The sequence below is a fragment of the Phyllobates terribilis genome, unplaced genomic scaffold, assembly GCF_046119375.1.
Source record: "Phyllobates terribilis strain yellow unplaced genomic scaffold, ASM4611937v1 Scaffold_1__5_contigs__length_1240528914, whole genome shotgun sequence".
In the NCBI taxonomy this organism is placed as follows: domain Eukaryota; kingdom Metazoa; phylum Chordata; class Amphibia; order Anura; family Dendrobatidae; genus Phyllobates; species Phyllobates terribilis.
The window spans coordinates 1,164,005,206-1,164,149,384 of NW_027362761.1; positions in this window are offsets into that span (position 1 = coordinate 1,164,005,206).

The window sequence follows — 144,179 nt, forward strand, 5'->3', positions numbered from 1 at the left end:
ACAATTGTTGCCTATGGAAATGAGCCAGAAATATGTATTCTATTTTGTGTTTTCCAACAATGATGTGAGAATGGGAACAGATGTGACCCAGGACTGAAGCCATTGATACAGTAAGAAGTGCACAGTATCACAATTACAGCAAGGTGTAATGTAAGGATAATCGGTATTAGGGTGTTTCTCAGAGCTGGAAAATAGGGTTATTTTTCAAAGATTTCAGATATTTAAAGCCTTAGAGGAAGCAGAATTGCCATTGATTAGAGGATTAGGTAAAGATTTCCGCAAGTAATTGTTAAGATTGATGTCAAACGATAATCTGTCTCTCCTTGAAGACTGAGTCGGATTGTAATTGCAGTGGGCCACCTAGAAAAGCGATAAAAAGGAGACATTTTAATCAAAATTATATGGCTGATTATATAAATATTGTATTTTCAAGACGATATGACTCCGGGCATTTCAGACCCCCGATCTTACGATCAATGGACGACCCAACAGTGGGACCCCTCAGCGATCAGCGATCTTGTGGATTATTTTTTTTTTTGCTCCCCTCGTCCCAAGAGCTATAGCTCGTTATATTTTTTGTAGAATTAGCCCTATAAGATCTTGTTTTTTTGAGAGATAAGTTTTAGTTTTCTATATAGCCATTTAGCTTTCCATATAATGAAAAATTGAAAAGAAGGAAAAAATTATTTGTGGGATGAAATGAAAAAAAAAAAACCACAATGTGCACAAGTTTTTCAAGAAATTTTTGAGAAAGAGCGTAAATCCTCCTTCAAATCTCAGAAGCCTCAAAAAGTTGTAGTTACCGCTCAGTGGGTATGTGCACACAGAGTCCCCGATTCATCACTGCTGTTTCTCCACTTTTCTAAAGTAATTTTCTCCTTTTTAGTGGCTTTACTATTTGCTTCTTATTTGTTTTGTGCCACTTTTTAAGTCTTTCTTTTTCAATTTTTTTTTATTTTTCCTTGACAGCTTTGCTTATTTGGATGTTTTGGACAGATTCATGAAATGCGATTTTTTTTTCCAAATGTCTCATTTCACTCCAGTCCTGGTCTGGAATAGGATTCTTGAATAGAATCCAATTTGGGACATTTTTGCGACTTTTCAAAGCATTTTTGTCTTTTGGTGCAGGCAAGTCACAAAAAATGTCTAATACATGAACCCAGTAGCGTAGCTGCAGGGGGGGGAGCACAGGGTGCGGTCACCCCGGTCCCCTCACTCGCAAGGGCTTACCTGAATCAATGCTACCCTTAACTATATCGTTGTGCGCAGCTTGCTGATATAGTTAAGACCTGCAGTAGAGCAGAGAGACACTATCTGCCTGCTCTACTGCTCTCCGTTCTGTAGACCGCAGGTCGCTTTTAGCCTGCGGTCTACAGAATGGCAGGATGATGCAGTGCCTGAAGCGGCGGCACACATGGAGAGTATTAGAGTACCGATGTGGTGATGTCATAGCGCCTCACTGACCTCCTATGTGTGCGCTCACGCTTTTCAGGAGGACTCAGCAGGATCCTGGATTAGGTGAGTCACTACTCACGGACTTACTGTGAGGCTAGATAGTCAAAAGGTCCGATGTCAGTACCAAGAGAGTTCGTAATAAACAAAGGGAATAGATAAAAGCCTGGTCAAGTGACAGTCCGAGGTCAAAATATCAGGAAGGTAGCTGATCAAGACAAAGGGGTAAGACAAACGGAAGTTCAAAAAGGTAAATCCTAGGTCGGCAATGGAGATCAGAATAGAATTTAGAATACAGGGCAAGCACGCACACACCGTTTGAGCAAAACTAAAATTGGCAAAGGTCTGGCAGTTGTCAGAGTGCTAAATAGCCCTGTAATCATTCAGAACAGATGACACTTGCCATTATATAATATGGAAGCTAATGTGGGGGCAATTTATAATGTTTGGGTAATACTTTGAGGAACATTATATAATGTGGCAGCTAATATGGGGACCTTTATATAGTGTGGCAACTAATATGGGGACCATTATATAGTGTGGTAGATAATCCGGGCACCATTGTATAGTGTGAGGAATACTATGGGGGTCATCATAGTGTATTTTGAGGGAGCAGTGAGTGCATCATAATGTGTTTAGGGTAGCTATAAACTCATTTTACAGTGTGGGGACTACTGTAGAGCCATCATATTGTGTATAGGGAACTTTGGGCCCACCATACTGTGTATAGGAGAGCTGTGAGCCCAGCATACTGTGTATAGGGGAGCTGTGGACCCACCATACTGTGCATATGGGAGTTGTGGGCCCCCCATGTGAGGCCTCGACATTCCAAAAGCCCTACCCTGGGAGATGGGGGACTCGGAGGCGGGTCCCGATGTTGTAGATGGGGTGCAGCCGTGGCCCGGACCCGCTCCGTGCCCAGGGTCGTCACATTAAAAAGGATGGTATGGGCTTATCCGGGTTGAGTGGCTGATCTCGACTACGCCACCTGTGGCACCTGGTGAAGGCCACCAGCGCTGCTGCAGTCCCCTGAGGCAGGGGTGTTATCGCAGCCGTCGATGTTACTACTCCCCACAGGCGGAGCAGGGCCTCAGGGCAGAGGGACAGGATGGAGGGGGTAGTAGTCTAGGAGGTCTGGTGCTGCATAGTGCGGTGTAGTGCAGCATAAAGAGTCCGGAGGCCATAGGGGTGACCTTCCAGGGATTTACTCACGAAAGAGATGGCAGTAGGAAGGCGACTCCCTGCTCCTCGCGGAGTTCTGCGGTCACCAGAGATGAGGGGGTCCGACAACCTCAGAGTAAGTCCAGTGTTAAATCAGCACCCCGCACCAGAGTGTTCCTAGACATTAGACCTGGTCCTTTCCTGTCCGTGTGTGTGTAGATAGGCCGGGTCTCCCTCTGAACTTCACTCAGAAAAAGGGTACGGGTGGCAGCGCCATTCCTTCCGTTACCCGGTGGGATCCTCAGGGCCTACCGGGCTTCCCTGACCAGGACGTAGAGTAGCAAGGTCAGGTGTCGGGGGCCGGTACCCCTCTTGCAGCTGGAATCCCTCTTAATAGATCAGGTAGGCGAGGACAGGTGGCATACACCGCTCCGTCTGCATCCTCCCCGGGACCCATTTGGTCATGGTCCTTGACTGGGCTGAGACATTCCTCATCTCCAGCCTGCCCCTCATCCCAAGGCCAGGGGACGAGGGCCGTGTCTCCATCCTCTGCAGGTCCACACAGGATCCACGCTCAGGGAGGGAGATCACGACGATACAAGAGACAGTCAAAGAACACAGAGCCAAGATGGCAGTGTATTAAATATGAAATTTAAGGTGTCACTATAATGTGAGTCCTCCACTCTCACCCACTAACTGGTTCCTATCTCTTTTGGGTTCCCCAGTCTCCCGAATGCCAGTAGGGCAGCACCTGGTGCTTACTAGTCCCCTCTGGTGGGAGGAGTGTGGTCTTGGATGTGGAGGTAGGGTCCTGACCATCACACTGTTCTTACCTCAGAGGAGGAACACTACACTCCATTAGAGAAGTGCAGCATCCCTGTGGCGGTCGAACCCTCAGGGGCGCCACACCCATAGTGTGTGTAGGGGAGCTGTGGGCCCACCATACTGTGTATAAAGGAGCTAAGAGGCCACCATACTGTGTATAAGGGAGCTATGGGCTCACCATACTGTGTATAAGAGAGCTATGGGCTCACCATTCTATGCATAAAGGACCCGTGGGCCCACTATACTTTGTATAGGGGAACTGTGAGCCCATCATACTGTTTATAAGGGGGTAGGGCCCATTATACTGTGTACAAGGGAGCTGTGGGAGCATTATATTGTGTATAGGGGAGCTGTACATGGGAGGACTAAGAGGACATTATTACTGTAGGCGGAGGGACTCATGGGACATTATTAAATGATAAGTGAGCACTTAAGAAGCATTATTGCTATAGGGGCACACAGAAGGTATTGTGACTTACACAGGGTATTAATATTTTCTAGGTAACAATGTTATGTAGAGGGCACAAAAGAGGCATTTTACTTTTTAAGGGGCACAGTGGTGGGCATTGAGAGGAGCAATGTTATTCTATATTATACTTACTACACAGCAGATGCAGTAATAGGGCAACATACATCAGCATGAGGAGTTTGTGCAGGGTGGGAATAGATGGGGACGGGGCTGGAAATGTGAGAAGTTAAATGTGTCTTTGTTGTAATCTCTGCAGACGAGTCCTGGCTAGAGAAGCTGTCATGGCGGTCTGGGCCAGATGGAAAAGTGAATGACTTCATATGAAGGAAAGTCAGCTGTAAGTCATCTAATATATAACAGTACTGTAATCAATTGTATGGTTCTGAGGACTGGTATCTACCACTGTATATCACTGTATGGCGGTAATATCAGTTCTGGTCTTTGCATAGAGATGTATTTTCAAGCTCATCTGCTGAGGTTCCTCTATATCCACAATTAGGATGCGCCACCATAGTTGTAACCAGGGCTCACTCAGAAGGTCCACCCTCCCTGAGCTGAACCCCTAGTTATGTCTCTGCGTGAACCAAAATGCACCATTATGAAGAATTTGTCACAAAAAATGTCAGCGAATACCACAAGACAAAAAAAAGAAAAGTGACTCCAATAAATCATAGATGATGAATAGGTCCCTAACTTTCCAGGTCAGACAAAGTAGACACTGAACCCAAACAATCTGCCTGATCTCCATCAGCTCCATTTGGTAATGCTTGATCCAACTTTTATTGTGTTCACCCATGATTTCATTTACTTCAGTACTACTTTGGTTTATTTTATGTGTAATTTGTTTTACAGTGTTCACTGTGTGTATGGAATAGGAGGCTTATTGCACTCTGACACTTAAATAGCCCTCTCTGGTATAGTAAAGGCTGTCAATCAATAGTAGAGACCGCCCACTGGACTCTTTAGCCCACAGTGAACAGAAATATTAATTAATAGGTTACATATTCTCTACAGATCCTTTTTTTCCCCCACAAAATTATATATCAATCTGCTCAGCTCCTCCTGCTCCATAACACCAGCTTCATGTGTAGCGCCCCGAGGGTTCGGTTGCTACAGGGGTATTGCACCTCAGACCAGAGGTGTGATATTCCACTCCCAGGTAAGGATGGTGTGTGGACCAGGGCTCAGTTAGCTGCACACACATACACACTCCCCATTTCCGGGGGACAGCTCGATGGTGCTCCCAGCTGTGGGCACAACTGACCATGTCCCTGGCTGGAGTGGGGAGGGGGGAGAGAACCCAGTGGTGTAGGAGCAGGAAGGGGCGGTTTCTGGAGCATAGGAAGGAGCTCATTGGGTGCAGGTCACCTGAGCTCAGACACAGAGAAGCAGATAAAAGGTGGGAGCCATCTTAGTCAGGCAGTTCAGAGAAGGGAGAGAGAGAGAGCTGACAGGGAGCAGCGGCTCAGGCTGAGCTCAGCTCCACGAGGCAGGCCTAGAGAGAAGGCCGGGGCCAGAGAGGAGAAGAGGAGAAGGAAAAGGAAGGAAGGAGAAGAGACAGAGGAGTGGAAGGGCTCCAGAAACAAGAAGGCAGAAGGGACCCTAAGATTGCAGAATGGTCAGCAACCGTTGCAAACCCCATTATACTGGGTGGAAGGGTCAGGCCGTGGAAAGGTACCGGATCCCTAAGTTGGTGGAGGCGAATCTACCCTCAGCCAAGAACCGGAGGTTGTGACCATTTATTGGTGCGACCCCCCGCTAAACCTGCTAGGAAGGCACCATATAGGATAGCGGGAAGTGAAGGCCAACGCTTACCCGACACAGTCCGCGGTAGCCGGACAGAAGTCAGGACACTGGTGGGGCACGAGAGGCCAGAGAAAGGACAGAAGGGGGCCCTGTGCCATACTCCTGAATTGCCTGGGGGTTGACCGAGCTCCTCACCTGGTGGACGCAGCACGGCTCGGGCAGTCCTTGCTGACAGAAGTGACTTGGATAACAACTGTGAGTAAAAGACCCTGGACTGCATCATTGGACTCTGTGTGATTTATGCTGCGCCGGCACCATCACCCCCAGCATCCACCTATATTGCCCTGAGGCTACACTCTTCCCGTGGGGAGTTATCCTACCCCTGTGTTGCACACCAACACCAGCCTCAGCGGTCTGCCACGCAGCGGCAGTTATCTCTGACCGCAATCCACGGGTGGCGTAGTCGGACATTCACAAATCTACAAATAGACTGCCACAGCATTTGGTCTGACCACCCTGAGCCACGGGACCGGGTTGCCACTACTACCCCCATCAGCTCCGTACACCAGAAGGCCCGGTTACAAGTACCCCACGGCCCAGGGGGGCGAGTCACATGGGGACAGGTTCCCTTTAATATTCAGAAAACAAATAAGACAATGGTTCCTTTTACAAATAATGTGTTTTTATAAATGAGGCTTTTCATTCAATTATTCATGAGTTAAGCAGCTAATGTAAACCACGTTCAGATAAATAATCACTGTACATTCCAGCTGCCTTTATTCCTGGCATTGTGAATGGCTGATGTTAGCTCGTAAAAGAGTAAGACAAACAACAATAGTAGTGTATGTGTGTAAGGCAGCCACATCAAACGCCCCATCTACTGGGAAAGTAAAGGGAGAAGCAAACACAAGCAAGGAGGAGACCAGGCCAGCTTGTTTTTTTAATACAGTCAAGTCAATAGAATTGTCATGGAAGGAACTTCAATGGTTTTGAATGTGTTTGGTATTCTTTGATAGTAAAGCTCCCCATAAACATTAGACTAATGTCTACCGAACCGCCAATATCGACGGGTTCAACCAACACTCTGATATGTATGGAGGTGCCGACCAACTAAATGTCGGGTGAGATGTTAACCAGGAATGTCCAATTTCGGACCATCGATCACTTTGGGCTTCCAGAGGTAGGCCGCTTCCAGACATGCCAGACGATGGTTCTCTTATAAAGAACTCAGGAGCACTCGGCCGAACGATCAACTGAAACATCGACCAGCCTACAGCCATCTAATGTGTATGGCCGGCCTTAAGGCTGAATTCAAACATCCGTGAATCATGGAACACTCTCGCATCGGAAGATCCAGCATACAGTACAGACCAAAAGTTTGGACACACCTTCTCATTTAAAGATTTTTCTGTATTTTCATGACTATGAAAATTGTACATTCACACTGAAGGCATCAAAACTATGAATTAACACATGTGGAATTATATACATAACAAAAAAGTGTGAAACAACTGAAAATATGTCTTATATTCAAGGTTCTTCAAAGTAGCCACCTTTTGCTTTGATGACTGCTTTGCACACTCTTGGCAAAATCTGTCCGATTTTGATCCGAATGTTAATTGGTCTGTGAAAAAATTGTTCTGCACTCGGATTTTCATGGACTATCAGAATGGAGAAGGTGGAGAAATAGTTTTTTTTAATTACTCCATTGAAAGAAAATTGGATGACACCAGTACCACACTCTGATCAACCTCTGAACAAACTCTGATCAGAGTCTGATCAGAATAATGGATACGATTTTATCGTACGTTAAGAAAATCGGACGTCTGACTGACGCCTTATACACAGGAGCACTCGTTCGGCTGAGCGTTCTCGTGTTCTCTATTAGAAAGGCGCTGACTGACATTTCTGCTGGCAGCTTATCTCTGGGTCAACAAAGCGATTGTGCCAGATCGACATCTTCCCTGATCAGTTGTTCGGGGCCCCATACATATTAGAGGGTTGGCCGAACCCATTGATATATGACTGCAGAATTTCCAGTGCCGATGCTGGGAGCGACGGGCGCGTGACTGCAAGTAAGTCATTTGCATAATAATGGTCACATGCCAACTAAACGTGCTCAGACTCACTCAATGCAATTGTATTGAGCAAGGCCGGAAATAGTCTAGTCGGATTGTGGCTGGGAGTATGCATATTGCAGTGTGCATGGTGGGAGGATTCACAAGTCAGCCATCACACAAAGTGACTGTGGACTTGTAGCTTAAGACCGCAAAACCCCTTTAAGTCTCAAGTTCTGAACAATAGCACTGAATATACAGTACATCACAGCTTTCTCCACAAAAAACAAGCCCCAATATGTTAAGGTAAAAAAAAATCGAAGGTCACGGCTCTTAAAAATTAAAGACTCTAGAACAAAAATTAAACAAATTTATTTTCTTTATGAAATTCTACAAAGGTCTACATAAATTTTACTTAAATTTTAATTTATTATTTGATTTGATAGATGTAGTAAATAATAGTTTTTTTTCATATCTGTTCACAAATGATCCAGTAATTTAAAAAAAAAAATCTTTCTCCCTTAGGGTATATAATAAATTTGTTAAAGTACACTACTGTTCGAAAACTTTTCAGTTTCCCGTAAGTACTATTTGTGTTGATGTCTCTCCGGTCTCTGCTGGGAATATTTTTGGAAAATATTTGATGGATTTTTTTTCTCTGCAGACCATTGACTCATTCTGGTAATCAACAAAACATAGAGGTGGCCTGAAATAACTGCGCATTCCAGTGGAATTAAAGGTAATTGTCAAGAAGCACAAAGTAGAGGTTGGATAGAATGATATGAAATTTGGCTTTGTTATCAGTATCTACCGCATATCATTTTCAATACTAGCCCTAATAGAAAATATATTATAAGAATAGATGAGGATTTTGTTTTTTAGTGACCAAGTCTGTTTGGGTCTAAATGACAGAACTTTTTTTTTTTAAAGTTTCTGGCTCATAGCATTTTAGATGTTCTAACTTTTAAAGGGAACCTGTCACCTGATTTATGCTGCCCAAACCATGGGCATCATGAGCCAGATCCTAACTGTACAATATTTCCCTGAAATGTTCCGACATTTCAAAGAAGATATACTTGAACAATCCTACTGGGGACTATAGCCAGAGATGAGACTAGGCCGGCTATTCCCAGCGCTGCTAGAGCTGATTAACAGGTCTCCCACTATAGAAAAAAACTGTAAATCACCTGCAGTGGCGCTGGGAAGAGCCAGCCAAGGGCGAAGGTGGACTAGTCTCGTCTCTATCTATGATCCCCCGATCTTCAAAATATGTTTTCTCTGTATCGTCAAAGCGTTTCAAAGAAATATATACCGGACTGCAATTGTGCAGCCGTGGTCTGATTGATTTTTCCTGTGGTTTGGGAAGCATGAGTCAAATGATAGATTATCTTTGGATCAACTGAAGTGGCGGTAAAATGGCCATTTTTAGGTGAAATTTTTAGGTGAAATTTTAAGATGTTTACACATTATTTGCAAGCACATACACTATAACGCCAGAAGTATGTGGCCACCCTTCCTAACCTTTGACTTTAGGTGTTTAACTCATAATCACAATGCCACTCACCAGCGGGACGCCTGCCACTATTTTCCATTTTTTCTTTCCCTTCTTCCAAAAGCCATAACTTTTTTATTTTTCTATCAATGTGGGCGTATGAGGGCTTGTTGTTTTTTTGCAAGACGAGCTGTACTTTTAAATTCCACCATTCATTTTACCATATAGTGTACTAGAAAACAGGAAAAAAAAATCCAAATGCCGTGAAATTGAAAAACCAGTGCAATTCCACAAGAGTTTTTTTTTTTTTTATTTACCATGTTCACTATATGCTAAAACTGTCCTGGCAATATGATTCTCCAGGTCAGTATGAATACGCAGATACCAAACATGTATAGTTTTTTTTTTTTATCTAAGTGCTGAAAAACAATTTGGAAATTTATCTCAAAAATATTTTTTCCTTTTGTTGCCATTTTCCGAGATTCGTAACGTTTTAATTTTTCTGGATATTGGGCTAGTTGAGGGCTAATTTTTTGCCCCCCTGAGCTGACGTTTTTGTTGATGCCATTTTGGGGTAGATACGATGTTTTGATCGCTTGTTATTGCATTTTATTGCAATGTTGCGGTGGCCAATAAAACGTAATTCTGGCTCTTTGATTTTTTTCCTCTTCACGCTATTTTGTGATCAGATTATTTTTTTTCATATTTTGATAGATCGGACATTTCTGAAAGCAGTGATACTAAATATGTGTATTTTTTTTTTTTTTTTTTTTTCAATGAGGCAAAAGGGGGACGATTGAAACGTGTTTTTTTTAAAAAAAAATCCTATTTTTTTTTAACTTTTTTTTTAACTTTTTACTTTATTTAATAGTCCTCTTAGGGGTCTTGAAGCTGTGATCGTCTGATTGCTTGTGCTACACATAGTAGGGTTTTAGCAATGCTATGCATAGCAGAAATCATAATCTCCTATGAACACCAGCCACAAACCAGTGTTCACAGGAAGATTGTGATGACAGGCACGGGGGTCATCGGCAGACCCCTGGATGTCATGAAAATCCATCGGCACATATGACAGGGGCGCCAATAGGCGGGATGAATGACGTGCTTCCAGCCGGCACATGTTAAATCCTGCTGTCAGTTAATGACAGCAAGATTTCACTGATTAACAACCAGGGGCGGTGCCGGTTAATAGCCTTTAATGATGGCTGATTAAATCAGTGTCGGGAAAGATGTGGGCTCAGCGTGTGAGCCGACATCAAAGGCACGGACACGACATATGACGTAAATATACATCATATGTCATGAAGGGGTGAATGTTCTATTAAGGATTATGAAAATCAAAGTGGGGGGCCCTTTCCTCAGGACTTTCCCATCTGTATGTTAGAGCTGAGACCTACTAAATACTGGCTTTGTTTTCTGGCGTACTTAAAGAAGTTGTCCACTACTTGTACATTGATGCCCTATCCATAGGATAGGGCATCAATGTATGATCGGCCGGGGTCCGGCACGCGGCACCCCCGCCGATCAGCAGTTATCAGTGCCGGCGGCAGCGGCCACCGGCCGGAAGTGCTCACCTGCGGGGCTCCATCATCACATGGTAGTGGCCGCCACGGTGTACTTCCAATTGAATGGGAGGCGGATCTGCAGTACACCGCAGCGGCCACTACCATTTGCCGGCGGAGCCCCACAGATGAGCACCTTCGGCCGGAGGCGGCCGCCGCCGGCACCGGTGACAGCTGATCGGCGGGGGTACCTCATGCAGGACACCGGCCGATCATACAATGAAGCCCTATCCTATGGATAGGGCATCAATCTAAAAGTAGTGGACAACCCCTTTAAGCTATTCATGTGTTACGTTTGCCCATGTAATACGATTTTTCCATTCTAGTGGCGACTACAGAGGTGATATATGGCGACAGCAACATCTCCTGGTCTCCAGCTGTTTGCTGAAGCTCTGAGAATCCTAGTGGATTTACGGGTTGTATTTATGAGATATGCCTAAAAGGGAAGGCACATTTTGGACAACCTACAGTATATATACCTATATAAACACAGACCAACTCTAAAGTATAACTCCTGCCCAGCAAAACTCAACGCAACCATGATATACATGACCGCACTTTATAAAAGGGTGCAAATTTAATACTACTTTCTAGTTGAACAACATTGATGTTCATTCATAAAAGGAAATTACCTCTTTAAAGGAAATCCATCAGCAGGTTTTGTTATGTAATCTGAGAGCAGCATGGTGTAGAGGCAGAGAACTTGATCCCAGCGATGTGTCACTTAATAGGTTTGTTTTGCTGTTTCAATAAATGCAGTGTTTTATCAGCAAGAGATTATCACAACAGGACAAGGTGTCTCGTGCCTCCTGGTCCAACCACGGCTTCATCACAGATTGGCTGCTTTCTGTCAAAATGCAGCGTACACAGGAAGCTGCCAATCAGTGGTGTGGGCAGGGTTATATAGAGAAATCTGCCAATCAGTGGTATGGGCGGGGTTATATAGAGAAAGCAGCCAATTAGTGGTATGGGTGGGGTTATATAGAGAAAGCAGCCAATCAGTGGTATGGGTGGGGTTATATAGAGAAAGCAGCCAATCAGTGGTATGGGCAGGGTTATATAGAGAAATCTGCCAATCAGTGGTATGGGCGGGGTTATATAGAGAAAGCAGCCAATTAGTGGTATGGGTGGGGTTATATAGAGAAAGCAGCCAATCAGTGGTATGGGTGGGGTTATATAGAGAAAGCAGCCAATCAGTGGTATGGGTGGGGTTATATAGAGAAAGCAGCCAATCAGTGGTATGGGCGGGGTTATATAGAGAAAGCAGCCAATCAGTGGTATGGGTGGGGTTATACAGAGAAAGCTGCCAATCAGTGGTATGGGCGGGGTTATACAGAGAAAGCTGCCAATCAGTGGTATGGGCGGGGTTATACAGAGAAACCTGCCAATTAGTGGTGTAGGCGGGGTTATACAGAGAAACCTGCCAATTAGTGGTGTAGGCGGGGTTATACAGAGAAAGCTCCCAGTCAGTGGTATAGGCGGGGTTATACAGAGAAAGCTGCCAATCAGTGGTATGGGCGGGGTTATACAGAGAAAGCTGCCAATCAGTGGTATGGGTGGGGTTATACAGAGAAAGCTGCCAATCAGTGGTATGGGTGGGGTTATACAGAGAAAGCTCCCAGTCAGTGGTATAGGCGGGGTTATACAGAGAAAGCTGCCAATCAGTGGTGTGGGTGGGGTTATACAGAGAAAGCTGCCAATCAGTGGTGTGGGTGGGGTTATACAGAGAAAGCTGCCAATCAGTGGTGTGGGCGGGGTTATACACAGAAAGCAGCCAATCAGTGGTGTGGGTGGGGTTATACAGAGAAAGCTGCCAATCAGTGGTGGGGGTGGGGTTATACAGAGAAAGCTCCCAATCCGTGGTGTGGGCGAGATTATACAGAGAAAGCTCCCAATCCGTGGTGTGGGCGGGGTTATACAGAGAAAGCTGCCAATCAGTGGTATGGGCGGGGTTATACAGAGAAAGCTGCCAATCAGTGGTATGGGCGGGGTTATACAGAGAAAGCTGCCAATCAGTGGTGTGGGTGGGGTTATACAGAGAAAGCTGCCAATCAGTGGTGTGGGCGGGGTTATACAGAGAAAGCTGCCAATTAGTGGTGTGGGTGGGGTTATACAGTACAGATCAAAAGTTTGGACACACATTCTCATTTAAAGATTTTTCTGTATTTTCATGACTATGAAAATTGTACATTCACACTGAAGGCATCAAAACTATGAATTAACACATGTGGAATTATATACTTAACAAAAAAGTGTGAAACAACTGAAAATATGTCTTATATTCTAGGTTCTTCAAAGTAGCCACCTTTTGCTTTGATGACTGCTTTGCACACTCTTGGCATTCTCTTGATGAGCATCAAGAGGTAGTCATCAGAAATGGTCTTCCAACAATCTTGAAGGAGTTCCCAGAGATGCTTAGCACTTGTTGGCCCTTTTGCCTTCACTCTGCGGTCCAGCTCACCCCAAACCATCTCGATTGGGTTCAGGTCTGGTGACTGTGGAGTCCAGGTCATCTGGCGTAACACCCCATCACTCTCCTTCTTGGTCAAATAGCCCTTACACAGCCTGGAGGTGTGTTTGGGGTCATTGTCCTGTTGAAAAATAAATGATGGTCCAACTAAACGCAAACCGGCTGCATGCCGCAGCAAGATGCTGTGGTAGCCATGCTGGTTCAGTATGCCTTCAATTTTGAATAAATCCCCAACAGTATCACCAGAAAATCACCCCCACACCATCACACCTCCTCCTCCATGCTTCACGGTGGGAACCAGGCATGTAGAGTCCATCCGTTCACCTTTTCTGCGTCGGACAAAGACACGGTGGTTGAAACCAAAGATCTCAAATTTGGACTCATCAGAACAAAGCATAGATTTCCAATGGTCTAATGTCCATTCCTTGTGTTCTTTAGCCCAAACAAGTCTCTTCTGCTTGTTGCCTGTCCTTAGCAGTGGTTTCCTAGCAGCTATTTTACCATGAAGGCCTGCTGCACAAAGTCTCCTCTTAACAGTTGTAGAGATGTGTCTGCTGCTAGAACTCTGTGTGGCATTGACCTGGTCTCTAATCTGAGCAGCTGTTAACCTGCGATTTCTGAGGCTGGTGACTCGGATAAACTTATCCTCAGAAGCAGAGGTGACTCTTGGTCTTCCTTTCCTGGGGAGGTCCTCATGTGAGAGAGTTTCTTTGTAGCGCTTGATGGTTTTTGCAACTGCACTTGGGGACACTTTCAAAGTTTTCCCAATTTTTCGGACTGACTGACCTTCATTTCTTAAAGTAATGATGGCAACTTGTTTTTCTTTACTTAGCTGCTTTTTTCTTGCCATAATACAAATTCTAAGTGTATTCAGTAGGACTATCAGCTGCGTATCCACCTGACTTCTGCACGACACAACTAATGGTCCCAACCCCATTTATAAAGCAAGAAATCCCACTTATTTAACCTGACAGGGCACACCTGTGAAGTGAAATCCATTTCCGGTGACTACCTCTTGAAGCTCATCAAGAGAATGCCAAGAGTGTGCAAAGCAGTCAACAAAGCAAAAGGTGGCTACTTTGAAGAACCTAGAATATAAGACATATTTTCAGTTGTTTCACACTTTTTTGTTAAGTATATAATTCCACATGTGTTAATTCATAGTTTTGATGCCTTCAGTGTGAATGTACAAATTTCAAAGTAATGAAAATACAGAAAAATCTTTAAATGAGAAGGTGTGTCCAAACTTTTGGTCTGTACTGTACACAGAAAGCTGCCAATCAGTGGTGTGGGTGGGGTTATACAGAGAAAGCTGCCAATTAGTGGTGTGGGTGGGGTTATACTGAGAAAGCTGACAATTAGTGGTATAGGCGGGGTTATACAGAAAAAGCTGCCAGTCAGTGGTGTGGGCGGGGTTATACAGAGAAAGCTGCCAATCAGTGGTGTGGGCGGGGTTATACAGAGAAACCTGCCAATTAGTGGTATAGGCGGGGTTATACAGAGAAAGCTGCCAGTCAGTGGTGTGGGCGGGGTTATACACAGAAAGCTCCCAATCAGTGGTGTGGGCGGGGTTATACAGAGAAACCTGTTAATCAGTGGTGTGGGCGGGGTTATACAGAGAAACCTGCCAATTAGTGGTATAGGCGGGGTTATACAGAGAAAGCTGCCAGTCAATGGTGTGGGCGGGGTTATACAGAGAAAGCTCCCAATCAGTGGTGTGGGTGGGGTTATACAGAGAAACCTGTTAATCAGTGGTGTGGGCGGGGTTATACAGAGAAACCTGTTAATCAGTGGTGTGGGCGGGGTTATACAGAGAAAGCTGCCAATTAGTGGTATAGGCGGGGTTATACAGAGAAAGCTGCCAGTCAGTGGTGTGGGCGGGGTTATACACAGAAAGCTGCCAATCAGTGGTGTGGGCGGGGTTATACAGAGAAAGCTGCCAATCAGTGGTGTGGGCGGGGTTATACAGAGAAAGCTGCCAATCAGTGGTGTGGGCGGGGTTATACAGAGCTCAGCATTTCGAGCTCTGCTAAATCTGCAGCAAGAAAAACGATCATTGTATCACAACTGTTACATCAAGTAAACTAAGTGATGCATTGCTGGAATCAGGGTCTCTGCCCCTAGATTATGCTGCTGTCAGATTACATAGCAAAATCTGCTGACAGATTTCCATCAACTGAACCAAATCGGGTTTATTTCCAAGTAATATATATCCCTGCTATTTAAGGAAATTTTCAAATGTAAAGCTTTTATTGGTGTGAGTGGCCTTACAGTTTGTAAATGGGCAATGTCTACAGTCAAGCTACTTGGACACGTAAGCAAAGCACCCATCACTGACATATGCAGTAATTTTGGTTCCCAGATGAGAGCTCGTTGGCTTCCACCATTACAAATATTATATTCCTGTCTAAACAATAAGCCTAGCACGCACAGATCTCAATACTGCAAATCCGCCTCTTATCTAGAGCAAGGTCTCTGCAGGCTACAGATGGGCTGGGCTTTCCAAGCTCTGCTCTGCATTTCATTCATCATTTAGTAGGATCTATAAATAAATGGGATTGAGATCTCCAGATTGTTTACTCACCATTGTGCTCAGTGAACCCTCCCGCGTGTGCGCCGCCGAGTGTGTCCTCCCTGCAGGAATGTCTTCATGTTTGGAAAGGCAGACATTTTCCTGTTGCTCAATTCCTGTTTTTAAAGAAAGTATTGTGTGTTTTTGCTGGAACTAAGAACCATAGCAAAGAGTGGGAGGATAGACGATTATATTAGTTTATCTGTACAAGATCTTGCACATACAGACAGTAATTATCAATTAATTATTATACTTCCAAACTTAATTAAGTAATAATATCATCTACTCTGACAAGTTAATCTCTTTGTGTTGATCCGATATTTAATCTGCATAAATAAAATTGCAACTTTCATAATAAAAAGTATTACTACTTTGTACTGATCCTCAGTATACTCAAGAGCTGTATGCAAAATTCTGCTGGTGGAGTCCAGGGCTGCCACCAGGAATTTCAGGGCCCCATACTGGCAAATTTTTGGGCCCCATTGAGACTCTGCCCAGGCTCCACCCCAACTTCGCCTCCACCAAGCTCCGCCTCCACACCTCGAAACTTCCACAGTCTCACCCCTCACTCTTGGAAAAACGCCACTCCTGCACCACGTCCTCACCAATCACACATTAACAGTTCCCATCAAACACCAGCTCACATACATAGCCATCAGATTTTGTTTTGGCCAAAAGATTTTTTAACCTGCCACCATGATAAGGAAATTCTTCTGACCAGGCCTACTCTACTCTAACCTATTAAACATTTGTTAAAATATTCAATACTCTTTTTAGGTATATCTTTACAAGAGAGAAATACCATCACACTATGGCCATACCACATATTAACACAACAAAGTGACCCAATAATACCATATACAAGGAACAAATATCGCCACACCATGACCAGACCACATATTACCACCACATTGTAACCAAATAATATCACATACAGGAACAAATACCATCACACCATGACCAGACCACATATTACCACCACATAGTAACCAAATAATACTACATACAAGGGACAAATACTGCCACACCATGACCAGATCACATATTACCACCACATAGTCACTGCATAATACTACATACAAGGAACAATTACTGTCGCACCATGACCAGATCACATATTACCACCACATAGTAACCGAATAATACCACATAAAAGGAACAAATACCGCCATACCATCATCAGACCACATATTACCACCACATAGTGACCGAATATTACAATACTGATCATTAATGAAAAAACACAATACTAATATTACCATAGGTGCCATTATACACGTGAGCTCTGTGTATAGTGTCAGTGTACAGGTAATACAGGGAACACCAGTTACATTATACAGAGGAGCTCAGTATATAGTGTTTACTGTACAGGTAATACAGTGAACACCAGTGATATTATACACAGGAGCTCTGTATACAGTGTATAGTGTACAGGTAATATAGTGAACACCAGTGATATTAAATACAGGAGCTCTCTATATAGTGTATAGTGTATAGTGTATACAGGTAATACAGTGATCACCAGTGACATTATACACAGGAACTCTGAATATAGTGTATAGTGTATACAGGTAATACAGTGATCCCCAGTGACATTATACACAGGAGCTCTGAATATAGTGTATAGTGTACAGGTAATACAGTGAACACCAGTGATATTATGCACAGGAGCTCTGTACATAGTATATAGTGTACAATGTCAGTGTACAAGTAAGGCAGGGATCACCAGTGACATTATTCACGGGAGCTCTATATATAGTATATAGTGTACAGTGTATAGTGTTAGTGTACAGGTAAAACACTGACTCACCAGTGACGTCTTTAGTAGAAGTTCTTCATCTTTGCTTTTCTTTTCATCCAGCGCAGACCGCCATCACTTCTTCCAGGCAGGACTCGTGTCTGCAGAAAATAACACAGTTATTTAGAGCACCGCTTCCAGAGCACATTCCCCACTTTTTCCCCTTCTTCTACTCAGCTGAATATAGACTCACACCCACTATTCGAAATATAAATTGTAATCCACCACTGTGCCCCCACTAACTATAAATAGCCACTTTACCCACCTAATACTGTATATAAATTAGTTAGCACCTGTAATCTTTCCCCCAATTCAATCACACTCCTGTAACCTCAACGCTCGCACTCTGTACTTCATCATTTGCAGTCCCCACCCTCACTTCATCATTAGCTGTCCCCCCTCAGTTCATCATTTTCAGTCCCCCTAACCCCCCTCATTCCATTATTTGCAGTCACCCTCCCCCTCTCACTTCTTTATTTGCAATCACCCTCCCTCTCTTCACCATTTGCAGTCCCCCTCCCCCTTCATCAACACCCCCTCACTCCATCATTTGCAGTCCTCAGTCCCCTCCTCACTCCATCATTTGCAGTCCCTCGTCCCCCGGACTCCATCATTGGCAATCCTTCACTCCATCATTTGCAGCCCACCTCACTCCATCATTTGCAGCCCCATCACTCCATCATTTGTAGCCCCCCTAACTCCATCATTTTCAGCCCCATCACTCCATTATTTACATCCCCCCCTCACTCCATTATTTACATCCCCCCCTCACTCCATCATTTACATCCCCCCCTCACTCCATCATTTGCAGCCCCCCCATCACTCCGTCATTTGCAGTTCATCGTTTCCCCCACTCCATAATTTGCAGCCCCCCTCTCCCCATAATTTGCAGCTCCCCCCCTCACTTCATAATTTGCAGCCCCTCTCACTCCTCACTCCATCATTTGCAGTCCCCCTCCCTCTTCATCATTTGCAGCATCCCCCTCATTCCATCATTTGCAGCCCCCACTCCATAATTTGCAGCCCCTCTTCATTCCATTTGCAGTCTCCCTCCCCTTCATAATTTGCAAACCCCTCATTCCATCATTTGCAGCCTTCCCTCACTCCATCACTTGCAGTCCCCTCCGTCACCCATTTAATTCATTTTATAAAGAAAAAGGAAAAAAAAAAGTTGCTCATGCTTACCTCACTTACAGTCACCTGCAGGCGCAGCTCTGCTTCTGGTGTCCTGGCAATGGCCCGTGGCGCGAGTACGCGATGATGTCATCGCATACGTGCCGTGACCTGACCAGAAGTCCGGAGAAGTATGAGGGAGCTGGAGCTGCACGGCTCCGTAGCTCCGGAAACCTATCCAGCACTGAGGCACTCGGCACTTTGTTACACCATGAGGCCCGGTGAGCAGAAGCACAAGAGTGACTGGTCACGAATCCCCCCACCTCTGTACTGCTGCTCACCAAGCCCCATACATCAGTAAGGGCAGTAATGCCCTGATGGCGGTCCTGGTGGAATTACCTTATAAATATATGATTCATATTTTACTGATGCTACATTCTTGTACTGGGTTACATCCTGCATTATACTGCAGAGCTGCACTCACTATTCGGCTGGTGCAGTCACTGTGTACATACATTACATTATGTATCCTGTGCTGTATTATACTCCAGGGCTCCACTGTGGTCATCAGCCCGGGCCTATATAAGGTTCACTGAAATACATCCTTGTTTTTTCGCATTGCATTAAAACTTCTGTGTTGCTGGACCTTGGTCTCCTATACTCTGCCTGCCTGTGGTTTCCCGTCGTCCGCATGCCAGCAGATTCCTGACATCCTCTACTTGCGGTTTCATGACATCCTCTGCCTGCCTACGTTTTTCTGACATCCGTCTGCGTGTGGATTCCTGACATCCTCCGCCTGCCTGCGGTTTCCTGACATCCGTCTGCCTGCAGATTCCTGACATCCTCCGCCTGCCTGCGGTTTCCTGACATCCTCCGCCTGCCTGCGGTTTCCTGACGTCCTCCTGCCAGCAGGTTCCTAACATCCTCCATCTGCCTGCGGTTTCCTGACATCCTCTGCCTGCCTTTAGTTTCCTGATGTCCTCCACCTGTCTGCGGTTTCCTGACATCCGCATGCCTGCAGTTTCCTACATCATGCTTTCCTGCCTGTGGTCTCCTGTTCCTTGGCTTTTCAGGACAAACACATGTCTCGTGTGCCTCACCTAGCCGCTGTTTCGATGCCCGTGGCCCGTGTGCCCACCTGGACCTTGGACTTGGTGGATCCATCTCACCTAGTGAGACTAACACAAAATAGGTGGAGCTGAGGTGTGTCAGAGTCACGGTGGGAGCATGACGCCACAGTTCGTCTAATTCATGACGGGCTGTGGTGTTCCTTATGCCAGAAATCTTACTCCAGTCCCTGACTAGAGTAAGATTTATGGCGAGACTCATGGAGGTGACGTGCCCCCTGGGCCGTGGGGTAACCGGTGTCGGGCCGGTAGATGCTGGGGGATGTCACAGTGGCGGTGAGCCGGTCCGTGACCCAGGGCGGTCAATAAAAAGGGGTTATTGATAGGGGATTTATAGTGATTGTATAAAGTTCGTGACGCCACCTGTGGTATGCGGCTAAGGGAGCTGCCGCTGCGGAGCAGGTCCTCTGGAGCTGATGTTACTGCAGCAGGGATGGTGTGGCTCTCCACAGGTAGAGATTAGCTCCAGGGTAGTGTTGATGTTATAGGTTATGCTGGGCATTGTAGTTCAGGGATTGATGGTTCAGCAATAATCAGTCCACAACTTAATGGCGGTTTCTTCTTAGCTTTCCTGGTGGAGATTACACAAGCAGGGACTAGGGTGCTGGCTAGAAGTGGAAGTCCGGGCAGCCTGGAAGCAAGTAAAGAATCCTCCTTGCCAGATGAAGTTGGAGGCCTTTCCTTTCCACTAAACTTTTTGGCCCTGCTGCTTGTAGCTGTGCGGTGGCCCTCGTCCCTGAGTGCAACGTTTCTGTGCTCACCGGTATGGCAGGCAGCTCGGGCCTTGCTGGAGTGTCGCTCCCACGTGGCTGTGCTGGGCCCTCTGTGCTGCTGAGCCTCCAGGCGTCTGATGGGGAAAGGAGACCTGCAGTCTAGTGTTGAGCCACCCCTGTAGTGTTCGAGTTTGGTTCGTCGAACACCCGTGTGTTCGCCGAACTGTTCGTCGAACTGTTCGTCGAACACCTTCGAACACCGTTAAAACCAATGGCAGGCAAACAAAAACACATAGAAACACATAGAAAACACCTTCAAAGGTGTCCAAAAGCTGACAAACTGCTCAGAAGACACAACTAACACATGGAAAAGTGACAAGTACATATAGTCATGCGAAAAGAAAAGAGGTGGAGGAGTAAAAGGAGGGGGAGACACAAATATAGGCATGTCATGCCCTTCTAAAATCCAAAAAGTGAGAAGCCGACACGTTCAGTCCGCTCCTGCCCGTGCCACCTCCGTGTCGCCGGGTTTGTGCCAGAGCCGCGGTGAACCCTGACGGCCAGCCCCCCTCTCCCAATACTGGTGCCTGTCCGCTGGTGGGTCGAGCGAGCCCCCCTGTGGTGGAGGCAGCTCTAAGCTTTTTAATTTAAATTGTCTCTCTAATTTGAATGAATACACTTTAAATCCATTTACAAGGATCTATTGGAGGGCAAGTCTCATGCCAGAAGCCGCGTAATTCCAGCTCCAGTAGCGTCCACTAAAGCTGCTGCAGTTAAAAAGCTTTTATAAGGATCGAGCTCGGCTGTCCACCGCAAGGCATCCTACTGCCAGTCCCAGCCCCTATGCCTTGGGGTGCCTCCTGATGCTCTTCACTGAGTATCCCGTGGTCCCGAAGCATTTCCTTTGAAAAAATTAAGTGTCCAAACTACAGGTGGTGTAGCTTGCTTAACAGCCGGGATAATCCGCTGACTAGCAGACACTGCTACTAGGCACAAAGTATTTCCTGGGCTAGATGCAGTTAAAAATTTGTAATTAGATACTCTCGTTGGATGCTGAGAAAGCATTCCATAGAGTCTCCTGGCACGCCATATATAATTCTCTTAAAAAGCTTGGGGTAGGGGTCTAGGGGACCCTTTTATAGCCAAAATCACGGCCCTGTATCACAATACGTCACCTAGGCTGAAGATAAATGGAACTGTAGCACCCTGAGGGCTCGGTTGCTACAGAGGTATTGCACCTCACCCAGAGGTGTGATATCTCACTCTCAGGTAAGGATGGAGTGTGGATCAGGACCCGACACCTGCATGCATTACACCACATTGCCGTGGGGCAGGGCGACCAATATGCCTCTTAGATGGGCACGACAGTCCCTGTCCCTGGCTGGAGTGGGGGGAGGGAACACTGAGGAAGGGGAACCCTGTAGTGCAGGAGCAGGGAGGAAGCAGTTCCTGGGTGCATTGAGAAGGGAGTATAAAAGGTGGGCACCATCTTAGTTCAGTGCAGAGAAGTCTGAGCAAAAGTGGCAGGGAGCAGGGGCTCTGCAAGAGCTCTGCTCCGGAGGCGGGCCTAGTAACAGAGGCCCAGGCCTGGAAGAGGGAGAAGGAAGGAAGAGGAGCGGAGAAGGCTCCAGGAACGAGGAATGAAGGGATCCCAGGGGTGCGGACGGGCGAGTCGCCACCGCACGCCCGAATCCACCTGCGTGGAGGGGTCAGGCCAAAGGGGGAGACCGGTCCCCGAAACTAGTGGAGGCAGGAAACGACCCTCAGCTAGAAACCGGAGGCTCTGACATTTTATGTGGCGCAGCCCCTCGCTACACCCGCTAGGAAGGCACCACATAGGGTCAGGGAAACTGGCGCCAAGTTTACCAAGAGGAGGCCCGAGGCAGCCGGACAGAAGGGTAGGTAAGAAAGGCCAGACAAAGGACACACAAAGGGGGTCCTGTGAAGCGCTCCAAAGTTATCTGGGAGTTGTCTGAGCCCCTCACCTGGTGAGCACAGTACGACGTGGGCAGCCGTTACCTGCAGACGTGGTCTGGATAATAAGAACTGTGAGTAAAGGCCCTGGACTGCATCACTGACTCCGTGTCGTTACTGCTGCTGCCCTGCACCATCACCCCCATCCTCCGCATACACTGCCCTGAGGCTATACTCCTCCCGTGGGAAGTTATGCTACGCTCTGCTGCACCCACAACACCAGCCTCAGCGGTCTGCCCTGCAGCGGCGGTTCACTCTGACCGCAATCCACGGGTGGCGTAGTCGGACATTTAAACATCAAAACCACATAAATAGTTCCGCCACTGGTTTGACCACCCTGAGCCACGGAACAGGGTCGCCGCCACGAAGGCTACAACCACCAGCATCCACCAAAAAGGGTCCGGCTCCGGGTGTCCCAAGGCCCAGGGGGTGCATCAGAACATTTTCATCACCTTTCACAATCACCAATGGGACAAGGCAGGGATGTCCTCTGTCCCCTCTCTTATACATCCTAGTGACGGAGCACCTGCTCTCATCAATTCGCCATAACCCCAATATTAAGTGGATTGAGGTGGGAGGCACCGAGTACAAGTGCTCTCTATTTGCTGATGATGTCCTAGTATATATCACTCAATCACATATATCCATCCATGCTGTTATGGCTGAAATAGATCACTTTGTTACATGGTCAAATTTTAAAATCAATGCAGCGAAGTCTGAGGCCCTCGATGTCTCCCTCCCCAAATCCATATAGGATTCCATCCAGTCCAATTTTCCCTTTGCCTGGCCCTCACAGGGTATCAAATACTTAGGAATTCCTATTCATAGAGACCTCTCCCATCTATGTTATCTTAATTTTGGGCCCTTTATTGAACAACTCCATACAGACCACGGTTGGCAAGTTAGAACTGTAAGATTCACTACGTGAACCACTGGTGTTTTGTGGAAAAGCACATGTACACTGTGTTCCAAATTATTATTCAAAAAGTGTTTAGGAGTGATAAGGGAAGAATTTGTTTGTTTGTCAGTTAAACTCATTGATGGTGATGTGTGTCAGGGCTCTTTATATCACTGTAAGCAATTGCAGACACCTGTGCTAATTAGTTTGGCAGGTGTGTCCAATGAAAGGCAAGACTACTTAAGAAGGCTGTCTCACATTATTAAGCAGCCTACATTTTCAACATTGTGCGATGATCAGGATGAAGTGTCTTGGCAATCAAGAAGTATGTAGCTGATTCACAGTACACACGTGTGCGTGCTGATAAGGGCAAATTGAGGACTCTTTCCTACAGGCAATTACGTCAGGTTAAAAGAGCAGCGGCAAAAAAGCCTTGTCATAGCAGCAGACAAGTTTTTGAAGCTGCTGGTGCCTCCAACGTCCCCCGAACAACAAGATGCAGGGTCCTTCAGAGGTTTGCAGCTGTGCATACGCCATCCTGTCGACCTCCTCTATCCACTTCACACAAGCAGAAACGGCTCCAGTGGGCTAAACATTACATGAAGACTGATTTCAAAACTGTTTTGTTCACGGATGAGTGTCGTGCAGCGCTCGATGGTCCAGATGGATGGAGTGGAGGATGGCTGGTTGATGGACACCCCACGCAAACACGGCTACAGCGCCAACAAGGAGGAGGTGGAGTAATGTTTTGGGCTGGAATCATGGGGAGAGAGATTGTCGGCCCCTTTAGGATCCCTGAAGGCGCTAAAGATGAACTCCATAATGTATGTGGATTTTCTCAAACAGCACTTCCTGCCATGGTTCAAGAAGAAGAACCGTGTATTTCACAGCAAGATCATTTTTTTGCATGATAATGCACCATCTCATGCTGCACATAAAACATCTGCATCTCTGGCTGATATGGGCATAAAAGGGGACAAACTTATGGTGTGACCCCCATGCTCCCCTGACCTCTACCCCATTCAGAACCTCTGGAGCATCATCAAAAGGAGTGTCTATGATGGCGGGAGGCAGTTCACATCTAAGCAACACCTCTGGGAGGGTATTCTGTCCTCATGCAAAACAATTGAAGCAGAAACCATCCAAAACCTGACAAATTCAATGGACGAGAGAGTTCAGAAGCTCCTTTCGAACAAGGGGTCCTATGTGAAAATGTAACATCACCTAGAATAAAGTTTTGAGTTGAAAACTGTTTGATTTCAGTTTCTAATAACCTGCTAATGCTTATAATTTCAAAAATGACCATTATTTTGGTCTTTATTAGTGTTGAGCCACCCCCGTAGTGTTCGAGTTCGGTTCGGTTCGTCGAACACCCGTGTGTTCGCCGAACTGTTCGTCGAACACCTTCGAACACCGTTAAAACCAATGGCAGGCAAACAAAAACACATAGAAACACATAGAAAACACCTTCAAAGGTGTCCAAAAGCTGACAAACTGCTCAGAAGACACAACTAACACATGGAAAAGTGACAAGTACATATAGTCATGCGAAAAGAAAAGAGGTGGAGGAGTAAAAGGAGGGGGAGACACAAATATAGGCATGTCATGCCCTTCTAAAATCCAAAAAGTGAGAAGCCGACACGTTCAGTCCGCTCCTGCCCGTGCCACCTCCGTGTCGCCGGGTTTGTGCCAGAGCCACGGTGAACCCTGATGGCCAGCCCCCCTCTCCCAATACTGGTGCCTGTCCGCTGGTGGGTCGAGCGAGCCCCCCTGTGGTGGAGGCAGCTCTAAGCTTTTTAATTTAAATTGTCTCTCTAATTTGAATGAATACACTTTAAATCCATTTACAAGGATCTATTGGAGGGCAAGTCTCATGCCAGAAGCCGCGTAATTCCAGCTCCAGTAGCGTCCACTAAAGCTGCTGCAGTTAAAAAGCTTTTATAAGGATCGAGCTCGGCTGTCCACCGCAAGGCATCCTACTGCCAGTCCCAGCCCCTATGCCTTGGGGTGCCTCCTGATGCTCTTCACTGAGTATCCCGTGGTCCCGAAGCATTTCCTTTGAAAAAATTAAGTGTCCAAACTACAGGTGGTGTAGCTTGCTTAACAGCCGGGATAATCCGCTGACTAGCAGACACTGCTACTAGGCACAAAGTATTTCCTGGGCTAGATGCAGTTAAAAATTTGTAATTAGATACTCTCGTTGGATGCTGAGAAAGCATTCCATAGAGTCTCCTGGCACGCCATATATGATTCTCTTAAAAAGCTTGGGGTAGGGGTCTAGGGGACCCTTTTATAGCCAAAATCACGGCCCTGTATCACAATACGTCACCTAGGCTGAAGATAAATGGAACTGTAGCACCCTGAGGGCTCGGTTGCTACAGAGGTATTGCACCTCACCCAGAGGTGTGATATCTCACTCTCAGGTAAGGATGGAGTGTGGATCAGGACCCGACACCTGCATGCATTACACCACATTGCCGTGGGGCAGGGCGACCAATATGCCTCTTAGATGGGCACGACAGTCCCTGTCCCTGGCTGGAGTGGGGGGAGGGAACACTGAGGAAGGGGAACCCTGTAGTGCAGGAGCAGGGAGGAAGCAGTTCCTGGGTGCATTGAGAAGGGAGTATAAAAGGTGGGCACCATCTTAGTTCAGTGCAGAGAAGTCTGAGCAAAAGTGGCAGGGAGCAGGGGCTCTGCAAGAGCTCTGCTCCGGAGGCGGGCCTAGTAACAGAGGCCCAGGCCTGGAAGAGGGAGAAGGAAGGAAGAGGAGCGGAGAAGGCTCCAGGAACGAGGAATGAAGGGATCCCAGGGGTGCGGACGGGCGAGTCGCCACCGCACGCCCGAATCCACCTGCGTGGAGGGGTCAGGCCAAAGGGGGAGACCGGTCCCCGAAACTAGTGGAGGCAGGAAACGACCCTCAGCTAGAAACCGGAGGCTCTGACATTTTATGTGGCGCAGCCCCTCGCTACACCCGCTAGGAAGGCACCACATAGGGTCAGGGAAACTGGCGCCAAGTTTACCAAGAGGAGGCCCGAGGCAGCCGGACAGAAGGGTAGGTAAGAAAGGCCAGACAAAGGACACACAAAGGGGGTCCTGTGAAGCGCTCCAAAGTTATCTGGGAGTTGTCTGAGCCCCTCACCTGGTGAGCACAGTACGACGTGGGCAGCCGTTACCTGCAGACGTGGTCTGGATAATAAGAACTGTGAGTAAAGGCCCTGGACTGCATCACTGACTCCGTGTCGTTACTGCTGCTGCCCTGCACCATCACCCCCATCCTCCGCATACACTGCCCTGAGGCTATACTCCTCCCGTGGGAAGTTATGCTACGCTCTGCTGCACCCACAACACCAGCCTCAGCGGTCTGCCCTGCAGCGGCGGTTCACTCTGACCGCAATCCACGGGTGGCGTAGTCGGACATTTAAACATCAAAACCACATAAATAGTTCCGCCACTGGTTTGACCACCCTGAGCCACGGAACAGGGTCGCCGCCACGAAGGCTACAACCACCAGCATCCACCAAAAAGGGTCCGGCTCCGGGTGTCCCAAGGCCCAGGGGGTGCATCAGAACATTTTCATCACCTTTCACAATCACCAATGGGACAAGGCAGGGATGTCCTCTGTCCCCTCTCTTATACATCCTAGTGACGGAGCACCTGCTCTCATCAATTCGCCATAACCCCAATATTAAGTGGATTGAGGTGGGAGGCACCGAGTACAAGTGCTCTCTATTTGCTGATGATGTCCTAGTATATATCACTCAATCACATATATCCATCCATGCTGTTATGGCTGAAATAGATCACTTTGTTACATGGTCAAATTTTAAAATCAATGCAGCGAAGTCTGAGGCCCTCGATGTCTCCCTCCCCAAATCCATATAGGATTCCATCCAGTCCAACTTTCCCTTTGCCTGGCCCTCACAGGGTATCAAATACTTAGGAATTCCTATTCATAGAGACCTCTCCCATCTATGTTATCTTAATTTTGGGCCCTTTATTGAACAACTCCATACAGACCACGGTTGGCAAGTTAGAACTGTAAGATTCACTACGTGAACCACTGGTGTTTTGTGGAAAAGCACATGTACACTGTGTTCCAAATTATTATTCAAAAAGTGTTTAGGAGTGATAAGGGAAGAATTTGTTTGTTTGTCAGTTAAACTCATTGATGGTGATGTGTGTCAGGGCTCTTTATATCACTGTAAGCAATTGCAGACACCTGTGCTAATTAGTTTGGCAGGTGTGTCCAATGAAAGGCAAGACTACTTAAGAAGGCTGTCTCACATTATTAAGCAGCCTACATTTTCAACATTGTGCGATGATCAGGATGAAGTGTCTTGGCAATCAAGAAGTATGTAGCTGATTCACAGTACACACGTGTGCGTGCTGATAAGGGCAAATTGAGGACTCTTTCCTACAGGCAATTACGTCAGGTTAAAAGAGCAGCGGCAAAAAAGCCTTGTCATAGCAGCAGACAAGTTTTTGAAGCTGCTGGTGCCTCCAACGTCCCCCGAACAACAAGATGCAGGGTCCTTCAGAGGTTTGCAGCTGTGCATACGCCATCCTGTCGACCTCCTCTATCCACTTCACACAAGCAGAAACGGCTCCAGTGGGCTAAACATTACATGAAGACTGATTTCAAAACTGTTTTGTTCACGGATGAGTGTCGTGCAGCGCTCGATGGTCCAGATGGATGGAGTGGAGGATGGCTGGTTGATGGACACCCCACGCAAACACGGCTACAGCGCCAACAAGGAGGAGGTGGAGTAATGTTTTGGGCTGGAATCATGGGGAGAGAGATTGTCGGCCCCTTTAGGATCCCTGAAGGCGCTAAAGATGAACTCCATAATGTATGTGGATTTTCTCAAACAGCACTTCCTGCCATGGTTCAAGAAGAAGAACCGTGTATTTCACAGCAAGATCATTTTTTTGCATGATAATGCACCATCTCATGCTGCACATAAAACATCTGCATCTCTGGCTGATATGGGCATAAAAGGGGACAAACTTATGGTGTGACCCCCATGCTCCCCTGACCTCTACCCCATTCAGAACCTCTGGAGCATCATCAAAAGGAGTGTCTATGATGGCGGGAGGCAGTTCACATCTAAGCAACACCTCTGGGAGGGTATTCTGTCCTCATGCAAAACAATTGAAGCAGAAACCATCCAAAACCTGACAAATTCAATGGACGAGAGAGTTCAGAAGCTCCTTTCGAACAAGGGGTCCTATGTGAAAATGTAACATCACCTAGAATAAAGTTTTGAGTTGAAAACTGTTTGATTTCAGTTTCTAATAACCTGCTAATGCTTATAATTTCAAAAATGACCATTATTTTGGTCTTTATTAGTGTTGAGCCACCCCCGTAGTGTTCGAGTTCGGTTCGGTTCGTCGAACACCCGTGTGTTCGCCGAACTGTTCGTCGAACTGTTCGTCGAACACCTTCGAACACCGTTAAAACCAATGGCAGGCAAACAAAAACACATAGAAACACATAGAAAACACCTTCAAAGGTGTCCAAAAGCTGACAAACTGCTCAGAAGACACAACTAACACATGGAAAAGTGACAAGTACATATAGTCATGCGAAAAGAAAAGAGGTGGAGGAGTAAAAGGAGGGGGAGACACAGATATAGGCATGTCATGCCCTTCTAAAATCCAAAAAGTGAGAAGCCGAGACGGCCAGTCCGCTCCTGCCCGTGCCACCTCCGTGTCGCCGGGTTTGTGCCAGAGCCGCGGTGAACCCTGACGGCCAGCCCCCCTCTCCCAATACTGGTGCCTGTCCGCTGGTGGGTCGAGAGAGCCCCCCTGTGGTGGAGGCAGCTCTAAGCTTTTTAATTTAAATTGTCCCTCTAATTTGAATGAATACACTTTAAATCCATTTACAAGGATCTATTGGAGGGCAAGTCTCATGCCAGCAGCCGCGTAATTCCAGCTCCAGTAGCGTCCACTAAAGCTGCTGCAGTTAAAAAGCTTTTATAAGGATCGAGCTCAGCTGTCCACCGCAAGGCATCCTAGTGCCAGTCCCAGCCCCTATGCCTTGGGGTGCCTCCTGATGCTCTTCACTAAGTATCCCGTGGTCCCGAAGCATTTCCTTTGAAAAAATTAAGTGTCCAAACTACAGGTGGTGTAGCTTGCTTAACAGCCGGGATAATCCGCTGACTAGCAGACACTGCTACTAGGCACAAAGTATTTCCTGGGCTAGATGCAGTTAAAAATTTGTAAGTAGATACTCTCGTTGGATGCTGAGAAAGCATTCCATAGAGTCTCCTGGCACGCCATATATGATTCTCTTAAAAAGCTTGGGGTAGGGGTCTAGGGGACCCTTTTATAGCCAAAATCACGGCCCTGTATCACAATACGTCACCTAGGCTGAAGATAAATGGAACTGTAGCACCGAGGGCTCGGTTGCTACAGACGTATTGCACCTCACCCAGAGGTGTGATATCTCACTCTCAGATAAGGATGGAGTGTGGATCAGGACCCGACACCTGCATGCATTACACCACATTGCCGTGGGGCAGGGCGACCAATATGCCCCTGAGATGGGCACGACAGTCCCTGTCCCTGGCTGGAGTGGGGGGAGGGAACACTGAGGAAGGGGAACCCTGCAGTGCAGGAGCAGGGAGGAAGCAGTTCCTGGGTGCATTGAGAAGGGAGTATAAAAGGTGGGCACCATCTTAGTTCAGTGCAGAGAAGTCTGAGCAGAAGTGGCAGGGAGCAGGGGCTCTGCATGAGCTCTGCTCCGGAGGCGGGCCTAGTAACAGAGGCCCAGGCCTGCAAGAGGGAGAAGGAAGGAAGAGGAGCGGAGAAGGCTCCAGGAACGAGGAATGAAGGGATCCCAGGGGTGCGGACGGGCGAGTCGCCACTGCACGCCCGAATCCACCTGCGTGGAGGGGTCAGGCCAAAGGGGGAGACCGGTCCCCGAACTAGTGGAGGCAGGAAACGACCCTCAGCTAGAAACCGGAGGCTCTGACATTTTATGTGGCGCAGCCCCTTGCTCCACCCGCTAGGAAGGCACCACATAGGGTCAGGGAAACTGGCGCCAAGTTTACCAAGAGGAGGCCCGAGGCAGCCGGACAGAAGTGTTGGTAAAAAAGGCCAGACAAAGGACACACAAAGGGGGTCCTGTGAAGCGCTCCAAAGTTATCTGGGAGTTGTCTGAGCCCCTCACCTGGTGAGCACAGTACGACGTGGGCAGCCGTTACCTGCAGACGTGGTCTGGATAATAAGAACTGTGAGTAAAGGCCCTGAACTGCATCACTGACTCCGTGTCGTTACTGCTGCTGCCCTGCACCATCACCCCCATCCTCCGCATACACTGCCCTGAGGCTATACTCCTCCCGTGGGGAGTTATGCTACGCTCTGCTGCACCCACAACACCAGCCTTAGCGGTCTGCCCTGTAGCGGCGGTTCACTCTGACCGCAATCCACGGGTGGCGTAGTCGGACATTTAAACATCAAAACCACATAAATAGTTCCGCCACTGGTTTGACCGCCCTGAGCCACGGAACCGGATCGCCGCCACGAAGATTACAACCACCAGCATCCACCAAAAAGGGTCCGGCTCCGGGTGTCCCAAGGCCCAGGGGGTGCGTCAGAACATTTTCATCACCTTTCACAATCACCAATGGGACAAGGCAGGGATGTCCTCTGTCCCCTCTCTTATACATCCTAGTGACGGAGCACCTGCTCTCATCAATTCGCCATAACCCCAATATTAGGTGGATTGAGGTGGGAGGCACCGAGTACAAGTGCTCTCTATTTGCTGATGATGTCCTAGTATATATCACTCAATCACATATATCCATCCCTGCTGTTATGGCTGAAATAGATCACTTTGTTACATGGTAAAATTTTAAAATCAATGCAGCGAAGTCTGAGGCCCTCGATGTCTCCCTCCCTAAATCCATATAGGATTCCATCCAGTCCAACTTTCCCTTTGCCTGGCCCTCACAGGGTATCAAATACTTAGGAATTCCTATTCATAGAGACCTCTCCCATCTATGTTATCTTAATTTTGGGCCCTTTATTGAACAATTCCATACAGACCACGGTTGGCAAGTTAGAACTGTGAGATTCACTACGTGAACCACTGGTGTTTTGTGGAAAAGCACATGTACACTGTGTTCCAAATTATAATGCAAAAAGTGTTTAGGAGTGATAAGGGAAGAATTTGTTTGTTTGTCAGTTAAACTCATTGATGGTGATGTGTGTCAGGGCTCTTTATATCACTGTAAGCAATTGCAGACACCTGTGCTAATTAGTTTGGCAGGTGTGTCCAATGAAAGGCAAGACTACTTAAGAAGGCTCTCTCACATTATTAAGCAGCCTACATTTTCTGCCAAAATGGGAAAGAAAAAGGATGTGTCGGCTGCTGAGAAGCAACAAATTGTGGAGTGTTTAGGTCAAGGCATGACTACAATCAACATTGTGCGATGATCAGGATGAAGTGTCTTGGCAATCAAGAAGTATGTAGCTGATTCACAGTACACACGTGTGCGTGCTGATAAGGGCAAATTGAGGACTCTTTCCTACAGGCAATTACGTCAGGTTGAAAGAGCAGCGGCAAAAAAGCCTTGTCATAGCAGCAGACAAGTTTTTGAAGCTGCTTGTGCCTCCAACGTCCCCCGAACAACAAGATGCAGGATCCTTCAGAGGTTTGCAGCTGTGCATATGCCATCCTGTCGACCTCCTCTATCCACTTCACACAAGCAGAAACGGCTCCAGTGGGCCAAACATTACATGAAGACTGATTTCAAAACTGTTTTGTTCACGGATGAGTGCCGTGCAGCGCTCGATGGTCCAGATGAATGGAGTAGAGGATGGTTGGTTGATGGACACCACACGCAAACACGGCTACAGCGCCAACAAGGAGGAGGTGGAGTAATGTTTTGGGCTGGAATCATGGGGAGAGAGATTGTCGGCCCCTTTAGGATCCCTGAAGGCGCTAAAGATGAACTCCATAATGTATGTGGATTTTCTCAAACAGCACTTCCTGCCATGGTTCAAGAAGAAGAACCGTGTATTTCACAGCAAGATCATTTTTCTGCATGATAATGCACCATCTCATGCTGCACATAACACATCTGCATCTCTGGCTGATATGGGCATAAAAGGGGACAAACTTATGGTGTGACCCCCATGCTCCCCTGACCTCTACCCCATTCAGAACCTTTGGAGCATCATTAAAAGGAGTGTCTATGATGGCGGGAGGCAGTTCACATCTAAGCAACAGCTCTGGGAGGGTATTCTGTCCTCATGCAAAACAATTGAAGCAGAAACCATCCAAAACCTGACAAATTCAATGGACGAGAGAGTTCAGAAGCTCCTTTCGAACAAGGGGTCCTATGTGAAAATGTAACATCACCTAGAATAAAGTTTTGAGTTGAAAACTGTTTGATTTCAGTTTCTAACAACCTGCTAATGCTTATAATTTAAAAAATGACCATTTTTTTGGTCTTTATTAAAATGAAAAGGTTGATCGAAAAGTTTGGGGGATCTAAGAGTGTGGCAACCCAGTAGTCATGATTACTTCAAATTCTGACAATATGAGGGTCATGCTGCAGGTAGTGCAGCAAGAAGGCACTTATGTGTCTTGCGCATCTCGGAGCCCCAAAATTATTTTCCGGGCTAGATGCAGCTAAAAATTATTTTTAATTTTAAATCTGGTGAAGCTTATTATAGATGGCCTAATAGGATCAGTGCTGCACACTGCTACAAAGCCCAAATTATTTTCCAGTCAAGATACAGATAAACATGATTAGTAATTTGAAAGCTTAAAACGGTTGGTAGGGTGATTTTAACCAATCATCAAGCTTTTACTCTCCCCAGGATGACACAGGGGTAGAAAAGTCGTTTCGGATCCATGATTTGTTCATCTTTATGAACGTGAGTCTGTCTACATTATCAGTGGAGAGCCGCGTGCGCTTATCTGTCAGCACACCACCAGCAGCGCTGAACACACGTTCAGACAGAACGCTGGCTGCGGGGCATGACAAGATCTCCAAGGCGTAAGTGGCTAGCTCCGGCCATTTATCCAGATTGGAAGCCCAAAAAGAGCAAGGGTCCAGTGACACAGTCGTGGCTTCATTGTTTACTTGGAGATACTCCTGTACCATCGTCTCTAGGCGTTGACTATGTGTCAGACTTCTTGTCTCCTGTGGCCTTGCAAAGGATGGGCTAAAAAAGTGGTGAAATGATTCCGCAAAATTGATGTTACCAGCAGATACTGTGGTTCTGTTACGGTTTGAGTGCTGAACACTTGACGGTCCCACGGTTGGCAAGTTGGAACTGTGAGATTCACTACGTGCACCACTGGTATTTTGTGGAAAAGCACATGTAAGATTCTGCAACAGTCTCTGCTGATACTCCTGCATGCGTGCATCCCTTTCTATGGCAGGAATAATTTCTGCAAATTTACTTTTGTACCGGGGATCTAACAGTGTGGCAACCCAGTAGTCAGGATTATTTCTAATTCTCACAATTCGAGGGTCTTGTTGCAGGTAGTGCAGCAAGAAGGCACTCATGTGTGTTGCGCATCCAGGAGCACCAAGTCCCTGTTGTGTTGGTGGCGAGGTAGCAATCATGCTTCCTTCCTCTGTCCTCTCCCCCCAACCTCGCACAGCAGAAATGTGATCAAGGTCTCCCTCATCTGATGAGTCTTCCATCAGTTCGTCCTCCACTTCTTCCTGGGCTCCTGCACCTTCCTCACTAGTTTGGCTGCTACCATGCGCCCTGGTAAAATCATCTCCCCCACCCTCACATGCCTGCCGCCTTGGTGCTGCCGACCGTCTGGACCTTGCAGATGTTAGCCCTTCCGCATACAACTCCTCCTCCTCTACTTCCTCCACCTCCTCTTGTGCCACCACCTGACTCCGAATTCTGTTTAACATGTGCTCCAGCATGTAAATCACCGGAATAGTCATGCTGATAATGGCATCGTCAGCACTAAACATCTTCGTCGCCATTTCAAAACTGTGCAGAAGGGTGCATAGGTCCCTGATCTGAGACCACTCCTCCAGCGTGATTTGCCCCACCTCTGAATCTCGTTGGCCCAGGCTATACGTCAGAACGTATTGCACCAGGGCTTGTCGGTGCTGCCACAGTCGCTGCAACATGTGCAGAGTTGAATTCCACCGGGTAGGCACATCGCATTTTAGCCGGTGAAGTGGCAGGCCCAACGACTTCTGTAGAGATGTAAGTCGCTGAGCTGCGGGATGCGAACGGCGGAAGTGAGCACACAGCGACCGTGCCCTCTGCAGAAGGCCATCTAGTCTGGGATAGTGGGCTAAAAATTGCTGGACAACCAGGTTCAACACGTGAGCCATACAAGGCACGTGTGTGACATTGCCCCGGCGAAGGGCCGCACCCAGGTTTGCAGCATTGTCGCACACGGCCTTCCCTGGTTTCAGGTCCAGTGGAGACAACCATTCATGAAATTGGTTCTCCAGAGCTGACCACAACTCCTCAGCTGTGTGACTCACATTTCCCAGACATTTCAATGTAAAAACCGCCTGATGACGTTGAGCCCTACTGCCAGCATAGTAAGGAGGTGTGCAGGATCCCTTCTGCGCAGTTAGAAAGCTTGTGGCATGACCAGACAGGCTTTGGGTGCAGGTGGAAGACTGAGAGGAGGTTGAGGAGGCAGAAGCAGTGGAGGAAAAATGACATAAAGAGGATTGACGCACAACTCGTGGGGACGGCAAGACTTGGACAGCAGCCCCTTGTCCTGCTGTCACCATAGTTACCCAGTGCCCAGTCAGCGACATGTAACGCCCCTGTCCATGCCTACTCGTCCAAGTGTCTGTGGTGAAATGCACCCTGTCACACACAGAGTTTCTCAAAGAAGCGGTGATGTTGTGTGCGACATGCTGGTGGAGCACAGGCACACCTTTCTTTGAGAAGTAGTGCCGACTGGGCATCTGGTACTGGGGCACTGCGACGGACATAAGGTCTCGAAAATCCTCTGTGTCCACCAGGCGGAAAGGCAGCATTTCTGTAGCCAAGAGCTTGCAGATGGTGAAATTCAACCTCTTAGCTTTCTCATGGCTAGGAGGAAATGGTCTTTTACTTGTCCACATCTGAGGGACCGAGGGCTGGCTATTGTGCTTAGACGGGGTTGATAAGGGTGTCCCCGGCAAACTGCCGGTCTGTGAGGAAGATGCAGGCGGACATGTTAGGTTGCCTTGATCCAAAGGTGGTGCTATCGATGTCGGACAGCGCTCAAGACCAGCTGGTGTTACCACCTCCAAAGAAAATGATGACCTGCCAATCACGCTGGCTGTTGCGGGTAAAGAGGTGGCAGGTCTGCGCCCCAAAACAGGTGTGACTGCTGTCCCCCCAGTCACAGAGGATGAAGAGGCCGCGGATGCACAAGATATGGCAGACGGTGGTTGGCCCGGCCGGCTAGACCGCATTGTAGCACACTGAGCTTCCCACTGCAACTTATGCTTCATGTCCATGTGCCGGTTCATGCATGAAGTACTCAAACTATGTATTTTTTGGCCTCTACTTAGCTTTTGCTGACAAATGTTACAGATAACACGAGTTGGGTCATCTTTATCGATCTGAAAAAATGCCCAGGCTATGCAAGGCTTAGCACCCATGCGACCTGAAGAGCCACCACGACTTGTGGTGAGAGGCAGAGTTGTGTTTGAGGATGCAGTTGTTGACGTGCTTCCAGTACTACGTCTCTGTCCAGGAAGGCGCAACCTGACCTCGTCGTCACTAGCATCTTCCTCCACCTCCTCTGCTGACCTCATCTCTTGGCTGACTGTGGGTTGACAGTAAGTGGGATCTCCGACCTCATCATCATCACCCTGTGCGTTATCACACCCGTCGTCCTCAGAGCCAACCTGTTCCTGCCCTGACAAAAAACTAAAGTTGTCGCTCCAGTCAGGTATTTGAGTCTTATCATCGTCTTCCTCATTGTCTCCACCAACAGGAGTTACAGTTTGGGAATGAGGGTCTACATTATGGTCAGAACCTTCTGCGTCTGGTCCTGGATCCGACTCATAAAGATTCTGGGCATCAGTGCAGATCATTTCCTCGTCTGGATTCACAGAAGCGCTGGAGTCGACCTCTGATTCCCAGGCTATAGTATGAGTAAACAGCTCTGCAGACTCAACCATCTGTTCTACCTCATACTCAGACGGGCAGCTGGAGATTTGGGAGCTGTGAGGAAGCAAGTGCGATTTGGGTGACACCTTTGAGGACTGGAGTATTTGTGATGTTGAAGTTGATGTGGAGGAGAGCCCACTTAAAGGAGCACTTGATATCCGTTGAAGCACCTGCTGTTTTTGGGCCTCATCTGGAATTTGTAGCGATTGGCGTGGCCGTAAGAAAGGGATCTTATCACATTGTCCGCTAAAAGAAGTAGACATTTTAGTTTGGCTGGAAGATGGTCTTTCTTCTGCACCTACCCCACGGACACAACCTTTTTTCCCCTTCCCAACACGCCTATTCCCCTTTCCACCAGCAGCAGGCCTTTTTCCACTCATTTTGGTGGTTAACTAATTCACAACTCTGGAGTTGTTTGCACAAAAAAACAATGGATGGTAACCGAGCAGAGCTGAGTGGCCAAACTGTGGTATTAGGCAAAACTATTGGCTGGGTTAGATGCAGAAAAAAATTATTTTTAATTTGCAACCTGATGGAGGTCAGTATAGATGGACTAATAGACCAAGTCCCACACACCGCTAGAAGCCCAAATATTTTTTCAGAGCTAGATGCAGAAAATTTTTTTATTCAATTTGCAACCTGATGGAGGTCAGTATAGATGGACTAATAGACCAAGTCCCACACACTGCTAGAAGCCCAAATATTTTTTCAGAGCTAGATGCAGAAAAAAATTATTTTTAATTTGCAACCTGATGGAGGTCAGTATAGATGGACTAATAGACCAAGTCCCACACACTGCTAGAAGCCCAAATATTTTTTCAGAGCTAGATGCAGAAAAAAATTATTTTTAATTTGCAACCTGATGGAGGTCAGTATAGATGGACTAATAGACCAAGTCCCACACACCGCTAGAAGCCCAAATATTTTTTCAGAGCTAGATGCAGAAAAAAATTATATTCAATTTGCACCCTGCTGGAGGTCAGTATAGAAGGACTAATAGAACAAGTCCCACACACTGCTAGAAGCCCAAATATTTTTTCAGAGCTAAATGAAGAAAAAAATTATTTTTAATTTGCAACCTGATGGAGGTCAGTATAGATGGACTAATAGACCAAGTCCCACACACTGCTAGAAGCCCAAATATTTTTTCAGAGCTAGATGCAGAAAAAAATTATTTTTAATTTGCAACCTGATGGAGGTCAGTATAGATGGACTAATAGACCAAGTCCCACACACTGCTAGAAGCCCAAATATTTTTTCAGAGCTAGATGCAGAAAAAAATTATTTTTAATTTGCAACCTGTTGGAGGTCAGTATAGATGGACTAATAGAACAAGTCCCACACGCTGCTAGAAGCCCAAATATTTTTTCAGAGCTAAATGAAGAAAAAAATTATTTTTAATTTGCAACCTGATGGAGGTCAGTATAGATGGACTAATAGACCAAGTCCCACACACTGCTAGAAGCCCAAATATTTTTTCAGAGCTAGATGCAGAAAAAAATTATATTCAGTTTGCAACCTGATGGAGGTCAGTATAGATGGACTAATAGAATGATGCTATGCCCAAAAGATTTTACTTCACTAGGTGCAGTAAAAAAATTGGTATTCTATACACAGGTGGTATATCTTGCAACACAGATAGGCTACTCCACTGACTAACACACTCTGCAATAGGCCAAAAAGGATTAGCTTTGCTAGATTCAGCCAAATGCTGTGAAAAAAACTTGCACAGCACTGGCACAGACCTGCCTGGCAAAAACTGATAGGAACTGATGTAACCTAGTCCTGAAAAGGACTCCAATTACAATTAGTCTTTACTCCCACAATCTATCTATTTAAGAGCACAGACCTGCCTGATAAAAGTCGTAGGAAATGCTGTAACCTAGTCCTTAAAAGGACTGCAATCACAACTATTCCCTACTCCCAAGCTATCTGTATATTTGTGCGAAAATTGGCTTGAAATTAACAAGGTATAGCGCACACAGCAACAGCGGTGCCGTCTAACACTCAGCTGCAGCAGTGAGAAAATGGTGGCGACGGGGAAAATGGCTTGGTCTTATAGGGCAAGGACATGTGACATACACTGCCAATCACACATGCCCTTGCTTGTGTGAAAAAAAGCACTACGCTCCGTGTGTGCGCTGCTGATAGGCTGACAGATTGCACCTCCCCACTGCAAATGCGGGAAAGAGAAAAAAAAATGGAGATCTTCATTGTTCCTGCAGAGATCCATCCCCTGCCCCTCCCCCCGCCCCGCTGTACACTCAAACTGCGTATTAACATTAATTTTCATCATTACTGAGAAAAAATCCAGTTATGATTTTGGTGCACGAACAGTTATCGAACATAACCTCGAACAGCCGAATTTTTCTCAAATTGTTCGTGTTCGCCGACCGGCTCGAACACCGCCCAAAACAGCTCGAATTTGAGATTGGCGAACAGTTCGAGTAGAACAACGCTCATCTCTAGTCTTTATTAAAATGAAAAGGTTGATCGAAAAGTTTGGGGGATCTAAGAGTGTGGCAACCCAGTAGTCATGATTACTTCGAATTCTGACAATATGAGGGTCATGTTGCAGGTAGTGCAGCAAGAAGGCACTTATGTGTCTTGCGCATCTCGGAGCCCCAAAATTATTTTCCGGGCTAGATGCAGCTAAAAATTATTATTAATTTTAAATCTGGTGGAGCTTAGTATAGATGGCCTAATAGGATCAGTGCTGCACACTGCTACAAAGCCCAAATTATTTTCCAGCCAAGATACAGATAACCATGATTAGTAATTTTAAATCTGGTGGAGCTTATTATAGATGGCCTAATAGAATCAGTGCTGCACACTGCTACAAAGCCCAAATTATTTTCCAGCCAAGATACAGATAATCATGATTAGTAATTTGAAAGCTTAAAACGGTTGGTAGGGTGATTTTAACCAATCATCAAGCTTTTACTCTCCCCAGGATGACACAGGGGTAGAAAAGTCGTTTCGGATCCATGATTTGTTCATCTTTATGAACGTGAGTCTGTCTACATTATCAGTGGAGAGCCGCGTGCGCTTATCTGTCAGCACACCACTAGAGATGAGCGGTGTTCGACTAGAACTGTTCGACAATCTCAAATTCGAGCTGTTTTGGGCGGTGTTCGAGTTGTTTGACGAACCCGAACGATTTGCAAAAAATTCGGCTGTTCGAGGTTATGTTCGATACCTGTTCGTGCACCAAAAGCGTGTCCTGCATGTCTGGCGCTATTTAGAGCACCAATCATGCAGGGATTGTCTGCCACTCACTGTAATGCCACAGCCATGGTGGTTGTGGCATTACAGTGATTGCCCAAATCGATGGGAACAGTGCCAACAGTGAAACATGAAAAGCCGGCAATTCAGCAGCGGCATACACCAGTACCCGACAATTTAGAACCGAAAGAATAGAGCTTCACACATAGATTAGATAGATATAAACATGTCAGCCACATATATACGAAGTACAGTGAAAGTGCTGCTTACTGTACTTGTCATTTAGCGTAAAGGATTTATCAAAAAAAATAATAGTGTTTTCATGCACCGTCTATTTAAAAAAGCCGGCCGGCAATTCAGCAGCGGTACCCGACAATTTACAACAGAAAGAATAGAGCATCACACATAGATTAGAAAGATAGAAACATGTCAGTCACATATATACGAAGTACAGTGACAGTGTTGCTTACTGTACTTGTCATTTAGCGTAAAGGATTTATCAAAAAAAATAATAGTGTTTTCATGCACCGTCTATTTAAAAAAGCCGGCTGGCAATTCAGCAGCGGTACCCGACAATTTATAACAGACAGAATAGAGCTTCACACATAGATTAGATAGATAGAAACATGTCAGCCACATATATACGAAGTACAGTGACAGTGTTGCTTACTGTACTTGTCATTTAGCGTAAAGGATTTATAAAAAAAAATAATAGTGTTTTCATGCACCGTCTCTTTAAAAAAGCCGGCCGGCAATTCAGCATCTGTACCCGACAATTTATAACAGACAGAATAGAGCTTCACACATAGATTAGATAGATAGAAACATGTCAGTCACATATATATGAAGTACAGTGATAGTGTTGGTTACTGTACTTGTCATTTAGTATTAAAATAAAGGATTTATTATTAAAAAAATTGGCGTGGGGTTCCCCTTAATTTTAGGCTCTAGCGGAGGTTAAGCAGACGGCTGGGGCAGATGTTTGAAGCCTGGGAAGGGGGTAATACCCACGGAGCTTCCCAGGCTACTAATATCAGCCCCCAGCTGAATACATAGCCTTTACTAGCTATTAAAATGGGGGACCCCCCAAAAAAAATGACGTGGGGTCCCCCCTAATTTAATAGCTAGCAAAGGCTAGGCAGACAGCTGGGGGCTGATATTAATAGCCCAGGAAGGGAGCCATGAATATTGGCCCCCTCCCAGGCTAGAAACACCAGCCGTCAGCCGCCCCAGAAATGGCGCATTTGTAGCACCCTGAGGATTCGGCTGCTACAGGGGTATTGCACCTCAACCCAGAGGTGTGATATTCCACTCCCGGGTAAGGAAGGAGTGTGGAACTGAGCTCAGATAGACTGCATGCACTACATACATCCCATTCCAGAGGAGCAGGCCGACGGTACTCCCACTTAGAAATGTGCAGGTACAACCGAGCCTGTTCCTGGCTGGAGTGGGAGGGGGGTGGTACATCCCATGTAGTGTAGGGGCAGATAGGGGGAGCAGTCTGGGTAGTGATAGGAGCTCATTGGGTGCTGGTCACCTGAGCTCACACATAGAGGGATATATAAGGAGGGCACCAACTTAGATCAGGGTCAGACGCTGAGAACAAGTCAGTTGGAGAGGAGAGAGAAGGAAACAGCAGCCCTGGAGAGAGAGAGAGTGGAGTAGAGAAAGACCCAGAGGGGGAAGACTGAAGGGACCCAAGAACCCAAATTAGAGCACCGGGTGAGGAGTCAGCAAGAGGGTACCGGAACCCAAGCTGGTGGGGGCAAAGACATTCCCCAGCCAGAGACCGGAGACCGTGGGCAGTGTCTGTCACGGTCACCCACCACATTCACCCCGAAGGCACACCACATGAAGGGTCAGGGAACCCAGGGCCAAGGGTGTCCCAAAAGAAGGCCCGAGGGAGCTGGACCTAGGTGAATCACTGGTGGGGACGGCTGAAGAAAGGACAGAGGGAGAGCTCAGGGCCACGCTCTGGACTTGTTTGGGGGTTGGCCGGATCCAGGACCTGGTGGACGCAGCACGGCTCGGGTGGTCACTAGCAGCTGGAGTGACCAGTACAACATCAGCAGTAAGTAAACACCCTTAACTGCACAACCCGAGTCTGTCTTCATTGCCGGCTGCATCGCACCACCACAACCCCCATCCTCTGCGCCTGTCCCCTCTGAGGCTATACCCCTCCCGTTGGGGGTTATCTCACCAAGCTGCGCACCCACCATCAGCCTCAGCGGACCCTGCAGCAGCGGCGGCCACAGTGACCGCATCACAACGGGTGGCGTAGTCGACACAAAAGAACTTTAGTAACATCTGTAAAGCTGCCACATAACACTTAGCTTGACGCCCTGGGCACGGGACCGGGTCACAGCCGCTCGGAGACTACAACCCCCCATCTGATCCGGTGCCGGGTATTCCCCTCAAAAAGGAATATGTCCCAGGGGGCGCGTCAAATTTGGCGTAGTCGGCAGGATTACGTGCCCGCAACACCCGGGTACTGCGTGCCTGAAGAAAAGTGCAAGTTTACCTCAGAAAGAAGACTCCTGCCGGTTCCGGAGGGTCCACGCCATCGGACTCCATCACCAGTCGTTTCCCGCCGATTGTCCGCCATTTCCAGCTTGTTCCCGCCATCTGCAGAGTTTCCCGCCACTGGGCGACGCTTCCCGCCAAAACCGCAGATTTCCCGCCTTGGAAGAGCAGCGGACGCCATTATGGGCATGCCAAAGGAGGGCAGGAGGCCACCTCCCATCGTGGGCCGGGACAGAAAATGGCGCCAAAAGTGGAAACCGCCCCCACCAACAGAGACTGTGATGCTGGAGGTGTCTGTCAGCGTGAAAGAACTCCCCCTGGAGCTGACAGTCACCGAGTTGCCCCAGGACCGCCCTCGAGGTGGGAGGAGACGAAAGGGAAGAGAAAAGATGGGTGTCGCTTGGAGCAGTCTGGAGCGAGCGCACCCGGAGGCAAGAGGTCTAACGAGGAGTAGCGGAGGAGCTCACCCGGAGATGGAGAGAAAGCAGAACAGCACCGGCCCGCTGGCCAGGAGTCTGCTAGAGACCGAGGAAGGAGGGCAGAGCAGCACCGGCCCGCTGGCCAGGAGCCTGCCGAGAGCAGAGCAGAGCAGCACCGACCCGATGGTCAGGAGCCTGCTAGAGTCCACAACCCCGCTAGGTCTAGCGGAGATCCTAGCGCAGCTCCCCCGAGACCGGGAGTGTGCACAAACTGCCCTGGAGGGCCTCGCAAGGAGGATGGCCCGGGTACAGCGCGAGATACTGGCGGAGTGGAGCCGGGAGATGGCCCAGCAACCAGAGACCAGTCAACGGAGCATGCTACCCTGGAAGAGGAAGCAGACCGCCTCTGAGGATGGCGCGGGAGGACCCAAGGCCGGAGACGGCGCCGAGGAGGGAGCCGAACGCATGGAGGCAGGTAAAGGGGACGCCTATACCCCAAGCCGTGACACCGCTTACCTGCCCCAGCTCCCCGTCGCAGAGCCCGAAAGTCCCCCTGCTGTGCCCGTAGCCGCCATGTCACCGCTATGGACTAGGCCCCGACCGGAAGCCGCCGCAGCGACCCCTGTGACGTCACGCGCCTCGATCCGGAGCGTGACAAAGCAGGAATTACCACCAGCCTGGTCGCAAGGCCTAGTACCCCCGGGCGCCGCACCACCAACAGAGCCCCCTACCTCCGCGGAGCCTCCGGCCTGGCCGCAAGGCCAGGTAGCCCAGGGCGCCGCCGTCCTAACGGTGCCCTTCACCTTCCAGGTGCCCCAGGCCTGGCCGCAAGGCCTGGGCAACCCGGGCGCCATCACCACCGCGCCCGCGCCCGCAATACCTAGGGTGCCACACCTGGGGGAGGACCTCTTCGGCCAGCTCACATGGCCGGACGGGCGGCCCTTCATCTGGCCCGAAGGGTACCCTGAGCTGGAGCGGCAGCAAAGACTAGGGCCCTTGTGTGAGCCCCTAATCCCGGCTCCGAAGCCCGTGGCTCGGGTCTCGCCTCCTCTAGCAGAAGCCCAATTCGTGTGGGACCCCACGGGAGAAGATTTGATGGGGTTCACCGGAGAAACTCGGGCAGCCGCAGCTGAACGTACAGAGTGTTGCCGTCAACAGCTGGCAGAGTTTAAGAGAGAACGGGAGGAGAGGCGGGTCAGAGAACAACAGGCCCAAATCCAGAGCGCGGAGCAGAAGAGCCGGACTAGGAGGAACCCCCGTGCAGCGCATTGTCCCCGCACCATCGGGACAGTGATAAAGTTCAACCCTCAGCATGGGTGGGGCTTTATTCGGGACCGTAACAACCGCGGTGACGTTTTTGTGACCCGCAGAGACGTCGAGTCCCACCTGCCGGAAGGTCACAAGGGCCGTGACCTCTACGTCGGAGACGAGGTCACTTTCACCCGGCACAAGTGTGCCAAAGGACCTTACGCCCTCCACGTACACCGCTTGACGGAGGAGGAGTTGCGGTACGGGGAGGAGGAGCCAGAGGACCCGGACGGGTCTGAAGAAACATCATATCAAGAAAGAGCAGGAGGAAGACGCCGTTGAGTGCGGCAGAGCAGGAGCTGTAAATAGTTACCCAATCGGGGTATATAGAAACTGAAACTGTTGCTGCTAAAATAGTCCCCGTTGGGACCAGGGAACTGTTTACCCGTTAACCCCTTCATCCTACAGGCTGAGGACTGTGAGCAGCCATTCCCTACCCTCTACCTGGCCGAGGACTGAGAGCGGCCAACTTTCAACTTCCCCTGTATATAGTTGCGCGTCCTAAAGCGCCCCCTACCGGTTTTATAAGAAAACCAGATTTTTCTAAGAGACTGTCGCAATTTTCCCGGACACACGTTGCACAGTGTCCGGAGGAGGAACCAGAGACAAGAGAAGTCTACGAGAATGTTTATATAAAAAGTTTTATATATATATAATGTTTATATGTTTTATATGTTCATATAAAAATTTTGTATGTTTTGGTGTTTTATGTCTTACAGCCCGAGGACGTGCTGTGATTTACCAGGGGGGAATGTAGCACCCTGAGGATTCGGCTGCTACAGGGGTATTGCACCTCAACCCAGAGGTGTGATATTCCACTCCCGGGTAAGGAAGGAGTGTGGAACTGAGCTCAGATAGACTGCATGCACTACATACATCCCATTCCAGAGGAGCAGGCCGACGGTACTCCCACTTAGAAATGTGCAGGTACAACCGAGCCTGTTCCTGGCTGGAGTGGGAGGGGGGTGGTACATCCCATGTAGTGTAGGGGCAGATAGGGGGAGCAGTCTGGGTAGTGATAGGAGCTCATTGGGTGCTGGTCACCTGAGCTCACACATAGAGGGATATATAAGGAGGGCACCAACTTAGATCAGGGTCAGACGCTGAGAACAAGTCAGTTGGAGAGGAGAGAGAAGGAAACAGCAGCCCTGGAGAGAGAGAGAGTGGAGTAGAGAAAGACCCAGAGGGGGAAGACTGAAGGGACCCAAGAACCCAAATTAGAGCACCGGGTGAGGAGTCAGCAAGAGGGTACCGGAACCCAAGCTGGTGGGGGCAAAGACATTCCCCAGCCAGAGACCGGAGACCGTGGGCAGTGTCTGTCACGGTCACCCACCACATTCACCCCGAAGGCACACCACATGAAGGGTCAGGGAACCCAGGGCCAAGGGTGTCCCAAAAGAAGGCCCGAGGGAGCTGGACCTAGGTGAATCACTGGTGGGGACGGCTGAAGAAAGGACAGAGGGAGAGCTCAGGGCCACGCTCTGGACTTGTTTGGGGGTTGGCCGGATCCAGGACCTGGTGGACGCAGCACGGCTCGGGTGGTCACTAGCAGCTGGAGTGACCAGTACAACATCAGCAGTAAGTAAACACCCTTAACTGCACAACCCGAGTCTGTCTTCATTGCCGGCTGCATCGCACCACCACAACCCCCATCCTCTGCGCCTGTCCCCTCTGAGGCTATACCCCTCCCGTTGGGGGTTATCTCACCAAGCTGCGCACCCACCATCAGCCTCAGCGGACCCTGCAGCAGCGGCGGCCACAGTGACCGCATCACAACGGGTGGCGTAGTCGACACAAAAGAACTTTAGTAACATCTGTAAAGCTGCCACATAACACTTAGCTTGACGCCCTGGGCACGGGACCGGGTCACAGCCGCTCGGAGACTACAACCCCCCATCTGATCCGGTGCCGGGTATTCCCCTCAAAAAGGAATATGTCCCAGGGGGCGCGTCACATTCATAGGATGCGCCAATTCTGGCACTTAGCCTCGCTCTTCCATGCTGCCCTGGTGCGGTGGCAGGGGGTAATAGGGTTGGGGTTGATGTCAGCTTATAATGCCAGCTGACATCAAGCCCAGGTTAGTAATGGAGAGGCGTCTATAAGACACCCCCATTACTAACCCCATAGTCAAAGTTAAAAAAACACAAACACCCAGAATAAAGTCCTTTAATTGAAATAAAGACACAATCCTTTATTGTTCTAAATTACCATACTTACCGTCACGCCCATTCCAGCTGAAGCCAACGATCTCCTGCAATAAAAGAAAAATAATAAAGCAACCTCATCCTTACCTTTCCATGGTTCCCACGACAGCTTCAGCTCTGCTACATCGAGATGACAGGCTGGACCGCAGCAGAACGCTGCCATCCAGCCTCTCATCCCGCAGACACTGAGAAGCGCAGGCTTGCTTGCGCTGCTCAGCGTCTCTCTGTGACGACATCCAGATGAGCCCGAGTTCATGTCCAATGAACTCGGCTCACCTCATGCACGTCACTGACAGCGTGCGAAAATTCTCACGCTGAAGCGGTGAGTGCAGGAGAATTCTCCCACGCTGTCAGTGACGTGCATAAGGTGAGCTCATGTCCAATGAACTCAGCTCACCTCCTGCACGTCACTGACAGCGTGGGAGAATTCTCCTGCACTCAGCGCTTCAGCGTGAGAATTCTCCCACGCTGAAGCCCTGAGTGCAGGAGAATTTTCCCACGCTGTCAGTGACGTGCATAAGGTGAGCTCATGTCCAATGAACTCAGCTCACCTCCTGCACGTCACTGACAGCGTGGGAGAATTCTCCTGCACTCAGCGCTTCAGTGTGAGAATTCTCCCACGCTGAAGCGCTGAGTGCAGGAGAATTTTCCCACGCTGTCAGTGACGTGCATGAGGTGAGCCGAGTTCATTGGACATTAACTCGGCTCATCTGGATGCCCTCACAGAGAGACACTGTGGAGCGCAAGCAAGCCTGCGCTTCTCAGTGTCTGCGGGATGACAGGCTGGATGGCAGCGTTCTGCTGCGGTCCAGCCTGTCATCTCGATGTAGCAGAGCTGAAGCTGTCATGGGAACCATGGAAAGGTAAGGATGATGTTGCTTTATTATTTTTCTTTTATTTCAGGAGATCGTTGGCTTCAGCTGGAATGGGCGTGATGGTAAGTATGGTTTAATTTAGAACAATAAAGAATTGTGTGTTTATTTCAATTAAAGGACTTTTTTCTGGGTGTTGTGTTTTTTTTAAATACTTTACTAGAAATTCATGGTGGTCATGTCTAATATTGGCGTGACCCCATGAATTTCGGGCTTAGGGCCAGCTTATAATGCCAAGCTGGCCCTAACCCCTTTATTACCCAGTGAGCCACCGCATCAGGGCCCTGGATGAGTTGGGTACAGCGCCAGAAGATGGCGCTTCTATGAACGCGCCATTTTCCGGGGTGGCTGCGGACTGCAATTTGCAGCGGGGGTGGCCCAGAAAGCTTGGGCCTCCCTGCGCTGCGGATTCCAGCCCCCAGCTGCCTAGTTGTACCTGGCTGGACACAAAAACAGGGCGAAGCCCCACGTCAATTTTCTTTAAATTATTTCATGAAATAATTAAGAAAAAAAGGGCTTCCCTATATTGTTGTGTCCGGCCAGGTACAAATAGGCAGCTGGTGGTTGGGGGCAGCCCGTTCCTGCCTGCTGTACCTGGCTGGACACAAATATAGTGCGAAGCCCCACGTCAATTTTTTTTAAATTATTTCATGAATTTCCTGAAATAATTTAAAAAAATTGAAGTGGGGCTTCGCACTATATTTGTGTCCAGCCAGGTACAGCAGGCAGGAACGGGCTGCCCCCAACCACCAGCTGCCTATTTGTACCTGGCCGGACACAACAATATAGGGAAGGCCTTTTTTTCATGAATTTCATGAAATAATTTAAAAAAAAGTACGTGGGGCTTCGCCCTATTTTTGTGTCCAGCCAGGTACAACTAGGCAGCTGGGGGCTGGAATCTGCAGCGCAGGGAGGCCCAAGCTTTCTGGGCCCCCCCCCGCTACAAATTGCAGTCCGCAGCCACCCCGGGAAAATGGCGCGTTCATAGAAGCGCCATCTTCTGGCGCTGTACCCAACTCATCCAGGGCCCTGGTGCGGTGGCTCACTGGGTAATAAAGGGGTTAGGGCCAGCTTGGTATTATCAGCTGGCCCCAAGCCCAAAATTCATGGGGTCACGCCAGTATTAGACATGACCGCCATGAATTTCTAGTAAAGTATTTAAAAAAAACACAACACCCAGAATAAAGTCCTTTAATTGAAATAAAGACACAATTCTTTATTGTTCTAAATTAAACCATACTTACCATCACGCCCATTCCAGCTGAAGCCAACGATCTCCTGCAATAAAAGAAAAATAATAAACCAACCTCATCCTTACCTTTCCATGGTTCCCACGACAGCTTCAGCACTGCTACATCGAGATGACTGGCTGGACCGCAGCAGAACGCTGCCATCCAGTCTGTCATCCCGCAGACACTGAGAAGCGCAGGCATGCTTGCGCTCCTCACTGTCTCGCTGTGACGGCATCCAGATGAGCCGAGGTCATGTCCAATGAACTCGGCTCACCTCATGCACGTCACTGACAGCGTGGGAAAATTCTCACGCTGAAGTGCTGAGTGCAGGAGAATTCTCCCACGCTGTCAGTGATGTGCATGAGGTGAGCTCATGTCCAATGAACTCAGCTCACCTCCTGCACGTCACTGACAGCGTGGGAAAATTCTCCTGCAATCAGCGCTTCAGCGTGAGAATTTTCCCACGCTGTCAGTGACGTGCATGAGGTGAGCCGAGTTCATTGGACATGAACTCGGCTCATCTGGATGTCGTCACAGAGAGACGCTGAGCAGCGCAAGCAAGCCTGCGCTTCTCAGTGTCTGCGGGATGACAGGCTGGATGGCAGCGTTCTGCTGCGGTCCAGCCTGTCATCTCGATGTAGCAGAGCTGAAGCTGTCGTGAGAACCATGGAAAGGTAAGGATGAGGTTGCTTTATTATTTTTCTTTTATTGCAGGAGATCGTTGGCTTCAGCTGGAATGGGCGTGATGGTAAGTATGGTTTAATTTAGAACAATAAAGGATTGTGTCTTTATTTCAATTAAAGGACTTTATTCTGGGTGTTTGTGTTTTTTTTAACTTTGACTATGGGGTTAGTAATGGGGGTGTCTTATAGACGCCTCTCCATTACTAACCTGGGCTTGATGTCAGCTGGCATTATAAGCTGACATCAACCCCAACCCTATTACCCCCTGCCACCGCACCAGGGCAGCGTGGAAGAGCGAGGCTAAGTGCCAGAATTGGCGCATCCTATGAATGCGCCATTTCTGGGGCGGCTGACGGCTGGTGTTTCTAGCCTGGGAGGGGGCCAATATTCATGGCTCCCTTCCTGGGCTATTAATATCAGCCCCCAGCTGTCTGCCTAGCCTTTGCTAGCTATTAAATTAGGGGGGACCCCACGTCATTTTTTTTGGGGGGTCCCCCATTTTAATAGCTAGTAAAGGCTATGTATTCAGCTGGGGGCTGATATTAGTAGCCTGGGAAGCTCCGTGGGTATTACCCCCTTCCCAGGCTTCAAACATCTGCCCCAGCCGTCTGCTTAACCTCCGCTAGAGCCTAAAATTAAGGGGAACCCCACGCCAATTTTTTTAATAATAAATCCTTTATTTTAATACTAAATGACAAGTACAGTAACCAACACTATCACTGTACTTCATATATATGTGACTGACATGTTTCTATCTATCTAATCTATGTGTGATGCTCTATTCTTTCTGTTCTAAATTGTCGGGTACCGCTGCTGAATTGCCGGCCGGCTTTTTTAAAGAGACAGTGCATGAAAACACTATTATTTTTTTAAATAAATCCTTTACACTAAATGACAAGTACAGTAAGCAACACTATCACTGTACTTATTATATATGTGACTGACATGTTTCTATCTATCTAATCTATGTGTGAAGCTCTATTCTTTCTGTTCTAAATTGTCGGGTACAGATGCTGAATTGCCGGCCGGCTTTTTTAAAGAGACGGTGCATGAAAACACTAATATTTTTTTTAATAAATCCTTTACACTAAATGACAAGTGCAGTAACCAACACTGTCACTGTGCTTCTTATATGTGTGACTGACATGTTTCTATCTATCTAATCTATGTGTGATGCTCTATTCCTTCTTGTCTAAATTGTAGGGTACCGGTGTATGCCGCTGCTGAATTTGCCGGCCGGCTTTTTTAAAGAGAGTGTCTTCTGAGCAGTTTGTCAGCTTTTGGACACCTTTGCAGGTGTTTTCTATGTGTTTCTATGTGTTTTTGTTTGCCTGCCATTGGTTTTAACGGTGTTCGACGGTGTTCTAAGGTGTTCGACGAACAGTTCGACGAACAGTTCCTCGAACATCCCGGTGTTCGATGAACCGAACCGAACCCGAACACTACGGGGGTGGCTCAACACTACACACCACCAGCAGCGCTGAACAGACGTTCAGACAGAACGCTGGCTGCGGGGCATGACAAGATCTCCAAGGCGTAAGTGGCTAGCTCCGGCCATTTATCCAGATTGGAAGCCCAAAAAGAGCAAGGGTCCAGTGACACAGTCATGGCTTCAATGTTTACTTGGAGATACTCCTGTATCATCGTCTCTAGGCGTTGACTATGTGTCAGACTTCTTGTCTCCTGTGGCCTTGCAAAGGATGGGCTAAAAAAGTGGTGAAATGATTCCGCAAAATTGATGTTACCAGCAGATACTGTGGTTCTGTTATGGTTTGAGTGCTGAATAGAGATGAGCGTTGTTCTACTCGAACTGTTCGCCAATCTCAAATTCGAGCTGTTTTGGGCGGTGTTCGAGCCGGTCGGCGAACACGAACAATTTGAGAAAAATTCGGCTGTTCGAGGTTATGTTCGATAACTGTTCGTGCACCAAAATCATAACTGGATTTTTTCTCAGTAATGATGAAAATTAATGTTAATACGCAGTTTGAGTGTACAGCGGGGCGGGGGGAGGGGCAGGGGATGGATCTCTGCAGGAACAATGAAGATCTCCATTTTTTTTTCTCTTTCCCGCATTTGCAGTGGGGAGGTGCAATCTGTCAGCCTATCAGCAGCGCACACACGGAGCGAAGTGCTTTTTTTCACACAAGCAAGGGCATGTGTGATTGGCAGTGTATGTCACATGTCCTTGCCCTATAAGACCAAGCCATTTTCCCCGTCGCCACCATTTTCTCACTGCTGCAGCTGCGTGTTAGACGGCACCGCTGTTGCTGTGTGCGCTATACCTTGTTAATTTCAAGCCAATTTTCGCACAAATATACAGATAGCTTGGGAGTAGGGAATAGTTGTGATTGCAGTCCTTTTAAGGACTAGGTTACAGCATTTCCTACGACTTTTATCAGGCAGGTCTGTGCTCTTAAATAGATAGATTGTGGGAGTAAAGACTAATTGTAATTGGAGTCCTTTTCAGGACTAGGTTACATCAGTTCCTATCAGTTTTTGCCAGGCAGGTCTGTGCCAGTGCTGTGCAAGTTTTTATCACAGCATTTGGCTGAATCTAGCAAAGCTAATCCTTTTTGGCCTATTGCAGAGTGTGTTAGTCAGTGGAGTAGCCTATCTGTGTTGCAAGATATACCACCTGTGTATAGAATACCAATTTTTTTACTGCACCTAGTGAAGTAAAATCTTTTGGGCATAGCATCATTCTATTAGTCCATCTATACTGACCTCCATCAGGTTGCAAACTGAATATAATTTTTTTCTGCATCTAGCTCTGAAAAAATATTTGGGCTTCTAGCAGTGTGTGGGACTTGGTCTATTAGTCCATCTATACTGACCTCCATCAGGTTGCAAATTAAAAATAATTTTTTTCTTCATTTAGCTCTGAAAAAATATTTGGGCTTCTAGCAGTGTGTGGGACTTGTTCTATTAGTCCTTCTATACTGACGTCCAGCAGGTTGCAAATTGAATATAATTTTTTTCTGCATCTAGCTCTGAAAAAATATTTGGGCTTCTAGCGGTGTGTGGGACTTGGTCTATTAGTCCATCTATACTGACCTCCATCAGGTTGCAAATTAAAAATAATTTTTTTCTGCATCTAGCTCTGAAAAAATATTTGGGCTTCTAGCAGTGTGTGGGACTTGGTCTATTAGTCCATCTATACTGACCTCCATCAGGTTGCAAATTAAAAATAATTTTTGTTTTCATTTATCTCTGAAAAAATATTTGGGCTTCTAGCAGCGTGTGGGACTTGTTCTATTAGTCCATCTATACTGACCTCCATCAGGTTGCAAATTAAAAATAATTTTTTTCTGCATCTAGCTCTGAAAAAATATTTGGGCTTCTAGCAGTGTGTGGGACTTGGTCTATTAGTCCATCTATACTGACCTCCATCAGGTTGCAAATTAAAAATAATTTTTTTCTTCATTTAGCTCTGAAAAAATATTTGGGCTTCTAGCAGTGTGTGGGACTTATTCTATTAGTCCTTCTATACTGACGTCCAGCAGGTTGCAAATTGAATATAATTTTTTTCTGCATCTAGCTCTGAAAAAATATTTGGGCTTCTAGCGGTGTGTGGGACTTGGTCTATTAGTCCATCTATACTGACCTCCATCAGGTTGCAAATTAAAAATAATTTTTTTCTGCATCTAGCTCTGAAACAATATTTGGGCTTCTAGCAGTGTGTGGGACTTGGTCTATTAGTCCATCTATACTGACCTCCATCAGGTTGCAAATTAAAAATAATTTTTTTCTGCATCTAGCTCTGAAAAAATATTTGGGCTTCTAGCAGTGTGTGGGACTTGGTCTATTAGTCCATCTATACTGACCTCCATCAGGTTGCAAATTGAATAAAAAAAATTTCTGCATCTAGCTCTGAAAAAATATTTGGGCTTCTAGCGGTGTGTGGGACTTGGTCTATTAGTCCATCTATACTGACCTCCATCAGGTTGCAAATTAAAAATAATTTTTTTCTGCATCTAACCCAGCCAATAGTTTTGGCCTAATACCACAGTTTGGCCACTCAGCTCTGCTCGGTTACCAGCCATTGTTTTTTTGTGCAAACAACTCCAGAGTTGTGAATTAGTTAACCACCAAAATGAGTGGAAAAAGGCCTGCTGCTGGTGGAAAGGGGAATAGGCGTGTTGGGAAGGGGAAAAAAGGTTGTGTCCGTGGGGTAGGTGCAGAAGAAAGACCATCTTCCAGCCTAACTAAAATGTCTACTTCTTTTAGCGGACAATGTGATAAGATCCCTTTCTTACGGCCACGCCAATCGCTACAAATTCCAGATGAGGCACAAAAACAGCAGGTGCTTCAACGGATATCAAGTGCTCCTTTAAGTGGGCTCTCCTCCACATCAACTTCAACATCACAAATACTCCAGTCCTCAAAGGTGTCACCCAAATCGCACTTGCTTCCTCACAGCTCCCAAATCTCCAGCTGCCCGTCTGAGTATGAGGTAGAACAGATGGTTGAGTCTGCAGAGCTGTTTACTCATACTATAGCCTGGGAATCAGAGGTCGACTCCAGCGCTTCTGTGAATCCAGACGAGGAAATGATCTGCACTGATGCCCAGAATCTTTATGAGTCGGATCCAGGACCAGACGCAGAAGGTTCTGACCATAATGTAGACCCTCATTCCCAAACTGTAACTCCTGTTGGTGGAGACAATGAGGAAGACGATGATAAGACTCAAATACCTGATTGGAGCGACAACTTTAGTTTTTTGTCAGGGCAGGAACAGGTTGGCTCTGAGGACGACGGGTGTGATAACGCACAGGGTGATGATGATGAGGTCGGAGATCCCACTTACTGTCAACCCACAGTCAGCCAAGAGATGAGGTCAGCAGAGGAGGTGGAGGAAGATGCTAGTGACGACGAGGTCAGGTTGCGCCTTCCTGGACAGAGACGTAGTACTGGAAGCACGTCAACAACTGCATCCTCAAACACAACTCTGCCTCTCACCACAAGTCGTGGTGGCTCTTCAGGTCGCATGGGTGCTAAGCCTTGCATAGCCTGGGCATTTTTTCAGATCGATAAAGATGACCCAACTCGTGTTATCTGTAACATTTGTCAGCAAAAGCTAAGTAGAGGCCAAAAAATACATAGTTTGAGTACTTCATGCATGAACCGGCACATGGACATGAAGCATAAGTTGCAGTGGGAAGCTCAGTGTGCTACAATGCGGTCTAGCCGGCCGGGCCAACCACCGTCTGCCATATCTTGTGCATCCGCGGCCTCTTCATCCTCTGTGACTGGGGGGACAGCAGTCACACCTGTTTTGGGGCGCAGACCTGCCACCTCTTTACCCGCAACAGCCAGCGTGATTGGCAGGTCATCATTTTCTTTGGAGGTGGTAACACCAGCTGGTCTTGAGCGCTGTTCGACATCGATAGCACCACCTTTGGATCAAGGCAACCTAACATGTCCGCCTGCATCTTCCTCACAGACCGGCAGTTTGCCGGGGACACCCTTATCAACCCCGTCTAAGCACAATAGCCAGCCCTCGGTCCCTCAGATGTGGACAAGTAAAAGACCATTTCCTCCTAGCCATGAGAAAGCTAAGAGGTTGAATTTCACCATCTGCAAGCTCTTGGCTACAGAAATGCTGCCTTTCCGCCTGGTGGACACAGAGGATTTTCGAGACCTTATGTCCGTCGCAGTGCCCCAGTACCAGATGCCCAGTCGGCACTACTTCTCAAAGAAAGGTGTGCCTGCGCTCCACCAGCATGTCGCACACAACATCACCGCTTCTTTGAGAAACTCTGTGTGTGACAGGGTGCATTTCACCACAGACACTTGGACGAGTAGGCATGGACAGGGGCGTTACATGTCGCTGACTGGGCACTGGGTAACTATGGTGACAGCAGGACAAGGGGCTGCTGTCCAAGTCTTGCCGTCCCCACGAGTTGTGCGTCAATCCTCTTTATGTCATTTTTCCTCCACTGCTTCTGCCTCCTCAACCTCCTCTCGGTCTTCCACCTGCACCCAAAGCCTGTCTGGTCATGCCACAAGCTTTCTAACTGAGCAGAAGGGATCCTGCACACCTCCTTACTATGCTGGCAGTAGGGCTCAACGTCATCAGGCGGTTTTTACATTGAAATGTCTGGGAAATGTGAGTCACACAGCTGAGGAGTTGTGGTCAGCTCTGGAGAACCAATTTCATGAATGGTTGTCTCCACTGGACCTGAAACCAGGGAAGGCCGTGTGCGACAATGCTGCAAACCTGGGTGCGGCCCTTCGCCGGGGCAATGTCACACACGTGCCTTGTATGGCTCACGTGTTGAACCTGGTTGTCCAGCAATTTTTAGCCCACTATCCCAGACTAGATGGCCTTCTGCAGAGGGCACGGTCGCTGTGTGCTCACTTCCGCCGTTCGCATCCCGCAGCTCAGCGACTTACATCTCTACAGAAGTCATTGGGCCTGCCACTTCACCGGCTAAAATGCGATGTGCCTACCCGGTGGAATTCAACTCTGCACATGTTGCAGCGACTGTGACAGCACCGACAAGCCCTGGTGCAATACGTTCTGACGTATAGCCTGGGCCAACGAGATTCAGAGGTGGGGCAAATCACGCTGGAGGAGTGGTCTCAGATCAGGGACCTATGCACCCTTCTGCACAGTTTTGAAATGGCGACGAAGATGTTTAGTGCTGACGATGCCATTATCAGCATGACTATTCCGGTGATTTACATGCTGGAGCACATGTTAAACAGAATTCGGAGTCAGGTGGTGGCACAAGAGGAGGTGGAGGAAGTAGAGGAGGAGGAGTTGTATGCGGAAGGGCTAACATCTGCAAGGTCCAGACGGTCGGCAGCACCAAGGCGGCAGGCATGTGAGGGTGGGGGAGATGATTTTACCAGGGCGCATGGTAGCAGCCAAACTAGTGAGGAAGGTGCAGGAGCCCAGGAAGAAGTGGAGGACGAACTGATGGAAGACTCATCAGATGAGGGAGACCTTGATCATATTTCTGTTGTGCGAGGTTGGGGGGAGAGGACAGAGGAAGGAAGCATGATTGCTACCTCGCCACCAACACAACAGGGACTTGGTGCTCCTGGATGCGCAACACACATGAGTGCCTTCTTGCTGCACTACCTGCAACATGACCCTCGAATTGTGAGAATTAGAAATAATCCTGACTACTGGGTTGCCACACTGTTAGATCCCCGGTACAAAAGTAAATTTGCAGAAATTATTCCTGCCATAGAAAGGGATGCACGCATGCAGGAGTATCAGCAGAGACTGTTGCAGAATCTTACATGTGCTTTTCCACAAAATACCAGTGGTGCACGTAGTGAATCTCACAGTTCCAACTTGCCAACCGTGGGACCGTCAAGTGTTCAGCACTCAAACCGTAACAGAACCACAGTATCTGCTGGTAACATCAATTTTGCGGAATCATTTCACCACTTTTTTAGCCCATCCTTTGCAAGGCCACAGGAGACAAGAAGTCTGACACATAGTCAACGCCTAGAGACGATGGTACAGGAGTATCTCCAAGTAAACATTGAAGCCACGACTGTGTCACTGGACCCTTGCTCTTTTTGGGCTTCCAATCTGGATAAATGGCCGGAGCTAGCCACTTACGCCTTGGAGATCTTGTCATGCCCCGCAGCCAGCGTTCTGTCTGAACGTGTGTTCAGCGCTGCTGGTGGTGTGCTGACAGATAAGCGCACGCGGCTCTCCACTGATAATGTAGACAGACTCACGTTCATAAAGATGAACAAATCATGGATCCGAAACGACTTTTCTACCCCTGTGTCATCCTGGGGAGAGTAAAAGCTTGATGATTGGTTAAAATCACCCTACCAACCGTTTTAAGCTTTCAAATTACTAATCATGTTTATCTGTATCTTGACTGGAAAATAATTTGGGCTTTGTAGCAGTGTGCAGCACTGATCCTATTAGGCCATCTATAATAAGCTTCACCAGATTTAAAATTAAAAATAATTTTTAGCTGCATCTAGCCCGGAAAATAATTTTGGGGCTCCGAGATGCGCAAGACACATAAGTGCCTTCTTGCTGCACTACCTGCAGCATGACCCTCATATTGTCAGAATTCGAAGTAATCATGACTACTGGGTTGCCACACTCTTAGATTCCCCAAACTTTTCGATCAACCTTTTCATTTTAATAAAGACCAAAAAAATGGTCATTTTTGAAATTATAAGCATTAGCAGGTTGTTAGAAACTGAAATCAAACAGTTTTCAACTCAAAACTTTATTCTAGGTGATGTTACATTTTCACATAGGACCCCTTGTTCGAAAGGAGCTTCTGAACTCTCTCGTCCATTGAATTTGTCAGGTTTTGGATGGTTTCTGCTTCAATTGTTTTGCATGAGGACAGAATACCCTCCCAGAGCTGTTGATTAGATGTGAACTGCCTCCCGCCATCATAGACACTCCTTTTAATGATGCTCCAAAGGTTCTGAATGGGGTAGAGGTCAGGGGAGCATGGGGGTCACACCATAAGTTTGTCCCCTTTTATGCCCATATCAGCCAGAGATGCAGATGTTTTATGTGCAGCATGAGATGGTGCATTATCATGCAGAAAAATGATCTTGCTGTGAAATACACGGTTCTTCTTCTTGAACCATGGCAGGAAGTGCTGTTTGAGAAAATCCACATACATTATGGAGTTCATCTTTAGCGCCTTCAGGGATCCTAAAGGGGCCGACAATCTCTCTCCCCATGATTCCAGCCCAAAACATTACTCCACCTCCTCCTTGTTAGCGCTGTAGCCGTGTTTGCGTGGGGTGTCCATCAACCAGCCATCCTCCACTCCATTCATCTGGACCATCGAGCGCTGCACGGCACTCATCCGTGAACAAAACAGTTTTGAAATCAGTCTTCATGTAATGTTTGGCCCACTGGAGCCGTTTCTGCTTGTGTGAAGTGGATAGAGGAGGTCGACAGAATGGCATATGCACAGCTGCAAACCTCTGAAGGACCCTGCATCTTGTTGTTCGGGGGACGTTGGAGGCACAAGCAGCTTCAAAAACTTGTCTGCTGCTATGACAAGGCTTTTTTGCCGCTGCTGTTTCAACCTGACGTAATTGCCTGTAGGAAAGAGTCCTCAATTTGCCCTTATCAGCACGCACACGTGTGTACTGTGAATCAGCTACATACTTCTTGATTGCCAAGACACTTCATCCTGATCATCGCACAATGTTGATTGTAGTCATGCCTTGACCTAAACACTCCACAATTTGTTGCTTCTCAGCAGCCGACACATCCTTTTTCTTTCCCATTTTGGCAGAAAATGTAGGCTGCTTAATAATGTGAGAGAGCCTTCTTAAGTAGTCTTGCCTTTCATTGGACACACCTGCCAAACTAATTAGCACAGGTGTCTGCAATTGCTTACAGTGATATAAAGAGCCCTGACACACATCACCATCAATGAGTTTAACTGACAAACAAACAAATTCTTCCCTTATCACTCCTAAACACTTTTTGTATAATAATTTGGAACGCAGTGTACATGTGCTTTTCCACAAAACACCAGTGGTTCACGTAGTGAATCTTACAGTTCTAACTTGCCAACCGTGGTCTGTATGGAATTGTTCAATAAAGGGCCCAAAATTAAGATAACATAGATGGGAGAGGTCTCTATGAATAGGAATTCCTAAGTATTTGATACCCTGTGAGGGCCAGGCAAAGGGAAAGTTGGACTGGATGGAATCCTATATGGATTTAGGGAGGGAGACATCGAGGGCCTCAGACTTCGCTGCATTGATTTTAAAATTTTACCATGTAACAAAGTGATCTATTTCAGCCATAACAGCAGGGATGGATATATGTGATTGAGTGATATATACTAGGACATCATCAGCAAATAGAGAGCACTTGTACTCGGTGCCTCCCACCTCAATCCACCTAATATTGGGGTTATGGCGAATTGATGAGAGCAGGTGCTCCGTCACTAGGATGTATAAGAGAGGGGACAGAGGACATCCCTGCCTTGTCCCATTGGTGATTGTGAAAGGTGATGAAAATGTTCTGACGCACCCCCTGGGCCTTGGGACACCCGGAGCCGGACCCTTTTTGGTGGATGCTGGTGGTTGTAATCTTCGTGGCGGCGATCCGGTTCCGTGGCTCAGGGCGGTCAAACCAGTGGCGGAACTATTTATGTGGTTTTGATGTTTAAATGTCCGACTACGCCACCCGTGGATTGCGGTCAGAGTGAACCGCCGCTACAGGGCAGACCGCTAAGGCTGGTGTTGTGGGTGCAGCAGAGCGTAGCATAACTCCCCACGGGAGGAGTATAGCCTCAGGGCAGTGTATGCGGAGGATGGGGGTGATGGTGCAGGGCAGCAGCAGTAACGACACGGAGTCAGTGATGCAGTTCAGGGCCTTTACTCACAGTTCTTATTATCCAGACCACGTCTGCAGGTAACGGCTGCCCACGTCGTACTGTGCTCACCAGGTGAGGGGCTCAGACAACTCCCAGATAACTTTGGAGCGCTTCACAGGACCCCCTTTGTGTGTCCTTTGTCTGGCCTTTCTTACCAACACTTCTGTCCGGCTGCCTCGGGCCTCCTCTTGGTAAACTTGGCGCCAGTTTCCCTGACCCTATGTGGTGCCTTCCTAGCGGGTGGAGCAAGGGGCTGCGCCACATAAAATGTCAGAGCCTCCGGTTTCTAGCTGAGGGTCGTTTCCTGCCTCCACTAGTTCGGGGACCGGTCTCCCCCTTTGGCCTGACCCCTCCACGCAGGTGGATTCGGGCGTGCGGTGGCGACTCGCCCGTCCGCACCCCTGGGATCCCTTCATTCCTCGTTCCTGGAGCCTTCTCCGCTCCTCTTCCTTCCTTCTCCCTCTTGCAGGCCTGGGCCTCTGTTACTAGGCCCGCCTCCGGAGCAGAGCTCATGCAGAGCCCCTGCTCCCTGCCACTTCTGCTCAGACTTCTCTGCACTGAACTAAGATGGTGCCCACCTTTTATACTCCCTTCTCAATGCACCCAGGAACTGCTTCCTCCCTGCTCCTGCACTGCAGGGTTCCCCTTCCTCAGTGTTCCCTCCCCCCACTCCAGCCAGGGACAGGGACTGTCGTGCCCATCTCAGGGGCATATTGGTCGCCCCGCCCCACGGCAATGTGGTGTAATGCATGAAGGTGTCGGGTCCTGATCCACACTCCATCCTTATCTGAGAGTGAGATATCACACCTCTGGGTGAGGTGCAATACGTCTGTAGCAACCGAGCCCTCGGTGCTACAATTCCATTTATCTTCAGCCTAGGTGACGTATTGTGATACAGGGCCGTGATTTTGGCTATAAAAGGGTCCCCTAGACCCCTACCCCAAGCTTTTTAAGAGAATCATATATGGCGTGCCAGGAGACTCTATGGAATGCTTTCTCAGCATCCAACGAGAGTATCTACTTACAAATTTTTAACTGCATCTAGCCCAGGAAATACTTTGTGCCTAGTAGCAGTGTCTGCTAGTCAGCGGATTATCCCGGCTGTTAAGCAAGCTACACCACCTGTAGTTTGGACACTTAATTTTTTCAAAGGAAATGCTTCGGGACCACGGGATACTTAGTGAAGAGCATCAGGAGGCACCCCAAGGCATAGGGGCTGGGACTGGCACTAGGATGCCTTGCGGTGGACAGCCGAGCTCGATCCTTATAAAAGCTTTTTAACTGCAGCAGCTTTAGTGGACGCTACTGGAGCTGGAATTACGCGGCTGCTGGCATGAGACTTGCCCTCCAATAGATCCTTGTAAATGGATTTAAAGTGTATTCATTCAAATTAGAGGGACAATTTAAATTAAAAAGCTTAGAGCTGCCTCCACCACAGGGGGGCTCTCTCGACCCACCAGCGGACAGGCACCAGTATTGGGAGAGGGGGGCTGGCCGTCAGGGTTCACCGCGGCTCTGGCACAAACCCGGCGACACGGAGGTGGCACGGGCAGGAGCGGACTGGCCGTCTCGGCTTCTCACTTTTTGGATTTTAGAAGGGCATGACATGCCTATATCTGTGTCTCCCCCTCCTTTTACTCCTCCACCTCTTTTCTTTTCGCATGACTATATGTACTTGTCACTTTTCCATGTGTTAGTTGTGTCTTCTGAGCAGTTTGTCAGCTTTTGGACACCTTTGAAGGTGTTTTCTATGTGTTTCTATGTGTTTTTGTTTGCCTGCCATTGGTTTTAACGGTGTTCGAAGGTGTTCGACGAACAGTTCGACGAACAGTTCGGCGAACACACGGGTGTTCGACGAACCGAACCGAACTCGAACACTACGGGGGTGGCTCAACACTAGTGCTGAACACTTGACGGTCCCACGGTTGGCAAGTTGGAACTGTGAGATTCACTACGTGCACCACTGGTGTTTTGTGGAAAAGCACATGTAAGATTCTGCAACAGTCTCTGCTGATACTCCTGCATGCGTGCATCCCTTTCTATGGCAGGAATAATTTCGGCAAATTTACTTTTGTACCGGGGATCTAACAGTGTGGCAACCCAGTAGTCAGGATTATTTCTAATTCTCACAATTCGAGGGTCATGTTGCAGGTAGTGCAGCAAGAAGGCACTCATGTGTGTTGCGCATCCAGGAGCACCAAGTCCCTGTTGTGTTGGTGGCGAGGTAACAATCATGCTTCCTTCCTCTGTCCTCTCCCCCCAACCTCGCACAACAGAAATGCGATCAAGGTCTCCCTCATCTGATGAGTTTTCCATCAGTTCGTCCTCCACTTCTTCCTGGGCTCCTGCACCTTCCTCACTAGTTTGGCTGCTACCATGCGCCCTGGTAAAACCATCTCCCCCACCCTCACATGCCTGCCGCCTTGGTGCTGCCGACCGTCTGGACCTTGCAGATGTTAGCCCTTCCGCATACAACTCCTCCTCCTCTACTTCCTCCACCTCCTCTTGTGCCACCACCTGACTCCGAATTCTGTTTAACATGTGCTCCAGCATGTAAATCACCGGAATAGTCATGCTGATAATGGCATCGTCAGCACTAAACATCTTCGTCGCCATTTCAAAACTGTGCAGAAGGGTGCATAGGTCCCTGATCTGAGACCACTCCTCCAGCGTGATTTGCCCCACCTCTGGATCTCGTTGGCCCAGGCTATACGTCAGAACGTATTGCACCAGGGCTTGTCGGTGCTGCTACAGTCGCTGCAACATGTGCAGAGTTGAATTCCACCGGGTAGGCACATCGCATTTTAGCCGGTGAAGTGGCAGGCCCAACGACTTCTGTAGAGATGTAAGTCGCTGAGCTGCGGGATGCGAACGGCGGAAGTGAGCACACAGCGACTGTGCCCTCTGCAGAAGGCCATCTAGTCTGGGATAGTGGGCTAAAAATTGCTGGACAACCAGGTTCAACACGTGAGCCATACAAGGCACGTGTGTGACATTGTCCCGGCGAAGGGCCGCACCCAGGTTTGCAGCATTGTCGCACACGGCCTTCCCTGGTTTCAGGTCCAGTGGAGACAACCATTCATGAAATTGGTTCTCCAGAGCTGACCACAACTCCTCAGCTGTGTGACTCACATTTCCCAGACATTTCAAAGTAAAAACCGCCTGATGACGTTGAGCCCTACTGCCAGCATAGTAAGGAGGTGTGCAGGATCCCTTCTGCGCAGTTAGAAAGCTTGTGGCATGACCAGACAGGCTTTGGGTGCAGGTGGAAGACCGAGAGGAGGTTGAGGAGGCAGAAGCAGTGGAGGAACTTTGACATAAAGAGGATTGACGCACAACTCGTGGGGACGGCAAGACTTGGACAGCAGCCCCTTGTCCTGCTGTCACCATAGTTACCCAGTGCCCAGTCAGCGACATGTAACGCCCCTGTCCATGCCTACTCATCCAAGTGTCTGTGGTGAAATGCACCCTGTCACACACAGAGTTTCTCAAAGAAGCGGTGATGTTGTGTGCGACATGCTGGTGGAGCGCAGGCACACCTTTCTTTGAGAAGTAGTGCCGACTGGGCATCTGGTACTGGGGCACTGCGACGGACATAAGGTCTCGAAAATCCTCTGTGTCCACCAGGCGGAAAGGCAGCATTTCTGTAGCCAAGAGCTTGCAGATGGTGAAATTCAACCTCTTAGCTTTCTCATGGCTAGGAGGAAATGGTCTTTTACTTGTCCACATCTGAGGGACCGAGGGCTGGCTATTGTGCTTAGACGGGGTTGATAAGGGTGTCCCCGGCAAACTGCCGGTCTGTGAGAAAGATGCAGGCGGACATGTTAGGTTGCCTTGATCCAAAGGTGGTGCTATCGATGTCGGACAGCGCTCAACACCAGCTGGTGTTACCACCTCCAAAGAAAATGATGACCTGCCAATCACGCTGGCTGTTGCGGGTAAAGAGGTGGCAGGTCTGCGCCCCAAAACAGGTGTGACTGCTGTCCCCCCAGTCACAGAGGATGATGAGGCCGCGGATGCACAAGATATGGCAGACGGTGGTTGGCCCGGCCGGCTAGGCCGCATTGTAGCACACTGAGCTTCCCACTGCAACTTATGCTTCATGTCCATGTGCCGATTCATGCATGAAGTACTCAAACTATGTATTTTTTGGCCTCTACTTAGCTTTTGCTGACAAATGTTACAGATAACACGAGTTGGGTCATCTTTATCGATCTGAAAAAATGCCCAGGCTATGCAAGTGACGCACCCCTGGGCCTGTGTCGCACAGCGTTGCGCATGCAGGAGCTTACCCGGAGCCGGATCTGTTGAGGGTTGTAGTCCCGTGGCGGTGACCTGGTCCGTGCCCAGGGAGTCAGACTAAGTGGCGTTGTATTAGCGGTAGATGTTGGACGACTACGCCACCCGTTGAATGCAGCGTGATAGTATCACCCCCAACGGGAGGGGTATGGCCTCAGGGCAGCCGACGTGGATGATGGGGGTAGCAGGAATCACTCAGAGACGATGCGGTGTAGTTCAGGGTCTTTACTGGTGATAAAGATAGACCCTCCCGGAGTACTGGCTAGCGATCGGGGCCTGGTCAGTCCTTGAGCAGATGGGATCTCCCCTGGCCAGGCGGAGTTGTAGGCCTCCCAAACTGACTGTACTCTTCTGGCTACCTTGCTAGAGGCGGGTATAAGTAGCCCACGTCCCTGAGTGTACCGTGTGGTGCTCACCCGTATGGCCGGTGACTCGGGGCCTTCTAGTGGCGTCCGCTCCACGACGGCGGTGCTGGTCCCACGCGTGTGACCGTGCCTTCGGGTTTCTTGGCCAGAGGACCTGGAATCCCCTGCCGGGCGGTTTCTGCTGCTGGGTAAAGATTAGTCCCCACAGCCTCGGACTCCGGGTCCGGTGATGGCTTCTCAGTCAGGGCGAGCTCTGCAGCTGCCAGCCCCTGACTCCTTATAGCACTGCTCCCACAGAGCTCCTGATGTTCTTCTCCTATATCTGCTTCTCTTCTCTGTCTCTACTTCTTCTCTACTCCCTAACCCTGCCTCAGCCCTAGGTTTATATAGGGGAAGTTCTTCCCCTCCCAGGACTGGGCAGGAGGTGTGGCATGCATAGGATCCCTAACCAAGAGACCTCCCACCTGCTCTCAGACATAACATTGCTGTTACTGTGGGAACCAGACCCCTGGGGTGCCACATTCCCCCCTAGTGAAATTTAGTACTCCGGGACTAAACATATTTTTACAAAAACATAACAAGGTATAAACAATAATAATACAATAAGAAAAACACATAAAGATGGTTACGGCGTGTCCGCAACCGGGTGCAGTTTTGAAGAAAAGCAAGGTGTCCATTTCACCAAAACAGGGAGACGTAACCAGGTAGGGGTCTGTCCTGCCCCGAGTCCTTAACAGTCTTTAGTCCATTCCTAGGTTACGCTCCAACCAATTGTACAAGGATTCCCGGTAAATCCACCAAGGACTCCTAAAAATAACTAGAAACACATAATTATTTACAAGTAACAGACAGGTGACCACAAATAAAACAATTTAAACACTTCAAATCCTCCAACGTGCGGGTAACTGGCCTCTAGTGGCCCTAGTGGACCTACGGAGTTGACTGTCTGGCCCTGAACTACAGGGTGTAGGAGCTGTCAAGGGTAAACTGGGCAGCTGTCTACGGGCTCTTTGGCTCACTAAGGGTACGGCAGGCTCACTATGAGCAGAGGGTTGATCCTCCTGTTCTGGTTGTGTGGAGTCTGCTGCCTCCTGGACCGGCTGCTCTTCCAGCTCTACCTGTTGCTCCGTAGGCACTTGGGATGCTGGTTGGAGGAACGTGAGGACGGGTACCACAACTGCACCATTGACTTGAGTCCAGGACCGAGGGAAGTCTCCGAGCACAGTACTAACCATATCTTCCCTTTCCTCTACGGGTCGAGGGTCTTCTTGCTCTCCTTCTGGGTTCCGTAGCTGTTCGGGACACTTCTTCAGGTGATCCCGGGATACAATGGCTGTGGTTTCCCCTCCGTCTTTACTGATGGTACAAACCTTTGGGTTGTCGTGGCTTGAGGGCAGTACGGTGTACGAGTCCTTCTCCCACTGGTCGTCCAACTTGTGGAGCCGTCTCTTCCTCTTCAAGACCTGCTCTCCGGTTACCAGGGGAACAGCGGGAGCATACTGGTTGTAAGTTTTCTCTTGTCTTTCCCTAGCGAGACAGAGACTTCGCTCCACGCTCTCCTGTACTTTCCGGTACTGCTGCTGCCTCTCTGTGTCCCAGTCTGCTTCCGGTGAAGTGTCCTCGGGTGTCAGGACTCCCATCTCCAGGTCAACAGGTAGCTTACCAGGCCTTGCCCTCATTAGGTAAGCCGGGGTACAGTTGGTGGAACCTACAGGGATGTAGTTGTATAGGTCCTCCAGGTCGGGCAGCTTCTCAGGCTACAGACTGCGTTCTTCCAGGGGCAACGTTTTCAGAAGATCCATTACCACCTGGTTCATTTTCTCACAAAGTCCATTAGTTTGCGGATGATAGGGTGTCGTCCTTATCTTCCGGCAGCCATACAGATTGCAGAATTCCTGCAAGACCTCCGCTTCAAAGGCAGGTCCCTGGTCCGTCAGCACTTGGTCTGGGTACCCGTGTGGACAGCAGAAGTGCTGCTGGAAGGCTCTAGCTGCTGTTTGAGCTGTTAAGTCCTTAACGGGGACGACAACCAAGAACCGGGAGTAGTGATCCACAATGGTTAACGCGTAGACGTAGCCACTTCTGCTTGGGGTCAGTTTTACATGATCCAAGGCTACCAGTTCCAACGGCTGCTTGGTGACGATGGACTGAAGGGGGGTCTTCTGGCTGGCACGGTCCTTCCTTCTTAGGTTGCACGGGCCACAGTCTCTGCACCACCTCTCGATGGTTCCCCTCATGCCTACCCAGTGGAACCGCCCGCGCAGCAGGAACTCCAGCTTCTTCCATCCGAAGTGTCCAGCCCCGTCGTGGTATGCCTCCATCACCATGGCTGCGTCTCTTCGTGGCACCACTACTTGCCAGATTAGTTCATGCGTCCGGGAGTTAACCATTCTGCGGCACAACTTCCCCTTGTAAAAGAACAGTCGACTCTTCTCAGCCCACAGTTGTTTGGCTTCCTCCGGAGCGTCCGGGTGAAGGCGAGCCTCTGGCCGAGTCAGCATCTCCTTCACCAGTCGGACGGCAGGGTCACTGTCTTGCGTTTCCTCCCAGTTGTAGTGAGGCAAGGGGTTAAACGTAGCGGCTTGCTTACTCCTTACCCGATGGGAATACTGGATAGTCCCATGACGGTGGAACGCGGGGAGTTCGACTTCTTCCAGTCCCTCTGGATCTTCTCCTACGTCCGGTAGGTTTGGCATCCTGGACAGGGCGTCCGCGTTGGTATTGGAGCGTCCTGCCCGGTATTTGATTGTGAACTCGTAGTTGGACAGACGGGCCATCCATCTCTGCTCTAGGGCACTGAGTCTTGCCGTGTCCAGGTGTGTCAACGGGTTGTTATCCGTGTACACGGTGAACCGGGAAGAAGTGAGGTAGTGCTTAAAGCGTTCGGTGACTGCCCACACCACTGCCAGGAACTCTAGCTTAAATGAGCTGTAATTCTCAGGGTTTCTTTCGGTGGGTCGCAGTTTTCGACTGGCGTAAGCGATTACTCGTTCTTTCCCCTGCTGGATCTGGGACAGTACGGCTCCTAGCCCGATGTTACTTGCGTCGGTGTAGAGGATAAAGGGCTGGCTGTAATCAGGGTACGCCAGGATTTCATCCCCCGTGAGGGCCATCTTCAGCTGGCGGAAGGACTCTTCTTCTAACTTCTCCCATTTGAAGGGCGGCTTCTGGTTCTTGGCCTTCCGGGACTGGCCTATCAGTAGGTCCTGCATAGGAGCTGCCTTTTTGGTGAAACCGGGGATGAATCTGCGGTAATAGCCTACCAACCCGAGGAACTGCCGCACTTCCTTTACACTGGAGGGACTTGGCCATTCCTTAATTGCGGTGATCTTATCAGGGTCGGGAGCCACTCCGTCAGCGCTCACCACGTGTCCCAGGTACTGCACCTTTGGTTTTAGGAGGTGACACTTGGAGGGTTTTACCTTTAGGCCGTAGTTTGCCAGAGCTTCGAACACTTCCGCCAGGTGTTTCAGGTGGTCCTCATAAGTCTTGGAATATACGATGACATCGTCCAGGTACAACAGGACCGTCTCGAAGTTTCTGTGGCCCAGACAGCACTCCATTAATCGTTGAAAGGTTCCTGGTGCATTACAGAGTCCGAACGGCATGCAGGTAAACTCGCTAAGTCCCATCGGGGTGGTGAATGCGGTCTTCTCCCGGTCCTCCTCTGCTACAGGAACCTGCCAGTACCCGCTAGTGAGATCCAAGGTAGAGAAGAAGTTAGCAGATCTTAAAGCAGCCAAAGACTCCTCTATCCTTGGTAAGGGGTACGCATCCTTGTGTGTGATACGGTTGATTTTCCGGTAATCTACACACATCCTCATGGTGTTGTCTTTCTTTTTGACTAAGACTAGTGGAGCTGCCCAGGGGCTACAGCTATCCCTGATCACCCCAGCCTCCTTCATGTCCCTAAGCATCCCCTTGGCGTGTTGGTAGTGTGCAGGGGGTACGGGTCGATACCTCTCTTTTATGGGAAGATGGTCTCCCGTGGGGATGTGGTGTTCTACCCCCTTGACTCGCCCGAAGTCTAACGGGTGTTTACTAAACACTCTCTCGTACTCTTGAACCACCCGGTAGACTCCCTGTCTCTGGTGTGAGGGAGTGGAGTCAGTACCCAAATGTAGTTGCTGACACCAGTCCTCCATTGTTTCCTTAGAGCCGTTACTTTCCTCCGGGGAAGATGGAGGCAAGGGTTCTACGGACTGTATGGAATTTTGATTGATGGTATACAATTTGGCTAGCGTGGCATACCGGGGCAGGTACTCTTCCCTCTTCCCGATATTTATTATGCGAACGGGCACCCTCCCATGGCGTACATTGACCACCCCCCGTGCTGTCAAAATGGTGGGCCTACTGTCTGAGTAAACTGGTTCTACCATTGCCTGGTAATCTCTACCTCTCAGACCAATAGCTGCCCGGCACCAAATCATCATTTCACTTTTTGGGGGCATGGCAATAGGGAAAGGGTCACACATTTTTACGCTACCAATCTCACCACCGGAGAGTTCTATCTGTTGCCGTCGCATCAGTGCCCGGATCTCTTTCTGGAGCACTCGCTGCTGGCTGGAGCTGGCGTTCTTGGCAACCTGCTGTAAAAGGAAAATCACCTCTGCAAGACAATTTTCAATTACATTAGTTCCTAGAGTTATCTTTGGGTGACTCTCGTGCTTGTCAATGTCTACAATGATCAGTCCCTGTGCCGCCAGTTCAACTCTACCGATTTTAATGGTCACCTCTTTAAATCCAATCTGTGGCACGGGCTGACCATTGCTGGCGATGATACTCAAATCGTCGTCAGGGTAGCGGGTGATATCCGAGTCATTCCAGTACTGCTTGAAGAGCACGTACGGGATAGTGGTAACCTGTGACCCGGTGTCCAGTAGGGCACTCATAGGGATGCCATCCAGTACCACAGGCAAGACTGGACGTCCTCCCACATATTTGTCGCGCCAGTTCGATGGGCCTGATGATCTTTTTCCTGGGGTTTGGCCCTCTACCCCAGGTTGTGCCAGTTTAAAGGACAGTACCTTGCCATATGTCCGGGTTGATTGCAGCGGCGGCAGATGGGTTGTCCGTCCTCGTTGTATCGGTCGCTGGGTCTTCCTCTGGCCGGTGGTGTCCTCCTTGGTCGACGCCACGGGATGTCCTCCGGTCCGGATGCCAGCTGGATCTTCCCTGGAGTGGAAACCTGTAAAGACTGCACAGTTCGGGTTAGCGCGGCAACGCTTTTAGCTAGCTCTTGGACCTGATGGTGCAGGTCTGGAGCCGGGTCATTGTTCAAAGCCTGCGCATCAGCTCCCACAGGCCCTGCCGACAAGGGTGCCGCCTCCTGGTGGTAAGTGGTAGTGGGGCGTCTGTGGGTCACAACGCCACCTGGTGCCGGTTCTCGGAGCACCCGGATGGCTCTGTCCTTGAACTGTGCAAATCCCAGATGAGGGTCCTGTAAGGCCATTGCCCGCAACTGGGTTCGGTGGGCATTGCAATATAAACCCTCTATAAATTGTTCAGTCAACAGCCTGTCCTCGTCTCCCACGCCGTCAGGGTCGGTCTGCTTAATGGCTCTCAGGGCCTCTTGTAGGTTCAGGGCATAGTCCCTTATACTCTCGTGTGCTCGCTGCTTGCACCCGTAGAATCTAAGCTTGATCTCGGCTGAGGTGCGGGTATCAAAGGTGTCCCTCAGCCGGGTTAGTATCCTTGCAACAGTCCTCCCCCCAGGTGGCCAGGACTTTACCTCCCTTTGGGCTGCCCCGGTTAATTGGGCCACCAGGATGCTCACTTTTTGCTCTTCTGTGAGGGGATACACCTGGAAGAGGCTATCCAGCTTTTCTCTAAAGTCATGCAGGGTATGTGACTCCCCTGAGTACTGGGGTAGCCAGGCCGCTCCCGGGATATAGGGCATGGTGAAAGGCATGACTGCAGCAGCGGTGGCGCTGGCGGGGGTTGAGGCAGTGAAGCTCTCCTCCGGATCCGACATCTTCCTCCCCCCTAGTGGACCGTGGCCTACCTTGCGATGATCCTCTTCCGTAGGCCGCAGCTCCGCAGTGGATCGTCAGGGTTGAGGACCTTCCGTCGCGCTCCTGTGACGTCGGCGTCTGCTGGGCTCCTTCCAGGACCTTACGCAACGTCGGGACGTGAGGCGGGGCTTCAGTTCTCGCGCGCTTTCGGAGTCCACGCCCCTCTTCTTCCCGCGCGGCGTCTTCAAGATGGCGTCCAACGGCGGGAAAACTCAACGGATGGCGGGAAGAAGGCAGAAGATGGCGCCGGATGGCGGGAAAACTTCGCGGATGGCGGGAAGAAGGTAGAAGATGGCGCCGGATGGCGGGAAACCTCCACGGATGGCGGGAATCTTCACCACTGGTAAGTTTGAACAGTCTTTTTCAGGCACGCAGTACCCGGTGGTTGCGGGCACGAGATCCTGCCGACTACGCCAAAAGTTGACGCACCCCTGGGCTTGTGTCGCACAGCGTTGCGCATGCAGGAGCTTACCCGGAGCCGGATCTGTTGAGGGTTGTAGTCCCGTGGCGGTGACCCGGTCCGTGCCCAGGGAGTCAGACTAAGTGGCGTTGTATTAGCGGTAGATGTTGGATGACTACGCCACCCGTTGAATGCAGCGTGATAGTATCACCCCCAATGGGAGGGGTATGGCCTCAGGGCAGCCGACGTGGATGATGGGGGTAGCAGGAATCACTCAGAGACGATGCGGTGTAGTTCAGGGTCTTTACTGGTGATAAAGATAGACCCTCCCGGAGTACTGGCTAGCGATCGGGGCCTGGTCAGTCCTTGAGCAGATGGGATCTCCCCTGGCCAGGCGGAGTTGTAGGCCTCCCAAACTGACTGTACTCTTCTGGCTACCTTGCTAGAGGCGGGTATAAGTAGCCCACGTCCCTGAGTGTACCGTGTGGTGCTCACCCGTATGGCCGGTGACTCGGGGCCTTCTAGTGGCGTCCGCTCCACGACGGCGGTGCTGGTCCCACGCGTGTGACCGTGCCTTCGGGTTTCTTGGCCAGAGGACCTGGAATCCCCTGCCGGGCGGTTTCTGCTGCTGGGTAAAGATTAGTCCCCACAGCCTCGGACTCCGGGTCCGGTGATGGCTTCTCAGTCAGGGCGAGCTCTGCAGCTGCCAGCCCCTGACTCCTTATAGCACTGCTCCCACAGAGCTCCTGATGTTCTTCTCCTATATCTGCTTCTCTTCTCTGTCTCTACTTCTTCTCTACTCCCTAACCCTGCCTCAGCCCTAGGTTTATATAGGGGAAGTTCTTCCCCTCCCAGGACTGGGCAGGAGGTGTGGCATGCATAGGATCCCTAACCAAGAGACCTCCCACCTGCTCTCAGACATAACATTGCTGTTACTGTGGGAACCAGACCCCTGGGGTGCCACACAAGGCTTAGCACCCATGCGACCTGAAGAGCCACCACGACTTGTGGTGAGAGGCAGAGTTGTGTTTGAGGATGCAGTTGTTGACGTGCTTCCAGTACTACGTCTCTGTCCAGGAAGGCGCAACCTGACCTCGTCGTCACTAGCATCTTCCTCCACCTCCTCTGCTGACCTCATCTCTTGGCTGACTGTGGGTTGACAGTAAGTGGGATCTCCAACCTCATCATCATCACCCTGTGCATTATCACACCCGTCGTCCTCAGAGCCAACCTGTTCCTGCCCTGACAAAAAACTAAAGTTGTCGCTCCAATCAGGTATTTGAGTCTCATCATCGTCTTCCTCATTGTCTCCACCAACAGGAGTTACAGTTAGGGAATGAGGGTCTACATTATGGTCAGAACCTTCTGCGTCTGGTCCTGGATCCGACTCATAAAGATTCTGGGCATCAGTGCAGATCATTTCCTCGTCTGGATTCACAGAAGCGCTGGAGTCGACCTCTGATTCCCAGGCTATAGTATGAGTAAACAGCTCTGCAGACTCAACCATCTGTTCTACCTCATACTCAGACGGGCAGCTGGAGATTTGGGAGCTGTGAGGAAGCAAGTGCGATTGGGGTGACACCTTTGAGGACTGGAGTATTTGTGATGTTGAAGTTGATTTGGAGGAGAGCCCACTTAAAGGAGCACTTGATATCCGTTGAAGCACCTGCTGTTTTTGTGCCTCATCTGGAATTTGTAGCGATTGGCGTGGCCGTAAGAAAGGGATCTTATCACATTGTCCGCTAAAAGAAGTAGACATTTTAGTTTGGCTGGAAGATGGTCTTTCTTCTGCAGATGTTACTGTTGCTTTAACACCTACCCCACGGACACAACCTTTTTTCCCTTTCCACTCATTTTGGTGGTTAACTAATTCACAACTCTGGAGTTGTTTGCACAAAAAAAACAATGGATGGGAACCGAGCAGAGCTGAGTGGCCAAACTGTGGTATTAGGCCAAAACTATTGGCTGGGTTAGATGGAGAAAAAAATTATATTCGATTTGCAACCTGATGGAGGTCAGTATAGATGGACTAATAGAACAAGTCCCACACACAGCTAGAAGCCCAAATATTTTTTCAGAGGTAGATGCAGAAAAAAATTATATTCAGTTTGCAACCTGATGGAGGTCAGTATAGATGGACTAATAGAAAAAGTCCCACACACAGCTAGAAGCCCAAATATTTTTTCAGAGGTAGATGCAGATAAAAATTATTTTTAATTTGCAACCTGATGGAGGTCAGTATAGATGGACTAATAGAGAAAGTCCCACACACTACTAGAAGGCCAAATATTTTTTCAGAGCTAGATGCAGAAAAAAATTATATTCAGTTTGCAACCTGATGGAGGTCAGTATAGATGGACTAATAGAACAAGTCCCACACACAGCTAGAAGCCCAAATATTTTTTCAGAGGTAGATGCAGATAAAAATTATTTTTAATTTGCAACCTGATGGAGGTCAGTATAGATGGACTAATAGAGAAAGTCCCACACACTGCTAGAAGGCCAAATATTTTTTCAGAGCTAGATGCAGATAAAAATTATTTTTAATTTGCAACCCGATGGAGGTCAGTATAGATGGACTAATAGAGAAAGTCCCACACACTACTAGAAGGCCAAATATTTTTTCAGAGCTAGATGCAGAAAAAAATTATATTCAGTTTGCAACCTGATGGAGGTCAGTATAGATGGACTAATAGAACAAGTCCCACACACAGCTAGAAGCCCAAATATTTTTTCAGAGGTAGATGCAGATAAAAATTATTTTAATTTGCAACCTGATGGAGGTCAGTATAGATGGACTAATAGAGAAAGTCCCACACACTGCTAGAAGGCCAAATATTTTTTCAGAGCTAGATGCAGAAAAAAATTATATTCAGTTTGCAACCTGATGGAGGTCAGTATAGATGGACTAATAGAACAAGTCACACACACTGCTAGAAGCCCAAATATTTTTTCAGAGCTAAATGCAGAAAAAAATTATATTCAATTTGCAACCTGATGGAGGTCAGTATAGATGGACTAATAGAATGATGCTATGCCCAAAAGATTTTACTTCACTAGGTGCAGTAAAAAAATTGGTATTCTATACACAGGTGGTATATCTTGCAACACAGATAGGCTAATCCACTGACTAACACACTCTGCAATAGGCCAAAAAGGATTAGCTTTGCTAGATTCAGCCAAATGCTGTGAAAAAAACTTGCACAGCACTGGCACAGACCTGCCTGGCAAAAACTGATAGGAACTGATGTAACCTAGTCCTGATAAGGACTGCAATTACAATTAGTCTTTACTCCCACAATCTATCTATTTAAGAGCACAGACCTGCCTGATAAAAGTCGTAGGAAATGCTGTAACCTAGTCCTTAAAAGGACTGCAATCACAACTATTCCCTACTCCCAAGCTATCTGTAGATTTGTGCGAAAATTGGCTTGAAATTAACAAGGTATAGTGCACACAGCAACAGCGGTGCCGTCTAACACGCAGCTGCAGCAGTGAGAAAATGGTGGCGACGGGGAAAATGGCTTGGTCTTATAGGGCAAGGACATGTGACATACACTGCCAATGACACATGCCCTTGCTTGTGTGAAAAACAGCAGTTCGCTCCGTGTGTGCGCTGCTGATAGGCTGACAGACTGCACCTCCCCACTGCAAATGCGGGAAAGAGAAAAAAAAATGGAGATCTTCATTATTCCTGCAGAGATCCATCCCCTGCCCCTCCCCCCACCCCGCTGTACACTCAAACTGCGTATTAACATTAATTTTCATCATTACTGAGAAAAAATCCAGTTATGATTTTGGTGCACGAACAGTTATCGAACATAACCTCGAACAGCCGAATTTTTCTCAAATCGTTCGTGTTCGCCGAACGGCTCGAACACCGCCCAAAACAGCTCGAATTTGAGATTGGCGAACAGTTCGAGTAGAACAACGCTCATCTCTACTGCAGTCTCCTGCCCTTCGGTTTCTGCTGCTGGGCCTTCAGTGCCCCACAGCCTTGGACTCCGGTGTCCGGTTCTTCTGTGTGCCTCTGGGGTGAACTGCCGCGCAGCTCCACTCCCCAGCTCCTCTCTCATCGACGTCCTCACTTCAACTCCTCACACTAAGACTAACTAACCCCGACCCCAGATCCCAGTTGCCAAGGGGAGGGACTCCCCTTGCTGGTCTGGAGCCAGGAAAGTGTTGCATGCTTAGCAAAACCTGATTACCTGATTAGGGGACCCCTGCTTGCTTCCAGGCATGGCATCACCTCTTGTGAGGGAGGCAATGCCACTATGGCAACCGGACCCCCGGGGTGCCACAGAGGCACCTGCCACTTGTGAGGCAATCAAGATTCATTAGGAGGAGGCGTGTGTAACACATGTACACTTTAGATGCAGTGACACAGAAGCACAGAGCAGCCAATACGGGGTTAATAAACAGGGAAAGTTTATGATAACAAGATGAATCTCCACGCAGGGAGTAACAGGGGAAAATATGGGGAAATAGCAGGCATTAGTCTGTAACTGACAGTTTACAGTTTAACTAGATGTAGCATAGTCAAACTGGTAACAAACGACAGTTTTTTCACTTAGCTGACTTGTATCCTCTACAAGGAAGTTGCCAGCTGGTGCTGGTGATGCTGTCTTCAGGCTTCCCCGCCCAAACAATGCTCCATCTTCTGGTGGCAGCGGGCGGTCTCCGGTTTTACCCGCTGAGCCCCTAGTCCATAACAGTGCACCTCACGTGCTCAGCTCCACGGACCCTGCGTCTCTTCTCCCTACAGTCAGCTTGACTCCTCCGGTCCACTGCACTTGGATCCCTTGCTCCAAGTCCTGTAGCCAGGAGCCTGGACCCTCTCACATGGCTCTGCTCCGCAGGACCCAGCTGCGCTTTCCCACGCAAACGTCCTCGTCTCTCCCTCTCTCTCGTCACACCAGGAGTCCCTCTGTCACCTGACCTCCCATCTCTCTCTCTCGACACACCCACTGCTTCCCTGTCACATGACTCCTCTGCTTGCAGTCCGTCTTCCCCTTGCAACAAGAGGTACGGCCCCGGCAGTTCCGGATCCCTTGCTCTGAAAGTACTTACACCACGGTTTCCCCCTTACACTCCCGCTCTCCTTTAACTCACCATTCCACGGGCGAGAGTTCCTTCATCAAACGTTCACATTCTTGGACTTCCTGGACGATACGGTACCATATGAATTGATCTTGTTCGTAATGGTGAGGAGGCACTCCTGCTGTTGTCCGTTCTGACCGGCGTAACTCAGTTTGACCGATGGGGGGTGCAGGGTCACTCGGATTTCTAATCTCCGCCTGCCCGGTGGCTTCAACCGATGTGGTTCCCTCGCCGCCTGCACTGGGGACTGCAGGTAATCGAGTGCTGGGGCTCGGAGGTAGAATCAACAACTCTTCTTCGTCCACATCGTGGCTTGGGGCAACTGTGACAGGACCCTCTCTAGAAGCAGGTGATTCTTCTCCATCCTCGTCATCTTTAGACAGACAGGGTCACAGCATACTATGATGAACCATTCTGGTAGGGGCTCCTTCAGCCCCCTCGGGTTGAACTTCATACGCAGGTCCTTCAGCGCCAATCCTGCGCTTCACTCGGTGCGGGGTCCGTTCCCACCGCCTACTCAATTTGCCCCGGGGCCGCCTGTCCCGAACCAACACCCGCTCCCCGGGACTCAGAGCTGTTCCTCGAAGAGGCAATGTCTCATGATGTTTGAGCTCCTGAAAATTTTGTTGTACCAACCGTCAGAGGGTTGTTCTCGGACCCAGGAAGACACCCCCGTCCGTGGGTAGTCCTCCTCGGGGTCCAGCTTTAAGTCTGTGATCTCTCGCCCCTTTCGTCCGAACAGCATGGTATAAGGAGTGAACCCCGTCGTACTATTCACTCGGTTGTTGTAGTCCCACACCAGCTCGGCCACAAACTCAGGCCATCGTACCTTCCGATCTTCCTCCAACGTGCGGAGCATTTGGATCAGTGTCCAATTAAAGCGTTCACAGGCCCCATTTCCTTGAGGGTGGTAAGGAGTAGCCCGTGACTTCTCAATCTTGTACAACCGGTGCAGCTCTTCCATCACCCGGCCTTGGAAGCAGGCGCCTTGATTGGAATGAATCCTCTTTGGGCAGCCGTGCAGCTGACTCGGCGGTCTGTTCTCTGGTCGGGGTCACTACCGCAAACTTGGTGAAGTGGTCTGTCATTACCAGGCAATGTTCATACCCGAGATGCGCCGGTCCAACAGTCAAATAGTCGATCATCAACACCTCCAAGGGGGCATAAGTCACAATAGTTTGTATGGGGACCCGCTCCTCCGGGGGCTTTACCAGCTCACAGCTCCGACATCTTTGACAAGTGTCTTCTATTGTTGCTCGCAGTCGGGGATGATACACTAGCCTCTGCAACCACTGAAACGTCTTCTCTGGTCCGAAGTGAGCCCCTCGTTCATGAGTCTCCTTAGCCACTACTCCGACCAACTTCTCTGGGATCACCACTTGCCAGGTGGTCCCGAACTCTCGCAGTAGCTGCACCCATTGGTACAGCAGCCCGTCTCGCAAACACAGTCTCTCCCATTGTCCTAGCATTTTCAGTGCTCCCGAGGACAGGGTACTCCTCTCTTCTCAACTGGGGACTAGCCGCAAAGCCACCCATTGACGTAATTGAGCAACTTCTCTGTCACTCTGTTGAAGTCGGATCCAGTCATCTCTTGGCCGTCCTAGCACTTGTTCTCCCGACGTCTCTCCGATCTGTCCCTGCGCCGCAGCCAGAGGTCCCACGAAACTTCGGAAGCTAGGGGTCTCAACCCACCGCTGCTCCAGGGCCCCCAATTTCGCATTCTCCAGGTGGGCCAGCGGGTTGTTATCTGTTCTCACCAGTACTTCGGACCCGGACAAATACTCCGCAAACTTCTCGGTCATTGCCCAAACCAGAGCCAGCAACTCTAGTTTGAAAGAGCTGTAATTATCTGGGTTCCTCTCGGAGTCATGAAGGGAGCGGCTGGCGTACGCAATCACGCACGCTTTCCTCTCCTGTACTTGGGATAACACGGCTCCCTGACCATGTAGGCTCCCATCAGTGTGGAGTAAGAAGGGTTGGGAGAAATCCGCATAGGCAAGTATTGGGGACTCATTCAGGGCCATTTTTAGGGCTCGGAAGGTCTCTTCCTGGCTCCTTCCCCACCAAATCGCCTGATTCTTGGAGCCCGCCGGCAATCCCTTAAGTAGCTCCAGCAATGGGTTGGCTATGCGGGTGAAGTTCTTCACGAATCTTCGGTAGTACCGGGCAAGTCCCAGGAAGGCCCGAACGTCCTTCACTGTCTTCGGGGTAGGCCACTCCTGTACGGCGGCCACCTTTTCCTGGGTGGGGCTGACTCCTTCACCGGACACAGTATGACCGAGATATTCGATCTGTTTGCGGAACAGGTGGCACTTCTGGGGCTTCACCTTTAGGCTATGACTCTGTAGGCGACTCAGTACTTGCTCCAGTCGCTGGAGGTGCTCCTCGAAGGTGGCGGCATAGACAATTATGTCGTCAAGGTAAATCAGTATCGCCTCGAAGTTCAAATCGCCCAGGCACCTCTCCATCAGACGCTGGAACGTCCCGGGGGCGTTAGTCAGGCCGAAGGGCATCCGAATGAACTCGAACACTCCCATGGGTAATATGAAGGCCGTCTTCGCACGGCCATGTTCGGCCACGGGCACCTGCCAGTACCCACTGACCAGATCCAAGGAGGAGAAGTATCTTGCCTTCCCTAAGGCCGACAGGGACTCTTCAATTCGGGGTAGTGGGTAAGAGTCCCATACTGTACAGGCATTCAGTCATCTATAGTCCACACAGAACTGCAGGGTCCCATCTTTCTTCCGGACCAGGACAATTGGGGCTGCCCACGGACTCTGACTATCCCGTATCACACCATTCTGTAACATATGGGCTAGCATCTCCTTAACCTCTTTATACATCTGGGGAGGTATCTGCCGGTATCTCTCCCGCACTGGGGCAGCGCTCCCAGTAGGAATCTCGTTGGTAATGGCTTCGGTGCAACCAAAATCATCCTCATGGCGAGCAAAGACTTCCTGGTACCGCTCCAGCACATCCTCAACCTGCTGCACCTGTCGAGGTGCAAGTCCCGTCAATTCAGCCCGCATTCATTCTAGGATTCTTCATCCCCCCTTTGCACTAGCCTGGTCGGGTTCCGGCGGCACGGTGACCACCAGAGTCCAGGGGTCTCCTCGTACAGCGGACAGCTGTACCACATCAGGTCGCACCAACTTCTCTGGCATTCCCAGAATCTGGGCTATTTCCACCCTGGGAGGGAGTGTGAGATCTTCTTCGCCCAGATTAACACACCACACTATAACATTGCCACCCTGGACGGTGGCCAGTGTCCGAGCCACCAAGAGTCCGGGGGGTACTTTGTCCATCGATGTTCGTCCCATCTGAACTTCGACCCCCTCAAGAGGTGTGCAGGCCCGTGCGGGTAATGTGAGTACAGTTTGTCCGGGCAGTAAGGTGAGCGCCGTATATGCTGGCACTATTATTTTCCCCAGGATCTTCCCTTCACTTGACGTCTCCTGAGCCTGGGCAGCTCAGATTAGTTGTTGAAAGACCCTCCTTTGGGGAGTTTGCGGGTCCCACTGGTCTAGAGGAATCTCCTTCGGCTCACTAAGCAGGATTTGCCCGATCTCTTTCAGCACATTCATTCCGAGGGTCACCGGGGGTCCACTTCCGGTTCCCCCTGCGACCAGGACGACTCCTTTTTTTCCCACATCTTTTCCACACACTCGTATCTTCATCCACACCACCCCTGCGACAGGTATGGGTAATTGATTAGCTGCCGGGCCCGTGAGTTTAATTACTGGTCCCCATTCAGGCCGCACTATCTCTGGAAATAGGTGTTGAAAGTAGGCTTCTGTCATCGTAGTCACCTCGGATCCCGTGTCAACCAGGCAGTGAACAGCCCGACAGCTTATTTTGGCCCAGACAGTCGGGCTTGTGGAAACCAGGTCCTTGGAACATCCTCTTTTTCTTTCCCCTTCCTCAGGCTCCGTGCTGTGTCCCCCGAACACGAAGCCCGCTAGTTTAATGGCTGTCGCGATAGGGACCGCCCTCGGCTAGCACAGCCCCTGGAGTAATGTCCTGCGCTTCCACACTTCCAGCCAGTCGTGTCTCTGTCTGTGTAGGGCTGCCTCACTCCTCTATGGAACTCTCTTGCAGGGGGGGTCCTGAATTAAATTCTTTCCATAACTGGGGCAATCAATCTGGGTATCTCTGGTGTTGGGGCAGGGGTTTTCTTGAGACTGAACCATTCATCCCGCATCTCCTGTATCTCCTTCCGCATCTCATGAGCCCATTCCGGTTCAGCTTCAGGCGGGGTGGGTACCTCATTACTCCGGACCATCCCTGCCAGGGCCGTCACCCCCATCTCCTGCTCTCTCTCACGTGCCACCGCCCCCACTTCTAGAAAAGTCATACGTGGATTGGTGCGCAGGCGCTCCCGCAAGGCCTGCTTCAGCTGCACCTCCCTGAGGCCTGCCACAAACTGGTCCCTTAAGATCACGTCAGTGGTGCCCATTCCCAAATTCCCCATGTCGTCTTTTCTAGTGATATAGGCATGCACCCTCTGTAAGGCATTAACATACTGCGTCACAGTCTCCCCCTCCTGCTGCACTTGGTGAAACAGTCGTATCCTCAGCTCTCCTACATTGGTGGGATCCCCATGCATTTCCTCCAGTATCCGCAACACTTTTTTTACAGTATCCCAGTCATGGGGAGGGCGGTACATCACGGATTGTCGGGCCTCGCCGTCCAGGGCCAGTAAGGCTATTTCGGCTTGCATAGCTGCGGTCATCGGATGCATACGTAACATACTCCTTACTCTCTCAATCCAGTCCCACAGCATCATATTGTCCCTGGTGAACTTTGGGAGATTGCTGAGCATGGCCCCCAGGATGGACTGCTCTGCAGTGTCTGTGTCTAATTACTGCATACTGCCGACTACGCCAAATGTAACACAGGTGCTTTAGATGCAGTGACACAGAAACACAGAGCAGCCAATACGGGGTTAATAAACAGGGAAAGTTTATGATAACAAGATGAATCTCCACGCAGGGAGTATCAAGGGAAAATATGGGGAAATAGCAGGTATTAGTCTGTAACTGACAGTTTACAGTTTAACTAGATGTAGCAGAGTCAAACCGGTAACAAACAACAGTTTTTTCACTTAGCTGACTTGTATCCTCTACAAGGCAGTTGCCTGCTGGTGCTGGTGACGTTGTCTTCAGGCTTCCCTGCCCAAACAATGCTCTATCTTCTGGCGGCAGCGGGAGGTCTCCGGTTTTACCCGCTGAGCCCCTAGTCCGTAACAGTGCACCTCACAGTGCACCCTGCGTCTCTTCTCCCTACAGTCAGCTTGACTCCTCCGGTCCACTGCACTCGGATCCCTTGCTCCAAGTCCTGTAGCCAGGAGTCTGGACCCTCTCGCATGGCTCTGCTCCGCAGGACCCAGCTGCGCTTTCCCGTGCAAACGTCCTCGTCTCTCCCTCTCTCTCGTCACACCAGGAGTCCCTCTGTCACCTGACCTCCCAGAGCTCTCTCTCGACACACCCGCTGCTTCCCTGTCACATGACTCCTCTATTTGCAGTCTGTCTTCCCCCTGCAACAAGAGGTACGGCCCCGGCAGTTCCGGATCCCTTGCTCTGAAAGTACTTACACCCCGGTCTTCCCCCTTACACGTGCACCTTCTAAAGAATCAGGAGGGTCTGACTCCTGGAAGAGCAGCGTGAAAATCCAAAGTTTGCAAACAACTTATTTTTGGTTCTCCATATTTGGGAGCTAAGCTGTGTGGTTGCGTCTGATAATGTGTCTTTTGCATTTTTATGTTTTTCAGTGATAACCAGCAAAACTGTGAATGTAGATTTTGGCTAAAGAACAAGTTGTAAGGTAAATGGAAGCCAAGAAGAATGGTACGTGAGCATCCATTTGTATCTCTCAGTTATAGCTAGGGGAAATTTATTGGCCTCTTGGTCTGACCACTTGGAATCCCCAGGACGAGGAAGAGTACCATCTAAGTACAGAGGAGGTCAGGCAGGTACACCTCTACTTTATTCATTCTTTATTGGAGATGGCAAAGCGCTGTACTCCATCAGCTTCATAGAGAATAAATGGAGCGATGGTGCAGATGATTGACCTACGTTCCATCAGATGGGCCCAGTCTTGGGATTAATAAGATATCTCCTATCCTATGAATAAGAGATAACTTCTAAACTTGGTATAACCTCTTTAAGAGACAAATTACTCTAAATACAAAGATGTTGATGATTATTTTCTTTTAAGTACATTGTAAGTTTTATTTAGCAGTATTATATATGACGTATTGTATAGTTTTTGACTTTCTTCCGGATATGGAAACTCTTAATTTGTTAAAATATAATAATTTAATGTTTACTACTAGTCATTATTAAGTTACGAAAGCCCCTGGCTGTATGACAGCATTCATTACAATGGAACCACACTAATGGCTCAATGCTTCCTTCTCCTTTAAGTTCAAGTAGACGTTCATATATTTGCTAAATCTTGTCTACTGCAATTATCTTAGGATTAGTTTCTACAAATGAAGTTTTCACAAGCAAGCAGGATATGTTCCATCTAACCTCATCATTGTGCTGTGCGGTATGTGGATTTGATGTTTTTAACCATTGGGTCTCTGACTTGCAGAGGATTTCATTATTGTTATTATTATTATTTATTATTATAGCGCCATTCATTCCATGGCACTTTACATGTGAAAAGGGGGTATACATAGCACAAACAATTACAATAAATTTGAACAATATAAGTCGGCGACTGGTAGAGAAGGAGTGAGGACCCTGCCCGCAAGGGCTCACAATCTACAGGGGATGGGTGAGGATACAGTAGGTGACGGTAGAGCTGGTCGTGCAGCGAATGGTGGAGCGAGGGTTACTGCAGGTACTGAAGGTTTCCACGGTAGGCGAGAGTCTGATGTGTTGGGGTAGAGAGTTCCAGAGTAGGGGGGATGCATGGGAGAAATCTTGTATATGATTGTGGGAAGAGGAGATAAGAGGGGAGTAGAGAAGGAGATCTTGTGAGGATCGGAGGTTGCGTGTAAGTAAGTACCGGGAGACTAGGTCACAGATATATGGGAGAGACTGGTTGTGGATGGCTTTGTATGCCATAGTTAGGGTTTTGAACGGGAGTCTCTGGGTAATGGAGAGCCAGTGCAGGGATTGACAGAGAGGAGAGGCCGGAGAATAGCGGTGGGAGAGATGGATTAGTTGGGGAGCAGAATTTAGGATAGATTGGAGAGATGCGAGAGTGGTAGAAGGGAGGCCACAGAGCAATAGGTTGCAGTAGTCGAGGCGGGAGATGATGAGGGCGTGCACTACTGTTTTTGCAGATTCATGGTTGAGGAATGTGCGGAGCCGGGAGATATTTTTGAGTTGGAGTCGGCAGGAAGTGGAAAGGGCTTGGATATGTGGTTTAAAGGAGAGGTTAGAGTCCAGGGTTACCCCGAGGCAGCAGGCTTACGGGACTGGGGAGAGTGGGCAGCCATTGACTTTGATGGTAGGTCAGTTGGGGAGGTTGAGTGAGATGGTGGAAAGATGATGAATTCAGTTTTGTCCATGTTAAGTTTTAGAAATCTGTCAGAGAAGAAGGATGAAATAGAGGACAGACATTGTGGGATTTTGATTAGTAGGGAGGAGATATCGGGTCCAGAGAGGTAGATCTGTGTGTTATCAGCATAGAGGTGATACTGAAAGCTGTGGGACTCTATGAGCTGTCCCAGGTCGAAAGTCATCATTAATAAAATTCTACCTGTAGGTGGTTTTCCATGCTCAGGACAATCACAGAGGTAAACTCTTCTCTAGTGACCCACCTCTGCTGGTCCCACTTTGCTCCCTCTTGATCTGGATGATCTCATTCGCGAGCGGACGGTTGGTCTACCACACCCAAGACTGTCACAGAGACAAACTCCCCTTTGGTAATGTAGTCTAAAGTGTCATACTGCACTTATGTAGGTTCCTATCCTTCACCTACAGGTTGCTGGCTTTTCATAGGTAGCTCAGCACCCACCAACTCCACTTGTTGTCTGCAACTGACCCTGAAGGGAGGGAGACACAGACCTCTATCATGCAGGCATGTTGGGAGCATTCTGATACTTTCCCACCAGTCCACGCCATGAGACACTCAAAGCTTGACTTATTTTCTCACCACATTGGCACAACACAACTACACCCTTCATATGTACTATTTAGATGTTACAGAGCCATCTACGTAATCATACAGTTAACAGTCCTTACCCATTAGGCTGGGCACCATCATTACACACCACTGTTCCTTGCTCCTAGGTCCCCTTTATTTTTTGGTGCCGCTACACACAATGTCCTGGCACTGACAGATGTCCTGCCATCATGTAAGATGGTGCCCAGAGGTGAAGATGACCCTAGAGTGAGGAAAGGTAAGTGATTCCAACTGCTCTCTATTGGATAAAACCCAAATCAGTAATGGCCAGTGTTGACCCTCCTTGATTCCTCAGGGCTCATTGGTGGTTGTTATTCTCCTACATGTAATTTTTTAATTTTGTCAGAATGTTTTGCTTGCCATACAATGGCTTAACACAATGGTCATGTTTCTAGGTGGATTCAAATCATAAAAGCAGTTCTTTATAAACAGACAACTTGGAAGCTACTCACATTTCAGTTTCCATGAATAGTAATAGTATACTAAGAGAGTCCTCGTTCTATTATCTCTCTGAGCTTTGGCTTGAGATGATACATGACCAGAATGATGACATTATGATGGCTTTATTACAGTTTCTTCAGAGCTGGCTAATTGTTCCTTTGTGGGTAGAATCTAGTCTTTGGATCAAGGTACTCGAAGGATTGATATACTGCACCAACTCACTGCACCTGGTCGAAAGAGAAGACTCTTTTGATCACGATCTGTGTTTATAATATTGAAAGAAAATGTTCTCATCAGACCTTCCGTAAATCTTGCGCGAACGAAGAGTCTGAAAAGCGGTTGATTCTCTTTGTTGTTAATGACATGTAGGACCATATTGTAGAAAATCCTAGCTCTAAATGTTTGGATAAGGATTACTATTAATCAAGCAGATTGGGATAAGGATACATAAAGCATTGAATCCACAAGGGAGGGAGTAGAAAAGGAAACCAACAAAGAAAAGGTGATATTGATTGAGGTGATAGAGACGTCTGGCCATCGTGTATTTACTGGAGCTATAAAGCACTGTAGCAACTTCAATAGGAAATGCTACAAGACAAGGTTCACTTTTTGCAGTAGAGTGTTGTAGGTGCTTTATAAATATGCACCCTACTAGTTGGATCCTACCTTTAAGGAGATGTAACATAAAAGAGGATTTTTTATGGAAGGCTTTTCCAATTTGGAAGTTTATACAAAAACGTGGAAGACATAAGTTATGTACAGTGAAGGCACTATCATCTCTTCTCAGGTTGCATCTGGGGTCACGACTTTCACACTTCATATTGTCATGGTTCTCTCAGGCTCTCCTCATTCCCTCACAGATGTTTCACACACTTCTCTACTTACTGTCCCACTAGCAGAAGGAATATTATTTCCACAGGGGATGGCCCCTCTTTAGGTTCCTTCTTGGTGGACAGTCCCTTGCTGTATTCCATGTTTCTTTCTCTCAGGCCTCAGAAGACTACTGTTCACTCATTATGGACATGGTACTTCTTCGCACAAACTAGCAACCTCACTTTCTCTTGGTAGGCTCCTCAAAACTAACATCTCGCAGGCAAACTTTTTTCTGTGACCTTTGCTTTGCCACAGTCATGTTGTAAACTATAGTGATTCTTCATCATGGGCGGGAGGTTGCCTAACTTCTGTCCAACCAGCCAAGGTGGCACCCTACTCTTTCGATTGTGCCCATCCCAAAGCTGTTCATTACAGGATGATCCAACAGATTTCTGTCACATGGAATATCGTCTCCATTTTTGTCCCTGAATAATCGGCTTAAAGTAGCTCATTCATTTTTTTTATTAGCTGAACCTTTGTAAATGTTTGTCGTGTAGTGAAACATTTACTGATCATAGTCTTCCCTAGTTTCCAGCACTGCTCTGGTCCTCTTCTCACTCATGTGACTTCTGTTCCAACTTGTCTGCTCACACAGGTCTCTATGTTTGAGCTGATGTGGCTTTTACAATGTTAGCCTACATAGCAACAGAATGAAGTTCCATTATATTGTAAAAATAACTTCCGACTCACACATAAGCCCCACTGTGATCAAGTGTAACAGGCCAAATTAACCCCTGTCCAGATTAAACCTGGGTATAGTTTGGCCCAGGCCAGAGTATACCCTGGGGAATAAACTGTTCTAGGCCAAACTATACCCGAGGGTGTAAAATAGCCTAGGCCAAACTATACCCCTCCAGGCTGCAATATTCCCCCCTATTTTATGAGCCCTTGTAAATGAGATAGATTTTATATGCCATTTTCTAATAACTTCAAACTGACTTACACGTAGTGGGAAGGTATTTTTGTTACTGATCACATGATGAAGATTGATCTTACAATACAATGTGACTGGTAACAGACAGCAGTCATTACATCATATATTACACTGTTGTCCATTAAGATAAGTGCTTTTACCTTAGAATGCAATTGTAACTTGATCTTATCACTTCACTGGTTTTCTACCCCCGTCTCTGATTTGTTGAACAGTTTGCAGATCTCTTTCTATTATACTCACACACAACTGCTTCTAATGTGTAACTACTGAGAAGTGCGGTAGATTCTTTACCTCATTATGTTTTTGTGGAAGTTCAATATTTTTACTGATTGAAGTTTTTCTGGTTTAAGTAATAAAAGTTTATTGGTTTAGAACTTTAAGATTTAAGTCAGTTATCTTCTCACATAACTTATTGACAAACCTGAACCCATAATAAGATGTTACAAAATTAAGTCATTCTTGTGTACATCACTCAATGCTGCTGATATCAAGGGGGTCAACAAGGATTGTTATCACTGAAGGTGCAAGCCCCTGAATAACCCACCAACCACAGCACAAATTACATAAAATCGCCTTTATTAGGACAAATGGCAATAGACATGTCAAAAACATACATGATTAAAAAACAAAACCTCTCACTGTAAGGGATGTCAGATCACATCGAAGCATTTAAAGCAACCAGGCTTTAATATGTATATTTTTGGAAACAATCTCCATACAGCCTGATGTAAAATAAATACAGACGTGCGCACAATGGCACATAGTCCCTTTAGGAACCACCCATCATTTGAAAATTCAGTAAACCACACATGCTGCACTGGTCACAATCTCCTATTAAGGTAATTACCTTTACATAAACAATTTGTATGTTTATCTTCTGTTATATTCTAGGGCTAGGGGTTATATCCCAGCCAGTAACATGGCTTACTGAATTTTCAAATAATGGGTGGTTCCTAAAGGGACTATGTGCCATTGTGCGCAGATCTGTATTTATTTTACATCAGGCTGTATGGAGATTGTTTCCAAAAATATACATATTAAAGCCTGTTTGCCTTAAATGCTTTCTGACATCCCTTACAGTGAGAAGTTCTGTTTTTGACATGTCTATTGTCATTTGTCCTAATAAAGGCGATTTTATGTAATTTGTGCTGTATTTGGTGGGTTATTTAGGGGCTTGCACCTTCAGTGATAACCCTCCTTGTTGATCTCTAGTTCTGAAGTATACACAGCATATGATTTTTCTGAGGACACTTTACTTTTGATTCTAATGATATCAAGGGGAGTATAATCTGGAATGAGGGAGTATGAAATGGCCTAGGCCATAATATACCCAGGGTATAATCGAGCCTATTCCGCTTTAACCCCACGTATAGTCTGGACTCGGGATATACTATGGCGTGTTACACCGGCAAAACAGAATAGAAGTCACCTGAGTGAGAAGAAGAATGGAGCAGCGCTGGAAACTGGGGAGGACTACAATCGGTAAGTATATTAACACAGTTAAACTAAATTACGCACTTATTTACACAGGTTTATCTAATGAAAAAATGAGTGGAAGTTCTTCTACGAGGACGCCCGGACACATCATGAGCTTTCACGTGTAGCCAACCAAACGCATCACTTCCAGTTGCGGACAGGAATGACGCGCCTCTGTTTCCCTGTATTACTTCCTGCTTATTGCTGCCCCCTGCAAATTTTGAAACGACACTTGTCACATATAGTCGCGGCTCTTTTAGCCCCTTGCCCTTCTCCTTGCCCCACAACCCGTTAAGCCTTCTCATCATTCATTGCTTCTATATTTTCTTTCATTTAAGCTCTTCGTGGAAACAGGTGGATTATATCTATTCAGTCTATAACATCTCTATGCTCAGACTATGGTTACCTGTTCTTTGCCAGTAGTTATTTTTAATTATATGACTCTATTCTATTTGCTAATATATTGAATATTTGTAGGATTTACCTTGTGTGCAGTATTTTATTCATTTTTTTCACTTGATTTATACATGTACGAGCACTTTCTAAATGTTAGAGTATAATTGCAGAGTGTATTCTTGCTTCTTAGTAGATGTCTACAGTCTTTATTGTAAATCTCCGGAATGATATATTTTTCTCCAAATAGTGTATTGATATTTTGGATATGTAATTATGTATGTATACTGTATACGTAATAAGAAGCAAGGATATCCCTGAAGAGCCCTTGCAGGATGTACCATTAATGAGGAGACACAGCCATCTGCTGGCCAGGCGAAATCAAGTGGAACCAAATTGCAACAGAAGAATTGCAGGGGGAGCGAGTTCTTTTGTCAGACCTGGTCAAGTGCCTTGCATGACAGAATTCCGGGATATGAAAGCCCTGTGTGCCAAATCGCAGGAGGCTTTGGTGTCAAGAGAGTGCATGGTGCAAATGTGCACAAGAGAAGACGCTGCAGCCAGATTGACAGGTCGCAGCAGAAAGAGCATGTGCCAGTAGAGTGCTGGCTTCTTGCAGACAAGGTCCAGACGACTCCCGATCGGACTCCAAGTTCCGCCTGCCCTGGTCAGAACCAGGATCCGTGCACTATGCCGGTCAAGCCTCAGAGACCAGACGTCGCCTATCAGGAGCCGAGGCCTAGTCCTTTCCGCCCCAAGCCAAAGAGACTTCCGCCGATGGTCAAGCTGACAAGATCCACAAGGAGACTGTGCCAGGAGAGACACATTTGCAATTGCGGAGGGACATCGTGAGTGAGCAGGGCCGTCACTTCCAGCTATTACCTATGGTACCGGGGTCGGCTGGGACTAGCATTTCAGGTTGGGAGGGGGCCGGTTGGTGCGTGGGAGGCTCAACGGGCTCTAATAGACTACGTCAGAGAGAGACTTGCGGCCTAGTGGGAAAACCCGGTGACCTGCAGAAGGAACTTATATGGTGACTCCCATGAATGGGTGCACCACCCTTGCTAAAGGAACATTAATGTTATATAGTGAAAGACTTTATTTGATATTACAAGCTTATGGTTATTCGTTTCATTGTTGATTTGCCTTGTTACTAACACTAATTGTTCAGAGTTACTTCAAATTGCATTAAAATTACTACTGCATTTAAATAGAATTTTATCGATCACTGACTGTCGTTGCCTAGTGATATTTGTGCGTTGCATCCAGACATCTGCATTACATACAGGTGCATCTCACTAAATTAGAATATCATCAAAAAGTTAATTTATTTCAGTTCTTCAATACAAAAAGTGAAACTCATATATTATATAGAGTCATTACTAACAGAGTGATCTATTTCATGTGTTTATTTCTGTTAATGTTGATGATTATGGCTTACAGCCAATGAAAACACAAAAGTCATTATCTCAGTAAATTAGAATACTTTATAACAACAGCTTGAAAAATGTTTTTAAAATCAGAAATGTTCCCCTACTGAAATGTATGTTCAGTAAATGCCCTCAATACTTGGTCGGGCTCCTTTTACATCAATTGCTGCATCAATGCGGCAATGTGGCATGGAGGCGATCAGCCTGTGGCACTGCTGAGGTGTTATGGAAGCCCAGGTGGCTTTGATAGTCGCCTTCAGCTCGTCTGCATTGTTGGGTCTGGTGTCTCTCATCTTCCTCTTGACAATACCCCATAGATTCTCTATAATAGATTCTCTATGGGATTAAGGTCAGGCGAGTTTGCTGCCAATCAAGCACAGTGATACTGTTGTATAAACCAGGTATTGGTACTTTTGGCAGTGTGGACAGGTGCCAAGTCCTGCTGGAGAATGACATTTCCATCTCCAAAAAGCTTGTCGGCAGAGGGAAGCATGAAGTGCTCTAAAATGTCCTGGTAGACGGCTGTGCTGACTTTCGTCTTGATAAAACACAGTGAACCTACACCAGCAGATGACATGGCTCCCCAAACCATCACTGATTGTGGAAACTTCACACTAGACCTCAAGCAGCTTGGATTGTGGCCTCTCCACTCTTCCTCCAGACTCTGGGACCTTTATTTCCAAATGAAAATTGGAACTCTGGCACCTTGTGGAGTGTGTCAATGACTGCCTTCTGGACATCTGTCAAGTCAGCAGTCTTCCCCATGATTGTGGAGCCTACTGAAACAGACTAAGGGACCTTTTTAAATGCTTAGGAAGCCTTTGCAGATGTTTTTGTTAATTATTCTAATTTACTGAGATAATGACTTTTGTGTTTTCATTGGCTGTAAGCCATAATCATCAACATTAACAGAAATAAACACATGAAATAGATCACTCTGTGTAATGACTCTATATAATATATGAGTTTCACTTTTTGCATTGAAGAACTGAAATAAATTAACTTTTTGATGATATTCTAATTTAGTGAGATGCACCTGTATATAGTTGTTTTTTTGTGCATATTTTTAGGTATCACAGTTTGTTTGAGAAAGGTCTGTTATATTACACCAAAATGTCCCTGCGGGGATTAGTCACTGGATTGTAGAAATGAAACCATTTTTTATTATTAACTACTGTTTTGGAGCGCTGAGTTCTTCTATCACCTCAATTACAAGTGTCGGGCACCAGACGTAAAGGTATGTTCACATGGAGCGTTATTGCAGCTTTTTATTTCTGCACCAAAAAACAGAATGTTGGCATGAAAACTGCAGCATAAAATACGAGCATTTTTGGTATGTTTTTCATGTGTTTTAAATGTGTTTTTGCAGCGTTTTACTTTCATTTTTTTCATATTCATTTGAATGTTGCAAAAACTCTGAAAGAATTGAAATGCTGTAGATTTGAGAAAAATGCCCAGCAGCTCAAAAGCCGCGAGAAATAAAACGCTGCGTGTGAATGACATTTTTGAAAACGCAGTGTTTTTTTGCACACAAAAATGCACTAAAAGCATGCTACAAAAATGCCTCGTGTGAACATAGCCTCACAGTGTGCAGTGTTCCTAACAATGGTAATTTTCACTAATATGAGGACCAATGTAGATGAACTGTATAGAGAGTAGTGTCCGGTCAAAATCAACTTTGTGTGACTGCTGACTTCTTAAAGGGGTTGTCCAGTACTTAAAAAATGCCAGTGTGTTTTAATGATAAATACAACCTTCTTTCTAATTACCTAGCGCTGCTGATACTGCCTGTGAGTGGCTCTATCGGTGGCCGCTCACAAGCAAGACGTGACCCCACCCTGACGTCACGACAAGTGAGGCGTGACTCAGCGCTGGGGTTCCCGTGGTGGCTGCTGGGCTGTGGGCGGGGTTATTCCCCTGCATCACACCCAGCACCCACCGCCCGCTTTCCCAGTGAATGAGGACAGGGAGAGCACGCGGTGGATGCCGGGTGTGAAGCAGGGGAATAACCCCGCCCACAACCCAGCAGCCACCGGTGGAACGCGGAAGAGGGACCCCCGGCTTCAGCCGCAACTTGTCGTGACGTCAGCGGATGTCAGCGCCGGCTGCTGTGCGGTGTCACGTGCTGCCTGTGAGCGGCAACCAATAGCGCCGCTCACAGGCAGTGTGGCGCCCCTGAGGGTTCGACCGCCACAGGAATGCTGCACTTCTTCAATGGAATGTGGTGTTCCTCCTCTGAGGTAAGGCCGGTGTGATGGTAGCCTTTTGCATCCAACACCACATTTCCACCAGAGGGAGCTAGTATGCGCTAGGTGCTGCTCCCCTGGTTACAGAGAGACTGGGGAACACAAAGTGGTAGGAACCAGTTAGTGGGTGTGGGTGGAGGAACACTAGTTAGTTACACTTCAAATTTCATATTTAATAGAATGCCATCTTTGATCTTGGTCTTTTGGTCCTTCGGTTCTTTCCGGTCTTTTCTGCTGGTTCTTTTTGGTCTAGCCTTTGCTAGTCTGTCGGCTGTCACTGTGGTGTCAAAATACTGTGTGTAATGTGACTTCCCTCCGGGAGCGCAGATCCTGTGTGGGCCTGCACCGGCATGGGACACAGCCCTCATACCCCTATCTTTGGGACGAGTGGTAGGTTGCAGACAAGGAATGTCTCAACCCGGCCGAGGACCAGGATCAAGAAGGCCCGGGAGCTTTAGAGTGTGGCTCCCTAGCAAATGTGTCCCGGGGAGGATGCAGACGGAGCGGAGCACGCCACCTGTCCTCGCCTACCTGATCTATTCAGAGGGATTCCGGCTGCAAGAGGGGTACCGACCCCCGACACCCGACCTCGTACTCTACGTCCAGGACGGGAAAGCCCAGTTAGGCCTTGAAGATCCCACCGGGCGTCGGATGGAGAGGAATTGCCACCCGAGCACTACACCTGAGAGGAGCTCAGAGGGAGACCCGGCCTATCCACACACGCACAGACGGGAAAGGGTGAAGTCTGTAGTGCAGGAACACTCTGGCGTAGGGTCGCTACCGAACACTGGACTTCCTCGGAGGTAGTCGGACCCCCGTCCCTGGTGGCCGCAGGACTCCGCGAGGAGCAGGGAGTCGCCTTCCCGCTAACATCTCTGAGTGAGTAAAGCCTTGGAAGTTCACCCCTATGGCCTCCGGACTGTTCATTACGCGCCATACCACGCGACGCGGTGCCCGTACTCCCCGCGCTACTACTACCCCCCTTCATCCTGCCTTGCCTGCCCTGAGGCCTTGCTCCGCCTGTGGGGAGCAGTGAGAACTTTAGCCGCCATGATTCCTGGCCTCAGTGGACTGTAACGGCGCTGGTGGCCCTTCACCAGACACCACAGGTGGCGTAGTCGTTAATTAAGCCACTTAACCCGGATTAGCCCACACCATCTCTTTCTAATGTGACGGCCCTGAGCACGGGTCGGGCCCGGGCCATGGCTGCATCCCATCTCTTCGACGCAGGGCCCAACACCGAGTCCCCCAACACCCAGGGTAAAACACGGGCTTTCTGAGTAGAGGCGTCACAGCAGTATCAGCAGCGCAAGGTAATTAGAAAGAAGGTTGTATTTATCACTAAAACACACTGGCATTTTTTTAAAAGTACTGAACAACCCCTTTAATCCCCCCAGTGTGTCCCCTGTGAGTTGCGGGGATTCGCCGTTTTCTGAGCCAGGACCGGAGGGTATATATGCCTTATACATACTCCCAGTCAGAGCCATTGAGTAGGTGCTGCCTTGCTCCATATACTTGTATGGAGTGAAGCCACACCCGACTAGTGACACAGCCTTCCAGCAGGTGTGGCCAAATAAAGGGGGGTGGTCTCGCTCCATACAAGTGTATGGAGTGAGACCCCACCCACTGGACAGGTTTTGTCCGGGAGTATGTATAACGCATATGTGTCACCCCAGGCCTGGATGCCACAAATATTAAAGGCTGTGTCTGAGAGCAGGAGGGAGGTTCCCTGGTCAGGGACAATTAGCATACAGCACCTCCTGTCCCAGGCCAGTAGGGGGAGCTGGCTGCCCCTATAAAAGCTGGAACTGAGGGCAGGGTTAGAGAGAACTGGACGACTTAGCTCAGGACTGAGACTAGTCCCAGAGAAGGAGGGACAGTTCAGCTGTAGCCAAGGAGTCCGTGAGGCAGAGGAGAAGCTGTGAGCCAGGGACAGAGGCAACGAGAGCCGGTCCTGGCTGAGAGAACTACACTACCGGACATTGTGGTCCGAGGCTGTCAGGGTTGCAAGCCCAGCAGCAGAGAACCAACCCGCGAGGGATTTCAGGTCCCTTGGCCTAAGAAGCCTGGAGGCTCCGCCACACAGAGGGACCAGTACAGCACGGAGAAGCAAAAGGTACCTAAGGCCCGAGTCGCAAGCCATACAGGCGAAGTACACGGCCAGCTCAGGGACGTGGGCTATTACACCACGAAAAGGGGGATAGTCAGCAAGGGCAGAGAGAGAACGGTAGGCCTTCACACTCACCCTGACCAGTGGGGCTCTCCCGAATGCTCTCAGACAACCAGGCCCATTCCTACCCGGTACTCCAGTTGGGTCATTAGTAATACCTACAATAAAGACCCTGGACTGTTTGAAGCGGACTCTGAACTTTTATTATTGCGGCCTGCACTATCACCCCCAGCATTCACATACACTGCCCTGAGGCTACACTCTTCCCGTGGGGAGTTATCCTATCCCTGTGCTGCACACCAACATCAGCCTCAGCGGTCTGCCTTGCAGCGGCGGTCATCCCTGACAGCAATTGACGGGTGGCGTAGTCGGACATTCATAACTCTACAAATAGACTGCCACAGCATTTGGTCTGACCACCCTGAGCCACGGGATCGGGTTGCCACTACTACCCTCATCATCGCACTGAAGCCCGGTTCCGGGTGCCCCACGGCCCAGGGGATGAGTCACATACATACCCTCTGGTCCCGTCTCAGAAACCGGAGAATCCCTGCAGCTCACAGTGCGCTTGCTGGGGGACTTCATAAGCCTGCAGTCCCACAGAATGACTGCAGACTTATCGATTTGGACTGGACAATCTCTTTTAGAAGTTCTCTAACTCACTAATGGTTGTCGACCTCATCTACCATGGCACCTCGGGCAAGTTGGAGTACACAACAACTACAGGCTTATGCTGCATGGACTGTCTTTAGCAGACAGCTGACGGCACTGTGTTAACAGTTTGAGTTTGTTATTACTGTACTGTGTGACCTCATTGGTTTGTGGGTGTCAGTTCTTTTCTTTAATCCACCATGGATGCAAATAATGCATGATATATGCCCCATGTACAACGGTCCATTCTACTACAATGTTTGCTGAAAGCTGAAATCCGCAACGGGGCATTGCTCTTGATGATATATTTTTGCTTGAAAGATTTCCTCCGTTTCTCATCACTGATACAAGATGCAGAAAAATAATTCTTGTACCAGTAGAAGTATCTTACATTACATTTTATTAGGTAGAAATAAATCGGATGTGCATGCCAGGAGCCTACCCGCAGGAACACAAATAAAGCTGCTGCCTGCCTTACGACCTGGCTCATGTGCTTCTGTATTCTCAGCTGCTCATTTGCATTGTGCTTCCAACTGTGAATAAAATGAGCACCTGCTTACTTGACAGAACTGATGTATACTACTCGGTGCCAATGTCAACTACGCGCCAAGTAAAGGGCATTCTTTCTCATTTCTTTCTTTTTTTTTCAGAAACCCAAGGCATGATGGCTACCATGTGTTGGAGAAACACAGGAAGGAGTCTGCAGCTTTTTGAAATTCCACAGCTGCGGAATCTAAAGCCGTCACATATCTTGTAAGGAGCGCAGGACGTATAATGACTGCCCTCACTTGTTCTCGTTTGTCAAAAGATATGGCTATAAATTGGGATTTCCCAATGCCAAGTGTGCAGTAGGTCCCAGATATGTGGCTCATTGTTGCATCTGTAAATGACCCGCATTATGTTTTACAATAGTGATGCAATAAAGGATGTGTTTATGAAGTCATGCCTCAATGAAAAGCTTAGATGACCCCTTGGTGAACTAGAGAATGACAGAGCAGCTGGGTGGAGGTTCATTCCGAAGACTCAGATATGTGAGAATCTGTATTTAATGCATTAGAAGTTGACTTTTAAAAATTTTGGGCTGTGCATTGTTGGTGAAACCTAAATACTTGAGAATAGAGATGAACGGATCGATCTGCGGAGGATCAAGTTTAAGTCGGATTTACCTTATTCAATTCGCGGTTTGCAAAATACCTCCTGTAGAGTGTAAGCTCCTATGGTCAGCAGGGTCCTCTCTCTCCTGTAGAGTGTAAGCTCTTGTGGTCAGCGGGGTCCTCTCTCTCCTATAGAGAGTAATCTCTTTTGGTCAATGTGATCCTCTCTTTCTCTCTCCTGTAGAGTGTAGGCTCTTATGATCATTGTTGTCATCTTTCTCTCTCCTGTAGAGTGTAAGCTCTTATGATCATTGTTGTCCTCTTTCTCTCTCCTGTAGAGTATAAGCTCTTATGGTCAGGGGGTTATCTCTATCCTGTAGAGTGTAAGCTCTTATGGTCAGTGGGGTCCTCTCTCTCTCTCCTGTAGAGTGTCAGCTCTTACGGTCAGGGGGTCATCTCTCTCCTGTAGAGTGTAAGCTCTTATGGTCAGTGGGGTCCTCTCTCTCTCTCAAGCATCAATGAGTGATCAATAAAGCCTAAAGTTGGTCATACACATTGAATGAATGCCATCCAAACCTTACAACTTGGCGCGACTGATTGACCATTTAATGTATATGATTGTGTCCTGACTTTGCCCTTGATGGCATATGTCATATAAAATAAGGGTGGGGCAGTTTTGATTTCCATACGCAGCATCAAAGTTGATAAAAAAAGTTTTAATGTTTAGATAAACACCCCCAGTCCTACTATGGTAATGACTAGTGTTGAGCGAACATGCTCGACACTGCTCGGTACTCGCCCGAGCATCACGCTACTCGAGATGTTCGGCGAGCACCGAGCATTTCCGGGTTACTCGGGCGGGAGCTCGGGTCTCCGCCCTGCATGTTTGGCGCTCTTTACAGAGCCAATGAACATGTGTGGCACCCCAGGGGTCTGGTTTCCACAGTAACAGCAATGTTATGTCTGAGAGCAGGTGGGAGGTCTCTTGGTCAGGGATCCTGTGCATGCCACACCTCCTGCCCAGTCCTGGGAGGGGAAGAACTTCCCCTATATAAACCTAGGGCTGAGGCAGGGTTAGAGAGTAGAGAAGAAGTAGAGAAGAGAAGCAGATCTAGGAAAAGAACATCAGGAGCTCTGTGGGAGCAGTGCTATAAGGAGTCAGGGGCTGGCAGCTGCAGAGCTCGCCCTGACTGAGAAGCTATCACCGGACCTGGAGTCCGAGGCTGTGGGGACTAATCTTTACCCAGCAGCAGAAACCGCCCGGCAGGGGATTTCAGGTCCTCTGGCCAAGAAACCCGAAGGCACGGTCACACGCGTGGGACCAGCACCGCCGTCGTGGAGCGGACGCCACTAGAAGGCCCCGAGTCACCGGCCATACGGGTGAGCACCACACGGTACACTCAGGGACGTGGGCTACTTATACCCGCCTCTAGCAAGGTAGCCAGAAGAGTACAGTCAGTTTGGGAGGCCTACATCTGCTCAAGGACTGACCAGGCCGCGATCGCTAGCCAGTACTCCGGGAGGGTCTATCTTTATCACCAGTAAAGACCCTGAATTACACCGCATCGTCTCTGAGTGATTCCTGCTACCCCCATCATCCACGTCGGCTGCCCTGAGGCCATACCCCTCCCGTTGGGGGTGATACTATCACGCTGCACAATCCTACCACCGGCCTCAGCGGTCTGCCCTGCAGCGGCAGCTCCTTCGCTGCATTCAACGGGTGGCGTAGTCGTCCAGCATCTACCGCTAATACATCGCCGCTCAGTTTGACTCCCTGGGCACGGACCGGGTCACCGCCACGAGACTACAACCCTCAACAGATCCGGCTCCGGGTAAGCTCCCGTGTGCGCGATGCCGCGCGACCAAGGCCCAGGGGTGCGTCAACTTTTGGCGTAGTCGGCAGGATTTCGTGCCCGCAACCACCGGGTACTGCGTGCCTGAAAAAGACTGTTCAAACTTACCTGTGGTGAAGATTCCCGCCATCCGGCGCCATCTTCCGCTTCCTTCCCGCCATCGGTGGAATTTTCCCGCCATTCGGCGCCATCTTCGGCCTTCTTCCCGCCAGCCGTGGAGTTTTCCCGCCATTGGACGCCATCTTGAGGACGCCGCGCGGGAAGAAGAGGGGCGTAGACTCCGAAAGCGCGCGAGAAACTAAAGCCCCGCCTCACGTCCGGACGTTGCGTAAGGTCCCGGAAGGAGCCCAGCAGACGCCGACGTCACAGGAGCGCGACGGAAGGTCCTCAACCCTGACGATCCACTGCGGAGCCGCGGCCTACGGAAGAGGATCATCGCAAGGTAGGCCACGGTCCACTAGGGGGGAGAAGGATGTCGGATACGGAGGAGAGCTTCACCGCTTCAACCCCCGCCAGCGCCACCGCTGTTGCGGTCATGCCTTTCACCATGCCCTATATCCCGCGGGCAGCCTGGCTACCCCAGTACTCAGGGGAGTCACATACCCTGCATGACTTTAGAGAAAAGCTGGATAGCCTCGTCCAGGTGTATCCCCTCACAGAGGAGCAAAAAGTGAGCATCCTGGTGGCCCAATTAACCGGGGCAGCCCAAAGGGAGGTAAAGTCCTGGCCACCCGGGAGGAGGACTGTCGCAGAGATACTAACCCGGCTGAGGGACACCTTTGATACCCGCACCTCAGCCGAGATCAAGCTTAGATTCTACGGGTGCAAACAGCGGGCACATGAGAGTATAAGGGACTATGCCCTGAACCTACAAGAGACCCTGAGAGCCATTAAGCAGACCGACCCTGACGGCGTGGGAGACGAGGACAGGCTGTTGACTGAACAATTTATAGAGGGTTTATATTGCAATGCCCACCGAACCCAGTTGCGGGCAATGGCCTTACAGGACCCTCGTCTGGGATTTGCACAGTTCAAGGACAGAGCCATCCGGGTGCTCCGAGAACCAGCACCAGGTGGCGTTGTGACCCACAGACGCCCCACTACAACTTACCACCAGGAGGCGGCGCCCTTGTCGGCAGGGCCTGTGGGAGCTGATGCGCAGGCTTTGAACAATGACCCGGCTCCAGACCTGCACCATCAGGTCCAAGAGCTAGCTAAAAGCGTTGCTGCGCTAACCCGAACTGTGCAGTCTTTACAGGTTTCCACTCCAGGGAAGATCCAGCTGGCATCCGGACCGGAGGACATCCCGTGGCGTCGACCAAGGAGGACCCCACCGGCCAGAGGAAGACCCAGCGACCGATACAACGAGGACGGACAACCCATCTGCCGCCGCTGCAATCAACCCGGACATATGGCAAGGTACTGTCCTTTAAACTGGCACAACCTGGGGTAGAGGGCCAACCCCCAGGAAAAAGATCATCAGGCCCATCGAACTGGCGCGACAGATATGTGGGAGGACGTCCAGTCTTGCCTGTGGTACTGGATGGCATCCCTATGAGTGCCCTATTGGACACCGGGTCACAGGTCACCACTATCCCGTACGTGCTCTTCAAGCAGTACTGGAATGACTCGGTTATCACCCGCTACCCTGACGACGACTTGAGTATCATCGCCAGCAATGGTCAGCCCGTGCCACAGATTGGATTTAAAGAGGTGACCATTAAAATCGGTAGAGTCGAACTGGCAGCACAGGGACTGATCATTGTAGACATTGACAAACACGAGAGTCACCCAAAGATAACTCTAGGAACTAATGTAATTGAAAATTGTCTTGCAGAGGTGATTTTCCTTTTACAACAGGTTGCCAAGAACGCCAGCTCCGGCCAGCAGCGAGTGCTCCAGAAAGAGATCCGGGCACTGATGCGACGGCAACAGATAGAACTCTCCGGTGGTGAGATTGGTAGCGTAAGAATGTGTGACCCTTTCCCTATTGCCATGCCCCCAAAAAGTGAAATGATGATTTGGTGCCGGGCAGCTATTGGTCTGAGAGGTAGAGATTACCAGGCAATGGTAGAACCAGTTTACTCAGACAGTAGGCCCACCATTTTGACAGCACGGGGGGTGGTCAATGTACGCCATGGGAGGGTGCCCGTTCGCATAATAAATATCGGGAAGAGGGAAGTGTACCTGCCCCGGTATGCCACGCTAGCCAAATTGTATACCATCAATCAAAATTCCATACAGTCCGTAGAACCCTTGCCTCCATCTTCCCCGGAGGAAAGTAACGGCTCTAAGGAAACAATGGAGGACTGGTGTCAGCAACTACATTTGGGTACTGACTCCACTCCCTCACACCAGAGACAGGGAGTCTATCGGGTGGTTCAAGAGTACGAGAGAGTGTTTAGTAAACACCCGTTAGACTTCGGGCGAGTCAAGGGGGTAGAACACCACATCCCCACTGGAGACCATCTTCCCATAAAAGAGAGGTATCGACCCGTACCCCCTGCACACTACCAACACGCCAAGGGGATGCTTAGGGACATGAAGGAGGCTGGGGTGATCAGGGATAGCTGTAGCCCCTGGGCAGCTCCACTAGTCTTAGTCAAAAAGAAAGACAACACCATGAGGATGTGTGTAGATTACCGGAAAATCAACCGTATCACACACAAGGATGCGTACCCCTTACCAAGGATAGAGGAGTCTTTGGCTGCTTTAAGATCTGCTAACTTCTTCTCTACCTTGGATCTCACTAGCGGGTACTGGCAGGTTCCTGTAGCAGAGGCGGACCGGGAGAAGACCGCATTCACCACCCCGATGGGACTTAGCGAGTTTACCTGCATGCCATTCGGACTCTGTAACGCACCAGGAACCTTTCAACGATTAATGGAGTGCTGTCTGGGCCACAGAAACTTCGAGACGGTCCTGTTGTACCTGGACGATGTCATCGTATATTCCAAGACTTATGAGGACCACCTGAAACACCTGGCGGAAGTGTTCGAAGCTCTGGCAAACTACGGCCTAAAGGTAAAACCCTCCAAGTGTCACCTCCTAAAACCAAAGGTGCAGTACCTGGGACACGTGGTGAGCGCTGACGGAGTGGCTCCCGACCCTGATAAGATCACCGCAATTAAGGAATGGCCAAGTCCCTCCAGTGTAAAGGAAGTGCGGCAGTTCCTCGGGTTGGTAGGCTATTACCGCAGATTCATCCCCGGTTTCACCAAAAAGGCAGCTCCTATGCAGGACCTCCTGATAGGCCAGTCCCGGAAGGCCAAGAACCAGAAGCCGCCCTTCAAATGGGAGAAGTTAGAAGAAGAGTCCTTCCGCCAGCTGAAGATGGCCCTCACGGGGGATGAAATCCTGGCGTACCCTGATTACAGCCAGCCCTTTATCCTCTACACCGACGCAAGTAACATCGGGCTAGGAGCCGTACTGTCCCAGATCCAGCAGGGGAAAGAACGAGTAATCGCTTACGCTAGCCGAAAACTGCGACCCACCGAAAGAAACCCTGAGAATTACAGCTCATTTAAGCTAGAGTTCCTGGCAGTGGTGTGGGCAGTCACCGAACGCTTTAAGCACTACCTCGCTTCTTCCCGGTTCACCGTGTACACGGATAACAACCCGTTGACACACCTGGACACGGCAAGACTCGGTGCCCTAGAGCAGAGATGGATGGCCCGTCTGTCCAACTACGAGTTCACAATCAAATACCGGGCAGGACGCTCCAATACCAACGCGGACGCCCTGTCCAGGATGCCAAACCTACCGGACGTAGGAGAAGATCCAGAGGGACTGGAAGAAGTCGAACTCCCCGCGTTCCACCGTCATGGGACTATCCAGTATTCCCATCGGGTAAGGAGTAAGCAAGCCGCTACGTTTAACCCCTTGCCTCACTACAACTGGGAGGAAACGCAAGACAGTGACCCTGCCGTCCGGCTGGTAAAAGAGATGCTGACTCGGCCAGAGGCTCGCCTTGACCCAGACGCTCCGGAGGAAGCCAAGCAACTGTGGGCTGAGAAGAGACGACTGTTCCTTTACAAGGGGAAGTTGTGCCGCAGAATGGTTAACTCCCGGACGCATGAACTAATCTGGCAAGTAGTGGTGCCACGGAGAGACGCAGCCATGGTGATGGAGGCATACCACGACGGGGCTGGACACTTCGGATGGAAGAAGCTGGAGTTCCTGCTGCGTGGGCGGTTCCACTGGGTAGGCATGAGGGGAACCATCGAGAGGTGGTGCAGAGACTGTGGCCCGTGCAACCTAAGAAGGAAGGACCGTGCCAGCCAGATGACTCCCCTGCAGTCCATCGTCACCCGGCAGCCGTTGGAACTGGTAGCCTTGGATCATGTAAAACTGACCCCAAGCAGAAGTGGCTACGTCTACGCGTTAACCATTGTGGATCATTACTCCCGGTTCTTGGTTGTCGTCCCCGTTAAGGACTTAACGGCTCAAACAGCAGCTAGAGCCTTCCAGCAGCACTTCTGCCGTCCACACGGGTACCCGGACCAAGTGCTGACGACCAGGGACCTGCCTTTGAAGCGGAGGTCTTCCAGGAATTCTGCAATCTGTATGGCTGCCGGAAGATAAGGACGACACCCTATCATCCGCAAACTAATGGACTTTGTGAGAAAATGAACCAGGTGGTAATGGATCTCCTGAAAACGTTGCCCCTGGAAGAACGCAGTCTGTGGCCTGAGAAGCTGTCCGATCTAGTGGACCTATACAACCACATCCCGGTAGGTTCCACCAACTGTACCCCGGCTTACCTAATGAGGGCGAGGCCTGGTAAGTTACCTGTTGACCTGGAAATGGGAGTCCTGACACCCGAGGACACTTCACCAGAAGCAGACTGGGACACAGAGAGGCAGCAGCAGTACCGGAAAGTACAGGAGAGCGTGGAGCGAAGTCTCTGTCAGGCTAGGGAAAGACAAGAGAAAACTTACAACCAGTATGCTCCTGCTGTTCCCCTGGTACCCGGAGAGCAGGTCTTGAAGAGGAAAAGACGGCTCCACAAGTTGGACGACCAGTGGGAGAAGGACCCGTACACCGTACTGCCCTCAAGCCACGAGAACCCGAAAGTCTGTACCATCAGTAAAGACGGAGGGGAGACCATAGCCATTGTATCCTGGGATCACCTGAAGAAGTGTCCTGAACAGCTACGGAACCCTGAAGAGGAACAGGAAGACCATCGACCCGTAGAGGAAAGGGAAGATATGGTTAGTACTGTGCTCGGAGACTTCCCTCGGTCCTGGACTCAAGTCAATGGTGCAGTTGTGGTACCCGTCCTCACGTTCCTCCAACCAGCATCCCAAGTGCCTACGGAGCAACAGGTAGAGCTGGAAGAGCAGCCGGTCCAGGAGGCAGAAGACTCCACACAAGCAGAACAGGAGGATCAACCCTCTGCTTATAGTGAGCCTGCCGTACCCCTAGTGAGTCAAAGAGCCGGTAGACGGCTGCCCAGTTTACCCTTGACAGCTCCTACACCCTGTAGTTCAGGGCTAGACAGTCAGCTCCGTAGGTCCACTAGGGCCACTAGAGGCCAGTTACCCGCACGTTGGAGGATTTGAAGTGTATAAATTGTTTTATTTGTGGTTACCTGTTTTTCTTGTTGCTTGTGTATAATTATGTGTTTCTAGTTATTTATAGGAGTCCTTGGTGGATTTACCGGGAATCCTTGTACATGGTTGGAGCGTAACCTGGAATGGACTAAAGACTGTTAAGGACTCGGGGCAGGACAGAACCCTACCTGGTTACGTCTCCCTGTTTTGGTGGAATGGACACCTTGCTTTTCTTCAAAAACTGCACCCGGTTGCGGACACGCCGTAACCATCTTTATGTGTTTTTCTTATTGTATTATTATTGTTTATACCTTGTTATGTTTTTCTAAAAATATGTTTAGTCCCGGAGTACTAAATTTCACTAGGGGGGAATGTGGCACCCCAGGGGTCTGGTTTCCACAGTAACAGCAATGTTATGTCTGAGAGCAGGTGGGAGGTCTCTTGGTCAGGGATCCTGTGCATGCCACACCTCCTGCCCAGTCCTGGGAGGGGAAGAACTTCCCCTATATAAACCTAGGGCTGAGGCAGGGTTAGAGAGTAGAGAAGAAGTAGAGAAGAGAAGCAGATCTAGGAAAAGAACATCAGGAGCTCTGTGGGAGCAGTGCTATAAGGAGTCAGGGGCTGGCAGCTGCAGAGCTCGCCCTGACTGAGAAGCTATCACCGGACCCGGAGTCCGAGGCTGTGGGGACTAATCTTTACCCAGCAGCAGAAACCGCCCGGCAGGGGATTTCAGGTCCTCTGGCCAAGAAACCCGAAGGCACGGTCACACGCGTGGGACCAGCACCGCCATCGTGGAGCGGACGCCACTAGAAGGCCCCGAGTCACCGGCCATACGGGTGAGCACCACACGGTACACTCAGGGACGTGGGCTACTTATACCCGCCTCTAGCAAGGTAGCCAGAAGAGTACAGTCAGTTTGGGAGGCCTACAACTCCGCCTGGCCAGGGGAGATCCCATCTGCTCAAGGACTGACCAGGCCCCGATCGCTAGCCAGTACTCCGGGAGGGTCTATCTTTATCACCAGTAAAGACCCTGAATTACACCGCATCGTCTCTGAGTGATTCCTGCTACCCCCATCATCCACGTCGGCTGCCCTGAGGCCATACCCCTCCCGTTGGGGGTGATACTATCACGCTGCACAATCCTACCACCGGCCTCAGCGGTCTGCCCTGCTGCGGCAGCTCCTTCGCTGCATTCAACGGGTGGCGTAGTCGTCCAACATCTACCGCTAATACATCGCCGCTCAGTTTGACTCCCTGGGCACGGACCGGGTCACCGCCACGAGACTACAACCCTCAACAGATCCGGCTCCGGGTAAGCTCCCGTGTGCGCGATGCCGCGCGACCAAGGCCCAGGGGTGCGTCACATGCAGGGATTGCCAGCCAGTCACTGTAATGCAGCAGCCATGTTGGTTGTGGGCATTACAGTGATTGGCTGGCCGCACAGCGTCACCTCGAGTATTTAAAACGGGGCGCCGCCATCTTGGACACAGTCGCTCCGGATTAGACAGTGTAGGGACAGCGCTGCTGATTTAGGGAGAGATTTATCCTGCAAAACAGTTAGTGTAGGGTCTGTAAAGGCTGCCAGAACAAACAAACAGTCCTTTTCAGGACTAATATCCATCCCAGATACCAGGCAGGCAGGCTGTATAGGAGACACAGTGGTTATGCATTACAGTCCTGTGTGCTCCTGTTGCTGAAATTGCTGGACTTAGCACCAGGTGTCGGGGGCCAGGAAAAATCCTTTTTTTTCATCTAAATCCTCCTTTTTTTTCCTCCTTCACACTGTACAAATACCCGTCTTATTAACCTTTTGGTGTGTCCCCCCGCCCCCCCCCAAAAAAAGCGTGTCTCTGATTTTTCAGACACAAATATAACTGTTGAAAATAGTCTGGTGTAGGCTAGAGAAACAGAAGTGTTGTTTTGCACTTCCACGGTTCAAACCTCTGTATTATCCATTTTGGGCCATTTGTATCTAAAAAAAACAAACAGCTTGAGTGTGTCGCTCACTGTTCAGCCGCAAATATCTCTATTTAAAAAAGTGTGGTATACCCCAGTAAACAATAACTGTGGTTTTGCCATCCCACGGTAAAAAATCTCTATTATTCAGGTTTTGGTAGTTTTTTCCGTAAAGAAAAACAGTAGTGTCTCCTGACTGTTGTGACACAAAAATATATCTGTTGAAAATAGTCTTGTGTAGGCCCGACATCCCAGTGTGGTTTCGCAGTTCCACGGGTCAAATCGCTGTACTATCCAGTTTTGGGCCTTTGGTATCTAAAAAAAAAGCAGTTTGAGTGTGTCGCTCACTGTTCAGCCGCAAATATCTCTATTTAAAAAAGTGTGGTATACCCCAGTAAACAATAACTGTGGTTTTGCCATCCCACGGTAAAAAATCTCTATTATTCAGGTTTTGGTAGTTTTTTCCATAAAGAAAAACAGTAGTGTCTCCTGACTGTTGTGACACAAAAATATATCTGTTGAAAATAGTCTTGTGTAGGCCTGACATCCCAGTGTGGTTTCGCAGTTCCACGGGTCAAATCGCTGTACTATCCAGTTTTGGGCCTTTGGTATCTAAAAAAAAAAGCAGTTTGAGTGTGTCGCTCACTGTTCAGCCGCATATATCTCTATTTAAAAAAGTGTGGTATACCCCAGTAAACAATAACTGTGGTTTTGCCATCCCACGGTAAAAAATCTCTATTATTCAGCTTTTGGTAGTTTTTTCCGTAAAGAAAAACAGTAGTGTCTCCTGACTGTTGTGACACAAAAATATATCTGTTGAAAATAGTCTTGTGTAGGCCCAACATCCCAGTGTGGTTTCGCAGTTCCACGTGTCAAATCGCTGTACTATCCAGTTTTGGGCCTTTGGTATCTAAAAAAAAAGCAGTTTGAGTGTGTCGCTCACTGTTCAGCCGCAAATATCTCTATTTAAAAAAGTGTGGTATACCCCAGTAAACAATAACTGTAGTTTTCCTCTTCCACGGTTCTAATCTACTCTTTATTACCCTTTTTCCATTGATAGTGCAAGTGTAAGCTATTTTACTTCATTTACAATGGGCAAGGCGCGTGGCAAGGGACGTGGAAGTGGACGTTCTGGTGATGGTTCGTGCAGAAGACGGGGCCGTGTCCAAGGTGAAAATGTGCCACAACCAACAGCCACATCTTCTTGCTCCCACTTCTTGACCGAATTACTAGGGAAGCACAGAACAACACCAGTATTGAGAACTGATCAGTGTGAACAGGCTATTAATTGGATAGCAGATAATACTTCCAGTTACCTGGGCACCACCACCTCCGGTCTGTCTTCCACACGGTCAACTCTTAGTAGCCGTGAGTCTCGACCGCATACTCCTCCTCACCCTGATGCTCCTTCCTCCCACCATGCCGAGTGTCGTCAGACAGCAAGTGATCCCACACTTGGACACTCTGAAGAGCTGTTCACTGGTCCATTTCCATATTTGGGCCCCTCGCCTGATACGCTTGAAGTGGTGGAAGAGGAGATCCCATGTTGCGATGCCCAAATATTTGAACAGCCACGGCCACAGGAAGTCGACGTTGGCAATCTGTCACAAGAGGTGGACGATGACGAGACACAATTGCCAGGAAGTAAGGAGGAGGATCGTGGTGCGCAAGTGGAAGAGGAGGAGGTGGTGGATGATCTAGTAACTGACCCAACGTGGAAGGAGGACATGCAGAGTGAGGCCAGCAGCACACAGGGGGAGGGAGGCAGAGTACCCCAACAGGCAGGAAGAAGCAGTGTGGTGGCCGCAGACTGAAGGCAGGCAACCGTTCCCCGTAACACCAACACGAGGGACGTTGCCAGTACAAGCGGTAGGTCTTCCAGAGTCTGGAATTTTTTTAAAGACTCTGCTGATAACCCCAAAAAGGCCATATGTTCCACCTGCCATGCCAGCATCAGGGGTGACAAAACTACCAGCCTGACCACCACCAGCATGATCAGGCACATGGCAGCAAAGCACCCGACTTTGTGGGGCGAAACCCAGGGTCCACGACCAGTGTCAGCGGGTGTCACCACTGCTTCTTCCACTGTTGTGCGTGCAATAGAACCCCCTGTTGTGTGTGCAAGGCAAGCCCCTGTCCATACTGAATGTAAAGATGCCCCCTCCTCTCAGTCTTCACTTGTTATGGCAGTTTCTCTCAGCATCAACGTCCACGTCCACGTCCCACAGCAGCGCTCAATTGTCCATATCCCAGACCTTTGAACGAAAGCGGAAATTCGCAGCTAACGCCCCACAGGCCACAGTCCTAAATTCGCTCATTTCACGACTGCTTGCATTGGAAATGCTGCCTTTTAGGCTGGTGGAGACGGAATCCTTCCGCAATATTATGGCAGTGGCCGTCCCTCGGTACTCGGTCCCCAGCCGACACTATTTTGCCCGGTGTGCCATCCCCACACTACACAAGCTCGTGTCCCAAAGCATCTGCCGTGCCCTCAACAACGCAGTTACTGGGAGAGTCCACCTGACAACGGACACGTGGACAAGTGCTTGTGGCCAGGGACGGTACATCTCTCTGACGGCACACTGGGTAAACATAGTGGAAGCCGGGACCCAGTCGGACCTTGGGACGGAACACATCCTCCCCACACCGAGGATTGCGGCCCCTATGTCAGTCAGAGTTGCCCCCACAGTGTACAGCTCCTGCGCATCCTCCTCCTCCTCCTCATGTTCAGCCTCCATCTCAGATATCACCACATCAGTTACAAGCTGGAAGCATTGCAGTACTGCCTCCGCCAAGCGGCAACAGGCTGTGCTGAAACTCATAAGCTTAGGTGATAAACCTCACACTGCTTGTGAGTTGTTGACAGCTGTGAAAGAGCAGGCAGATCTGTGGCTGAGACCGCTGAACCTACATCCTGGCATGGTCGTGTGTGACAATGGCCGTAACCTGGTGGCGGCTCTGAGGCGAGGTGAGATCACACACGTACCATGCCTGGCTCATGTGCTTAACCTCGTGGTTCAGCGGTTTCTTAAATTATACCCTGAGTTGCCAGATCTGCTCGTGAAAGTACGCCGCCTGTCAGCTCATTTTCGCAAGTCGGCTACAGCTTCCGCCGCCCTTGCTGTGTTGCAGCAGCGTTTGCAGCTTCCGGCACACCGACTGGTGTGTGATGTCCCCACACGTTGGAATTCTACCCTCTACATGTTGCAAAGTATTTGTGAGCAGAAGAGCGCAGTTGTGGAGTACCAGCTGCAACAAGGCCGTCGATATTCAGGTCAGACTCCACACATAAGACCTCAGGAGTGGACCTGGATGTCTGACATGTACCATCCTGACAAACTTTGAGGAGGCCACCAAGATGGTGAGTGGCGATGATGCCATCATTAGTGTAAGCATCCCACTTGTCTGTCTTTTGCAACGCTCTCTGCAGAGAATTAAAGAGGAGGCATTGCAGCCAGAGTATGATGAGATGGATCAAGAAGCCGTAGCGGGCGATTACACACAGCCCAGCCTCATCTCATCCCAATGTGCATTGGGGGACAATGAGGGAGAGGAGGAGGAGGAGGAGGAAGAACAGGAGCTGCTATCATGCGTTGTAGACGGTAGTACCTGTACAAGTGTCATACCGTCGGTTCAGCGTGGGTGGCCTGATGACAGGGGGGAGGAGGAAGAGGAGGAGGAGGAGGAGGAGGAGAGCATGGTCAGTCGTCATCTTGGTGAGGACACGGAAATCTTGCCTGTTACCAGTCTGGCACGCATGGCTGACTTTATGTTACGCTGCCTTAACCGTGACCCTCGCGTTGTCAAAATGTTGGGTGACAGTCATTACTGGTTGGTGACACTTGTAGACCCCCGCTACAAGGAGAACTTTCACTCTCTTATTCCTGAGGTGGAGAGGTCTACAAAAATGGGGCAATAGCAGAAGGCCCTTGCTGCAGAACTCTTAAAAAAATTCCCATCTGAACACGCTAGCGGCAGAGGTCACAGTTCGTTGTCCAACCAAGGCGTACAGGCGAGAGAGATGCAACTCCAATCCAGCAGAGGCAGGGGAACACTGTCAACGTTCTGGGACAGTTTTCTGACACCCGCCCAGCTTACAGGCCCTGAGTCGCGGGGTACTCTCACAAGGAGTGGAAAGTTTCAAAAGATGGGAGTACCTTGCCGATCGTACCAGCGTCCTCCGTGATTCCTCTGTGCCTTTTAATTATTGGGTATCCAAGCTGGACACTTGGAATGAACTCGCTCTGTACACCTTGGAGGTCCTGGCCTGCCCTGCCGCTAGCGTGTTATCGGAGCGTGTTTTTAGTGCCGCTGGGGGAATTATAACTGATAAGCGCACTCGCCTGTCAACTGACAATGCTGACAAGCTGACCCTTATCAAAATGAACAAGGGCTGGATTGGGCCCGACTTCTCATCACCACCAAATGACAGCAGAGTAACATAAAGTCAAATCCACTGTGTTATTTCGGGAGGTGTATTCACATGCACCGCTTCACACCCACACATGGGTATACGCTTCCTCGTTTCGGCTGTTTAATCTTCTTCTCCTTATCCTCAGCCTCCACCACCACTATACCACCAGGGTGCCAGCATTGCAAGTTCCTCCGTCCTTATTTTTGGCAGCTTTTGCTTGCAAGGCATAAGCAAATACCATGGGACACCCACTCCCCAATAATAGGACTTATGTTTGTAATATGCTGTACTGCATGGCTCTTGTAAGGGGCATTGCAAGTTGCTCCATCCTAATTTTTGGCAGCTTTTGCTGGGAAAGCATAAGCAAATACTATGGGACACCCACTCCCCAATAATGGGACTTATCTTTGTAATATGCTGTACTGCATGACTCTTGTAAGGGGCATTGCAAGTTGCTCCGTCCTAATTTTTGGCAGCTTTTGCTGGGAAAGCATAAGCAAATACTATGGGACACCCACTCCCCAATAATGGGACTTATCTTTGTAATATGCTGTACTGCATGGCTCTTGTAAGGGGCATTGCAAGTTGCTCCGTCCTAATTTTTGGCAGCTTTTGCTGGGAAAGCATAAGCAAATACTATGGGACACCCACTCCCCAATAATGGGACTTATGTTTGTAATATGCTGTACTGCATGGCTCTTGTAAGGGGCATTGCAAGTTGCTCCGTCCTAATTTTTGGCAGCTTTTGCTTGGAAAGCATAAGCAAATACCATGGGACACCCACTCCCCAATAATGGGACTCATGTTTGTAATATGCTGTACTGCATGTGACGCGCCCCCTGGGCCGTGTGTACACGTGTGTGGGATACCCGGTGCCGGGTCTCTGGGGTCTGTAGTCTCCGTGGCGGTGACCCGGTCCCGTGGCTCAGGCTGGTCAAATCAGTGGCAGTCTTTCTTAGGTTTTGAGGTTAATTGTCTGACTGCGCCACCCGTGGATTGCGGTCAGGGAGTACCACTGCTGCGAGGCAGACCGCTGAGGCTGGTGTTGTGTGCGCAGCATAGAATGGGATAACTCCCCTCGGGAGGAGTATAGCCTCAGGGCAGTGAGTGTGGATGATGGGGGTGATGGTGCACGAGCGCAGCAGGAATGACTCAGAGTCTTTGCAGTGCAGTTCAGGGTCTTTACTGATGATTATAAGGTAGACCTTCCCGGGAGTACTGGCTAGCATAAGAGGCCTGGTCAGTCTGTGAGCAAGCAGGAGTTCCCCTGGCCAGGTGGAGTTGTAGGCCTCCCCGTCTGTCTGCACTCTTCCTGGCTACCTTGCTGTAAGCGGGTAGAAGTAGCCCACGTCCCTGAGTGTACCGTGTAGTGCTCACCCGTATGGCTGGTGACTTGGGGCCTTCTGCTAGCCTCCGCTCCACGACGGCGGTGCTGGTCCCTTGCTTGTGACTGAGCCTCCGGGCTTCTATGGCCAGAGGACCTGAAATCCCCTGCCGGCTAGTTTCTGCTGCTGGATATATAAGTCCTCACAGCTTCGGACTCCTGTGTCCGGTTCCTATTGTCTTCTGCCAGGACGAGCTCTGCTCAGCTTCCAGCCCCTGGTCTTTAGCTCCTACAGAGCTCCTTGCTGTTACTTTCCCTTGCTCTCACTCTGACTCTGACTGTTCTCTGACTCACTCAACCCCGCCCCAGATCCAGTTTATAAGGGCAGAATTCTCCCCTCCCAGGATTGGGGCAGGAGGATGTTGCATGTTTAAGGGATCCTGACCAGGAAACCTCCCACTTGCTCTCCGACGTAATATCTCTATTACTGTGGTGACCAGACCCCTGGGGTGCCACACATGGCTCTTGTAAGGGGCATTGCAGTTCCTCATAATTTTTGGAAAGCCTTCCATTCACTGCTTAGGCCAACAGTGCACGGGAGACCCAGTTGCTATAAATGGAAAAAAAGGTTTAGTTAACGCCCTCTGACCTCCATGTCATTTCCAAGGGGCATTGGAGTGGCTCGAAATTTTTGGTAGGCATTGCACTCACTGTATGCCCTATAACTGTGTAGCCGAACCGCTCCTTTTGTTACAGAAACATATCCTACAAGACATATCTGGTTGACTGGCCTGATATTGATGTGAATGGTCCCTGTTCCTCCTGCTCTTTCTCCTTTGCCACTACCTCATCCATCATTTATCACCTGAAGCTTTGTTTTAACGGGAGTCATAGAACTTGGATAGTAGCAGGAAAACATCCAGCAATCCTCGGAGGAGGTAGGATATGCGCCAAAACGCTGACCACCTCAGGCCTAGCCGCTACTACATACATGAGCTGGCATTACAACAAAACAAAGCAGATGCTAACTTCTATCATCCTCATCATTCTCCTCACCTTGGCACTCTCAACTCCCCTGATGGAGAAGCCAGGGCCCACCGGAGGAGTCTGATAGTCCGGTGGGCTCGGCCTATGCTGCCCTAAAGCAGGCCAGGCTAAGAAAAGTGTGGGAAAGGTTACCGGGACAAATAGGGGTGGCTGGGGACCGAGTATGGACACCCGGCCACCCCCTGGAGGCTGGGGAGCAAGCGGGGACACCCGGCCACCAGGCGGCTGGGGACTGAGTATGGATACCAGGCCGCCGACACAGCCATGGCGTGGTGGCCAGATTCCGCCTCCACATGCCTAAAAGGCCCAATTTAAAGTGCAAGCAAGCAGTATGGTATTGCAGCCTGGGGGTGGGTGGGTGGCAGGCTGCATACTTGAGCTTGTATTGCAAGGAATGGGGGAGGTACAATTGAACACTGCCCTGGGACTAGAACTTGCATGGGGATAGTTGCAAGTCTGCATCTTCTGATGCGGTAAGGATCACTTATGATGGGCACACTTTTAGACAGTGACCTGGGAGTCAGAGATGCTTCCAGGGGTCTTCCCCATTCTGTTCCCTTGTCTTTTCAGCACTTTATGCATGTGTCACACAGCACATGGCCAGATAAGGTTGTAAAATGTTAAAATGACATTTCACGGTGAATGTATTTGTCATAGTTGAAAGCAATACAAAAGTGCAAAAACGCATAAAAAATGCTACTTGTGAACATAGCCGAAGGTGTGGAGGAGTATTTTTGTTTTTGGTCAATTTTTAACTTATACACAAGTCTTTACCCTGGAAAGGATGTTCCTTAACATATTTCACAGGAAAAAAGTTTCACTTTCATTTTTGAACGTTTTATTGTGAGGCCGTAAAAGTGGCTTAATACCTCTGACCACGTTGTTGACAGCAGTGACCTGGGGGTCAGAAATGCTTCCTGGGGCGATCCCCATGCTGTCCGCATGTCATTTGAGCACTGTCACTATCGTTTTGGGCACTTGTTAGGCTTTTAAAAGACTGCCGGGGGTGCCACCGCAAAAATGCTCGAGTCTCCCATAGACTAACATTGGGCTCGTTGCTCGGGTCGAGCACCCGAGTATCACGGCGAGCTCGGCCCGAGCTTCGAGCACACGAGCATTTTAGTGCTCGCTCAACACTAGTAATGACCAAAACCAAGCATTATTTTTTTTGTGTGTGTGTTTTTACCACAAACCATGCTTCTTTGTGTCCTGGGACATCCCTGAATTTGTGGGGATTGTGTTCAGAGAATAAACACAGCCTGGCAATTTCGAGATTGTTGGCAACAAGGAGTGTTAGCATGTTCTGAAGACAGTGAAGCATACTAATCAACTCTCCCTGATTATATGAATGCACATAAAGTGGACCAGGACCTGCCCTGGGTGCAGCACAGCTTGTTGGAAAGGGGGTGTAGTAGTGAAAAAAGAAATTTCCTATCACTCAAAAGACAGTTTGAAAATGTAGAAAGTATGAAGGTAACCCACTGCAAGCTCTTCATTTTGAGAGCATATACCTGGCCAAGCCAAGTGTGACATGCAGACGTAGTTCTGTTGCTTCAAAAGCATCCAGTAACTGTTACAAATAACACAAGCACAGGAGACAGGAAGTGAAGCATCCAGCAACTAGAGGGGTTAACACAGTCACAGGAGACAGGGAGTGTTTTAGCAGAGCCCCAGGGGGATTGTGGGGAATTTGTTATTGTAGTCTGGCTGAAGCCGAAGAGAAAGCTGGTGTGTTATCTGGATCTGACAGAAGGAAACTGAACAGGATTCAGATCAGGAGAGAAACTAAACACAGGTCAGAAACACTCACTGAACTAACAGTGCAGAGTATTATTGGGCAGGGAGATAAGGACTGGAAGGAATTGTCTCACTGGGATCATCTCCCTCATGAAACTCTCCCCCCTCCATCTCCATGCAAGATAAAGAATGCTGTGTACTATTGTGTCCTTGTGAAGGAAAAGCCTGTGGTTGTGTATGCATAGAAGTGTGCTACTAAGAGATCTAATCTATGCTGAATTGTGCTACTGAAGAGACTGTAATACTGTGCCTTGTGAAGAAACTACTGTACTGGACCCAGTTGCTCAAGAAACTCAGACTGTACTGTAATGAAGATTGTTGCTGTAATATCCCTGAATTGCACTGGCCGTGCTTCAGATTAAATTCCACTATTAAACTGTTGAAAAAGACTCTTGTCAGATGTGTCTGGTCAGCAATTGAATCTATTGTGTGCCTGAGAGAAGCTGCAGCCTATGGTCGCCCTGAGTAACGGTTCCCCCAGGATTCCAAAGAATTCATGAAACTTGTTTCGCCCTATCTGAACCTAGCAGTGTGCGAGTAACATTGGTGGCCCGTACGGGGAATCCTGAGCTGGAATTAGCATGTAGAGGGAGAACAAAAAAATTGTCTGGAAAAACACAGCAGCACAGCACCTCAATTCAACTCTGCTACACCAGTTAAAGGGGACTAGCCCTAAAGAAAACTCATTAGTAGCAATAGATGTGGAAATACAAATGGACAGAATTAGTGAGCTGCTTCTTCAGTTAACCTGTGAAGAATTAAGAACAGTAGCAGAACATATAAAGATGTCAGAAGAACAGATTTCTAAAGCACACAAACGCAGGCAACTGTTAGCTGCCATTAATGCAAAAATGGATGAGCTGGGGGAGAAAGAAGCTCAGGACTGAACCTCCGTAGTATGCTAGAAATGAACAGTAAATTGACCTTGCAACAGCTGAAGATGATTTGAAAAGGGCACTATAAAGAAGAGAGCACTTCAGAATTGTTCCACCGACTCATTAACCTCTCACAGAAAAATAATGAATCACCCCAAAGTTTTTTGTTCAGAGCAATTGAACTGAAGGATAGACTGTTGTTTGCATCCAGAGATGTAGAAGCGGAGGAGAAGTTTGATTCTGGACTAGTCCAGAAGAAATTCTTGAGATCATTGGGAATGGGGTTAATCAGCAAAGACATCAAGTTGCAGCTGAAACAGTACCTAGAAGATCCTGGCATTCTGGACGAAGTCCTAATTAAAAAAATTAATGAGGCAGATAGTTTGGAGTCAGAGAGCGAACAGAAGTTAAAATCACCAAAATGAGTCAGCTGAAGTTGGTGGCCGGTCCGAAGATCATCATGGAGACCCTCCAGTGCCATCTCCGAGAGGGAACCTTAAATCACCAACAAAAGAGAGGACCGCCAGTGCTGACTGGGAGGAAGTAACAGGAGAACTGCGAGCAGAGTTGACTGAGGTGAAAAAGTTGATTCGTTCCAGGACAGAACCGGTATCCCTCAGACCCAGGAGTGGGTTCCAAAACAGAGGATACCCGGCTTCTGAAGCGTGCCATTCATCAAATCAGAGTACGGTGTGTGTCCACTGTCTAAGATGTGGTGAGGAAGGACATTATGCCAAGGAATGCCAATGGTCACGGTAGTTTGGGTTAAAAGACAGGAGGTTGCCAGTGCGGGGCGACTGGTAACTACGACACGAAGGAGGCCCCAGAGGCAAATCCAAATCTCACCAAACCCTAGAACGGCGCATGAGGTAAAACGGCTGCGTCACTACTATCCCCAAGTGTGTTCCCATCTACAACAGCTGCAAGAGAGACAGGGGCATCAGTTACTTAGTGCGGAGGTCAAACGATGTACTCCTGGGAGGAGGATTCCTCGTCAGTAAAGATAGCCTCATCAGCCTAATCGGTGAAAGGTGCTTTATACAGTGCCAACTAGATGGACTCCTGGTAAAAGCACTGTGGGACACAGGAGCCCAAACGAGCCTTTTAAATGAAGAATGGAGAAGGCGCTACCTGCCACATACCTGCCTTCGTTCACTAAAAGAACTCTTAGGACCAGTGGAACTCCACGGCAAAGCTGTCAACCAGACCGAAATCCCTTTCATAGGCTGGGTGGAAGTGACTTTCCAACTGAGGGCCACGAAGAACAGCAACACCATTGAGCTTTTGGTACCTTTTCTCATGACCAGTGATCAGAACGTGGCAGAGGATTCTATCCTGGGTTATAATGTAATCAGTGAGGTGATCACGAAACACAAGTCAGGGACGCTGGTGGTGGATGCAATTGCCACATCACAGGGGAAAATGTGATTCATAGAGTAAAGAAAGCACAGAATACAATGGACCTAAAAGAAATCAAGGCAGGCTGGCACCCATCCATCATCCCTGCAAAGCAAATGGTGGGCGTGAGGTGTGGAGTCTGGGTAGGACTGGGAAGAAAAGTCCAGAAAAGACTGTTGGTACCAAAAGACTCCTCAGAACTTCCGGAAAGCCTAGTTCAAGTGGAGACTGTGCTTACAATTCCTACTAGTGGGTTTGTTCGATTGACAGTACCGGTGATGAATTCTACGAAACACGAAATTAGACTGGATCCAAAGACTGTGTTAGGTCACATTGAAACCATTAAAATGGTATATCCAGCCAGTGTGAGACCTGCCCAGGGGTCTACCGTGAATTCATTCTCCCCACCAAAAAACAGGAGTAGCCCAGGAGAGGAAATTGCACGACCCACCTCAGGGTCCTGGGATCCCCCAGTATCCCTGGAACACTTGTGTGCTGAAGATATATCTGTAGCAGAACAGATGCTGAGAGAAGAGTGTCATGCATTCTCTAAAGATGACTCTGGTATAGGCTGCAATTGAAAAACAATTTGAAAGACACGACCCCAGTAACCAGAAGTTACATGTCTGTGCCGAAACCATTACACCGTGAAGTGAAAGAGTATTTACATGATCTAATCAACAGAGGTTGGGTCCAAAAGTCGAAGTCTTCTTATTCCTCTCCTATTGTTTGCGTTAGGAAGAAGGACGGTACGTTGAGACTCTGCTGTGATTACCGGGAACTAAACCAAAAGTCAGTACCTGATCAAAACCCGATACCAAAGATTCAAGATATGCTGGATAGCCTATCAGGAAGTACCTTGGTCTCTGTCCTCGATCAGGGTAAAGCATACCATCAAGGGTTTATTGAGGAGTCCAGTAGACCCTTGACAGCATTAATCACACTGTGGGGGTTATATGAGTGGATCCGCATATCGTTTGGGCTCAGTTTAGCTCTAGCAGAATTTCAGAGGAGCATGGAGACTGGTTTGGAAGGATTGAGGGACGATATCGGCCAGCCGTACTTGGATGAAAAACCTTCCGGGAGCATGTTGAACACGTGAGGACCATATTACAGTGGTATCAACAACACGGAGTTAAGTTGGCCCCAAAGAAGTGTGAACTGTTCAAAAAGCAAGTCAGATTTCTAGGGAAAATTGTGTCCGGAGAAGGATATACCATAGAACCAGCAGAAATCGATCCGGTACTGGCCTTAATAGACAAGCGGCCCTCTACTGTCGGTGAGTTGAGGCAGATCTTAGGATTCCTCTCCTACTATCGCACTTACGTTTGGAACTACTCCAGGATTGCCGCCCCGCTATACCTCCTCTTGGGGACAACGATAAAGTCAACAACACCCACGGAGAAAAAGAAAGAATGTGGGTAGGACCGGGCTTAAAAGAAACAACGCCGATGTGTCCCGACAGCCCATTCTCGGACAGCTGAACACCAGGAGGTATTGGAAGAACTAGTAGACTACCTGGTAAAACCACCCATCTTGGGATATCCTGATTTCAACGTACCATTTGTTCTTCATTGTGACGCTTCTCAAGTTGGACTGGGAGTTGCCATATATCTGCATCAAGATGGAAAATTGAGAGTCATCAGTTACGGTTCTAGAACGTTGACAGATGCCGAGAAGAAGTACCATCTACAGTCCGAAAAATTGGAGTTCCTGGCATTGAAATGGGCTATCTGTGAATGATTTAGAGATTATCTCTACTGCAGCAAAGAGTTTGAGGTATACACTGAACACAACCCTTTGACCTATGTCCTCACTACAGCCAAACTAAATGCAACGGGTCAGAGATAGGTCGCTGAACTAGCTGACTTCAATTTCAGCATCAAGTACAGGCAAGGCAAATGCAATGTGGATTCTGATGGATTGTCGAGAATGTCACTAGAGTCTGAGGAGTTCATGCAAGAATGCTCTGAGGAAGTCAGTCTGGAAGCACCCAAGCAGTGCAAGCTTATCAAGAGGAAGACACACCATTGTGGTGTCCGTTGATGGTGGAAACCACCATAAAAACGAGAGAACAAGATCACCCCGTGTCCATTCAACAACTACCAAAAGGAAAAATCCGTAGAACACAACGGGAAGATCAGATAATTGGTAGAATACTACTTTATGTGGACCAAAATCACCAGCAGTATCTGTTTTAAAGAATGAACTAAGCTCTACCTCAGTGAAGATGGAATCCTGTATCGTAAAGGAGGACAAAACTGGCAGTTGGTACTATCCAGAGTATTCTGTAGGTCGTTCTTCAAAGAACTCCATGAAAACATGGGACACCTGGGAGTGGAAAGGACAACCAACTTGATCCGTGAACGTTTCTTCTGGCCGTACATGCAGAGAGATATTGAGAGGTAAGTGACAAGGGAGTGTGGGTGTCTGAAAGATAAACGTCCCAACCCATCAGCCCGGGCATCCATGACCAGCATCCAAACTACGTATCCGTTTGAGATGGTCTCAATAGACTTTCTACATCTCGAGACGTGCAAGGGTGGTTACGAATATATATTGGTGGTGATGGACCATTTTACTTGATTTGCTCAAGCATATGCCACCACTAATAAAGCTTGTCGAACAGCGTCAGAGAAGATCTTCAGTGATTTTGCTTTGAGGTTTAGGTTCCCTATAAGGTTACACCATGACCAAGGAAGAGAATTTGAGAACCAGCTCTTTGCCAAGCTAGGAAAGTACTGTAGAATTCAGAAATCCCACACAACACCCTATCACCCAGAGGGTAATGGACAAGTGGAACGTTTTAGCCAGACATTATTGTCGATGTTGCGCACTTTAACAGCTAACAAGAAGAAAGACTAGAAGAGTTCAGTGTCAAAAGTGGTACATGCCTATAACTGTACAAAGAGCGATGCAACGGGTTACTCACTTTTCTTCCAATTCTAGAAATGGATGGCAGAGGCATACATCATAGCATCCAAAGTGGTTACGCAAGGACAGAACAAGAGTAAGGAGTACTATGATCAAAAATGTTATGGAGCAGAATTGGCACCGGAGAGCTGGGTGCTAGTCAAGAACGTATGTGAGAAAGGTGGTCCAGGAAAACTTTGTTCGTACTGGGAAGACAAGGTCATAAAGAGGAAAGCCGATGACAGTCCAGTGTATGAAATTCGATTGGAAAGAGTGGACAAAAAAAACAGAATAGTCCATCGGAATTTATTACTACCCTGTGATTATCTCCCACCACAACAAGACTTCCCAAAAGATGACTCACATAGATCGAGATCGACTAAGAGACCACCACAGATTGAAGATCTGATGATGGATAGTGACCTTGGAAGTTACGATGAAGAAGAGCACACCGTTGTATGTCACGTACCGGCAAGGAGAGGGATGTACCATCCTCACAAGAGTGAACTAAGTCCCGAGGCTCTAGAGTTTGTACCCAGGAGTACAGATGAAGTCCAATTCAGATCTGATGATTGAACACCGGTCACTGGAGAGACCGATCGACACTCAGGAGAAGCGGAATTACCAGACCGTGTGGAACCGGGCAATTCCGGAGAAGTACAGGAACTTACAGAGGCAGTTCCAGGAGCATCTGAGGAAGCATGGGAAATGAGTGTGGTGGAAGAAACTTCTGAGACCGAAGAACCCGTGGTATCTGAGGAACAACGCACCAGGAGGATGTCGACTCGAGCAATGAGGAGGCCCGTGATGCTGACGTATGAGACACTTGGTGAACCGAGTTAAGTGCCAAGGACTGTTGACTGGAAACAGGTTTCTCTGCCTATGGACCAGGTAAGCCCACTGGAGTGGTATTCACCACCGAGAGAAAGATGTTGCCTGGTGGAAAGACTTGTTTTCATGCTTTCATTTTCCTTAAAAGACTTTGTAGAAACAAAGAACTGTTAAGGCCTAGTGAGAGAGAGAGAGCTGGTTGAAGATGTACGAAAAGCTCCAGCTGAAGAGATGCTGATTGTGTTAATTGTTTATTTCTTACAGGAGTACTACAAGAAAAAGGTTGTAGAATAGGTTGTTTTAAATGTTTATAAATGTTAAGCAATTTGTATATAAAGTTACTCAACTTTCACCACTGTCTCAGAATTGCTCAGATTGACCAATTAAGACGAATGTCGAGGACGACATTCAAAAAGGAGGGAAGAGTGTGACATGCATAAGTAGTGCTGTTGCTTCAAAAGCATCCAGCAACTGTTACAAATAACACAAGCACAGGAGACAGGAAGTGTTGTGCTTCAGAAGCATCCAGCAGCTAGAGGGGTTAACACAGTCACAGGAGACAGGGAGTGTTTTAGCAGAGCCCCAGGGGTATTGTGGGGAATTTGTTATTGTAGTCTGGCTCAAGCAAAAGAGAAAGGTGGTGTGTTATCTGGATCTGACAGAAGGAAACTGAATAGGTTTCAGATCAGGAGATAAACTAAACACAGTTCAGATAAACTCCCTAAACTAACAGTGCAGAGTATTAGCGGACAGGAAGATAAGGACTGGAAGGAATTGTGTCACAGGGATCATCTTCCTCCTCAAACTCTCCCTCCCTCCATCTCCATGCAGGATAAAGAATGCTGTGTACTATTGTGCCCTTGTGAAGGAAAAGCACGTGGTTGTGTATGCATAGAAATGTGCTGATAAGAGATCTAATCTATGCTGAATTGAGCTTTCGAAGAGACTGTAATACTGTGCCTTGTGAAGAAACTACTGTATTGTTACTGGAGCCGGTTGTTCAAGAAACTCAGACTGTACTGTAATGAAGATTGTTGCTGTAATATCCCTGAATTGCACTGGCCGTGCTTCAGATTAAATTCCACTGTTAAACTGTTGAAAAAGACTCTTGTCAGATGTGTCTGGTCAGCAATTGAATCTATTGTGTGCCTGAGAGAAGCTGCAGCCTATGGTCACCATGAGTAATGGTTCCCCTAGGATTCCAAAGAATTTATGAAACCCATCTCGCCCTATCTGAACCTAGCGGTGTGCGTGTAACACAAGCATGTATGCGTCAGAAAAAATAGCTGTTGGTTGCACAATGAGACAGTGCTGCATGACAAAGAGGATGAAATTTCCCAGTCATAAGCTCAAAATGGCTTTCTTGGATAGACTTCACGCATGCCTCTCCACTTAGAAAGTCCTTAAGGCATTGAAGCACCCTAGTCTTCACAATGCAACACCTATACAAGGATCTGGACTTACATCAGGACCCTCTATGTTGTTCCCCTGGAGTAGCTGCTGGCCAGAGGAGCAAACCAGAAGCAGTAGTGGTAAAATTAGTTTGGTAAATAACTGGAGTGTCAAAAAAGTAGGAGTCGGGATTAAGTAACAGGAGGTGAGTAGGAGCAGAGTGAAACAAGCTGAGTTGAAGGTCATGGAATCAAAAAAAGTCAAGGTCAGGATAAAAATAGCACACCAGAGTTATAGGGGTAATTCAATAAATGACTGACAGCTCCCAGGGTGTGGCCACAGCAAGAGAAGGTTTGGAGAGTCATTCTTGACAAGATGGTGGAGGATATTTGTTGGGGAGGGCAAGGGACTTCAGTGATGAGTACCAAAAGCCTATTGGAAAGTTTGAGCCTAAATAAAAGCTTTTTGAACAAATGCCTTTAAAGAGGATCTGTCACGGGTGTGTCAGAGGTGACAGACAGTCGCCCTGCAATGGTTTGCTGGAGATCTACACGTTTGGCAATGCAGACAGCTGCCTAGATAGGAGGCTGTGTTTAGGACCCAGCAACTACCTCCCTTTAGTCTGAGAAAAAATATATACCTGGTGTATCTAGGTGGGCGTTGCCAGTTATACTCATTCCTACTTGGAACTTGGCTGAAGTAGCATCACGTCCTATTTGGAGTCTTGAGGCCATGTTCTCTGTTGGAGTGTCTTCTAAAGTTGTAATTCTCCTGTGTTGTCTTCCCCTTTTGTCTTTAGAGTGCTAGCGGAGGTTGTAGCCTTACGCCAGGGATAGTAGTGCGAGGCACGTGATCGGCGACAGCAGTAGGGGAAGACATGGTGACCCTAGTCTAGTTTCCCTTGTAAATATTAGGTTATAATTTTTATTTAAGTTTAACTGGGTGTTACCAGAGATTTGTCTCAAAGAGGGTGTACTTCTTCCCCTGCATGAGCTTGACCAATCATAAGCAGTCAATGTCATGCAGGGGAGAAAAGAAAATGCCCTCGTCACTGATCTCTGAGGCTAATGTGTACAGATAAAGTAGAGCTGAGTTATGTATCATTACAAACACTTCCAGATGTCATCTTACCGTGCTCTCAGCTCTCACCCCCCCCCCACTGACTGCCGTGAGATCAGATCTGGAAGTGTTTGCAATGATACATAACTCAACTCTTCTGTATCTCTACACAGTAGCTGAAGAGTTATGTATCATTACAAACACTTCCAGATCTTATCTGACAGTGCTGTCAGCTCTCATGCTTCCTCCACACTGACTGCTGTAAGATGAGATAGGCAAGTGTTTGTAGCGATAAATAACTCAGCTCTTCTTTATCTCTACACAGTAGATGTGTAGATCAATGAAGAGAAGTGGGTGTGTTCTTTTCTCCATTGCATGACCGTGCCTGCTAATGATTGGTCAACATCATATAGTCAAGAAGTACACGCCCTCAACGACAAATCTTTGGTAGCTTTAGCATAAATTATAACCTAAACTTTACAAGATAATATCTCTGCAACGGAGATGAGGAACTAAAAAATAAAAATTACATGTTACTTTTCTCTGCAGCCACTATTCCATGATGTGGCCAGTGTAACATGCTCAAACTGGTGAAAGGTCTATTTTAAGATAGGTAGTCAGTCATTATAGCAGTAATTCCTTATATTTTTTTGCCATTAGACTCCTACCTACATCATACTGTAACATACCTGGCGGCGTGCTTGCATAGTGCACCATCTCCCACTATGCAAGATCGCATCTTAACCTTCAGTCCAGTTTGTAAGCCGTGCTCCTGTTCATACTGTGTGCATGCTCTGGTCTGACAGTCTTAACACTCTCCTAGCCTGTTTGTCTCTGTATCCGTACCTTCCCTTTTCCTGCAGTCTCTGAACCTGCACCTAACTCCTACTCATTTTCTCTGTACTTCTGTTGAGAGTTTAGAGTCCACTCGCTACTTCATTGCAAGTACCTTGTGCGTATCTGGCTCTGCTTGTCCCTTCCAGTCTGTTCAGTGTGAACAGAGCCCTGTCCTCTCTGCTCTGCCTTGTTCACCGCTCCGGCGGTTCCGCTCTGCTCTGCCTTGGTCACCGCTCAGATGGTTCCTCTCTGCTCTGCCTTGCTCACCGCTCCGGCGGTTCCTCTCTGCTCTGCCTTGTCCACCGCTCCGGCAATTTCGCCCTGCTCTGCCTTGCTCACTTCTCCAGCGGTTTCTCCTGCTCTGCCTTGCTCACCGCTCCGGCGGTATCTCTCTGCTCTGCTTTACCCACCTCTCCGGTGGTATCTCTCTGCTCTGCTTTACCCACCGCTCCGGCGGTTCCTCTCTGCTCTGCCTTGTCCACCGCTCCGGCGGTTCCTCTTTGCTCTGCTTTACCCACCGCTCCGGCGGTATCTCTCTGCTCTGCTTTACCCACCGCTCCGGCGGTTCCTCTCTGCTCTGCCTTGCTCACCGCTCCGGCAGTTCCTCTCTGCTCTGCCTTGTCCACCGCTCTGGCGGTTTCGCCCTGCTCTGCCTTGCTCACCGCTCCGGCGGTTCCTCCAGCTCTGCCTTGCTCACTGCTCCGGCGGTTTCACCCTGCTCTGCCTTGCTCACCGCTCCGGCCGTTCCTTTCTGCTCTGCTTGTCTACCGCATCTGCGGTTCTGTTCCTGAATCCCAGTCTGTACTGGACCCTATCCAGCCTGCGCTTCCACCTGCTAGTGCCTCCCTGTCGGCACTCCAGCCGTGCTTGCCAGTACCTCCCCGTCTACATACCAGCCGTGCTTGCCAGTATCCTCCTGTCTGCACTCCAGCCGTGCCTGCCAATACTCACCTGTCTGTGTGCCAGCCTAACCTGCCTGTTCCTGTATTCCCCGGTGTGGGTCAACAGCCGTGTCCGCGGTCTAACCTGGAGTAGCACCTGGTCCCTCTGCCCGGTTCCTCCTTGGTGCACGGAGTCGATTGAGCCGCCGTGCGACCTTGGTCGGATCGGGTTGATACTTAGTTACGCCCCTCCAGGCACTCCTCGGTTCATGGTACAGTGTAATCACTAATCACGCACATGACAGTCAGTCCGGGCGTGTGCATAACAGTTTGCTCAGGCCATGGTTCCCGTTGAGCCCCACGGCCCTCCGCCCTCAGAGACTTTTGAATCCGTGTCCGGCAATTATGTGCATCAAGAAATTTTTTTTTCGCAAGCTGAGGTCCAGGCGATTTACGCACCAGCCCCTATGGAGCTATCAGCACCCGTTCCTGCGGATCCGCCACGGTACTATGGGGATCCAAAACAAAGCCATGCGTTTGTATGGCAACGGCTGCTGCAGTTCCGGTTCTATGCTCACTATTTTCCTACCGATTGGGTTAAAGTGGGATTTATGATGTCCTACCTAGAGGGTGATGCCTTGGAATGGATCACCCCCCTATGGGAAGCAAGGGATCCTATCGTCTCTGACCTGCAGGCCTTCCTGGTGGGATTTCTAATGGTCTTCGATGACCCTAATCCTGAAGCCTCTGCTAAAGCTTCCCTTCCCAATATCCCGGAGCAGCTCCGATGGGTAATGTGTGTGGGTAGCTCATCAGTTCTCCAGCCTGATTAGACTGCTGCCCACCCAGAATCCACACAGGATGACTATGCTCCGCAGAATACTTCTCTTCCCAACCTCAAGAGGCAGTCCAGACGTGCAAGGCGTAGAGGCAAACCATCACGCCAGGTTCTGTCCTCCCAAAGACCTCCTGTTCCCCCAGCCTGTAGAAGCAGCTACCCGCACTGAATCCATGAAGGTTGACCATGTTCGTCAGGCAAAGCAGAGGCCGGAACTCAGTCACAAAATCAGATTGCGGTCCCGCTGCGGTTGTTTGGGACCCCCTGATGGTCTTTGTCCAGCGAAGGTTGGAGAATCCCAAGACATTAGGCCTGCAGGAGAGGCTGCCCTTGGCCTTAGTGTTTCCTCTCCACAGATGACCATGACTGTCTCCGTGGCAAGTAAAAGCCTCGGATTAACCGGAAGTTTCGGGCTTAAAGCCTTGAAGAGTCAGTGCTTGATTCCGGTCCGAAGACTCCAGAATCCGGTTTGGGCTTTGTCAGCGGAAGGACGAGCCCTACTCAGAAACAGTCAAAATATGTCTGTACAAATTAAGCTCCAGATTGGAGCATTACACATGAAGAAGCTTACATTCCAGGTGCTGACTGGTTTACCCACAAGTCATTCAGAGCCGAGAGATCTAGTGCCCGCTCAGGTCTGGAGACCCTGCATGGTGTATCCTGGGGGACTGCTAAGGTACAAGGGGTGTCCAGTTCCCATATCTTCAGGACAGTCAGCAGTTTCTTCTTCTTCTTCACCAGATCTGCTAGTCGCTGACTCGCTGTGCGCTGAAGTCTCCGAAGGAAGTGAAGCGGAGGCAATGTCCCCACACAGTCTCGACGATTGTACCAATGATCTGGCTTCAAGTACAGACATGTCATCTCTGAAACCAGACTTAAGATGGTCCTAAAGCATGGACCCTCCATCTCTAATAAATCTGGCCTTACGTCCATCAAGGCGGTGGATACCTCCAAGTCTCTGCACCCCTCCAACCAGGCGGAGGACCTCCAGTTGCCTCCTGAATCCTCCGGGGTGCTACCTGATAACAAATGGAGAGAGACTTTCCTACACCCTGTACCTGATACCTCGCCCACTTCATCCAGTGAGCGTGACAAAGTATACTTCGGAGCAGTGGTTACCCCCGAGTCTCTGCACTCCTCCAACCGGGCGGAGGACCTCCAGTTGTCTCCTAAATCCTCCGGGGTGCTACCTGATAACAAAGGAAGAGAGACTTTCCTACACCCTGTACTTGGTACGCCGCCCACTTCATCCAGTAAGCTTGGCAAAATGTACGTCAAGGCGATGGTTACCCCCGAGTCTCTGCACCCCTCCAACCAGGCGGAGGACCTCCAGTTGTCTCCTGAATCCTCCGGGGTGCTATCTGATAACAAATGGAAAGAGACTTTCCTGTGTGCTGTTCCTGGTACTTCACCCACTTCATCTGTTGCTGAGGATGGCTTGATGGCAGGAAGCATCCTAGTTACCAAGATGAGACCAGTTTCGTTTCCTCTAGTGGACAGAAGAGGTAATCCTCTTGAAGAGAAAGATTGGCCTCCAAATTCTCTGCGGAAGACCCTTGCAGGCTTGAAGAAGAGGGGGCGTAAAGGGGGGGGGTACTGTAACATACCTGGCGGCGTGCTTGCATAGTGCACCATCTCCCACTATGCAAGATCGCATCTTAACCTTCAGTCCAGTTTGTAAGCCATGCTCCTGTTCATACTGTGTGCATGCTCTGGTCTGACTGCTTAGGGCGGCGGCACGGTTTCTTCCTGTTTCTTATAGCTGCTGTGGGCACACTCCTAATGCATCCCCAGCCTATTGCTGTGAGTCACTGGATATTTAAACCCACTCCACCCTGTAGGAGATGCCTGAGCAACTCTTACCTTCAGAGGGCTCCTTGCCTCTGATGTGCCAGGTCTCGTTCTGTTTCTTGCCTGTCCGCCAACCTGGGGGCTGTATTCCCAGGCCTGTCTGAACTATCTCCTAGCCTGTTTGTCCGCCTCTCTGGGGGCCATATACCCAGACTCGCTCCTGTATCTTGTTGCAGTGTCAGTTCCTGTCTGAACACTCTCCTAGCCTGTTTGTCTCTGTGTCCGTGCCTTCCCTTTTCCTGCAGTCTCTGAACCTGCACCTAACTCCTACTCGTCTTCTCTGTACTTCTGTTGAGAGTTTAGAGTCCACTCGCTACTTCATTGCAAGTACCTTGTGTGTATCTGGTTCTGCTTGTCCCTTCCAGTCTGTTCAGTGTGAACAGAGCCCTGTCCTCTCTGCTCTGCCTTGTTCACCGCTCCGGCGGTTTCGCTCTGCTCTGCCTTGCTCACCGCTCTGGCGGTTCCTTCCTGCTCTGCCTTGCTCACCGCTCCAGCGGCCCCTCTCTGCTCTGCCTTGCTCACCGATCCAGCGGTTCCTCTCTGCTCTGCCTTGCTCACCGCTCCGGCGGTTCCGCTCTGCTCTGCCTTGCTCATCGCTCCGGCGGTTCTTCTCTGCTCTGGCTTGCTCACCGCTCCGGCGGTTCCTCTCTGTTCTGCCTTGTCCACCGCTCCAGCGGTTTCGCCCTGCTCTGCCTTGCTCACCGCTCCTGTGGTTCCTCCTGCTCTGCCTTGCTCACCGCTCCGGCGGTTTCGCCCTGCTCTGCCTTGCTCACCGCTCCGGCGGTATCTCTCTGCTCTGCTTTACCCACCGCTCCGGCGGTTCCTCTCTGCTCTGCTTTACCCACCGCTCCGGCCGTTCCTTTCTGCTCTGCTTGTCTACCGCATCTGCGGTTCTGTTCCTGAATCCCAGTCTGTACTGGACCCTATCCAGCCTGCACTCCAACCTGCTAGTGCCTCCCTGTCGGCACTCCAGCCGTGTTTGCCAGTACCTCCCCGTCTACATACCAGCCGTGCTTGCCAGTATCCTCCTGTATGCACTCCAGCCGTGCCTGCCAATACCCACCTGTCTGTGTGCCAGCCTAACCTGCCTGTTCCTGTATTCCCCGGTGTGGGTCAACAGCCGTGTCCGGGGTCTGACCTGGAGTAGCACCTGGTCCCTCTGCCCGGTTCTTCCTTGGTGCACGGAGTCGATTGAGCCGCCGTGCGACCTTGGGTTGATACTTAGTTACGCCCCTCCAGGCACTCCTCGGTTCATGGTACAGTGGGATCACTAATCACGCACACGCCAGTCAGTCCGGGCGTGTGCATAACACATACTTGCCAATATTTGAGAAGAGTGGGTGTTATGCTATTTTATATCACAAAAAAGTTATATATTATAACAATTGAGGCCAAAATGGCACAGTTTGACGTATATACGCCTGGAGGTCTCTGGGATCTATAAGAATCTATAAAATTATGTGTGAAAGGATTAGCTGTGCACTCATGATATTCCATTTCACTGTGTTTTTTCTCACATTTACAAAGTCATCTGCCGTTGTGGTAAACCACAGCCCTGGTCTCCTCGGGCATCACATGTTGAAGGTTTCCGTTGGCCAGTCTTATGATATATCCACATATATGTCTATATAGCTCAGTTTCTTGTGACTGTTTAGTTTCCCAGTAAAGAACTGATTACATTCTTGATTATTAATGTTACAGTCATATGAAAAAGTTTGGGCACCCCTATTAATCTTAAGCTTAATGTTTTATAAAAATTGGTGTTTTTGCAACAGCTATTTCAGTTTGATATATGTAATAACTGTTGGATACAGTAATGTTTCTGCCTTGAAATGAGGTTTATTGTACTAACAGAAAATGTGCAATCTGCATTCAAACAAAATTTGACAGGTGCATAAGTATGGGCACCTCACCAGAAAGGTGACATTAATATTTAGTAGATCCTCCTTTTGCAAAAATAACAGCCTCTAGTCGCTTCCTGTAGCTTTTAATGAGTTCCTGGATCCTGGATGAAGGTATTTTTGACCATTCCTCTTTACAAAACAATTCCAGTTCAGTTAAGTTTGATGGTCGCCGAGCATGGACAGCCTCTTCAAATGATCCCACAGATGTTCAATGATATTCAGGTCTGGGGACTGGGATGGCCATTCCAGAACATTGTAATTGTTCCTCTGCATGAATGCCTGAGTAGATTTGGAGCGGTGTTTTGGATCATTGTCTTGCTGAAAGATCCATCCACTGCGTAACTTCAACTTTATCACTGATTCTTGAACACTATTGCCAAGAATCTTCTGATACTGAGTGGAATCCATGCATCCCTCAACTTTAACAAGATTCCCAGTGCCGGCATTGACCACACAGCCCCAAAGCATGATGGAACCTCCACCAAATTTTACTGTGGGTAGCAAGTGTTTTTCTTGGAATGCTGTGTTTTTTTGCCACCATGCACAACGCCTTTTTGTATGACCAAACAACTCAATCTTGGTTTCATCAGTCCACAGGACCTTCTTCCAAAAAGAAATAGGCTTCTTCAAATGTGCTTTTGCATACCTCAGCCGACTCTGTTTGTGCGTACTTGCAGAAACGGCTTCTTTCGCATCACTCTCCCATACAGCTTCTCCTTGTGCAAAGTGCATTGTATAGTTGACCGATGCACAGTGACACCATCTGCAGCAAGTTGATGCTGCAGCTCTCTGGAGGTGGTCTGAGGATTGTCCTTGACTGATCTCACCATTCTTCTTCTCTGCCTTTCTGATGTTTTTCTTGTCCTGACACTTCTGGCCTTAACAAGAACTGTCCCTATGTTCTTCCATTTCCTTACTATGTTCCTCACAGTGGAAACTGACAGGTTAAATCTCTGAGACAGCTTTTTGTATCCTTCCCCTGAACAACTATGTTGAATAATCTTTGTTTTCAGATCATTTGACAGTTGTTTTGAGGAGCCCATGATGCCACTCTTCAGAGGAGATTCAAACAGGAGAACAACTTGCAAGTGGCCACTTTAAGTAGCTTTTTTCATGATTGCATACACCTGGCTATAAAGTTCAAAGCTCAATGAGGTTCCAAAACCAAAAAAAGTGCTTTAGTAAGTCAGTAAAAAGTAGGCAGAAGTATTTAAAACAAGAAAATGATAAGGGTGCCCATACTTATGCACCGGTCAAATTTTGTTTGAATGCAGATTGCACATTTTCTGTTAGCACAATAAACCTCATTTCAAGGCAGAAACATTACTGTGTCCAACAGTTATTACATATATCAAACTGAAATAGCTGTTGCAAAAACACCAATTTTTATAAAACATTAAGCTTAAGATTAATAGGGGTGCCCAAACTTTTTCATATGACTGTATATCATCCTGTTACTAAAGTTCATCAATCAGAAAGCAGATATTAATCTAATGGTGACATCCAGTATGGGTGCACTTCTGGAGGTCACTTTTGCAATATTGACTACAACAAAACAGAATTTACTGATATAACTGAAGGTAAAAGAAACACAATTACCAAACTGTGACTGCTGCTCTAACTTCTGATTCACTTATACAGTAAAAGGGTCATTTTACTTTTGGTGGAAATTATCTTTACCCCAATCGAGATGTTACAAGCATCGATGACGATTCCTCCCCAGCCTGCATGGATGTCTCCCGTTCTTATTGCAGAATAAGATCCTATTGAATTGACAAATTAGACCGCTAATCTTAAGATTGAGAAAGGTTTGGAGTCGAAATGTTGCCATATATAAAGAGAACCAGCACGATTTTGCAAATAACAGTAAATTCATGGCTGTGATATGGATTAAATCGACACGCTTAGTGAAGAAATCCGCTTTGTGGTTCTTATTTAATCAGCATTTTCAGCTTTTGGGTAATGAGATTTAGGTGCACAGTGGCGGGATTGTGCATTGGGTCTTCTTCTCCTGCTCCGGCCCCTCCACCCGCCTGTGTTTGAGTAACAGATCACTGTTTTTTTCAGTGACCTGCCTCCTGTTTGAAATTTTGCGTCACCATCATTCTTGTCGCAGCTGGCGTGAGCTCAGATTAATTTCCTGGCTGGTCTTCAAAAAAATGGCATGGGGCGGGGTAGAACATTTGCTGATTGACATTTCGTCTCAATGATTTCTCAGTATGTAATCCCAATTTCACAATCTGTGCATACGCCACCCTCGAGCACAAAATTTCTAATAGGAGGCAGGTCATTGAAAAAAGCAGTGACCTGTCATTCAAACACAGGAAGCAGGCGGAGGAGGCGGAGCTGGAGCAACAGAAACATTGCACCGTCGCACCCCTGTGCACCTAAATCTCATTAACCAAAAGCTTCAAATGCGGATTAAAGATGCACCACAAAGTGGATTTCACTAAAAGTATTTACTTAATCTGCATAACAGCGCTATTACGTCCATGTCTTTCCTTTAATTTGCAAAACTGTGTTGACAGGTTCTCTTAAGACAGGAATAAACAGATTAATCAGAAGGACACATGCTGCTTAATAAATTTGATGCAGATTTTTAGACATGATTTTCTCTTCCATACGACACCTCTTGGCTGACTTACTAGCAATCCACCTCCTGTTTTCTTCTTTTCAGCCTTCATCTTGATTCCTAGCTTTCATCCTACATGTCATTCCTGTACACTCTGCTATGAATTGCACGATGCTTCATCACAGTATCATGTGTCCAGTTAGGGCAAGAACCATCTCTCTAAGATGAGGCTCAACTGTGATCAGCAATCCTGAAGAAGGGAGGGTCTTTGAATATTATTTTAAACCGGTCATCTTTGTGTAGGATATGGTGACATTTTTTTGTCAGTTTTTCTGAGCACTTCAAGCTGTGGGCTGTAGGTCACCACCAGAGGTACATGATTATTTTCCTCTTTTTCTCCATATTGAAGTAGTTGACTTCTAGGGATCCTTGTAGCCAGGAGTGTAACTGTAACACGGGTACTTTAGATGCAGTGACACGGAAACACAGAGCAGCCAATACAGGGTTAATAAACAGGGGAAGTTTATAATAACAGGGTAAATCTCCACACAGGGAGTAACAGGGGAAAATATGGGGGAAAACAAGGAAAGTAGCAAGTAAAAAGTCTTTAACTGACACTTAACAGTTTAACTAGATATAGCAGAGTCGAACCGGTTGTAAACGACAGTTTTTACACTTAGCTGACTCTTTTCCTCCACAAGGCAGTTGCCAGCTGAGGCGGGTGTTGATTTCTTCATCAGGCTTCCCTGCCCAAACAATGCTCCGTCTTCTGGCGGCAGCGGGAGGTCTCCGGTTTTCCCCGCTGAGCCCCTAGTCCATAACACGGCACCTCATGTGCCCGGCTCCACCGACCCTGCGTCTCTTCTCTAGTCGGCTTGACTCCTACGGTCCACTGCACTCGACTCTTGCTCCCAGTCCTGGAGCCAGGAGCCTGGACTCTCTCACACTGTTCTGCTGAGCAGGACCCAGCTCCGCTTTCCTGCGCAAAATGTCCTCGGCTCTTCCTCTCTCTACCCACGTCACCAGTCACCTGGTCACCTGACCTCCCAGCTCTCACTCTGGAAACGCCCCCAGCTTCCCAGTCACCTGACTCCTGTGCTCGCAGCCTGTCTTCCCCCTGCAACCAGAGGCACGGCCCCAGCAGTTCCGGATCCCTTGCTCTGCAAGTACTTACACCCCGGTCTTCCCCCTTACACTCCTGCTCTCCTTTAACTCGCCATTCCACAGGCGAGAGTTCCTTCATCAAACGTTCACATGCTTGGACTTCCTGGACGATACGGTACCATATGAATTGATCTTGTTCATAACGGTGAGGAGGCACTCCTGCTGTTGTCCGTTCTGATCGGCATAACTCAGTCTGACCGATGGGGGGTGCAGGGTCACTTGGATTTCCAATCTCTGCCTGCCCGGTGGCTTCAACCGATGTTGTTCCCTCGCCACCTGCACTGGGAACTGCAGGTAATCGAGTGCTGGGGCTCGGAGGTAGAATCAACAACTCATCTCCGTCCACATCATGGCTTGGTGCAACTGTGACAGGACCCTCTCTAGAAGCAGGTGATTCTTCTCCATCCTTGTCATCTTTAGACAGACAGGGTCGCAGCATACTACGATGAACCACTCCTTCAGCCCCCTCGGGTTGTACTTCATACACAGGTCCTTCAGCGCCAATCCTGCGCTTCACTCGGTGCGGGGTCCATTCCCACCGGCTACTCAATTTGCCCCGGGGCCACCTGTCCCGAACCAACACCCGCTCCCCAGGCCTCAGAGCCCGTCGTACTATTCACTCGGTTGTTGTAGACCCACTCCAGCTCGGCCACAAACTCAGGCCACCGTACCTTGGATCAGTGTCCGATTAAATCGTTCACAGGCCCCATTTCCTTGAGGGTGGTAAGGAGTAGTCCGTGACTTCTCAATCTTGTACAACCGGTGCAGCTCTTCCATCACGCGGCCTTGGAAGTAGGCGCCTTGATCGGAATCAATCCTCTTTGGGCAGCCGTACACCCGAATGAAGTCTCGGCAGATGGCCTGTGCAGCGGACTCGGCGGTCTGGTCTCTGGTCGGGGTCACTACCGCAAACTTTGTGAAGTAATCCGTCATTACCAGGCAATGTTCATACCTGAGATGTGCCGGTCCAACAGTCAAATAGTCGATCATCAGCACCTCCAAGGGGGCAGAAGTCACAATGGTTTGTATGGGGACCCGTTGCTCCAGGGGCTTAACCAGCTCACAGCTCCGACATCTTCGACAAGTGTCTTCTATTGTTGCTCGCAGTCGGGGAAGATGCACCAGCCTCTGCAACCACTAAAACATCTTCTCTGGTCCAAAGTGAGCCCCTCATTCATGAGCCTCCTTAGCCACTACTCTGACCAACTTCTCTGGGATCACCACTTGCCAGGTGGTCCTGAACTCTCGCAGTAGCTGCACCCGTCGGTACAGCAGCCCGTCTCGCAAACACAGTCTCTCCCATTGTCCCAGCATCTTCAGTGCTCCCGGGGACAAGGTACTCCTCTCTTCTCGACTGGGGACTTGCCGCAAAGCCACCCATTGACGTAATTGAGCAACTTCTCTGTCAGTCTGTTGAAGTCGGATCCAGTCATCTCTTGGCTGCCCTTGCACTTGTTCTTCCGACGTCTCTCCGATCTGTCCCTGCGCCGTGGCCAGCGGTCCCACGAAACTTCGGAAGCTAGGGGTCTCATCCGCCTACAAATCTTCATCGCGGTCATGATCAGGCCGTTCATATGTCACTCTGAAGAGGGCTCTCTCTACCCACGTCACCAGTCTCCCGGTCACCTGACCTCCCAGCTCTCATTCTGGACACGCCCCCAGCTTCCCAGTCACCTGACTCCTGTGCTCGCAGTCTGTCTTCCCCCTGCAACCAGAGGCACGGCCCCGGCAGTTCCGGATGCCTTGCTCTGCAAGTACTTACACCCCGGTCTTCCCCCTTACATAACGATCGTGGTTGCTGCTGCATGTAAGGTGCCTGCCGATGCAAGCAAATACTTCAGCTGAATGTGCGTCCTCGGCTGAAGTGTGCTGCAAAACTCAAACCCGACAGGTCCGTGCGCTGCAATACATGCTGTCGGCCAATCAGAGACCAGCAGCTGACCTCGGCATTCATGTAACTGGGGCACATGACAATGACATCATGCGTTCCTGACGCTTGCATGCTAAAGTCAGTTGCTGGCTTCAGAAGAAGATGCCGTGTGGTGGGGAGCGCAGGGAAAATGTGTATATTGGTTTATTTTTTTTAATCAATGAGTACACGGTGTCCATGACCATACTACTGCATGCATTATTATGGGCTGTGCATTATATTACATGAATGATTATGGGCTGTGTATTATACTACATGGATGACTATGGACTTTGCATTATATTACATGTATGACCATGAGCTGTGCATTATATTACTTGTATGACTATGACCTGTGTACTATATTACATGTATTACTATGGGCTGTGCATTATACTATAGGGAGGACTATGGACTGTGCATTATATTATATGGAGGACTATGGGCTGTGCATTATACTATATGGAGGACTATGGGGAGCGCATTATACTGCATGGAGGACTATGGGGGTGCATTATGATAATATGGATACTATGAGCTGTGCATTATACTACGGGAAGGACTTTGGGCTGTGCATTATACTACAAGGATGAATGGGTTGTGCATTATACTATATGGAGGTCTGTAGGCTGTGCATTATACTATATGGAGGACAATGGGGGCGCATTATACTGTATGGAGGACAATGGGAGTGCATTATACTATATGGAGGACAATGGGGGCGCATTATACTGTAGGGAGGACTATGGGGGTGCATTATACTATAGGTTGGGGGATATGTATATACCAGGAAGGGGCCCAGGATAATGGATAATTTGTTAAAAAGTTTAAAATATCCAATAAATTTCGTTCCACTTCACGATTGTGTCCCACTTGTTGTTGATTCTTCCCAAAAAAATTAGAATTTTATATCTTTATGTTTGAAGCCAGAAATGTGGCAAAATGTAGAAAAGTTCAAGGGGGCCAAATACTTTCACAATGCATTGTACATACATATATATATATATATATATATATATATATATATATATATACCTATATATATATTTATATAAGGATGAGGGGCTCCAGTATAAAACTTGCACCGGGGTCCATCAGACTCTAGTTGTGACACTGCTTGTGGCTCTATGGATCTGATCATCAATGGAGGTGAGGTGTGGTAGCTTTGGTTTAAAAATGTCTTTTTAAGATGTGCTAAGTGTTCACCCCTGCCTATTGGGTTGGAGCAGATACGATTATATCTGAGGGCCTGGCTGTAGACTATGTACTTTTTAATGTGTTTCAGGTGGAAGCCGCTCCATCTGAGGTATGTGAGATGGTCAATTGGTTTCCGATACATGGATGTCTGGTTTAAACTATTTTGAATATTTATGGTGGTATCCAGAAAGTTGACTTCTGCATTTGAGTGGTCCAATGTCAAGTTTATGGTGAGATGAAAGGTATTGAATCTTTCATGGATTTTTAAAAGTTCTTGTTCAGACTCAGTCCAGATTATTAAGATATCATCGATGTAACGTAAATAGGCCAAGGGTTTGATGAAGCCGAATGATAAGTCATTCTCCTATTTAGCCATAAAAAACTTGGCATACTGGGGTGCCATTTTGCTGCCCATAGAAGTTCAGGTGCATTTTAGGTATAGCTCCTCACCAGTAGCTACCGGAAGACAGAGGATGTGGTCGCCTCGGGCCCCACCCTCTGAGGAGCCCATCCGGAGCTATGCTACCTTTAAAAGTATCGGCGTGCTTAGTGTGCCGGTACAGTTAAACTCTCCTGCAGAGCAGGGAGACATGATCTCCCTGCACTGCCAGGTGGCTGCCCGTCATCGCAAGCTCAACTGTATCAGCATCCCGGATGCCAATACAGTTGAAAGCAATGATGAGAGATGCAGTGTCAGCTGACACTCCCTCTCCCTTTATTCCCCCTCTGCAGCTTATATCTCAGCTCAGTCACTACATGGTGCCCACTGTGCTAAGATGTGCGGACGCTCAGTGAGATCGCTGCAGAGACTGGAGCAGCGGGGGAACGCTATTGTTATTTTTTTTATGGGATGTGCATTATACTGTATGGAGGCCTAAGTGGAGTTCAGTATACCATATAGAGGCCTATGAGGAGTGCATTAAACTATATAGAGACCTATGGGGAGTGCATTATACTATATAGAGGCTTATGGGAACTGCATTATGTCATATTGACTATGGTGTGCATTATGCTATATTGAGGACTATGGGGAGTGCATTATACTATATTGAGGACTATGGGGTGCATTAAACTATATGGAGGTCTATGGGGGAGTGCATTATCCTATATGGAAGACTATAGGGAGTGCATTATACTGTATGAAGGGCTATGGGGAGTTAATTATACAGTATGGAGGCCTATGGGGAGTGCATTATACTATATGGAGGACTATGGAGTGTGCATTATACTGTATGGAGGACTAAGGCAAGTGTATTATACTCTATAGAGGAGAATGGGGAGTGTGTTATACTGTATGGATGCCTATTGGGGTACTTTATACTGTATGGAGCCAGTGGGGAGTGCATTATACTGTATGGAGGACTATGGGGAGTGCATTATACTATATGGAGGGTATGTAGGGGGCCATCATGCAGTGTGGATATTACAGTGAGGGGGCCATCATACAGTGAGGGGTCATCACACAGTGTGCGAGCTAATGTGGGATCTTTGTACAGTGTTGGGCCCATCAAGCAGTTTGGGGGCTACTAAGGGGTCAGAATACTGTGTAGGGGGTACTATAGAGTGCGGGGGTCATTATACTGTGTACAGGAGAGCATTATACTGTGTAGAGAGAAGCTGTACATGGGGGAGACTCAAGAAATTAATAATTGTTAAGTGGGCATATATTGTTAAAGTAACTCAGGTTATTGTGACTATTAAAGTCTCACACAGAGGACATTATTACTTTCTAGGGGGCAAAATGTGGGCACTGTTTTCTAGGGCATTAATACATTCTACAGATTTGTTTTAACATCTAGAGGGCACACAGTACCACCCAACAGGTGCAATAATAGAGACAGGGCAGCAGCGGCTCACCATTGGGATATCAGCAGGATGAGGACTGTTTGTAGATTAGGAATAGATGGGGACGGTGCTGGAAATGTGAGAAGTCATATGTGTCTTTGTTGAAATCTCTGCAGCCAAATCGTGGCTGGAAGAAGTTGTCATGTCGGTGTGGGCCACATGGAAAATAGGAAAAAGTGAGCAGCTTCACCAGAAAGAACATCAGCTGTAAGCTACTACATGTAACTGTACTGTAATCTCTTATATGTTCTGCACGACTGGTATCTACCACTATATGTCACCGTATGGCAGTAAGATCAGGGTTGGTCTTTGTATAGAGAGAGATCAGTGTTGGTCTCAGACATTTTGCCCCCCTGAACTAAAACCCCTAGCTACTCCTCTGCTCCTCACAGAAACAAAAAAATCTGGTGAGTTTTAATACAGGCTCAGAAGGGATACCATTAGCTTTCAGAAACATTTGGCAGGTGGTTAGTCCATCTTCATGTGGGATGTTAGAATATAGAGATTCTACATTCATGGAATCCCTATATTGAGCAGGGGTTTGGACCAGATGACCCAGGAGGTCCCCTCCAACTCTACCATTCTATGATTCTATGGTGGCTAAAATGGCACCGTTGAGGAGGGGACCTATTGTAGAAAAACATCCATGGTGTCCTGTAAATAGCTGCCTATTTTTTTTTACCTGTGGTTTAATAACTTTCTCTACCCATCCTGAGATGTTTTTCAGTAAGTGTTCACATCTTTGAGATGATTGGCCTCTCTGGGTTGTCTGGCTTTTGAATCTCTGGTCAGCACCATGACTTTAGCTCTTTTATGGGTTCATTAATACTTCTCAGCTCCAAATGATGGGACTTTAAAACCGTTTTGGCACTGTGCAATATTATTCATATTGATTATATTATTTTCTTTGCCACTGGGACACTAATATTTTATATTTATTTATTTATTATATTATATACTTATGAATTCTCATTCACAGTGCACTTTTGTATATCTGAACTGATGATGTATTATACTAGCTTTTTCATCAAGGCACATCCTTCCCACTCTTATTAAATCCTTTTTTATCTTGTCTTTTGTGTCCTATATGTTCTTTTTATGTTATTATTTTTAATCAATAAAGTAAATTATTTGATATTATTGCCTAATTTGGAATACAACCTGTTGGCTTATTGAAGTGATATTTTAACTGAGCCCCTCTTTTCTAGACCCCATTATACTGTAGAGTGAGCCATAAGAAACAAGTAAGAAATTTAGTGCAGAATATATGTTCACTTGGAGCAAGAGTTTGCATTTTGCCCTAATATAGAGGCTCTGTTTTAGAACAGATATCTATTTTGTTCTACCATCCTTTTTCGGTTTGGTGATTTTCCCTGCATAGAAAACAGATTTGATTTGTGACAACGCTCCCCCCTGTTTTCTGTCTATACGATCCAGGAATCTCTCGTCTTTTCTGATGCCATTTCTCAGCCTTAAGAGGAAATGAAATTCACTGACCATAAATGAAGAAAGCAGATCTCGTATTTACGAAGCTTATGTGACTGTCGAAAGAAAATGAAATCCATGTAAAAAGTTTCCTTCTCTCTAAAACAAGACCCCTACTGCTAGCCTAAAGAATGAATACAGCAACTCCAAATACGAAGATTTAATCATCTAAAGGGATTTATTAAGTGGAGAGGTCTATGGACAAATGAATTTTTTGTAGCCAAAAATCAACTTCTAGCCAAGTTTCCAAAACAAATTGCTGGATAAACAGCCCATTGCCAATCTCTAAACTGACTTCTCATTCCATCCGTATTATATTTTATTATGGAAAAAATAGCCTCTCGTTGCCAGGCTTGTGATGGCGATGAACATGTTCTTTGATAAGAGTTGTTATTGTAAGCCTGGTGGGATTTCGTCTCTTGGACGCAACCATCGAGATGAAAATTCCAAGGGCTAACCCAGTATTACTCTCTTCAAATTTAAACTAATTTTTTTATTTTGCTTCAGATTTGTGTTCCTTAAGGGATTGAAACTGTTGGATCTTATGTGACTTGGCCGATTCTCAAAATTAAATCTATTTGTAAATGTTCCTCTCGATCTAACCATGTGTCTATTGTCCATCTAGAAGATTAGCCGGGTAGTAATTTTGACTTCATTCAATTAACTCAAGTTCTGTAAACCCTGTAGTCTACATCTAAAATGTGCAAATTTTGCTTCAACTTAGACCTTTGCAGAATCATTGATTTTATTTATAGATAAAAGAATTGACTGAAAATTTGATGGACCTTATCTCGTTGATTAAATCACACAATTCTATTGTAAAATACCCTTAAAATTTGTGCAATTAAAGAGGTTACGTGGTTGTTGAAGATGTGGGCATCCCCAATTAGCAATGTTACTTATTGGGCTGGTTTTTAGGCAATTGTTTATTGCCCATTTTTGTAAATTAGGCAATTGACTGTGTGACAGTGTCCAGTCTGGTGCAGGGGCGTGCTGAGCTGTTTGGTGTTTTGATTGACAGCTCGGCTGTCCAATATGGGACTAGGAAGTGCAGGCTGTCTCCAGGTGTTCATTGTCCAAAGTGATTGCCCGACTACTTAACTGGAATTTTAGTCCCAGACCTCTGCCAGATGTACATTCAGCTTTTGTGTGGTTTGTCCCTCTGTGTCTTGTGTTCTGCTTGACCTTGGACCTTGTTCTGAACATCCATCTGTTTAACCCCTTTTCTCTGATCTGCTATCTTGCTTGTATTTTGACCTCGAACAGTTACCTGACTATGCCTTTGTCTCTTCCTTCTGTTTATGACGTACTCTCCTGGCTTTTGACCTCGGACTCCTTGGCTATCCTGACTCACTGCTTATCCGTGAGACATGACACAGTGTCACAATGTATCAACTATCTAAGAAGCACGAAACTTGGCATGTAATATATACATTCAATTTGAGATAAAGGGAATATAAAACAATGAAAAATCCCATTATTTCAAACAGCTGAGCTTTACTCTAAAATACTATGAATACCACTATGAACAAAAGCGTACAGTTGGGTAAAATGAAGCCTGACACTGGAAATTGAGTCATGGGCACACTCCCAGCTTCTCCCCACTCATTCTTGAATTGATTAACATGTCTCTTTCTATTTCTGCATAAGCTAGATTTATTACTTCATAGCAAGCAAGTTTATGGTGCTTGGTTCTGTTCTTTAACCCCATGCTATTGTAAACTTGCAGCATTGAGGCTCCTGCCTCAACTACCCAGCTGGAAAAGTTCTTGGGGAAAAGACAGAAGCAGTTTATTACTACTTCCGTCTTTTACTTTGCAAAGCGCTTGCTACTTTTGTAGGACCTATTGTACACGTGACCACAAGAGGTCTGCCGGTATAGCTGAATCTGCTGAATTCTAATAGACCTAGATAGTCTCTGCCAGTGATGTGGTGCACAGCATGGGGTCATTTTCCCCTGTAACTGGGTCTCCTATAGAATCTCCAGTTACAGTGGAAAATATTTACAATAAAGGAAAATAAATACTGTATGTTCCCCAGAAATGTTTTCTAATCGCTTAAGGGACAAGTTATGTAAAACATAATAACCTTGAGAACTCATTAAGGTGTTTATTTGGTGTAAAACGATAACAGTAAAAAAAAAAAAAAAATGAACCACATTTTTTTCTATATTTGCGTAAAAAAAATAAAAATAAATTGCATAGTAATTTATATTAAACGTCACAAAACTTAACACATTTGTTCAGAATAAAACAAAGCTTTATACAGCCACATCAAGGAAAAAAAATGAGAACGTTTTGGCTGCTGAAAAGCAGAAAGGAAAAAAAACAAATTGGCTGATTATTAAGGACAATTTTAGGCAGCATGAATATCCTGACAGGTTCTACTATTGAGTTAAACTATTAACACAAAACTGTGAACTCTTACGTTGCACATCACAGTTTTCCACTATGAGATGATGAAGACAGAACTCCAGGCATCTGCACCAGTTGTTGCAACATCTCACATTAATCTGTCACAACTGGGGCTAAATGTTGCCTTTGTTAAACCCCTGCTTTTAAGCATTAGAAAATATGCCAAAATGAGGATAACAAAGGAGTAAAAAAAAGTTGGCAGCATAAAAATACCAAGAATGTGACATTAAACTGCTCTCATCTCCACTCACAATGAGCATTTGTGAATCTTGCCGTCAGTAACGTTGTGAACACCATAGAGGGCCTGCCCTCTGCGGGACACTGGAACACGGCGCATACGTTGTGATAGAATTAAGGAGCTGATTCTTACTACTTTGTGTAAAAGGGCAAAATTCTCATGTTTCTCTTCCTAGAAAGAATACCAGCAAGTTCCTATTCTTCCATATGTGTAATATTAGATTTGTGACTACAACATAATTGTAAAAAACATTTTTGTGCTGTTCGTGCTTTCAAGGAAAATACTCAGTTGTATGAAAAATATTATAATATAAAGCATACTTGCCATTGTAAATATTTCCCTGCTGTGCATATACATTCAGTGGCTAAAAGTATGTGAACCCTGTCCCAACACCTGTTCAGCCATGCCCACAGCAGACAGGTGCAAAAAAAAATCAAGCATACAGCAATGTAATCAGTGACTTTAAATGTGGCACCATCATAGGATGGCACCTTTGCACACATCAGTTTTGCTATAGGAAACAAGGTCCCGATCCATCAAGACCACCTTTGTTTACTCTGGTCCTGGATTCAGACGCTCCTGATTCAATAGAGGTGCATGCCTGTTAAAGGGGTTGTCCGGTCCAAATCGATTAGTCTGCAGTCACTGTGTGTGACTGCAGACTTAGGAAACCCCCCAGAGCATGCACTGTGAGCTGCAAGGATTTGCCGGGATCGGAGGATATGTATGAGTTACACATACTTCTGGCCAGAGTCCGTCCACTGGACGAAGCCTCGCTCCCTACCTTTGTATTGAGCGAGGCCACGCCCCGACTAGTGACACACCGTTCATTGGGTGTGCTTACTAGAGGGCGCGTTCAAGTCCATAGTGTGAGTCCGCGCCCACTGGAAGGGCACTGGTCGGGAGTATGTATAACCCATACATACTCTCCGGTCCAGGCTCAGAAACTGGCAAATCCCCGCAGTGTACAGTGTATTTTCTGGGGAGATTCATAAGTCTGCAGTCACACAGAGTAACTGCAGACTTATTTATTTGGACCGGACAACCCCTTTATTAAATCAGGTGTGTCTATGAGGCCTCCTTCACAAGTTCTGATGTTTCCAGTACCCGGCGGCTCTGATGAGCGTTGATGTCAGTACTGTGAATAGTGGTAAATTTACTGGTATTCACAGTTGCCGGGGGCCGGATTTGGGGAACATGGACTATGTCGGAGCTGCATGGGAACATTTTTGTAATAAATTGGTGAACGAGACAATTTTTTTATTTCTTTTTATGTTTTTCAGGTTTCCATTTCTGGACTACATCGGATTCGGAGGATTATGGTGGAGCTGCGTGGGATTTTCTTTTTCAAATAAATTGGTAAACCAGTGTCTATCAGAGGCGTCTGATAGACACCTCTCCATTACTAACCCCAGGGCTTGATGCCAGCTCTGATTTTTGACAAATCACAGTTGACATCAACCCCAACTACCAATACCCCAATTGCCACCGCGCCAGGGCAATCTGGAAGAGCCGGATAAAGTGCCAGAATTTGAGCATCTAATGAACATTAGCTGCGCCAATACTGGGGCAGCTGTGGGCTGGTATTTTTAGGCTTGGAAGGGCCCAATAACAAGGGACCTTCCCAGCCTGATAATATCAGCCCGCATGCTGCATTCTATTCCGGTATGTGTCACACGGATGGTGCACAGGGATGTCCCACTCTATCTCATCCATGAGCACGTGTGCGGGACATATTGTCATCCATGCTGCCGGAAAAAAACGGAGATGTCTGCGTGTGGGTCACACGGACACACGGTCCATGTGAATACACAGAAATGTGCACGCCATAGACTATAACGGGTGTGCGTGTGTGTGTCTCCGGTACATGTGAAACCTGTAACCACACCTACTGGAGACACTGACGTGTGAAGGGGGCCTTGAGCAGTGTGCTCTCCAATGTGCCTTGCCACAAATGTTACTCCAGTCTGAGACTGAGACTGGGGTAAGATTTGTGACAAAAGGTACGCCACATTTTGGTGGAGCTGGCCTAAACTGGGGTTAAAAAAGGCTTAAACTCGCAACTTTTTTGCGCAACGCCACGCTGAGAAATTGTGCAATTTTTCAAAACTTTTTATGCAATCGCTTTGATAAATTGGGGCCAACATTTGTCAATTTTGGCGTGAAGAAAATTGAGTGGCTACAAAGAGACCTGGCCCCCAACCCATCCAACACCTTTGGAATCAAAGAGGAGCAAACTTGCCTTTTTTTTTCTTAAGGTCTCAATCAAACATCAGTTTTTTGATGTTCGAGAAAAATAGACTGAGATTCATCAGTGATTTTCATCAGAGTTTCATTAGAGTTTGGCCAGAGATAAATCATCAGAGTTTCATAAAAAAAAAAAAGCTTCTCCACCTTTTCCTAGCTATCAGTCAGTGAAAAATGGACAGCGCATGGATGGCATCCGAATGTTGTCCAACTTTTTCATGGACTCATAGACTTGCATTACCGATTTTGAGCAGACACTCAGATCAGTATCGAACATGTCTCAGAAATTTTGCACGGACGGCTCGGTCCGAAGAAAAAATCTGACATGTGAACAGCACCACAGACTGTAATATTTACTAGTGCTAATCATGAAAAAAACGGATAGAACTTGTATGTGAAAAACTGATGTATGAATGAGGTCTTAGGCCATGTTCACATGTTCAGTATTTAGTCAGTATTTTACATCAGTATTTGTAAGTCAAAATCAGGAGTGGGTGATAAATACAGAAGTGGTGACGTGTTTCTATTATACTTTTCCTCTGATTGTTCCACTCCTGGTTTTTGCTTACAAATACTGATGTAAAATACTGACCAAATACTGAATGTGTGAACGTGGCCTCATGTTCAGAAATCTTTAGAGTCACACTCCAAATTATTTAAGAGTTATTAGAAAATAACACGTTTTAAGAAGACCTTTGACCAGCTTTACATGTTACTGACTACCTTATGAGAACGGGGCTGAAGAGCTGAAATAAACATAGTTTTTATATTTTTATTTCTCTTCTCTGTTGCGGAGATATTGGTTTCTAAACTTTATGGCACCTAAAATGCTAATTTCCCCTTCAACAAAGGGGGTATTAGCAAATATTTGTCTCTGAGGGTGTATAATTTTTATCTTGTATGACGTGGCCCAACGACAAGAAGGGGAAAATGTCAAACACCCCAGAGAAGAACTGACTTTTTCACTGTGATATGGGAAGACTACAG